The sequence below is a fragment of the Vidua chalybeata genome, chromosome 6 (assembly GCF_026979565.1).
Source record: "Vidua chalybeata isolate OUT-0048 chromosome 6, bVidCha1 merged haplotype, whole genome shotgun sequence".
NCBI classification, from domain to species: domain Eukaryota; kingdom Metazoa; phylum Chordata; class Aves; order Passeriformes; family Viduidae; genus Vidua; species Vidua chalybeata.
The window spans coordinates 58,947,275-59,091,453 of record NC_071535.1 but is presented as its reverse complement, the minus strand read 5'-3'; the positions used below and the strand labels follow the sequence as shown (position 1 = coordinate 59,091,453).

The following is a 144,179-nucleotide window of genomic DNA, read 5'->3' as shown; positions in this document are numbered from 1 at the left end:
TTACATAGTATGCTATTTAAAAGCTATTCACCAATGCCTTCTTCCTGTTAGCCAGAACTCTATGGTAGAGATTCAGTTGAAGAAAGTCAATTAATCAAAATTGTGGATCTACAACGGAGGGATTGGACGTGTAAGATGAAGCAGCGGAAGGAAAGGTCCACACTTGCACACCTGACTCAGTACTGAGCCCAGGTGTGCCACCTTGAGTTACCTCTCTGCCAGTTTGCTGCTCTAAGGGGGCTACATCCTGCTTATGTCATGTTGCTGTGGCTTAACCCCAGCTGACAAAGCCAAAACACAGCCCCACACCGATACGATAAAGAAAATTAACTCCATCCCAGCTGAGAGCAGCACATCTGCCTTACTCTCTTCTGAGAAAATGCTGCAACTCAGCACATTTCTTTTAATTTCAAGAGTCCCCTTGCTCCTTTCCAAACCAAAGGGTTCACAAAATAAATAATTGTTGCATGACTACTCTAATTTCAAACTGGCATGCTAATGTAAGACCTAATGGAAGGCAAGGCAAGAAGATTTTCTCCCTGGTTTCAAGGGCTGCGTCCAGGATGAAATAACTCGTCACGCCCAGAATTCCAGTGTCGACTTCCAAGTTCCCAGGCTCGAGTGACCCAGCAGGACACAGCCACAAACCTCCACACTCACACATCTGAACCTGCTGCAGATTCAGGGAGGGAAAGGGACGGTGCAGGCAGTGTCTCAGGCTTTGGCAAAGGTGTGCATGTGCAAGAGCTGGTGTTTTTAAAGTTGGCACCATCCTCGTGCACTTCCAAGGCATTATCCAAATTTCCTACTGGGGTGATTGATAGGCAGCAGTGCATAGTGAGGCAAAACACCCATCCCCTAAAGCCAAAACCCAGAGAGTACCAAGAGATAACCATGGAGCAAACTGGAGGTCACTGTCAAGACCTCCTGCAGTATTTTAATGGAAGCCTGATATCTTACTGAATTTGCATCTCCCAAACACCTTGTCTGATTTTCCACAAGCAATGAAAAATGTTTCCTGCCACGACCAGTTCCTCACATCTCAGGCAATGCATTTCATCTCACCAAAATGCAGTTACAGCTGGGTATACTACGTCAATCCAGTCTCACATCTATTTTAGTTCGAGATTTGTAATCTCTACGGCGAATGACAGTAAGATTACCTAGCAAACAAAGCCCATCAACAATGCTTTGCTTTGAAGGATCACCTACACATGGAATGGATGATATCTGCAAGGCAATTCAGGGCTCTGTGATGGCTGAGATTTTGTTGTGAGGGGTTTTTTTTTTTTTTTTTCCCTAAGAAGTTCATTAAAATTTTTCAGTTGATACAATAGATTCTTACATCTCTTCAATACAGCAGAGGAAATGAAGTGAAACAAGCTTCATTGTAATGGAAAAGTGATCTCATAATTTAATTCACTTTGCTCCCTAATCACAAATGCTCAGAGAGCACAAGCTAGGGAAGGAAGGTGTAAAGTGATGCTGCAACTTAGCTCCCACAATTAAAAATCTCCTTTCCTGAAGGAGTCTGGGTTGCAAACCAGAATGAAGCACACATGGTATTGAGACTACTGAAAAGTTGTGGGCAAGGCTATGGTTTAGAGGCAACAACCCTGCTCTCTTTGAAACTAAATCAAAAATTCCCATTGATTTTGCTGCTGCCTTGGCTTAGATATTCCTGAGGCCTGATCACAGAGCATATTAACACACAGAGAGGTGCCTGCAATGACTCGCTGTACAGCCTGATGTAAAAAAGAAGTCACAAAATGAATGCAAAGATGACAGACAAGCCTCCCCTCTCCCAGCCAGGAAAGCTTTTATTGCTACCTCTTCAACGCTTTCACTTGTGCCAGAAGTCCCCTCTGCCCACCTGGCCCCTCCAGCTGTCCAAAGTGTCTCCTCCAGACAGCACTGCTGAGCAGGCAGAGCATGGATTAGACAGGATTGTGTGTTCTTTCTGTCGTTTTGTTTCCAGTAATTTAGAAAATCATTTTTCTCCTTGTGGATATTTTTCAATAAGGTAAGGGAGATGTTACAGAAAAAGAAAAGAAAAAAAAAAAATTCCAAGATCAGAATATATCAGAAACTTGAGAATACGTAACCTGTCGTTGTGACCACAAATATGTACAGAAACACACATACACACAATTTAAATATTTTGGAGGAAGTTTAAAAAAATTAAATATGTTCAACAGGAAGAGTCTGTTTAATGTAGGATTTAAGCAAGGCTCTTCCATTTGCATAGATCACTTACAGCAACAGCAATTCATTAAATTCTCCCATAAAATCATGCTATATTTTGTCTAAAGTGACAGATTCCTTGCAGATCACAGTGCCTTTCTCATGCTGCTAATAAGATAATCTGTTACATGAGGCTTACAAATCCATTTAAATTGATTTTAATTAATGAATCAATCACTAGCCACTGATGACTTGGTCTACAGACAGCAAGCAATTCAAAGCCCCAGGCTTCTAATCCAAAACCAAAATCCACATTAGAGCAACAGGACATCTCTCTGATCGATAGCAGCACAAAGATGTTCAGTTCATACACATTTAAAGCGTATGAACTTGATCAAAATGTATCTCCAGATCTTATGCATTAAAATTCCCAAATTCAGAATTGTTCAACTAGAAAAGCAATATTAAATCATTTACATTTCTTTGCAAGGGGAAAAAATGAAATCAAGCACAACTATAACCTGATTCTAAACTTTAGATGCTTATTCCACTTGAAGGTTTTTCCCTTTGTTCTTCTTCCCTGTGTTAAACAATCTGTTGTTTAACATTAATTAATAGAAAATTGCACTTCTTATGATCACAAACATGAACAATTCTTTTTACATTTGCTTTAATGCCGTGAAAAGCCACTGCTGTTCTCCACTGCTCATGTGCTTACAGTTTCCCTCAAACAGAAAACAGGAAAGAAGTGAGATTTCTGTCCCAAAAATCAGCAAGCAGAAGCAGTGGGAAGAACATCCTTGTTATTGTAGTAAGTTAATTATTATAATTATTGTTATTACAAGGAGTTAATTACAATGCAGCAAGTTAAATCCACAGTGGGTGGTGTGATGCCCAGCACTGCAATCCCTGGAGCACCAGCATCTGCCTCCGGGTGGCACAGGGGACACACCTGAGGGAGGCCTCTCCTCCTGTGTGCACAAACAGCTGGGGCTCCAGCACAGCCTCTGTGACTCAGGCACCCCTTGAAAAAGCCCAGAGAAAGGAAGGAATGGTGCATGCCTCTCCTGGATCCTCCTGCAGCGATGCAAGCACCTTCCAGAGGAAGAGATGCTCCTTGTTGGAAGGTGGCAGAGAAGGATGAGACAGGCCAGCCTGCCCCCCAAAAGAGTCTCGTGTTGATGCAGCCCCACTGTGCTAAGCCCAGGCCACCCTGCTGTGCACTGCACAGCCTCGTGGCACACATCTCTTCGTGCCTGGGGTGTGACTGCACTCACTCCTCAGCCTCACATCAAACCTGGCCCTCAGAAGCAGATCACTCTGAGAGAAGCTGCTGCTGAGAACTGCAATCATGGAGCAGTTACACTGGTTTTGATTTCTTTAAACGCTCTCTGCACCACTAGCATCCCTTTAAGTATTCTGAGAGAAATCCTGATCGCTCAAATTCAACAAAGCAGCTTGCTTGGATGCTCAGGGTCATGCCAAAAATCCCAGTTCTGCCTGTTTAAAAGAAGAGCTCTGCATTTGTTTTTAACCAATACTGCATATACAGTTTAACTAATCCTGTCAAAAGTATACATTCTTTTTTTTTAATGCAGTACCTGCTACTCTGTTGCTCTCAATACTCTTATTCTTCCTGGTTTGTTAAAAACAGATGATGTCTTGGAGGGAAGAATAAAAAGAATAATTAAACCAGGTGGGTTTGGCCTTTATGTGCTGCTAATTAATTAGAGTTAAATTAACCAAGTAATAAGTTTTTATCTTTCATAATATTTAAGAAAAGCATAAAGGGTTGAACACTTTCCAGGTGTAAACACATTAAGATCAATGTTGTATGAAGCCTGAATCTGGCCCCATTAGCTCCAAAAGGTAAATAGTTCATCCCCTTGCACAGATGTCGGAGCATACAGGCACTCCAAGTTTAAAGGACAGATTCTGCAGCCAACAATGCTCCACTGACACAGAGACAATCAATGTGTCCTTGATTATGAGGAGGCAAACAGTTTTCACTGAAAAAAAAAAAAAAAAAAAGGAGACTGAAAACAAATCATGTGGTTTTTATTTTATAAGTTCCAAGTTGGGGTTGGGTTTTTTTCAAGCCCTTTTGGAGCACTGAAACAGAATAAAAATAGCTTGTTGCACAAGCATAAAACAAAGTAACTGCTAAATAAACATTTTAAATTTACTCCTATGCACTCAGTTCTCACTCCCATTAGTCTTCAGGAGTTGGATGATTTCACAAAAATATCTTCCTGTTTTCTGGAAAACTGATTAGATGGGTTTTGTCCAAGAATCGTCCCATAATGTGTTCCCTTTATTTCACATGCTGAATATGACTGCTGGAAAATGTACTGCAGCACAGAATGCAGTATATGCCAATGCATCCTGACATTCAAATCAAGACCACAAATTATAAACAGTTTCAGCAAATTGACTCGAGTGCCTTTGTTCCTCAGACATACATCTTCCTATTGCTTACAAAAGCAGCATATACTAACCACGAACGCTGCTATAGCCAGTACTGGGAAAGGAAGTTATTGAAGCCTGGATTTCCTGCTTTCAGCCCAAGCCAAGAGCTGTGAGGCTTGTAGTGGTTTCAGGAACTGACTCATCTAATGATTCATGGATAAGATACTGGTTTTAATATATTTCTGATCATAAGACTCAAACTTCAAAAACAGTGATGCTTAGTTTTTTTTTATTTTAAAGTAAAAAAAAAAAAAAGTACATAAATCAAGCAAACAAATATTGTCACGGGACAAACGAGCTAATAATTATTAATGTCTTTTACAGTGAGCTCTGTTTTAAAAAAAATGGTGTGTTAAACATCCTGGAAATTCATTTCAAGAGAATGCTGACAGCTGAATTAAAAATCCACTGTCAAACACTTGAGTACTTTCATTGCAGTCCTGACAGAGCTGAAATCCAAATGGAGAGCAGCTGGGATATCAATGCATTTTTAGAGATACCCTTAGGTACAGGTACTGCTACACCCTAATCAATGAATCCTAGATTCATTGTTAATGCACCTGGTTTCTTTAGCTGTGGACAGAAAGTAGCAGCAGAGATTGGCTGGTAACAAACAGTCAAGGAAGTTTGGTTTCAGGAGTGACTGAAACTGCCGAGGTCAATCGTAAAGCAATGACTAACGCTGGATTTTAAGTGCTCTCACACACACACCCCTGCGTTTTGTGCTAATTCAGAATTCAAGCCCAGCCGTTTTTATGCACCGAGTTCTTCCAGAGGAAAGCACGCCTTCCAGAGCATCAAAACCCTTTTTGCCCACAACACAAATCTCATCAGTATGCTGTAACTTGAACTGCCAGGCTCTTGCACCTAAAAAATAGCTGGTGATGGAAGCTGAATTCTGCCAGGCTCATGTATGGAAAAGTACTGGTTTACTTTTTAATTTTTCAACTGCAAGCTGCAGCCACTCGCAGCCTCGGTGCAGCGTGGTGGGGATGGAGGGGGACATAAGCATTTCTATATTTCACCCCTTCGCACAACTAGCAAAGGGAGGAGGGAAAAAAAAAAAAAAAAAAACACCAAAATGCATCTTGCTCAGAGGAAAATAAAAAAGAAAAGCAAAGAAAAAACCAGCAGTTAAAACACTTGACAAGAAAAGGCCAAAGTGCGCTCCGTGGCTGGCAGTCATTTTATGGCTATAGTCCTACAGCAGATTTACTTAGATGACGTCAGTGGCTCCAATCCAGCTTTTCTTTGGTAGCATTTACCACTTGCCTCTTGAAGCCTCCACTATGCTGCAGCACAGTAGACCATAATCAAAATTCCCTTTGTGAAATAGAGTTTACCTCAGGGCACAGAGGCATTGCAAGCTGAATTGCAAGCTCTTCACCCTGTACTGCACGCCCAGAAATAAATAACCTACAATACTGTACTCTCCTTAATACAGAAGAACCATTAAAAGCAGCCTGCTACCTAAAAAAGGATTCTTTAATTTGTTTCCAAAATCCCAGAAGCCAGAATATTAGTTAATTTTCCAAGCAACCAAGAACTATAATAATTCTACTACCCTTTGGACTTCTTCATATTGTTTTTAGAGATTTTGGATGATAAAGTTATTCATGGGTCACTGTTTCACCAGCAAAAAAATTACTACTAATGCTAGAGGCTAAAGTGAATCTGCATAGGAAGCTACATATTTAAAACTGTCTTCCAAATGTGCCCCTTCAAGTACTTATCTACAGCTGCTCAGTAAGCATATAGTAAATATGCCAAGTAGCAGAGCAAGAAATTACTGTGCATAAGTAATAGCCAATTTAATGAGCAAAATGCACATTATTTGGAGCTGTGCATTTCCTATCACAAAGCAGTGGCTGAAACCAATGGAACACCAGTAAAGCCAAGTTGAGGAGATACGAAATAAGCTAAAACTTCACAGGCTCTGAAGTTTAATCAAAATAACCCCCACAAAGATGTGTCCTGTGGTACTAAATAAACATAGATTTGTTATGTTTTAACGGAGCCATCAATCCGAAGACAGCCATGCTCATTATGGGTGGTAACTAGATACATTAGTGAACTGAAAATTGCCTCTCACAGTTAAGCACTTAGAAATAACTCACGGGGAAGATGTACACATGCCACAGAGAGCTGAAAGGCTCAACAGCCCTCCTTTCCCAGGGTCTTTGCTTACCCTTGTCCTAATCACACCAGGATGAGAGATGACAGCTCTAACCTGCAATGAGCCAGAAGCCAAAAAACACTACTGTCACCAAACTGCATGATTCACACCATGGACCTGAATTCTAAACCTGAATTTAAAACAGATTTAAAATCTGGGGGTAACCCACAAGCCAGCTCGAAGTGGACAGACACACACATTTCATGTCCCTGCAGAGAAACCAGAAGTCTCAGATGCCAAGCCAAGGGCAGGGAGAGCCTTTCTCATCTTCTGCAGGTGCCAACAACAGCTGAGGCAGAGCAGCAAGGTGGGAGCATCACCACTCATTTCACTGCCCACCCAGTTGGGCCCTGGGTGCTTTGTCAGCTCCTGCTTTTTTCCAGGCAGCTCATCTGGGTGGACTTCAGTGAAATGGTAAAGAATGGCCACTGCTCAAATTGGTCACATTTCTCTGCTTCAAATGGAGAAAAATTTACTTCTCTTTGACCTCTTCTCATTGCTAAAAAAGCGGTGTCAGCAAACAGATTCAGAAGATGATTGTAAATTTCTTTGAGAGAGAATCTAAGTCCTTTTCTTGGTCATTAAGGATCTGGACATGAAAGGCATGGCAAGCACAAGTGGCCCTTTCTTTTCAATATCCAGGGCAGGGAAGGGCTGGGAGCAGCAGGAAAAGGACCCCACGGTGACACCACGACCATGAGCAGCAGCAGAGGACACAGGGGAAGGAGGACCTGGCAAGCTGGACTGCAAAAAGAGAGAAAAAAAAAAAAAAAAAGATCCAAGGGCAGGACAGCTTAACCAAGAGCAAGAATGTGTATTCTCAAGGAAAGAGGAGGCTCCAGGCAGCCAGGGACAGCTGTGGTGCCCTGCAAGGAACAGCCAGACCAAGCCTGTGGGGCAGGAGACAGAGGAATGTGCTGCAAGGTCAGAGAGCAGCACAGGCACATCCAGCCCTAAGGATACCACAGAGGCACTGAATGGAAGACTGTATTTATGGCTGGAAACTTCTCCTGCAACAAAATAATTGCTCCCAAAGAAAGGCAGGGCTAGGGGGAAGATGAAGTGACTCTTCCAGTCTTCTCCAAACATTTCAGTTGATCGTGGAAAAAGCAGGGGGGGGGAAAAAATCTTCAAAGATCAGCTGACAGCAGATATAGGGACATGACTGTTTTTAAAGGTTAATTTTTTTTGAAAGAATGAAGGTAGAACCAGGGATGTGGAAAATAAAACTGTGTACAGAGTTTTGCCTTTTTGTTTTAAGCTGTAAACCAGCTTTAGGACAAAAAATGTATGCACTGATATTCGTAATAGATTAGGTGTGAATAAAATTTCTTTTTTCCCATTAAATATTGTCCCTGATCACCATATTTTTTTAACTTGATATACACATAACAGAAGCTTTAATCCCCTAAACCTCTATGAATTTACCTTTTCTTCCAAAGTCTGTTCTGACATTTTCTCCCCTCAAAACCAAAATGTCATTCCTGAATTATAATCCCCCAACAGAAAGACAACCACGTAAAAAGAAAGAAAAAACACAAATAAACCATGCCAACTAATTCCAAAAATAAGCACCGCTGTTCACAGCACCATGAGGTGAATGAATGGTGAGAGATTCCACCAAGGGAATAATTGTGATGTCTATAACGTTAAGGAATAATTTGGCACCAAAAGTACCCAAGGCCATACTGGTTGGCGATTCAAACACGAAGCATATCAAAACACTACTGATAAGCTAAATTAACAGATAGCTTATCTGAAGCATATACTGGCCATATGGTGCCACAACTTCTGTTGCCTGTTGCTGGCATAACAATAGGCTACTGCAGTCTTAGACTGGAAGCACTATTTGACAAACTGTCAACAGCATTTTTATTTTTTTTTTTTCAGAGCTCTAGGGCAATGGCACACTCGGCTATTTGCATTTTTTTTTTTCAAACAGGTGAACAAAGAGTAAACCAGATGTCGACTTTAGAAATCGAGCTGTCTGGATCAGGAGATTTAAACAGAGGCAGGCATACTGCTACAGCTCAAATCTAGACAATGAGCTTTTCTAAAAACACTCTGGCCTAGGGGAGTGGCTATTTAAAACACTTGGCTTCTTTTATTTCAGCACTATGGAAGTGAATTCTACTCTTAAGTGCCAGCTCAAATGAAGTCATTTTGTTTCACTGGGGCTTTCTTTGCATTTCAGAAATGTAGCATGTACTGTAGTAACGGAAAAGAGCAAGAAATGGTGGGGAGTGTGTGATGTGGAAACCTGCAATTTGATCACATACAAAAAAAAAATCTTTGAAAGGACAATTAAAGTGCAAGTTACATGAAATTTACTTTTCCTCCTTAAAAGAAAAAAAAAAAAAAAACACCAAACAAACCAACACAATCAAAACAAAACTAACAACAAAAAATAAAACCCAAACCACTTCTGAGTGCTTTAGAAAAACCTGGTATTTACCAGCCCCTCAAGCTCCACAAAGACAAGCAAAACTGACCAGTAACAACCGTTTGCAAAGGGACTTGAATATGTTACAGAAATACATTAATACCAAAAGTATAATGAAACTTGTCTTTCTGCTTTATTCAAAAAATTAAATCTTACCATTTGAGAAGAAATAATCTTTTCACAACAACACGGTGACCTACTCAGTCATTTCAAAAACTGACAAAATAAAAACTACTGTCAATCAATATATAGTAGGTGTGTCTATGATATTCAATTATGAAAATGTGCTTTTAGCTGTGTTCTGTAGGAGTGTGAAAGACATAATGAGAAAAATAGATAATTTTCAGTTCTAATAATCTGTTGTGCTTTGATAGGCAGTTATGGGAACAAATTTATTTTCTGACTTATACCCAGCTAAGTATGTAGCATTTTTAGATTATCTTTTCAAATTGTTCTTGAACATTCTCAGTTAAAAAAAAAAACAACTCCTTTCATGTTAAGTTGAGATTGCACTTGAACTCTTTCCAAAAGCCAGAGCTGTACTGAATTATGATAATTAGAAAGCTGTGCGCATAAAAGGCAGCACAGTTGATGCATTTAAAAAAGTTCATGCCAGAGAATATAAGTTCAATATGTTCTCACATAATTAACATTTCCCATCATTAGCAGCAGTTTTCAGTTCATGTATCTGTAAAAACAACAGCACTCGTCATTGTTTGAGATTCCCAGTCAATAGCATTTTAATAGTTTTACACATAATCCCAAACTTTCCTCCCTTCCCCCTCCCCACACATGGAGATTTCACCTTCTACCTCCTGACCTGCTAGAAAATAAACTTGGATTCTGTGCTCGTGTGCTCCTGCTGCCACCCAGACCAGCTCTGACCCAAAAAGTTTAGGGAAAACCTAACAAGTGCTAGAAACCCAAGAAGGCCCTTGCAAAGGTCCGGCAAGATGCCGGGGGTATAATCACGTTGTCCCGCTAAACAGCGAGCAGAAGACAAAGAACACAAAGTTGTAGGTGATACCTTGGACTGGGCAGGAGCCAAACTAAAACAGGCTGCCTCTGACAAGCCAGGCACAGGCTGGAGGGACCAGGAAATGGGGTCACAGCCCTGCGCCAACCGGGCAAGCAACCGCAAACCCTTCACGCACTCGCGGATTTCCATCGCGTCCTAGACCTACGTACCAAAACCCACCCCACAAACGAGGCGTGTAGCCCGTGATGGGTTACTCTTTGAGACTTCCTGGCTAGAATAACTCCACTTAGTTGTTAGGAGCCAGGCTTTGACTTTCAATCCCTCTAGTTTGAAATTAATATCATTCTGGTGGAATATTAATAACCTGATCCAGTACAAAAGTTGCTGAATCTGCACCAACACAGACAGAAATTTTGGGTTTTCCAATGACAAGATGAAAGTTACAGTGACTGCAGTGGGATCACAAAAACGAGAGGTTTGTTGTATTAAATCAGAAACCAGCTGAATTTTATGTGACAGATCTGAGGAGCAGATTTGAAGTTGCTGCCTCAAAGGACTTAAGTCTGCAACTTTTCACTCTCTTCTGTTTTGGAAATGAGCAATCATCAAAAGCAAAGACAAAATTATTCCAGGAAATATTATTCCATCCTTGTTCCACTTGCAAAAGTCAAAAGGAGTTCTGTCCAAGAACAGAGAGCAAGATACGGTCATAAAGTGGGAATATATGGCAGAGATTTTTTCCTAAAACTGTGTCTTCAGCACAGCTCAGAGTCAGTTGGCTTTACAATTAATAATGCCATTAATATGTTCATAAATCACAGGATACAATTTAATTTATACAGCACTTGCACAAACTGCCACAAAGCCTATAACAGCCCTTGCTTGCAGGGAGATTATTTACCTCCTGAAAGTTCTGAAATTTTGTTGAGATTCAAATAATTCTTTAACAGTAAAGGACTGCAGTTTAGGAATATAAAACATCCCTGCTCACACAAGTGCTAATGGCAAAGCACAACACGGCGACACAACAGAAATTAAACCTCAGGTCCCAGAAAAAAGGATTATTTCTCTCATTAAAAGGTAGGTCCCTCCGATGAGCTGGGGACTTCAAAATCATTTTTAAAGGGCCAATTTGCACCCTCATTACAGCTAATGTAATCCAGCAGCAGGCCGTATGAAGTTGATGGAATTAACCTGAATTTAGACTAGATTTCTAAGAAGTCAGCCCTCTCCTCATATTTGCACATGCTATGAATAACAGCCTGAATGGAATGAATGATCAGCTGTTAACAGAAATTTGCCTTCAAGTCTTAGGCAGATTACAAGCTAAGCAGAACATAAGCCCCAAGCAGAAATTTGAAAAAGTATGTGTGTCAAATCAATATTCTTTTAAATCAAAGATGTCCTTCTTTAGACATCAAATATCACACTAACCATGGACATAAAGCATATGCTGTAAATATCTTAGTATTTGATCCAGCAAATGTTTATTCCTATGAGTCATCCTGGTCACTTTAACCTGAGCAAGGATTGGATCCAGCCAACATTTTCTTCTTAAATAAATGGAATCACTAGAGAAAGACAGCTTCTAAACCATCTCCAGAGGGGTACAGGGTTAATATTAATGATATGAAGAAATACCAGCCAGAATGAGTGATGCATATATATATATTTATATATATATGGTGTGTATCCAGTAAGAAACCAAGTGCTCATAACAGGTTTGAAAGTAACCTTCTCCTAAACACACACATCCCAGAACTGTGCAGTAAATCTCCAGACTGTTTTGGGAACAGTCTTAGGCGCCTTATAATAAAATCAGATTACTTCTGGTGCAATTCTTCCAGCAGTGTAACCATCCTACTTCACAGACTGAAAACTGACAGCTGTATCATAATACATGACTGCATGTTTTTAAATTTTGCCTTTTTTTTTGAGATGGAAGATGCCAGTATTTCTCTATAGCTCCGGAAGTTTTTGTTCCTGTATTGCCTGTACTGTACCTTGAAAGTCTGCTTACAATATTATCACAAAGGCAGCTTAAAAAGAAAGAAGGAAAAAAATGGTTTTTTTCCTCAGCATGTGACTCAACTGAACTTAACTTTTTCAGGCATGGACAAACAAAGCCCAGAAACCACTTTAACAATATCCAAAACCACTACAGCGTCCAGCAGCAGCAGCAACAACAAAAACCCGCTGGTTCCAAGTGACACCAAACACGCTACACACATGCTCACACATCCCCACACATCACAACACGCTATCATTGCTCAGCTGGACACTCACAGCCAGGGCTACTTCATAATTAAGTTTCTGCTATTCTTTTCTAGCTGTTTAATTAAAACTCCTTTAAGCGCACTCTGTCTTTACTAAGACTCCTGTCAAATCAACATTTTTCCTTGGCTTCAGTGCTCCTCTACACCCCACTCTGCACCGACTAAGAAACTGTGGAGAATATAAAACCACAATTTGAACCTCAAGAGCTGTTGTTCCACTCTCCTGGCTGAAAAGGCCAATAATATTTGCTTCACCAAAGCGGTGTAAGCACGATTGATGCTCAAAATACATTGAAGGTGTTTAGCGATAAAGTTCTTGCCAAAGGTATTTCTAGATTGCTAAGGAAAAAAAAAAAATTGAAAGAAATCCTTTGCATCCAAAATTTCTGCTTGGTCAGCTGATAAAAACCTGGAGCAAACAAAATGCAGAATTATCCCTACTGGTAGAGGAAACTCTTTATGACCTAATTAAACACCAGTGCAGTGTAAAAAGAAGTGTTTTCCCACAAAGGTGAAAAAATAAATGCACTTCTAAAATGTTTACCCTTCGTGAAAAAAATTTCAAAAAGTTGATTTTAAAAACTTGCAACTTCAGAACGTGATCCAAATATAAAATCTTCAGTTTTGTGTTTCAAGAATATCCACTGTATTAATTCCTGTATTTCTATTCCCAAATAAAGAAAGTGTGTGTGTGTATGTGTGCATATAAAAATACATATGTTCACATACAAACAAACATGCAAGCTTCCCTCCCACCCCCAGAAGTAATTTAATACCCAGGTCTGTGTCATTTTTAACAGCACCATCTTACCATCAGTACAATCTAATATTCTGTAATGGTATTCCCCAACTATTTATAGAGATAGAATACATCATACATTACAGACACATATTCCCAATCTGGGGTTGTAAGAAGAACCCTACATAATTTTAAATTAAGTCCTAATGTAATTATCATCATTTTTGTTTTCATATTCAGTTGCAGGTAGCACGTAGTTATTTACATGGATTTTCCTGTTAGAGGCATTCCCACAGAGATTTCCATATGAGATGTGCTGCAGAATAACTGAGCTAGGCAGAGCAGCATGTTATCCATACAGCTCCCAGTTTTGCCCTTGCCCAGCTCTGTAAAACCGCTAACCTGCAAGACTGCGTTTCCAAACTTTATCAGCACGAAGAGAAAGCAAACAAGCTCCTGCTAATACAGGAATACAGCTGCATATGTACTTTTTCTCCCTGAGGCTCTGCCATTTCGGCTTATATTTCTTACATACGCTATTTTAAGTCAGAAAACACCAGTACAATCTGATGTTTCTTGCCCTTTCTTGCCTAGAAAGGAGCAGTTAACAAAATACTGGGAGCCATTTACATTCAGAAAGCGCAGGGCAGAACTGCTCCCTAACTTTCCAGCACTTCTGGAGGTCACTTTTCATTTCTTCATATCAAAGGCAGGCACTTGTTTCTAATAAGTTAACAACTCTCCTGAGAAACGTGGGTGGCTGGTATTTCATTGTTTCATAAATATTTTTATACTCGTAGCAGCGCTCAACTTAAAACAGATTTCAAGAGGAGAAAAATCACGACTAGGACCGTGCTCAACAGAAGCAGGAGCGCAAACTTTTTTCCTCGGTGAAAACAGAGATATTTCCCTCCTCCTCTCGGCTTTATTTCGCCTCGCTGTTTTTGTTTGGTTGTGTGGAGGGGGCCGCTTTGTTTTAATTTGGGTACAAAAGGCGCACTGTATAAGTTTTCCCTCCCCCTTGGAAGTGTACTTCCTTTGAAAGAGCTCCTCTGCGAACAAAGGCTGCCACCGGCCCTCCGCACCAGCGCCGGGGACAGCTGTGCGATGGAGCTCTTCAAAACCTCGCCGAGAAATGAAAAAAAAAAAAAAAACCCCAAAAAAAAAACCAAAAAAAAAAAACCAAAAAACCTTGCGGTTCCTACCGAAAGGAAGTTTTCCAGGGACAATCTCCTCGGTGTTGCTGTAACTGCGACTTTGTCTTTTTTGGATACAATGTTTCTGCTGACTCCCGAAAATTTTCCACTTGAATGTGCAATTAACCAGCAGCGGCGGCAGCAGCAGCTCTGGAGAAGGAGAAGCAGCAGCGAAAAAGGACATTCCTTCTTTCATCTTTTAGAGGAAAACAAGTGAGGGGAGGGAGGCAAAACTGGGGGCAGCGCGGCGAGCGGAGCTCCGCGCCAGGCCGGGCCGCCCGGGGATGGCTGCTGAGCGCTGCGAGCCTCCGCGCCCAGCCTGGGGCTGCTCCCGGCTCGCTTGCTTCCCCGCGGGAAGAAGAAAAAAAAAAAAAAAAAAAAAAAACCAACAAAAAAATGTGAAAAATGCCAAGGATCGGTGCGCGCGTATAGCAGGGGGAGAGCCTCTGTGTGTGTGTGTGTGTGTGTGTGTGAGTGAGTGAGTGAGTGCGAGCGGCGTGTGAGCGCGCCCGGTGCCGGGCGGTGACTCAGGCCAGTGAGTGCGAGCGGCGGCGCGGGGGAGCGGAGCGGAGCGGAGCGGGGCGGGCGGCAGCGCCTGTTGCAGCTCCGGCCGCGGCCCCGCAGCGCCGCAACTCCGCGGCGAGCAACTTCTCCCCCCCCGCCTGCGGCCCCCGGCCCGCCTGCCCCGGCACCTGCGGGGGCGCCGGCCCCCCACCCCCCCCCGGGCCGCCCCCGGCCGGGACGGGCCCCCCGCCCCGCCGCACAAAGCGCCGGCGGCGTGCGCGCCCGCGGCCCCTCTTACCTCCGCAACGCGGCCCCCTCCGCGCACCGCCAGCGCGCCGCGCTCCGACGGCAAAACTTCGCCCGCCGCCCCCGGGCCGCCCCGGCTATTTATGGCCCCGCGCCTATTTTTAATCCGCCGCTTGGCTATTTATACCGCGGCCGTAGGTTGCCGCGGGCCGGCGGACGGAGCCCTCGGAGGATGAGTTGCTGCCCGGCCGGCGGCGGGGCGGGCCGGGCTCCCGGCCGGGCTGCGCGGCGCCAGCGATGCGAGGAATGCGCGGAATGAGGGGAGGAATGAAATGAACGCGGGAGCGGGGCGGCCGCGGGGCGGAGCGCGGCCCGCCGCCCCCTGCGGCCGCGGGCGGGCGGGCGGGGCCGCGGGCGGGGCCTCCGCGCCGCGCTGACCTCATAGGGGAGCCCGCGGGAGGGGGCCCGGCGGGGGCAGCGAGGCACCGGGCTCGGTGCCGTCCCGCACGCCCCGCCATGGAGCGCCGGCCGGGTCCGCGACGCAGCGCGCGGTGCTGTGAAGCGGAGCTGCAAAGGATGCGCGGGATGGGGGTCTGCCGTGGGGTCCGGGCGGGGAGGCTCCCCGGGGAAGCTGAGTGTGCACACACTCACACCCAACCCCTGGGTGCCCTGCAGAGCCCTGTGCGGACCCGCACCGATCCCTAAGAAGCGCAGGTCTGTGTCCAAAAGGCCCAACAGAGCCCCGCAGCATGGGATGAGAAGACACCACACCCCAAATTGACATGGACGTAGCATGGCCCAGGGGTGTCCAGTCTTCACCCTCAGTCCAGATCCTGGCCTTTCTCACAATACTGTCCCCAGACCCAGATTTCACAATGCTGCTTTTGCACCACTCCAGATGAGTGAGCCTGAGTGCCACTGGACTATCTGTACCCTTCTTGTCTTGTGCAAGCCATCCCCCAGAAACGCTGCCCAAGCAGCATCACAGGCACGTCTGCTTCCATTAACAATCCGCTACCTTATGGAAATAATTTCAGGGAAGGCACAGCTGTTGTGCTTGTGACAATTCATGTTTGCATAAGCAAAATGGATAACTGGACACTTTGGTGTTTGTGAAATAAATTGCCTACTTTGATGTGCAACCACACATTTTTTACCCACCTTTGAAAGTTTGCCCAGCAGGGCTACCGTGTTCGGAGCAGTCACAAAAATCACGTTACAACCTCAGAGGAACAATGTGTCGGCATCAGCAGGCAGCACTTGCGTGTTCACACCACACCTAAGTTCATGACATGCTGGTGGAATCCTCAATAAATGCCCAGAATATCAATTTTTTGCAACTGTGAGAAGGGATGCCCAGCGTGTCGTTCTGGGAATACCAGGAACGCGCTTGTCCCACTGCTTTCCCAGTACCAATCCTGTGAGACAGCCGTGCTGTTAACAGACATCCTTGCAGCCTGTGGCTGACCCCAGAGCCTCTTAAAAAAGAGCCACTTGAAGCTCACATTGCAGTTTACAGGGAGGCTGCAGCTGTTTTTTACCTTTGTAGAGCAGGCACAGGGTGTGTATGACAGGCAGAAGGTGCAGGGTTCCCACTGGTCACACACATGACACTGACTGAAACCTGCTACAGCAGCCCTGCAGAAAAGTGTCCAACAAGTTACAATATCAAACGAAGCCAAAGTCTGAGCAGGTCTTGGTCAAAGGACTGTGAGAATGCAAAAGCAAATGTATTTGCACCATTGCACGCTGGCTGAAAAATCTCCTCCTCAAAACAGGCTACACAAAACCCCTTCACATATGCAGAATTTCTTTTCTCTCCAACTCCTTCTTTCCAAATAGCTCTGGTAATATTGTCTAATAAGTGTCTGAGTGCCTGCACAATTGGTAAAATTCAATCACTTTGCAGATGTCTGCACAAAAGCCATAGTCTCCTGAGTGCACTTAAAGATTACCAACTCTTTTCCAAAGTTGGAACAGAAAAATGGGACAAAACATTGCCCCCCAACACCTAGATTTTTTTTTAGTCACTAGGCTTTAAACTCCCTCTGCTATGCTCACTGCAAGAACAGAAATGTGAAATGTCTTTAAATAAATGTGATTTTTTTTTTCCCATAAGGCTTGCAAAGGAAGTACCAAGAATACTGACTCTTAAATTCTATGCATGTGCAGGGCCCAAAAGGTATCACAGCTCTGTACATGTGGAGGGAGAGCAGCAAATCTTCGAACAATAGATAAGCAGAGTTTGGAAACTTCTTACTTATAGCAGTTCTCACAAATTAAAGTGATGCAAATTTTGCAGGGTCATGCTCTCCTTGTGGAAAAGAAAAAAAAAAAAAAAAAAAAAAGAGGATTGCTTCTGAAGCCATCATTGTGGATGGACACAAATCAGACTCAAACAAGGTTCTAGTTGTTTGCTGTATCTGCAGACAGACAGTTCACTTTTGCAATTCAGAATTCAGAAGAATTGTGGAAGAATAATTAAATTTGCCTGATGCCTCCATATTTTCCTGTTAACTGCAAGCAGCAGGGGAAGGCTCACACAATTCTGTCTATTTCCCAGGTTCTGAAGTTTTCTGTCCGTGTCCTTCAGAGGAAGAAATTCTCCCATGGAAGAAAGGCAAAACCAAATGATTGGGGAAGACTGAAAGCCTTCCACTGGCAAAATGTAAAAGTTCATCCACAATCCACAGTTTTCAACTCAAGGCTGGGTCCTGACAATATCTTGCTCCCAGGCAACTGCACATGAAACCACCAAAACTGAGGCCAGGATGAGCAGCAACCCAGTGGGGTGACTAAACCACGGCCCTTGCAAAGCACAGCCAGCAAAGCTCCAGACAAAACCCATGCCCTCTGAACACTGAGGGAGGGAAATTCTGTCAAGCATGGATCTCTCTTGCCTCCTGGCTCGTATACCCTGGAGATTATCCTGTCATGCCACGCCACATTGGCAGTCACCTCAAAAAACACATGCCTGGAATGCCCATGTCTTTCTGACAGGAAAAAAAAAGGTGTACTGGGGAGGGAGAGAGCTGTGCATTTTTTACAGATGGTAAAGACAAGGTAAAGCAACATCAGGATCAGCCTGTTAGTCCAGCCACTGTCTGGGTGCCAGGGGAGGCTTTGGAGGCCTGCTGGATAAAGAAGGAAAGTACACTGGCAGCACATTCATAGACAGAACTTTGATGAATTGCCTGCCCTCTGTTTATTGATGAATGGCTTCTTCAGGCACACAGGTGCGCTGAGAATTACAAAAGCTGGAGAAAACAAAGGGACATTGGGACAAGCCCAGGCAGGGGCATTTCCTGGGGACAAATGCTTATCTAAGCTAGAAATGAGACATACAAGTGGGGAATATGTGAAAATGTGGTAAGAAAGGGAAAGAATGAGATTCAAGAGACAGGCACCAATAAAAGGACTTCAGGGAGAGAGACTGGGGAAAGAGAAAAGACAGAGAAAGTGAGAACAATTTTTGAAACTACAGACAGAAGGCAGGAAAAATGAAAGAAAGTTTTAAAAGGGTGATAAAAATGGAGAAAGGAAAACCTGAAAAAGAAAAGGAATTGATGGGGCAGAAAGAGCAGCTGAAAGGAAACCAGCTGGGAGAGCAAGGGAAACTGTAGTTTAGGAGAAGAAAAAAGTAGGAATAACAGAAACAAGAGACAACAGTAAGGAAAGGGAATTAGCTTCACCATGAGAGGAGTAAGGTGAGGGAAGACAGAAAAAGCAAGCAAAAGAATTAGAGAATAAAGGTCTGCAGCACTATCAAGTCTTGCATTTGTTAGTGAAAGACTGTTTTGAGTGCAAGTCCTATTGAGTCTGGGGCAGAGGCAAGTGTGAACATGCGTAGAGATAAGTTGGAGGCTGGACTGTGCTTCACATGTAGGAACCACTTCTGTCTTTATTAATGAGACCGCTGATAGCAGGGGGCACTGGGTACAGGGAACACGACTTACACTTTTCAGCCCAGCCACCCAAAACCAGAGGGTGCTTTTAAGTCTCCAAGAGATGAAACAGCCCCCAAAGACACAGGGGGTAACAGAATTCCTTGCTTACTCTAGGGATAAGTAAACTCTTATCTGCCTAGAGAGCACTGGCTGATGAAAACAAGATGGACTTGGCAAATTCTAGATCCAGAGCCCATTTTGGATTTGGAATGAACCTGAAAGCTCAGCAACATCTGGACACAGTGTTTTTGGTTACAAATACAGCAAGAATTTTAAAACTTTGTATTTGGATTGCACTTCAGATTAGGAAAACTGCTAATCCCAGGAAATGCTTAAAGCACTGCATCAGATTAGGGTTAATCTATAGTGTGCAAAGAATTAAATATCCAAATCAATGTGCTGCTGAACATGCCAACAAAAAAATGCTGTGGGGAGGCTGCAATGTAATGGAACAGAGCTCTCCATATTACAAATCTAGCTGCTGAGCTTTGTAAAGCAGCAGACAGCATAAAGAATGAAAACAAATAACAATTTAATAATGAATTACAATAATTGAGTCGAGAGGAAGCCAGGACATGAACCACGGCCTCAGAGTCCAACTGAGTTAAAATAGTACAGAGAGCGGAAATATATAATTTCAGACAATCCTGGGTGCTTATTTCTAAAAGTGAGCTGAGAGCTTTTTAAAATGACATGACCAGAGTGCAGGGCTGTGTATTTCTTCCATTGATGAAATCACTAACACCAAAATGGGGTGGCTCTCGTCCTGCTTTAAAGCAAACAATGTAGGCACAGCAGCCCGTTCCTTCTCCTGATAGCAATAATTCCTAGAGCCAGTGATTGAAACAAATTGCTGTCGAAGCCACTTGTGTGGTTGGGCTTTTAAAAATATATTTTGCACTACAAATTTTGTGGTGTTACTGTCCATTTGTGCTGGGGGAGAAAAAAAAAAAAAAAGGAAAAAAAATTCCCTTTCAAATTCCCAAAATATCTCTTTGATCATAAAAATTTCAGGTTTATGAGCATTTTTCAGCCTGCTTAATATGCAAATGGTGTATTTTGTTCTCTCCCTTCACTTCAGCCTAGTTTTCTAATGGTGTTCAGCTGTTTGATGTTAAGTGCAGGTATTTTTAATCCTCTTCAATATCTAAGTACCTAATTTATTTTGGTTTCAACGGGGTTTAGGTGGGAATTCTATTCTGGGAATCCTTCACGCTTATCTAGACACATGAACAACAACAATAATAATAATAATAATAGTACAAATAGCAATAAAAATAACATAACAATAAAAACAAAAGATACCTTAATGCTTATCTTAACCACTGAGGCACCCTTAGAGGCTTCCTTTGGCTCATGGCCGAAATCTACATCCAAGGAATATTTCAGAGCACTTAAAAGCACCATCTGCTGCTCGGTGTCTTGCACAAGGTCGTTCCCAAGCATCCACTCAGCTGGCCAAAATGACTCCACAGGTGACTTCTGCAGGCAGGGGCATTCTGCCATCTCAACACAAGAAATGGAAGGTATTTCACTAGAGAAAGTGCCAGGCAGCTTCACCAGGGACATGATGTGATCCTGTGACACCAAAAGCAGCAGACACAGACTCCCCTGGCTGCTGCTTCACCTAATCCCTGGAAAGCCACATGCTAAGGGAGCAGTTGCCATATGGTAGGAAAGGCTTCCAAAACCAGTGGAGCACAAGTGACAGTGGAAACAAACTGTCTAAAGTGGAAACAAACTGACCCAGCCATGAAAGAATTGTTTAACAGTCCTCATCCATACAAAACCCAAAGTATCACTGGAAGTTCTGATAAATACAAACCCAAGCTTCATGCGAGTGGCAGGGGTACCCAATATATGATCAAGGCAGGTAGGACAGATTGCACACTGAAGGCACAGCTAGAATACTGTCATCCTTATTTTACACTGATTTTTTTCCATTTCTCCACTCATGCTGCAAGTAGAATCACACATGGTAAATAAAATTTAGAGGAAGCAGAAGTGAGAAGGTCTGAGGTTTGCAGAGGTGTTAAGGGTGATGATGCTGAGAAGGAAGAAGCCAGAAGATATCTGTCCTCTTGTCACACAGTCTTCTATGCCATCTGCATAATGAGACTTGCAAAAAAGTACCTGAGTTTCTCACGCTTCATTTTTTTTCTCAGTGTGTTTTCTTCTGCTCTAATAAAATACAAACCTGTTCCAGACACCTGCAAAGCTCAGGGTTTGTTCTGAACAGATCAGGGGAGCTGAGACAGCACAGCACCAGTTCTCAGGCTGTACCAAACTAGTGGGATTCAGTCTTTCCATTTTCAAAGGGGGAAAGAGGGAGAAGAGAGGCAAAGGAAAGGGACTCTTACAAGAATAGATTCCCATTTCCTGTTAAACTTGACTTTTTAGATGTTCAAATGAGTATAAAAGGAAATCTAAAGAGCGATAATCCATTCCCTGCTGCAACTAATCCTTGAAGGCCAGGTTTACATGGTTTTCTTGGTAGGAAAATTATGAAGGGTAATTTGCAGTTGATTGGTAATGAAGGAAGAAAAAATTACCTAAAGCTGCTGGGAAATCCTAGTGGTGTGTGGGTATGCAGTTAGATGGGCTCACCTCAGAGGGATGAGAAGCACTGAACCAAGTTTCTGGAATGGCTATCACAGAATCTGTAGTAGTAAATATCACCATGTAAATCCCGACCTTTCCTCATCCCTCCCACGGGGGAACCACAAATGCTTTTCATCTAGCCGGTATTTAGGAAGACAGTTTAGAATCAGGGGTGGAAAAAGAGTCAGCTGAAGATGTAGGAGCCACTGGGGTTAGCTGAAAAGGATCATCAGAATAGGATCCCCACTTTTCATTTCAGCATCAGACTGTCTCTTCTCTCACTGCTTTTTCTGTCGTGTTCCAGAAATGACAAACAGTAACTGGACTGACAGTGTTACTTGAAATCAAAACCACTGTTTAATGTATTTAAAATTCAGAGTTTTGCAGCTTTGTGAGCTGCGGTGGATTGAGTGGCTGCTGTGCAGCTTAATCCTGATTGCAAATGTTCTCTTTGCTCTGGCTTTTCTGCTCCTATGCTCATGATGTGTTACATCTCGTCGAGAGGCAGGCATGCCATCCTGGCCTGCATTAGGAATTGTGTGACCAGCAGGAGTAGGGAGGTCACTCTTCCCTTGTACTTGAGTGCTGTGTCCAGTTCTGGCCCCTCAGTTTAGGAAGGACATTGAGATGCTTGAGCGCGTCCAGAGGAGGGCAACGAGGCTGGTGAGGGGTTTGGAACACAAGCCCTGAGAGGAACGTTTGAAGGAGCTGGGGTTGTTTAGCCTGGAGAAGAGGAGGCTCAGAGGTGACCTCATTGCTCTCCACAACTCCCTGAAGGGAGGCTGTGGACGGGTGGGGTCGGTCTCTTCCACCGGGCAGCACTGACAGAACAAGAGGTCACAGTCTCAAGCTACGTCAGGGAAGGTACAGGTTGGATATTAGGAAGAAATTTTTCACCAAAAGAATAATAAAGCACTGGAATTGTCTTCCCAGGGAAGTGGTAGAATCACCATCTCTGGATGTGTTTAAAAAAAGACTGGACATGGCACTTGGTGCTATAGTCTAGTTGAGGTGTTAGGGCATAGGTTGGACTCGATGATCTTAGGGGTCTCTTCCAACCTCATTATTCTGTGATTCTCTGTGATTCTGTGAGAGCCAGTCAGGACACTCTGCCAGAGCTTGGAGTGGTCCATGGAAGAGAAGGAGCGCCCCAAACCAGAGTCCTGCAGGAAGAGCAGTGCCTCCCAGCCCTGGGGGAACAGCTGTGCAGTCAGGATGGCCAGGCTTTGTCAGCAGCAGGACCCAACCCAGTGGTGGCACAGGTAAGTGGGACACACTCACACTGGGAGTCACAGGCCCTCTAGATGGTCATTAAAGAGCTGGGTAGTGTCAAATGATGAGATGATGCAATGGACAAATGTTTATCATAAACACAGAGAATCCTGACCTCATTTCACCTGTGATTTCATCTTAGGAGACCTCACAAGCCCAGTTACTCCACCGCCTGCACAACCTTGTCTGTTTTATGCTTCTTTTACCCTCTAGATCCTGAGGAAATTAATTAATTTGTTATTTTTCATAATCAGTCCCAGATGGATGATAACTGTCAGCATTTTCCAATTGCATTAACATTTATCATTTTCAAAGCACTTTATACACACAAAGCAGTTCATCCTCACACCACCCCTGTGCCCTAAACATTAGTATTTCCTTTTTACCAACTGGAAATTGTAATGGGAAGTCAGAGCAATCCTCACAGTAGCTAAGGTAACAGCAAAATTCAGTACCATCCAAATACACCTGTAGCACATCAGACTTTCTTAATACAAGCACACACACCACACTGCCCTCAAGAATTTACATACAAAAATCCTCTCCTCAGCTCTGGTAGCTCTTCCAACTTTCTGGTCTCTGGAGAGTTGAAGAGCCAAGCTCCCAACCATTCCACAAGTCAGCTTCCAAAACACTCTAAATGAGTACAACTTTTTTGTGCCTTAAGATATTCTATCCCAAATGTATTCCAGGTACAATCAATAGTTTGAAAAAGTCATCTTTCTAATTTATCCGCTTACCACGAGGTCACAGGGTCGTCTAAATTCCTTGTGGGTACAGAACTGAGGTTCACTGAAAATCAGGCCCCAGCTGAGCTTTGGTGAATTTTTAAGGTAAGCAATTAAATGGCTTGTAAAAGAGAGGTATTTCCAAGCTGACATCAGTAACTCTTGGAAAGAACTGAAGCTCAGAGGAGCTGTGTTCTCAGTTGCAGTAGAGCATTCAGCAATGTGAAACTCCTTCCAAGCACATGCAATGGGGGAGTAATTTGATTTATTAATAATAATGGCCTTACATACACAGCTGTAGGCAGGTGAAGGCTTTTGAGTCACTTTTAGCAGCCAAAGGCAAGTAAAGAAGAAACCCTGGGTAGCAGATGACAAAATTTGAAGCCTGTAACCCCTTCCCTGGGCAGTGCTCCCTCCTCTGGTCTTGTCCATACTAGCAAAGGGCAGTGGTACCTGCCTGAGCTCTGCCAGAACACCAGCCCCTGCCACCCCTCAGCACAAAAAGGTTCTGCTCATGTGAGTCCTTCACACAAAAAATTACCTGAATCAAACCTGGACAAAAGCACCTTTTTTTTTTTCTTTTTGTGAGAATATATTTTCCTTCATTCTTTTCAAAAATGTTTTCCCTGCATGGTCTGCGTGACCCCGGAGCTGATGCTCTTGAGGATAAACCTCCCCAGCCCTGGGTGCCGCAGCCCTGCCCGACGATTTAGTGTTTGACAATGCTCAGGAAGAGGCAGGTGCCCCACAGTGAGACTCAGCACAGGTAAATGAGAGGTGCACAGTACAGCTAAAAGGGAAATCCTGAGGAAAGCAGCTGGAGGCCTGCCTTCTGTGAGCATAAAGACACTTGTGTGGCACAGAGAAAGGCGCTCTCCTGCTGTGGCTGGGGCCCCAGTGGCCTCTGCTGAGGGTGAGTGTCTCTGATCTGCCTTTCAAACTGACAGATGGCCTCTGTGCTTCACAGAGAGGAGGAAGGGGACATTGCCATCCACTCCCTTGCAGCAAAGTAGTTCAGCTTCAGTCCGCTCAGCACTGAAGGAAACTCAAGTTTCATGTCCTCCTCTGCCTAAGTCCACTCCTCCAAGCTCCACGGAGGGAGCACTGCCTAGCAGGAGGCTGCTCTAGGGCAGAATAGCAGGTTCTCCTTCAGAGATATTAATTGCATTTTACTGTGCTCCTGGCAGAAGAAAGCAGTGGGTTTCTCCCAGAATTTCTGTGCAAGATTAGTATTATATCCAACAGTGGATACTGCCCATTCAAGTGGGAACTGAAATGGGATATAACCTCCTCTTTCCATGAGACCAGGAGCATGGCCACCAGTGGACCTTTCACAGAGGTAAGGGGGCTCCATCAGTTGTGTGGCCTCAACTTAGCCTGGGAAAAATGTTCTTGTTGGTTTCATCTGGACTGGAATTAGGCATTAATGTACCTCTGCATTGTAACTCCTGCTCACTCTGCTCCCTTTTGCAATAAAAGAATTAAAGGTTGAAAAAGGGCCAGAGGCAATGGGAAATCTAAAGCCAGTTGGAAGGAGCAACTGCTCAGAAGGAGCACTCATTGACTTTACATTTTCAGTCCCTGTGCTGGGCTCCTTCTAACCAGGCATTATGGCAAAACAATGGGGAAAATAAATTTGCATGGGATCGAGTTGTTTTAGTAACACACCAACATAAACATCCTACATGTGAAACGCTGCCCATACCTCCTTAGTCTGTTTTCTTTTCTCTAGGTGACTGCTGTCTAACCTGCCTCATTAATTCAGGCCAGTAGAAAACAGTAAGTAAAAACAGTTTGTTTGAGACACGGGCTTGTTCTGCTGCCCAGGTTTGAAGGGTTTGTGGCTATTTACCAACATCTCATGAGCAGTGGCTCAGAAATGTGAGCCGGTAGCAGTGGCTTAGCAAGGCAATGCACATCAGCTGAGCTATGGCTGCTCAGTTATGTCAGAGCTTTTCCATGGCATCCATGTGAATCCTGCAAACAGGGAATGAATCTGGCATCCAGGCTGCGGCACTGGGGAGGGACTTCTATTTCTGCCTAATTTTTAATCTCCAAAAGCATGAAAAGATCCATTTAAGTGTGGCAAATGGACAACACGTGCTGTGCTCTTCTATGGCACCACCTCTAACAACTGACAGCTTATGTTATTGGTGAGGAGGAGAGTTGAGCTATTAAAAACCTAATTTACGTCTCTTTCTTCAGCGTGTGACTCAAACCAGTTTTGCAATCAGTTACAGGTTAACTAGCCAGGGTTAGGCAGGGTGGGGCCTGCAGCAGATTGCAAAACTGGTTTATTCAATTCACAGAGCGAGAAAACATCCTTAAAAACAGGCATTCTAGAAGAAGACCAGATACCTTGCTGTCAATTACGGCACATCGTGCAGCAAAGCAGATTTTCAGGCGCCTCGCTGGTTGAGGCGCTGCCCGCACCGCTGGGCGAGCCTGCACTGCTGCAGCTGCAGAGCTGCCCTGCCTGCAGCCCGGGGCTGTGCTCGGGGCACACCCTCACCTGCAGCTCCCGTGCCAGGGCAGCTGGTTAATACATCACACATCACACGGCAGCCCGGCCAGCTGCCCCGCACACGGGGCACGGGAGCGGGTCTGGAGCTGCCCGGAGAGCCACAGGGAGGGAGAGACACGGGAAAGAGCTGTCCTGTTTTCAGCAAAACCAGAGAGGGACTGCAGCCTGTTGTCACCTGCAGGGTTCTGCTCTTTCGGAGAGGGCGGGCAGAAAGGCAGAAGGTGAGAGCTGCAGGCTTTTTGTACCTGCACAGCTTCACGTGGATGTGGGATGTGCCACAGAGCATTTCCTTCGGTGTTAAACTGAGGAAGATGCAATGCAGAAAGCACGGGGGGGGGGAAAATAAAATTGCATCAAAAAGTCTCTTGCATATGTGTTAAAATACATGACAGATAGTTTCAGAATCTTGCACCCTCTCTTGTTATCAAGGCAGTTCTTTTTATTATTTCCAGACAACACAAATGTAGGCATTGTACAACACTCTCAGAAAAAAGATGAGGTATATGATCTACTTTTCTTTATGCAGCCAAAAACATCATTGTACTCGGGAATTTTTCCAGTCCATAGCCTTGGAAAAGTCCTCAGAAACCGAGAACCCTGCTTTCACTTACATTAGTGAGCCTTTACATTGCTCCAGCAATGTAAAAAGGTCCTAAATTTTAAGTTTAAAAGGCACTTTAGCCAATTTCACAGGTATCACAGAGTATTCTGAGTTGGAGAGGACTCACAAGGATCACTGAGTCCCAGTTTTAAGTGTAACATTGTCACAGCAGTGAACATTTGTTGTTGTGAGACACCAGAACAGACTGGTGGCTCAGAGGAGCTTCCTTCGCAGGAAGTTTTTGGGAAGTTAGGGTGTGCGTGTGCCAGGGTGGTCTGGGAGCATTTGGTCCCATTTCAGTGCAGGGCTAGACTGAGTGATTTTCTGAAATCCCTCACAGTTCTGCAGTTCTAAACATTTCTGGTTTCCTAAGAGAAAATGTCTTTGTGTGTCACTCAATGTGGTCTGGTTCTATCGCCAGAACATTGCTCTATATTTTTGTAAAGGCTATCAGCTTACCCACTCTTGTAGTGAAAATTAAAAACTGCATTCCTGAAATCGGCCCATTTCCTAACAACATACCAAAGAAAATACACAGAAAAGGTATCACACATCATTTAATTAAGATTGTTTCTTATGTGTTTGCTACAGTGTAAACATATTGTCACTTCTTGCTCCCCAAAACTGTCCAGCCCAGCTGAGTTGTGAGCTGTGATCCTAAGGACATCCCACTATTGTGCTTTTAAAAAAACGCAAGTAAAGATTCCTCCTTTCATCTATGGATTCCCTAAAACTGTTTGAAGTCCTGCTCTGTCTGCATGGCAGACTGATTTTTTACCCCGAAGATGTCAGTTTTAAAATGAGGCTGCCACCTTTGGTTCTGAGCACAGAAGCCCCTGTTTGTTTCACAGTAACATCTGTGGGAAGGCACCTCCACAATGCTTCCTAGTGAAACTCCAGGTGTAACTGCTTTAACATCTAGAACAAAATCAGTGTTCAGGTTGAGTGTTAATCCACTGCTCTCGAGTCCCTTGCCCGTGGAAGTGGGCAGTTTTAAACCAAAGCTCTTCAAGTGTCCTCATGCTGCCCCACAGACGGGGCATGAGAACGCCTTCCCTGGAACCCACAGAGCAGTAGAGAGCCAGGGGAGCAATCTGGCTTGGGAACTCCTTCACTGTCATCCCACAGAGCTCTTTTGCAGGGTAACCAGCCCATGTTGTGGTCTGGGTTGCAATATCTCTTCAGTGCCAGTGTAGCCCAGCTCCCAAATTTCCACGATGAAAAAGAAACTTCAGCTTGTGCAGACATTACTGTCAGCATTTTGTAGCGTCTTATTCATGCTAGAGGCACCAGTCCCAAGGGAATTGGACTAGAGCTGGCATTTCCCTGCCCTGGAAGGGAAGTGGAGCAGCCCTTGGTCAGAGCTGCACTCTGGGTGACTGGAGTAATGAGGCTCTGCAGTCCATAACTTTGCACTGTGCATTTCCTCCCTAAGGAGTCACAGGCTGGTTTATTGAAATCACACACAAATAGGTCTCAGTGCATTTCTTGGCGGCAGATATTGGGAAAAAAACCCCTCAGATAATTGTGAAATGCTCTGGTGGAACCTGCAGAAATGTGGGCTTTATTCCTGGCTGTGGGACCAGCTGGAGGGTTGACTTCAAAGGAATCTTTTAACCTGTTTGTGTTCCAGTTCCCCTCAGCTGTAGAAGAGGCACGCTCACCTGCTCTGTGCTACTGTCATGCCAGCATGGGCTGAGCTCCTTCTGGGAGCAAGGCTGGCTAGTGTGACCTCCCACCCTGTCCCCTGGATAGCTGGGCAGCTTCAGCTCCAGTGGCAGCCAGGACAGGACCTTTACCAGCACCCTCATCCACAAAACAAGCAGGTATTTTTATTGTTGTTATGACTGCAGCTGGTTGACAGAAACCCCATAAAGCCTGAGGTTGTAAAAAAAAAAAAAAATAAAAACATTTAAGGTTACAAAAAAGTTACTTTGATGCCAAGTGCCAAGTTGGCAGGGCCAAAAGCGACCCATCACAAACACCAACACTGCTCCTGCTCCCTGCACCCGTGGAGAGGCTTGGGTCACTCTGCACAGACCCCTTGGTCCTGACACCACCTCAGCTCACCCCTTCCCAGAGAAATCCTCAGCCAAACCTTCCTCCACTCAAATCAGGCTACCTCAGTAGCTGTACAAGTGGCTCTGGGTTGTGCTGCCCAATTCCAGTTCAGAAATTGCACTTGATGAGGCAAAAGATACTTTGCCAGCATCCTCTGTACCCTCTGCACCCTCTGCCCATGTAATGGATGTATTTGATCATTTCATGGAAGCCAAGCTCCTAATTTTTTAACTGCTGCTCTGCAAGTCACCATTAACTTTGATCTGCAGTTATGTCTCATCCTGGAATGTTCTATCATAGCATGTGAAGTATTATGAAAGTTAGCATTTTTCTAGGGCAAAAAAAATCTGCCTTTCAGAACATCTATGATGAATATTGATGAAAAAAATTAGGCAAAGTTTAGTTTATTTTAATTTTTATGACTCCTCTGGATGGCAGGACAGCTGTATTGGCTGCATAACATATTTTTTAGAGTTAGAAATATATAGCCATCTGTTCAGCTCATAACATTGTGTTAATAGGTATCTCAAATTTCAACTCAAGAAATAAACATTTTAATAAATAACGTAACAGCAAGAAAATTGGGTTAACTGATGGAGACCTAGCTGTAGTAGTAGTGCATCTGTTTGAGTTACTCATTACAGAAATATTCAGGTACAAAGTACTTGGCTAAATGGGACCTTTAGCTAAAAAAGCATTTAAAAACTGCATTTCCTGCAAGCTTGTGACTGAGATTTAAAAAAAGACCTGGCAAAAGGATTTCCAGGTTTGTGTTGACACTTGGATACATTTTAGAGAGATGAGAGACCTTTAGTAACCATTTACTCACCCAAGCTTCATGAACTTCTCCTATGGTCTTGGTGGGGCAGAGATGACCCTTTAGAGAACTTCAGACCCAGCTGGATTTGGAGTTCAGGCCCCTAAATCTAGGGAAAGAAAAAAAGCCCTTGCAAAATACATGAGTTAAGAGCAGTGTTAAATTAATCCCAGCATTGTGCAGCCCCTGTAGGACAATATCCTGCTGAAGCTGTTGCAGTGCAGACAACAGTCAGCTCCGAGTTTGTTCTCAAGGGTGAGTTGGCACTGGGTGATTGCACTGGGAAACCTTGCACAGGTAAGCATGAAACAACAAAGTAAAAGCAAAAGCAACAAAGCATGAAACAACAAAAGTAAAAAGTGTTTGGTTTTTTTTCGGTTTCAAAAGGGTCTTTTTGCTGCATGGTAAAAAGAAGTGCAAAGAGCTGTAACTCCAGGTCTTTGGTTGCCAAGATGAAGAAAATGTCACTCTCAAGCAGATGGTGCTGCTGATGCAGAAGGTCAAAGACTTGGAAATTCATTTAAACAACCCAAAACAAAAGCAAGGGAATGGTAGAGACAGTCTATTATTATCTTTGAATATTAAAAAGAGGGTTGAGGAAGCACAGCAGAAAAGGAAAGCCAGTTTATCCTTAGATTAGCTGCAGAAAATATATTTGACTTCCTTAATAAGAACTCGAGGGAATCATAAGCCACCAAAATAAATCCTGGTCAGATCCTTGGACTGACAGGTGCAGATCTCACCTGAGTGTGGGGAACCACAGAGGACACAGCATCACCATAATGAATGGCCTTCACACCACGTTGCATTGCAGGGATGCATTCCACTTCCCCACCAACCACCTGGGTGCTGGAGGGGGCTGACTGCCCTGGCTGATGCTGCTCCTGGCCCAACCTTTAATTTTAGGACTGGAAAGAGCACAGAGCAGTTGACTTCTTCTTCTGCCATCCCCAGACAGCTTCCAGCTCCAGCTCAGCAGACTGGTGAATTCCAGTCCTTTGTGGCTAGCCCAGGTCAGATGTGATACTGGAGAAGTCACAAGAATATGGCTTTATGATTTCATAAAGTACCTTCACAGGAACTAATTAGGGGGCAAGTTTTTAAGGGAGAAACCACCAGGTTATGAATGAACTGTCAGTTGCTGTGCCAAGTAGCTTGCATCAGCAATTACAGTCCTAAATGTTCTGGGTAAAAGCACACTTAATAGGACCCTTTCACGGGCTGTGCAGTCTCTGTCACAGGAACAATTTAGTGGTTCCTTTGTCTGTGCCAGCCACAGAAGGGCCTGGAAGATCTGTGATCTCTATTCAACTTCTGTGACATAAATTTGCACCCATCTTTGCTATTCATTAACCACTTCCCTCCCCTCCCCCAACTTTTTAGCTCTTATGCCTGGGGAGAAAATGTGATTCAAACATATTTTGGAACAGCAAGATCTCCCTGAGTTTGCAGAGAGCCTAATAAGATCCTTGTGACTATAAACTGCCCCATTCACATTGATCAGTACCTTCACGTGTCTCACAACCACGGAACTGCTAATTTTTCAGCAATATACCAAAATTGATTGAATTTTTCACGTGGGCTTTCCCAGAGACACAGGGCTTTACACTTTGTTTCTCCACTCCGCTGCAATCTCCCAGCAGCAGTTCCTATCTCAGTGGCTCTCCTGGAAGCAGGGACCTGTGGGATTGTGGTCCATCACTCCCTCTCCCCCCATTCAGTCAGGCAGCTGCAGAACTCACCTCTGGCTCAGCCCCTGGTGGTGTGGCCACACAGAGGTGACACCAGGAGCCCACACCAAAGTTACAGCTCCTGGCACCCACACCCTGCCTCTGGATCTCCAAGTTTGCTCAGAAATGGGTATTCCCACGTGACAACCTGCCAGCCCATCTATCTGCAGTAGATAAAACCAACCAGTAAGCTGCATTTTTTTCATGCTCTCCTTAGCCCTAGAACAGCTTGTCAAAATCCAAGCAGCTTTTAACAGTTGCACAGTAAAACACAAGCATCGACAAGCTTTTGCAAAAACAGCTCCAAACAGAAATAATTCCCACACAAATAGGCTGCCATAGCTCAGCAGCACACACAGAGTTTGAAAACTCTTGCAAACAGAAAGAGACGTGGCATCTGACTGGAAAAAGCAACTTTCTACCTTGGTTTTAAAATGGAGTTGAAAAAAAAAAATCTTCCATTTTTATCTGTTCCTTATTAAGAATCACATAAAAAAAAAAAAGAGAAATATTAATCTTAAAGTTTCCTAAGTAAGAAACTGGCTGTTGGTACAGTACTTCCTATGTGTTAGTATTCAAGTACTTCCAGATTATGATTAAAATATTATGAGCTGCTTTTATGAGAGCTGAAGTCATGTAAGGAGATTTATATAGGCTATTGCAACCTTCCTATCAACTGCAACTTTGCTTCAGGCTACTGTTTATGCTTTCAGAAAATACTGGAGATATCCAAGGTCTAAGGCACCAGAAAAAAGGAAAAGGAGACAAGCATCTGTCATGCTACATGGAAAATGAATCCTTCTGGCAGCTCCTGCCCAGCCCTAGATTAATATGGATTTACAATTAACATCATCAGTGAATCAAGCAGCGTTGTAATTGTTTTTGCAGCTATTCCAAAACTTTCTTCTGCACAGACATAACCTAATTCTAACTTAGTGAGACAGAACAGCTTGACACATTTGTTATCTAAAGACCACTTCAGCCAAAGAACATAATGAAAAAGCATGGGAACTTGACTCAGAAGCAAAGGCTCTTCTTTAATATTGGTACTAAAAATAAAAAAGCCTCTCCCCCTTACAACTCTCATTATTTTTGATTCTTGAAGGTCTAATTTTGCCCCAAGGACTGCTTCAAAAATACATTCTCTTTGATAGGATTGCTTAATACTGCTCAGTCAAGTGGGATTAGAGCCTTCTGAGGAAAAGAACATATTTCTTACTCATTTTCTTGACTAATTAGTAAAGATTACTTTGGGAAACCTTAGCTGTAGATGTATCACTCACCTCTTCTTCACAGTGGGGATTAACAAGCAGTGGGCTCTTGCCCAAGAGCAGTGACAGGCAGATCTGTGACACCAGAGCCTCGTGGAGCCAGTGCTGGGGCTGCAGTCCTCCTGCAGCAGCACAAAGGGGGACTAACCAAGCTTAGCCCCCTCTGGAGTCGTGCCTCCAACCAGTCCTCAGGGAGAGCCGAGTGAATTCTCATCTTATGCACCAGCTGAGGGAAGGAAATATCCCTGTGACCACTGTTCTGGAAGTAAATTGACACGAAGATGAGCTGTTGATCTGTCTGCTCTTTAGCAGACACGATGGCAGAATCAGTTTAATGTCCTTTCTTCTCTGTGCCGTGGCTGGACACACCTCGTTTGTGAGAATTAATCATATTCCCCCAAATTTCTTTCCTCAACTAAGTTTCTTTCCCTAAACTCAGTGAATTTGTACAGTCACACAAAGTAAATAAAAAGAATGTGCCGGAGTTTGTTCAGCTATGAAGTCCAAGAAACAAACAAGGACTCTCACTTTGTGTGGTGCTGGGTTTTCACTCTGTATTACACCATCAATACATTCAGGTACTGACACTTGAAATAACTTCTGATAAGGCTGAGACAAGACAAAATCAGACCCAGGGATCTGAGGCTACAGTTCTCATTAAATCAAAAGCTGGATTGTTGTCGACATTTATGCTAAATAATGACCCAGACATTAAAAATCCTTGATGTTGACTTATATTTGTGATATTTTATTTCATATACCCGACTGTGTTTAGAGTTCTATACATGGGTCCAAGAATAAGACCTGGCCATTGCATTTCCTAAAGTCGATTTGCTGGAGTGTTTTTGTAATCCAATAGGTAAAACTGTCAGGGGGCGAGGCAGAAAAACAGGCTTTAGGAAAAAAAGCATGAGACAAAGCTGAAATGAACTCCCCAGCATGAGGAGAAAGGGGTTTTTCCTGTTCCTCAGCACCACTGCCCACCAGCTGGGCTGGGGCAGCCACCCTGCAAACAGCCACCTCAGAGGTTTGCTTGAGCCACAGGGCTACAGAAGGTCTCCTGACTTCTTTGGAAGGCTGTAGCTCTAAAATTTATTCTCTGGCTTTCTGGTCTAACTGTGGAAACTGTGGATGTCAGACAGATGCTCAGAATTAAGACTACAACACAGATCCTGCAAGAGGCATTAATTTCTTTTTTTTTTCTTTCTTTTTTTTTTTTTTTTTTCCTGAGAGAGGAAAGTATTCTAGAACAAAATTCCCACGCTTTGTGGCATACTTTTACCCTGAATTTCTGAAGAAAAAAGGACTTCTTCCTTTGCCTAAATGTCTGGTCATTAGAAACACACTGACAAGAAGTGGTCTTTTTTTGTGTAGAGCCATATGCACCAATCTAGGTAATGACAGGATAACATGTTGGGAATTGCCACTTCCTCATGCCCAAAGAGCATTTTTCACTTGCTGGCAGAAGTCAATAGATGCCAAAAAAAAAAAAAAAAAAAAAGAAGAACCAAAAGAATGCAGGAACATCATTCTTAAAGCACTGCCAGAGCTTCCACTTTGACAAGAGGGGTTGGGTCTATTACAGCAGGTGATGAAATCCATTTCTCTTCACTTGGCAAAATGGGGCCTGATCATAGGATTTAACTGCTTGTTTCTCCTTCTTGAACTTATGTCCTAAAAAATGGTCTCTGAGCTTGACAGCATTAGCGATATTAAATCTGCCTGACAGTATTTTGGGACTTTTGCAAAGACCCCTCAACTAGAGCTGAGCTGTACAAAAATCCTCTTTTTCCCTAAATGTAGCAGAATGTCATGTGTTGCCGTGTCCACCAACTGCAGACATGATTTTTCAACAGCTCCAGGGATTGATGTAACACAGCTGTAAGCATGAAGCTTCTGGGAAGCACAAAAGGACTTCTGGGAAGCACAAAAGGACCTCTGGGACTCTGCAAACCTCCCTGACACTTCCAGAGAGGGGTTCTATGTCCAGATTTCTCTCTCAGGACGAAAACCACCACATCATGCAGCAAGGAATCTGTGAAGTGCTTCCAAGCCTGAAAGATTGCAGTGTAGCCTTTTACCTTCCCCCAGAACATCAGAGGGAGTCTGAAGGGGCTGCTGTGCAAACCCTTCACTAACACATCAGCACAAAGCAAAAGAGCATCCACCAGGGCCCTGTGGAGGAAATGCCCCAGCTCAGGGTGTGTGATGGCCCTGCAGGAGCCAGCAGCAGTGGGAACTGGCACGTTTGGCCCTGCTTGGTTGCACACCCGCCGTGGATCATGTGAATGGCTCCAGGTTTGCTGCTGGGAAGCACAGCTGGCATCTCTGGAGCTTCTGCTGAGCTCTGCACCGAGGAAGGGGCAGCCCCTTGTCCTGACAAACACCCCCTTGTCACAGGCTGCTGGGGTGTTTGCATCCCTGTGTGTGGATGGACCAGGCTCTCAGCAGTGAGGCTGGAGCAGGAGGAGAGGGCAAGGTTTTTGCTGAACATCCTGAGAAACTCACAAGGAGTCAAATGTTAGAAGATGTGGATGTTCATAGGAGGCCTTGGCCTCCAAAGACGCTGAAGTAACAATCTAGAGGGCTGTGAACAAACAAAAGCCTGGTTCTGCAGTGGTATTTGGGCAGCCAATTCCTACCTGTATTGGCAGGCACTAGGCCTTCAAGGATGTAGGACAGCAGCTCAGATTGAATTAGACCAGTGACCACCACAGTCCTACTGCTTCAAGATCCTGCTTGGCTCTGCCTTGAAGGCAGACATTAGGGAATGCTTGACACTGGCAGTGAAGTGGGCATGTCTGAAAAGTCCAAGTAAATTAGCCGTGGTCTGGATGGAAACACGGTGGCAGAATAATGAGAGGAAATAATTTTATTGCTAGAGATATGGTTCAATGCCTAAACTTCAGTATGTACTCCATTTCAGAAGCCATAAGCAGTCATAACAGAGTAACTAAACCAATCAAAAGCTTTCCAAAATGTTTCACTGATAATAATGTAACTGTCTGGTTCTTTGCTACAACCAGAAACAGATGTACATAAGAATAGTAGTATGACGAATTGTTAATACAAAATGAAGTTAAAACAGTAATTAAACCCAATCTCTATATAGCAATGTACATTTGGTTATTAATCTTGCTGGAACAACATTCTGGCTAGGAGGCAGTTAAACTTTTGTATTTTGAATTTGATCTTGTCTTGTCATGAAACAAATTTGAAAATTCTGTAGGTGGTATCTATTTAAAAACTTCCAGTCTGAAGCACATGGTTAGCACAGGACAAATGTTCTACACTGATATGCGTGAAAGATTTTGCCTCAAAGATTTTCCTTAAATCAGAACACTTTAATAAGCACAGGTTCTCTATCCCCACGTTGGGAAGCAGGTCCTGTGGTCAGGTAGAGCACTCTGGGCAGTTTCACAGGAAAATGGTTAATGTGCATCACAACAAACTGTCACGCTCTGCCGTGGTGTGTTCTGAATTACAGGCAGGCCTCAAATGGTCTCCAGATGCCAAGTCACCAGTTCAGACATCCCATCTGTCCCAATGGCCATTGCATTTCTTCAGAAATTTGGGCACATTAAAAAAAGGGGGTTTTTTTGGTGCCTCTCTTTTCCCTCTCACCCTCCTCCACCAACATCACCTCCTTTAAGATGTTATGCTTCCAAATGGCTTTGGGGGCAGCTTTTGCAGAGGAGTCCCACTTTGGATGCTGTTCTGACTCACCACAGTATTTAGTCTTTTCTTCTCCTCACACAGTAGCGTGCACTTCTAATTTTGCAATACAAAATCCCTTATCCACATACATCCCTAACACAACTCTTCTGAAGTGAATGCAGTGACTTCAAGAACTGTTTTGGCTGTTGATTTTAATACCAAAAAAAGGTGCCTCATCTAGCGAGGAAGTAGGAACTTAACACAAACCTTGGCGTGTTAGACAGCCTCGTCACCACAGCTCTCTGTTTGCTTTTGAATAGGTTTATTATCCACATCCGTTACTTCTAAATCTGGATATTGCATTTGTTACGCAAAAAAGAGAATTAGTTTAACTGCTCGAGACAGGGAGTGCTGAGACAGCTGAGTTCCCGCATATGTTAACAGTCCAACTGCCCTCATTTAAAGAGATATTCAGACCTCTAATAAAATGTTCGTTTTTAAAAGGTTTCTTCTCCTAAAGTACACGTAACTACCATGTACCATTGCCATCTAGTGGAAAGGTAAGTAAGGACACAGGTTTTCTTCACTTTAAAGCTGCCCGTGATGATCGCTGAAGATTATTTTAGCTAATTTGGAAAACCTCTAGGAAGTGTATTGTTGGAGTCCACACACGTCTCAGTGCCTGCCCAGCTCCCAGGGAAATCAATACCTTTCCATTTTTCTTATCTTTTGGTACGATAAAGAGAAGTGTTTGATTGCTGTTAGCAATCTACTGAAGAGAGGGGGTTTTTTCCTGAAACATGGGGAACTTAGCTTGTTTTCTTGTCTTCGATTAAAAGTAAATTAAATACCTTAACAGAAATACAGCATGTTAGTGGATACCCAGGGTCGATGAGGATGTATCTCAGAGACAACTGCTATGACAGGGGAGGTGGTGGAACAGCAGAAATAGAAATAACACTGCATAATGCAGCTTCTCCTTGGCTTGTCTAAAAGATTGAAATTAACGCTGCTTTTTGCCATTCAAAGCGTATGGAAGTTTTGGGAAGGCTGGCAGATTAAGCAGCAAATTGAGGAGCTTCTATACAAAAACTCTAGTCAGGCTGGAAGACTTATTTCTTGTAGCCATTTGTTTAATGACTTTACATCTGCTGCAACATTCAAAGAACTCAGCAGAGCTCAAGTGTTTGACAGCTGCTCTTAAAAAACCCAAGGAGGGTGCACTTTGCTCATCTTCCTCACAGCCTTCAGATAAGGATGAGAAATGTTACACAGACACACTGGAAAGCCTTAAAGGCAAAACACACACTATCTAGTTTTACTAGATTCTTATCATTTACAGTTCACCCTAAAACTCCCACACATTTGTTTCTTAATGTCCCTCATGCTCCGTTAAACCTCACTACAGCAATGTTCCCATAGGAATGTGGCCACTTGCCAGACTCTCTCATGAACATTTCATTAATCTTCTTGGCTCTCATACAAACTACAAAACATTATTTGTTAGTAATTTAACTGTTTTGCTCCCAAATGTGCCAGAAATGTGATCTTTGCTATGCTTTCATTCAAGAATACACAAGGATAATTATAGAGTAAATGAAAAGAGGTTTTTTTACATTTAGCAAGATGCAGTGCCAAGAAAGGTGAACTGATTACATCTTGTTTCTGGAATTAATTCTCATGCTATCCTAGATGCCAAATCACTCTCCAACGTTAAGATCTAACTGAAACTTAGCAAAGTACATGTTTAGATACAATTTTATTTCATTACATTACACAAATATCTTTGAATATTATACAAATATCTTTGACTTCTTTGAATAATTCAGATCATACCATATAATCTACTTATTTCAGAGGATAATTTAACAGAAGATATAATTTCTTTTTTCCAGAAGTCTGGCCTGGCCCATGCCCAGTGGTGTTGAGAAAAGACAATTGCTGGCTTTGCAGTAAGGAGGAAGGGTCTTGGAAAGCCTGCAAAGCTTTCAAAGCACACACGACTTGCAAAAGAGGAGGAAAGCCATTTAAAGGAGCTTCATCTTCTGCAGAGCAGGGGAATTTATTCTAGACATGCAAATACACAACTTTTATTTCATAAAATGGGAAACTTCAGAGTGGGATCTGTGGATAAAGCTGTCCTCAGGTGCATATGACATTGTTAGGAAAGAAGTTAAGTTTTATCACTCAGTTTTTGTGGGCTTAAAACCCAACCAACAGTATCACATAGACACAAATGCAACTCAACTTCAAGTGAGAAGTGTAACATCTTAATTTCCTAACTTCCATTACCTTCATATATGTAGACTCCATAGGGTTTGATGTTTTTGGGTTTTTTTTAACTAACTTATAAGAAATACAGTTACTTCCTCAAATCTCACGTTCACTTTTTAGCAAGGGGACTGTTTTCAACAATGTGAATCCGTGAGCAGTGAGCACAAAGAAATGTGCATCAGCAATGGAGAGGTGAAGAGTAAAGAGTGAATTAAAACTACATTTAAATGGACAGGAACAGAGAATTAAAGGGATAGGGATGAACAACAGCACTTCTATGGATCTGTTTTCTCTTCTGCCTTCTGTAAGTGCACACAAGACACCAAAACACTTGGGAGATATCCAAGCTCAGGCTCTTTTGAGGTTCTCCCAGCACATTTTGGATTTAATATTGCTCTGCAGTGTAATGGGCAGAGACATGGAGCCACACTCTTCATGGTGTGCAGGCACTAAACTTCAGTCTGTGAGAACAGACACATATTTGACCTGCCATGAATGAAGCAATGCCCACATCCTCTTTGCTGGCTCAGAATTTGGATATTTTTCTTAAAACATTCCTTAGGAGAAAAGAAGAAGGTATTGCAAATTATGTTGCAGGATGTGCTGGGCTGTGGCAAGAAGGGATTGATACAGTTCTTTCAATCCTACCTGTGAAATTATAGCAGGAGGATGAGTGAGAGATTGTCCTGAGTGTGTCCATAGAACATGAGAGGCTGATGATAGAAATAAGAAGTTCTATCAGCTGTTACATGCAGCCAGATGAAGAAACCATTCAGGGACTTTCATGTGGCGTGGAGAAAAGAAAGAGGAATGGCACAGTGTTTAAGAACAGTTTGGAAAGAATGGGGGTTTGGTGAAACAAGGGCATGATCAGCTGCATGGTTTTGATTGTTTGGTTGTTGACTTCAGTAGCTGCCTTAACCAGGGAGAAGGGACAGCTAGAAAATGAGGTAGGTGGTAAGGAACCAAGAGATGAAGGAGGGTTGGGGAGCTGGGAATTTTTGAAGGGTTACAGCAGTTAGGAAAACTTGGTACAAAGGCTCATATAGGATCTGAGGAGAGTCAGTCAGTCAGGAAATGACCAGTGGCACCCAGGAAAGTACCTGTGGCTCTTAGATGGTGATGGGACAGCTGCTGCAGCTCTTCTAGCGTGGGACTGAGAGCACTCACCTGCAGCGCTGCGAGGGTTAAAAGAGACAAGTCCATGTGGTTTCTGTCCATGTGTGCCAGCCCAGGGACAAGCACATTTGTAACTTGCCACTTGGAATGAGCACTCCCAGTTTAGCTTTCAACCAGTGGCAAAGCCCAGCCAGAGCAGTGAGGTGCCCAACACAAATTTAGGCAAAGTCGTGCTGCTGTACAGTCTGAAAGCTGCAGGACTAGGAGTCAATAGAGTATAACTGACCTCATTTCTTATTTTGATTTCATAACTAAAAACAACTCCAGGGAACCCTGAGCACAGAGTCTTGCTCAACCCACACCATAATTGGACTGGCTGATTGAACTAGCTAGTTGGCTAAAATTGTGTTCTGATTAAATTGTAGGACCTTTTCTCCAAATGGCAAAGCTCTCCTCCCTGTAATTCCTGAGAGATCTATCCGAGAATTACAATCTAAAGAAGAAGAGAGTGCAGTGTCAGGCAGCCTCTGTTGTTCCCCTTAGCAAGTTATAAATAAATATAGAATACTTACAGAGCTCTGTACTAGAGAAAGCCAAGATCAAGGCTAAGTGTCACAGTCCTCCCTGAAAATAATTGCAGCATGCAATATAATCCCACATGCTCTAGCAATATGTAGTCTAAGTAGAAATGAACAGCATAGAACTGGATTGTGGGTGGTGGAATTGTACCAAACCTTGGGAATTTTATGTTAATTAAGAAATGCTGATTAATACAGAATGGTGAGTTTTAATAAGTCAGTAATAAAAGAGAAAATGTGTTTAAATAACAGGTGTGTCTTGATTCCTTGAAACAAATCTTCTGATTTTTAATTGGGGGAATTCACCTAGTAGAAAATTTTGTCTGGCTTGAGAGAACAGTTTTCTGTTGGTGTTTCATTCCCCATCCCAGAGGTCTGCCTGGGTAACTGAGCCTTTGGGAAAGAAGTCTAAGAAGCAGTAGAAATTAATAGTCTTGACACCAAAATTCCTGGTGAGGTTGTGTCACACTAGAGGAGAGAACAGAAGATCACAAGACTTCTGGGGTTAAAGTATTGAAAACCCAGCAGCACAAGATAGTTCAGCTTAAATTCCTCTAAGTGCTCAGAAGGCAAATTACAGGTTTGCTGAGAAATATTTTAATGAAGGTGCTGGGACTGTTGTGCCCAGCGAGATCCATCCTCTTTCTCACATCAGGGTGCAAATGCTTTTTCCCCCTTCTAGTGGCACAACTAAACATTCCTTAAGTACAAAGTGAAGGAGAGCCCTGGATCTTTTCCATTTCTGAGCACGCATGGTAACAGGAACATCCTGAGGTTTGATGCAGATTTCCTTGTACAAATATCCCCAAAGGAGGGAGAGGTGCCTCTGAGAAATTTGCCCATTACTGTCAAACCATCACATCATTCTCTGCACCCTGATGTAGATCTACAAAGCTTTATAGATTATATAAAGGAGCTCTGTCCAATAGAGGGACATTGCTACAAGCATAAAAAAGGAATCTAGAAAGGTTTGGTATATCCAACCTCAACCAATGATGGCATAAGAAATCCACTGTAGCAAAGGAAAAATGAAAAGCAAGATCCAGTTATCAGCAATGGAATTTCAGAAGTTAATGCTCAAAACTTCCAGCTGAGGAACACACAGGTCCCTGCAATGCAGCATAACTGTTTACAATATCTGGATAAATCTGTGCCCTAACTCTGCCTCCTAGCACCTGGGGAACTTTCTACAGTGATTGGGAAGTGCAGAATGTAACAATTCACTGCCACACTACCTTGTCTGGCATGGGAGGACAGTTGTTTCCTCCAAGGCAGAAAAATCTCTGGGTCTGGACATGGAGCTCTGGCTAAATGAAGCCGAGTCTGCTACGTGCCTTTAATTTCCTTGCCTTGATGAAAGGCTTAATGTCACCACTTAGGCAACGAGAAGGTGAGTTAGGGCTTTATCAGGACTAATTGGGCAGCAGGCAGAGCTGAGGGCAGATCTCCATTAAGCACTCTAAGACACTGGAATTGAACTGTGGGACTGCAGAGTCTGGGAAGTAGTGGTCCACATGCAAGTTTTCATTTCAGAGCTCCTCAAACTAAGCCTCCTTTAAAACCTGACCTTTTCCCTCCAGCTCTCCTCTTCATCCTCCAGGTAACCTGGGCCCTGCCAGAGCAGAAACCTAACATTAGTCACCAGACAGCTGGTGGCACACAGAGCCCACTCCTGATTAATTTATCAGTCTGGGATAGTTTATGCCCAGCTGGCCCATCCTTCTCATGTTATATGAGCATGCTGCAAACTATAAAGTGATCACAGAAAGATACACTCCTCTCTCTTTTCCCTTCAGCCTCTTTGCTTTTATTCTGTGCTTGTTTCTTTAGATACTCAGTAGAGCCATCCCACCCCACCACAATCTCTGAGTGCCTGCTTCCCATTTGCATTCAGAATCCCTAAAGTGCCACGAGGAAAGTTTAGTGGTAAGTGAGATTCACGTTTTGATTTCTGTCAGGATTAGAGAGGGGTGTTTTTGTTTCCTTGTTTTTATTTTGATCCTTCTGAACTTGTGTAAGTATAATTAGCATCACTTCTGTTTCGAGATTACTCTAAGTGGTGGCTCAGATTACCCTCCCTGTAATTTAAAATTCAGGAGTTTATTTGATTTTTAATATTGATTTATAAAGAGAAGGCACAATGATCCAATCAGGAATACTGATAAGGATACTGACCAAATCTTTACATTCTATCTTAAAAAAGAAAGAAAGAAAGGAAAAAATCTCAGGCAGCAAAATTTTGAAAATCACAATGGGAATTGCCACCTTAAGACTGTACTTCTATTGAAATTCTAACTACCACAAAATCATTTTCTATTTATCTGAATCAAGATTGGAAATTTTTCCCAGTCAGTGTACTAGAATTCTGAATTTCTTTTTTTTTTTTTTTTGTTCTTACAGTTTGCAAGGCAAACTATCCAACCGGATTAATTACAAGACTTTAACAGTCTGTCAAATACAGCAGTCTTGTCACTTACCTTTCAGGCTAATGCATTCATAGGAATCTTTTTTTTTTTTTTTTTTTGTAGCATTATCTCATAAAAATACACATGTAAGTTTAGCACAAACCATAAAAATGTGTCATACACTTCAGCTAATCTAGTATCTTTCCTTTCTAAGGAGGATTTGGGTGGAGGCCAAGTTAATTAAAACCAGAATAGAAATGGGTTCTATTCACATGAGTCACATACCTCTGACTCACAATAGAGTCTGTGCAGCTAATGGGTTAATTTGTCCTGATAACAGAAAAAAAATAAGCTGGAGGTTATGACTGTTTAGAGTGAGTGCTGGTTTCAGACAGTAGATGTACAAGGTTTTTATGCCATTGAGAACACAGACCTGCTCTAATGATGTCCTTTCTGTCTATTCAAGTGCTGTAACAAACAGTTCAGAAAGATCTGGAGGTACAGAAGGCTCAGAAATGCAGGACTGACGCCTTCAAAGCTCTATTATTGTAACAATATGCACATGAAAGTGTCTAAGTTACTGTCACAAAGAGGAAAGTCTCATGCAAGCAGCTTGTAATGCTGGCAACAGGGTGATGGCCCTGCAGAACTTCAAGGGGAAGGATTCCTCCTCCAGACACCTGGGAAATCCACACATTTACTCACCTCAGTGGTCCAGCACTGAGCACCCACATCTCCACCACAGAAATGTGGAAATCTTCTAAGCTAACATCCTTCCTACCTCCTCTGGCCCCTTGCCCCTGGGGACTGGCACCCACACCAGCCTCACTGCTCACTCTTTAGCTCCTTGTTTTACACCACAGCTTAAAGGCAGAAAGGTCCAGAAAGGGGCACTGGGTCCCTAATCCACACCTGTTGTTCCTATCATGAGCTAGAGAAGTGCACAGCTCTTCTCCTCCTGCACTCCTGCAGGACTGTGAGCATTTCAAGACACGCACTTTATCACAGCATCACCATTCATGCATTCAGGGTATCATTACATATGTGTTATGCAGAGTCCTGGCAGAGAGGAGAGAAAGTAGAAGCTCAGCAGGAACTTTGCAGTGAAACAGAGGCAAGACAGAGGCCAGTCTGTTTTCTCTTCAAAATATGTTTGGGAATTTTAACACCTTATGATTGACTGAAATACAGGAGCAGGCCTTAGAGGAGGCCCAGAAGACAGGTTCTTCCCCCAAATCCTTTTCCACCTTTCCAACAGCTTAATCCCCAGCTATGCTCCCTCTTCTGCTCTCCTTCTGTCTCAGTTAGTGTGGAGTTACTCTGCACACTCCCTTCAGCTTAGGCATCAACAGTGCCCCTCCAACAATAGTAACAACACCATTTCACCTTCATTTCATACTGCAGGATTCTAAAAAGGAGGAGGAATGACTCTCATGGCTGCAGAAGGGTATTAAGGCCAGATCTTCTGCTTTCTGCATGAACAGCAATGCAAAGATTGAGGTAGCCAGACCGTGACCTTTGTGTTGCACTGCAATGTTTGCAGAAGAGCAAGTCTACTTGTTCTTCAGGACAAAAACCACAAAAATCAGGACAAAAGCTCCAAGTGCCTGTGGTGGGGGTTAAGAACGTGGATCCTAAGCAAGCAGAATTGCTTCCCTCCAGCCCTGGGACTGAAGACTGGCATTAAAACTCACCCTGTCTTTAGGGTTCCCTGTTGATTAGGCAGCTCTGCTTGGTGGTTTCAGCTTTACAAGCAGACCTAAAGATCAAACACCTGCTTCTGGATTCCAGCCAGTAATCCAGTGGCTATAAATGTCGATCTGGAGCACTTTAGATGCCTACATTTTGGACTGGTTCCAAGCTCTGCATTGAAGCTCCTGCATTGAAGGGTCGCAACAAAAACAAGTTTATAAAAAAACAGATCTCAAAATCTTCCTAAATGCAATTATTTTCTGACACAGACAATATAATTTCAATGTTTTGCTAACATTTTGTTAGATTCAAAATTAACAAAATTGCTCTGCAGAGAATTGCATTATATCCAGCTGGGATATCCCCACTGAAGTGCTCAGCACCACAAAGTTAAAAGTAAAGGTGTTCTTTGCTATTTTGAGTCGAAGACAGCATTTTCCTGACCTGCTGCTGTTAATCATTTCAAACATATGTTTACATGACTGCTTTTGCCAACCCCAGCAACGTTCAGCTGTCACCAGCCCCCACAGAACATAATAATAAACACCTTGCACACCCACAAAGGGGTTACTGGAAAAGGGTGCATGGAGAGGTCTGGAAGTTTTGAGAACACAAAGAACACAGCTTCCCTAATTTTTGTCAGAAACTCATCCTTTGACCCAACAACAACATGCAGTGTTGATTTTCAGGTGCAAATTTTATTGTGGATCATAACAAAAGGTTTCAGGAAAAGCACAGGGAAAAAAAAAAAACAGCAAGAGTGTGTCTTTTACTTACAGAGTACATATATTCTCTGAAAACTACTAACTCTGCAGTTGAAGGCAATGCAGCTTAACTTAAACCAATAATTATTTTTGGATACTTGTTTAGCAAATTTTGAAAATATTCTTTTTTCTCAGTTAGTTTGATATTGAAATTGAGGACCAAATGTTTCAATGAGTCTATTATTGTTGAAGAGTGCATGGTATTATGCATGGTATTATTTTTAGACAGAAAAGAAAATCTCATTCTTGCAGAAACAATTTCACACAAAATATTTTCAAAATACATAAAATTAGCCCTTGTAAATGCTGAACGACTCAAAACCTCTTTGGAAAATCTGTGGGTACTGAGGTATGCCGAATTTTAAAATTTTGGTGATACTATCTCAATTTTTCATGTGACAAATCAAAATAAAATATCTTCATGCAAGCTAATTGTAACTTTTTACAAAGGATTTCTTCAGTCTGTAATTGTACTTCGACTGTAAAGAGAAAGCCCACAGTAATTCTTACAATAAAACGACAGAAGTCTACTACAGGTAACAGTGTAAAAATCTTGCAAGAGGTCTTCAAGGCACTGTTTTCTCTTTGGATGCTTGGCCATTAATGAAGGTTGTTTTAAGGGGAAGACAAGAATAACAAAAACTACGCCTAAGGCTGGCATCTAGTATACTAAATGTCACATATATCTTTATCTAATGAAATAAACTTCTAAAAGCCATTCTGCTTTACAACACTGTGGCTTGCAGTGAGGTGTCTGCTAAAATAATCTGAAACATCAATTTAAAACAGTACTTCCAGAATGAAAAGTATGAACAAAAGCCAACCAAGTACCCCATTGAATGCAACCATTCCCCAGCACTGCAACGCTCTGTAAGACAGAGGCTCAGGTGATTTCCTGCCACTTGGTCCACAATTCACTGCAGTAGATTAGGACCTTACCCAGCTCCTGCTGGTCCACTTGAATTCCTGAGCTATGGAGCTGCAAGGGCTGCTACCCTCTGTAACATGGAGCTACTCCTGATTAGGAAATGTAAAGAACTGCATATTCTGCATTTAACTGGAAATTTGGTTCGTCTGGACCCCATCAGAAATACAGAGCAATCCAATTCTGGGCTTTATGAGTGTGCCTTGGGTAAAATTATGCAAAGGTTCCTTTTCACAGGACTTGTTCTTTATGGCAAATAACAGCCAGTCAGCTGAGAAAGAAATTGAAAGGAGCTGACCTCAAGATATTAGGATTTTAGGTAAGCATTTTGACAACACCTTACTGACACACTATGAAAAATCTGTAGCTCCTCTTTAAAAAAAAAAAAAAAAAAAAAACAAACAATAAGTTTTGTGTGGTTGAAAGAGCATGCCAGGATCCATCAAGAGGGAAAGGATGCCCATCTCCAGCCACAGAAGAAACCTAGATACCATACTGCTGGATGCAATGGATGAATCAGAAGTCAAAGGACTGTGGTGGTTTCACAATGCCCCAGCAGCAGCAATGTTTACTGCTTGTTTGCTACTCGAGGCAGGCCAAGAATTGGCCACTTTTTGGTGGGCTCAGCTGCCTGTGGGCCTTTGTGTGCCACAGCACAACAGACAGGCACGCTGGTCTGGGGGGTGGGATCCCAATACCACCAGGAGATCCTCAGGCAGGGCCTTGGATTTACCCGACCTGGCTTTAGGATCCAGAGTGCTGAGACAGCAGCCTTGAGACCACAGGCTCCCTCTGGGACCACCAGAGGAACTGGCCTCTCCAGGTGGCTGCTCATGGAGCTAAATCCATCCATTTGGATTATTGCTTAATTATTTTAAGCAATTATAAATAAACCTGGGGTTGACTAAAATTTAAACAGCTTCTACCTTGATATAAACAGCGAGGAGAATTCTTCTTTCAGCAGTATGTCAGGGTGCACTGCTATGTACCAAGAATAAAAGAAACACAGGTGGGGCAGAATTTGGCCCAGATAAATTTTCCCTTCCCTGAAGGAAAGGACTGGCCTACACCAACTGCTGAAAAGCAAGCTGTCTACAGTAGTATTCTATATTTCTCTTATATTCTGAATCAAAGCAATAAATATTAGATATAATCTCTATATTAGATTATTTATCTGATAGCTATTTAAATCTACACTGTCAAAAATATAAGCAGTGACCCACTCCTACGTGGCAGCATATACTATTTGTGTGTAAGTGTTAAAACTATCACATGGATCTATACTTACATAGGACACTGTTGTTTATATAGCAGATTTTAATTTACATAAATTCTTACCATAGGATAGATAATTGTGGAAAGGTTGGATATTGTTTAAATGCTTCTACGGTTCTGCATTATTGCATTTCAGCATGAGGATTTAATAATTCTGTCTCAGTTTTATGTTTTATAAGGATGGAAATGGAGTCTGACAGATAAATCTCCAATAATGTTATACCAATATAGCACAAGAAATACTTATTTGCAAGTCCTGGCAAAGAAAACAGTTTCACTGTTCACTTTACCCATATAAATCTCCTCTTTAAAGAAAGTGCACTCCTGAAAACAAAGGCTGTCAAAATCTTTCAGCACTGTTGAAATGTAAAAGTGTTACAGCTGAGCATGGTCTGCAGAAAAAACATAATTCATTTTTTAATTAGCTATTACAATTACCACTAGGCGTGCAAATGAAAAACTTGCATGTTAAACATTAAAATAAGCTGAAATTGCTGCTAATATATACATGAGAAGTACTGTCTCAGTTTGCTCAAAAAATATTTGGTTAATTCCTATTGTTTAGCTTCTCAGATACTAAAGATAAAATGAAAATGCTCATTTTCATTGAGGTCAAAATGTCCAGCTATTTCTCCCTGTAAAGGGGAAATAACTGCTGTTTCCTGTACCTCTAATTTCAGAAACTCAGTTAAAACACACAGGTAAGAAAATATTTTAATAAAGATATTTAGAGTGCTTATTACAATCAGATAATTTCTGAGATCAGAGAACATCCAGGTATTGTCCTTTGAACTGAATACTGACTTTCCCTTGAAAAAGTTCATATTATTTCTCAGGAAAATACTTTCGTAGCCCCCCCAGCAGAAGTCAGTATCACCTTATTACTAAACATCAGCTGGTGTTTAGCAAAGACAGGAAATAATTGCTGGAGTTCCCTCTGTGCTAATGTTATACTGAAAAGCTCTACATAAACAAAAAAAAAAAAAAAAAAGCCCTGGAAAATGGAAAACTATGTAATGCTTTACATCATGAGTAACATCCAGCTGTTTCTGAGTGTCCTTGCCAGCTCTGCCTTTCTCCTGATGACGATTCAAGAACTGACAGATGGCTTTTCCTTTGACCTAAGCCAGTTCTGCTGCAACTGGATGGCTGTTAACAAGTCTCCTTCCTGCACTAAGCAGTCCCAAGATTTCTGAAGAGTTATCAAGGAATTTCAGCCTGAGGAATTTCTTTCCTGACTGTGTAAACCAGGATCTCGAGAATTTGTGGTTGCAATGGAACGCTTTGTTTCAGAAGTGATCCAGGCAGCCTCTACCAGCTTCCTCTGGAAGCATAACTGGTGCTTGGTACCAGTCAAAGGGAAGAATCAACTCCCATTTCCCTTTTGTGTCTTTGTTAAAGCTAAAACCCAACAGATAACATCTTGGTGGTAATTAAATTAAAAAAAAAAATCTTTGTAGCCATGTAAAATCACCAAAGAACTTTACACTCTAATGGAATCTTTGCAGATGGAAATAGTTTTGGCCATTTCTAGAAAATGAATCTTATTTTTTTCTGTTGAACATTATGCAGCAACATCCATTCATCATAAAATCAACCAAAGGGACAATTCTAAATTCTATTTAGCGATCAATCTAAACTTGCAATCTGATAATCCTCTGATTAAACTGCTAAAATAAAAACAAGCCATTCTTCTACTTTCTAAAATTATGTAATAATACAAATATTATAGAAAAGCTGTATTACACAGGTGTGTCTTCCTGAAAAGTGTTCTTTGCAAAAAAGATCTCTTCCTTGAACAAAAACAGGTGACAAGCTGCAAAGTGTGGGTCTGTGGAGTGCTCAGTAGCACATATTGAAGCAGAATATCACGTCATAGTAAGCCTGAAGGAATGAGTAGTCACTTCAGTTTGTACCCATAAAATGAAAGCCTAATAATAGCACTGGAACTATATATTCAGCAGGTTAAGTTTCTTCTTCTTAGCTGTCATGTGAACAAGTGTATTTAACTGTTTCTCCCCATGCACATTCCTCACAATCAGAATGGAACTGTCTTATCATGGATAGAAAATACTCTTCCCCTTCCCAGATTACAAAAAGATATATATATATATATATATAAAATAATTAAGCACTCAGTACAGAATATTACTATGATTGGCTCCAAAGGCTGATTTGAATTAAACTTACTAAATTTTTTTCATTGTTGCTTCACCTATTAAAAACAATGTGAAGACAACCAAGACATGAATTTTCCCGGAATATACCCATATACCTTCCCCCAAACCCTTTTTTCTCTATGAGTTATATTAGTTTTAAATCTACTGTGAAAATAGTAGTGTCAGAATAATCAATCAATAACCAAAAATTCTTCAGGTAAATGGTTTTGTTCCTTTTAGGATAGAGATGCAGAGGAACACTGATGAAAGATATGCTAGTTAGGATGTTTTCTTTGTTAACACTCCTTTGTGACTCAAATCAATTCTTCACTCCACATTCCTGTATTTGGAAAACAGATTGTACAGTACTCTCAGTGTAGACTTCAAGTCACAATTTACAATATCTAGAAAAAAGACAAGGGAAGACAAATTAGTAACTTCAATAGCTCCAAATGTTTTCCAGAAAAAAAGTGCCCATTCACTACTCCTTTCCCTTGCTCACATTAATAACCATGAACATTAGATCACAAGGATAGCAAAAAAGAATAGAAATATCAATAAAACACAATTTTCAAACCGGCAACTCAAAACTTGGTGTTTTAGCCACTTCTAGTTAGAAATACAAATAGCTATTGCTGCTGCTGATGAAATGTAGCCAAGCTCAGATGCTCCTGAGCCTAAGTGTGCCCAGGATTATACACACTTATATGACTTCATCTTCAGACAGCTGTGGCTGAAAAGTAATGATTTTGAAAAAAAGTCATCAGGCAGTAACCAATGGAGCCTTCCCCTTATGTAAGAATTGTAGGACTTGGCACATTCTGGGCTGCAACAGCCTTTACTAGGCCTAATTTCAGCAAGATAGCTAGAGGCAAGTTTAAATTTTCCAGAGGATCTAAAGAAGCTAGGTGTACAAGTGCTCCTTGAACAAACATCTGAAAATTCTTTGAGTTAGCTGACATTCATGGCCGAATCTGTCTTCAGAAACTCAACATCTAAAGTAAAGGATTTATATGAAACAAAAAGCTAATGAATACCTTCTGTTTCAAAGAGCAGTTCTTGAGAAAGTCAATATTATTTCACAAGAAATCTATAAAACAAACTGACAAGTACTACTGCAGCAGGCTACACTAGTGCTTTAGTCAATCTCACACAGGGCTTCAGAATTGCCCTCAGAAAGAGCAGAGTGGAATTAGAATTGTCCTGTCTCTTTCTGCTGAGTGCACAGGAACTCAAATTCCTAACTGTGGCTCTTGGAATTGGCCAAAACCTCCAAGCAAGCCCAGTAAATGGTGTATTGCAGTCATCAGAGTTTAGCCATTACATTGAAGATTCTCACAGATTGTGAAGGGGTCACACTTTGAATAATTAATCCAATGAAACCCATGCATGGTGTCCTAAAGTGTGCCAACTAAAGATATTGAATTTACATCCATGGACAAAGAGTGGAAACACTCAAGGCCTGTGCATGGTCATATAACCAGAGCCAGCATGGGTTTGTGCCTCTTTATAAATCAGATGAAAAATGCTTGGCATAAAATGAAGAGGAAATGCCAAAAGCTGCAGGAAAGGTGCATTGCCCCCACAACATCCCACTGCAATCTGTAATACTGTTTGCATGCAACATCAGAAGTTTCCTCTTTCAGGCCAGCAGCAAGGTGCAGAATTACCTTTTTCCCAAATACAGAACTTCTGTTATTAAAGAAGTAACTTTGTTCGGTCTTTACAAAGACACCACCACAAAAAAAAGATAACACCACCACAACAGAATTCTACAGAAGGGCTCAAAGTAAAAGAAGCACGCTGCCAGAGAAAGATGGGTTATTTCCATGTGCTCATTGATCAAACCACACAGGTTTGATCAACTCATGTAACATTTCACTGGTTGCAAGGTTCTAGAAGAGAAACTTGAGTTTGGCTTTGATGTATGCATTGCAAGGATCTCTGAAAAAGCTCAAACTGTAAATGAATTCGTTATAGATTCAGCAGATTAATGTTCCAGCCATTTTTATAGTCAAAGGTCACAGAAAGCTTTTTAAGACCTTTTCAATTATATTGCAAATAACCCAAATAAACTGTTGACCCCATAAAAATCATTGGTTTTCATACTCATTTACTTAACTGCATTCTTTTTTTTTTCCACTAAATATGTTTTTCATATTCTAAAGCACTTTTCAGCATATTTTTTCCTCAAGAACCTCAAAGAAACAGTGTAGGAATTCAAAGAGTATTTAGTGTACACATTTAGGGTAAGATCCTTTTCAATACTCTTTCGCTCACTGGAAATTTTAAGTACAGGCATTGTGCCCAATGTAACAACACATAAAACAGATGTGTTTTTCCATTCACTTCGGGCAGGAAGTTTCATATTAAGCATTTCAATAATTGCACAAGAAATGTCTTATATATGCTGAAATATCCTTATGGCTTGATTTATACTGGAAAAATTAGCTGTCCCCTAGAGCAATAAATACCTGAAAAATTAAATGCCATAAGAATTTTAAACCATCCATGGGGAGTAAGGGATCACAGACACTCTGTGTTTTACTTGGATCCCTCGATTTCACTGTTTCCCCATTCTCACTTTGAGTATTTCAGACATAAAGGCTTGTGATACACTCACCAGTGGTACACTTAAGCATGACTGTGGATAGGAGTTCAAGCAATCAAAAGAAGTAAAAACACCAAGCTGGGTAGGTCCAGATTTAATGCACAGGCTCAATCCTGAGATGCATTATTTTGTGTGTGTGTGTGCTGTTATAACCTGGAAGATGGGAGGGATGGAAAGAGCCCTGAATAGAGCAGAACCTGATTCAGCAACGAGTGCGTGAATCTCCTGAGAGCTCTGACTGTTAGAAGCAACACTCTGACATGAGCTTATGTCAGCTCCTCAGGGAATGACAATCCAATATTGTGGCAGGAAAAGACTGTGAGCACCATGGAATGTAAATCTGAAATTGGTCTTGAAAAGACACAGCTATGTTGACTATTGTGGCAGGTAACCAGCAGGAGGCCAGATATCATTCCTGGTGGGAAGAGGGGAGGAGAAGCTGCATGCCCAGCTCCTGCATGGTAAGAAGTGGTAACTTCTCACAGGAGGAGCTCCAAAAACACCCATTTACCTGGTCAATCAAGGGCTCTGTCTCCAGCCTGAAAAGCTGTATTTAAACACTGTATGTGTATGAATGGAATGGAAATCCCAATGCTCCTAAAGTCAGCAGAAAAACCTTTATCCTCCCTGAAGCACATTCTACTGTCAGTCCCCAGCTCTACATCTAATTTAAATATGCATGCTTAGGTCCTGCATTCAAAGGCATGTATGTGAACATTTGAAATTCTTCTTCCACAACATCTCCCTCTTTTGTGAAAATCTTATTAGTTACTGGAATACTCAAGGTTTGGTTGTGAAAATGTTAGATGGAGGAAAATGGAGCAAACGGAGCTGTTCACATCTGTCAGTGACACCAATCACAACTGTGTCCTCTTTCTTTCAGGGAATATTGGAGTATTACTGCATGTGTTTGGCCAATGAAGAAAGGAAGCATTGCAACCTTTGAAAAAGTGCATTTAAAATACAGAGTTCCTTGAGCACTACAAAATGTACCTTGCCTTTTGCTGCTGGATTAATTTAACTTTAATTTAGCCACACTGTAACCTTGTAAGATCTGGAGCCAACACAAACTTTTAAGGAGATACAAAAAAGGTAGAACAGGTACCTTCTGGTCTTGGCTTTGGTTTTTCCAATCCACCATCCTGCATTAGCTCAAATGCAAAGGATACATTGACGACCTGGCAATACAACAAAGGCAGTCACTCTTGTGAACTCTGAGCAGTGCAAATGGTCAAGACATTATATATTTAAAATTGCAGACCCAGATATTCAGAAGGAAAAAATAGTCAGGGCTCTGTATCTGGTCTTTGGAATCCAGACAATCTGTTTTGCTGTTTCTGGGTGATGGTGGTTGCAGAAAGATAAAGGTAATTGAAAGTTAACATGAACTAACACAGCCCTGAATAAAATTGCCTACAAGGACTTACAACTTACTACTTGTTACAAGTAAGCACAGCCCACCTCCTACAAGTTCAAAAATTGGAACATGATGGCCCCTGAAGTGCTCTTCTCTTGAACAGACAGATGAATTGCCTGGATAGCTACAGACACTGATGTAATGTTGGTCTTGAATTGACACATTGTACATATATGCCTTTATGTCTCCAAAACCATTAAACCTTTCCAATGTTAAATTCTTGGATTTTGGACACACAGAAAAAAATCAATTCTGTCATCAGTGCTTGTGTGTAATTCTATATATGTTAATGAACAGTAGGTCTTGTTCAATGACAGCACCACACAATGGCTGCCAAAATCTGTTAATACTTGCTAACCACCCCATCATTAATATAATTTTCTGTTTGATTCCAGTTAAGTATTAATACTGACTTTTTTTAATACTTGGAAATGGTTAGCATTTCCAAGTATTTCAGCTATTTCCAAGCTATTTCAGCTTTCTTGATTTCAGCTATTAGCATCAAACTTCTGCAGAAAAGTTTGTGTTATCCTTCTACAACTAGACATATCTATATGTTTGTTTTTAACAGGAAAATGAAATCTAGTTACCTTTTGTTCAAAACTATCAGGAGTCAAGAAAAAGCTGTGCAGGGGAACAAAATAGCCTTCCAGGAGACCCATTAGCAGGACTAAGTACACTCCATCTGCAAACTGTGAAAAAAAAAAACGTTTCTCAGTACATTTTCTGAAAAATAGCTCACTGCTTTTCTCACTGAACAATGGAGTACTGGAACAGGATTGCCCAGAGAAGTGGACACCCCACCCCTGGAATTGACCAAGGCTGGATGGGGCTCTGAGCAACCTGGTCTGGTGGAGGTGTCTCTGCAGGAGGGATGGAACTGGATGATCTTTAAGGTCCTTCCTAACCTAAACTATTCCATGTTTCTGTGGTTTTGTCCCAGGCCTCCCACTCCTACCCCAGTGGCATCAGGTCTATGGGTCTATCAACCCATCACTCTCCTGAGGCAGGTGATTTTCTTTCAGCTGATGGAAATAACAACCTCTCATTTCAGGGAATGCTGTTTCAGATAAATGCTTAAGGAGTTTCCAGGTACATTTGAATGTTTTTCCCCAAGGTAAACAATGCAATGAGCAGAAACAGGGAATGCCCTTTTGAAAGCCCTTATACACAATTTCCACCTAAATCTTCATTTTACCTTTAAAAAATCTCTATCAGCTTGGTAGGCGTGTAAATAAAGCAGAGATTCTTAACAACATGGATCAAGACATAAAATAAAGCCTGACCTGAAGACACCTGGGGTTTTTTGATAGTGCAGATCCCATCCCTTCCTGCCTGACCCCGTAATTTTCTTATGATAACTGCTGCAATTGTTCACATGGGGAGGTATTAATACAGCAGGGCTAAGCTTTTCTTTTAGCTTCTTTTCAGTCAATTTAGCAGCTGAGAACCAGACAGAAGAGCACGCAGCACATTATTTCTGTGGTGCAATCAAGCCTGCAGCCCAGCTGTACAGCTGCCTGTACACTTGAGTAGCTTTGCTCTCGAAAATCCCCGAATTCCCCCTGAACAGAGAGGCATTGTGATCCCACGTGGCTGCGTGCTTGTGCAAAGGTAGGCAGGAAACAACTGCTCAGCCTGGCGCTGGAGCAAACCAAGGGGCACCCAATTCCTGCCTGACCAAAACAAGCAGGTCTTCCTTACAGCACTTGGCAGCAGCCAGAAGGCAGCACTTGGTAATTAATTTTTATGCTAATGGAAGTACAAAGTTGCTTTAGACGCTTAATTGGTGAGGGTCTTCTTTGTACAAACGTATTTAGAAAGGGTTTCCTGCTGAAGTAACATTTTCAATAATAATTCAGTGAAATTTCTGGATAAAGCTGAGGCACAGTGCATAACATAGTGCAACTACTTCTCCCCTTTAAGAAAGGCTATAAAATCCTACCTGCGTGTCCAGTTCAGTCACCTCCAAATTCAATTTATTCAGATGCTTGTTCACAAAGGTGATGAGAGTCTGAAATACAAAAACAGTGCAATGAAGGCCAATTCAGCAGGGCAGCAGTTTAACACCAGCAGTATGAGCTCCACTCAGAAGAGAATCTGCATGAGTGAAGAGACTGCAACACAATCTCCAAGTTTTGAAATTGAAATGGGACATTAAAAATTGTTTTAAAATTATTTTTTACAAGAATGAAGAACTGAAATAAAATGAATGTGATATATATAAAAGAAATACATTGTTAAAACACAGAAAACCCCCAAATTTTTAGCAGACTGTGGGGAAGTCAGTAATTGGACTCCACTCAAATCTGACAGCAGCCAAAATACTCCAGGGTCAGACCTCTGGCAGCTGTAAACTGGATATCTTGTTGGCATCAGTACAGTCAATGTACCAGTTGGGTTCTACTCAACACACACTTTGTGAGAACTTTTCTGATGGAAACTTTGATAACTATATGTTGTTCCATGTTCCAAAGTTAAGTTCATGCTGCTAAACATTAAATAAAAAGTAACATTATAATCATGACTTTGTGTATTTAAGCATAAAGCTTAATTGTATTTAATGTATGCAAAGCATGCCAGTCATACATTATATCCACACACACCACATCCACACCATCTAATACATGCAAGCATGCACATGAACACATTAGGTATTTTAAAAATAAAAACCTTCCAACCTTTTTCACTACATTGAGCTTGTCTGGGGCATGGTCAAATAAAGTGTCGAATGCATCTCTTTCTGAAAAACATTCAGTGCCATTAATATACTGAGCAGCAGTTGTTCCAGTGCAGAATAAACACTTACTGAGAGACACATTCATTTGAGACAACACAGACAGCAAAATGGTTCAATATAGTCTCTGTATTCCAAGTACCAAGTAGTTTGCATACTTCTCTCTTGCTGCAAGCTGCTATTAACTTATTCTCTATTATTCACAAAAAAGCATCATTTTCAGGTAGGATTTGGATCACCTAAAGACCCTGTTTCTCAAAAATGAGCAAAGAATAGCATCTTTATGCATGAGATCTTAAACAGTCACATAGAGACAACCAAGTAACCAAATCATTTTCTGCAGAAGAACATGAGTTTACATTAGTCACTACATCTACAGAGAGAGATTTTCCCCAAGGGCCACTGACTGCATTATTAAACATCCCAAGCAGGTTTATGATTATACATCAGCAATACAGTCCTTTGTATAGATGTTTTGGGCCATTCTCAGATGCAATTTAGGGCACTACCAGCAGGACAGCCAACCTAAGGTAGTGCTGGAGTGCTACTGCAGTTGCCTTCTGAAGAAAACAGAAAAATATATACAAAGGCACTAGAGCCTTTTCTGAGCAATTTGTTGTGTTTCAACAATCACCTGAATAACAGCAAATGACTCAAGGAACATTCATATTCCTCAATTTAAAAAAAAAACAAACAAAAGCTAGAGTAGATCCAAAGGCGTTTGTAGAAGGCAGACTTTACACCAAGCAAGACTCAGGTGAGTGTTTTCCACTGACCAGCCCCAATCCTGGCAGTGAGACACACAAGGCACAGGACCTTGCATGGCATGCAGGCCCGCTGAATAATGACTCAACTTATACTTTATCTTTAAAGTATAAGTAGCTGGTGGATGTAGAATATCAGCATTCACCAGCTGGTTCATGATAAGACACCGTTTCACATTATGCTGGGAACTCAGGACCATTAATGCCACTGCAGTAATGTTCTGGAGGTTAAACCACAAAGCATATGCAAATTAACATGTGTTGAAAAGCAATGAAATGTGTTTTAAAGATGTGATTTCATTGGTTTTTTTTCCCCTTCTGTTAACTGCCACAACAGCCTGTGGTGCATATTTGCCAGAGCAACTTGAAATCCTCTCCTTTCTTGCCACTTGATCAAAGTGACCACCCACTGCAGAACTCATGCACCTTCTGCCTGCCTCAAGAAAAGAGACACTAATCAAATGAACTTACCATGCCTTCCTGATAATGCCCTGTGGGGAAAAAAAAAAGGAAAAGAACAAAACAGTTACATATAATTCACTTACAGATACCATGCTGCAACAAAACCCAGCATACATGGTAAGATCTTCAGCTTGGTGAATTATGGAGTAGATCCATGGAATTAGGAGAATTTTGTGAATAACTTCACCAAGTTACTCCAGGGTTAGTCTGGAGTCTATCAGTATATCATCTCTTGTCTTCACCAAAGTCTCACAGGAGGCCAGATCTCATAGTCCCTACTTTGAACCAAATCAGCACACCTTGCCTGAGTAAAGAAGGCTTTTTGTTGATTTTGTGAAAACTTTTCCCTCTGCTTTCAAGATGCATCTACCACACCAACCACAACAGAAATCCAGCCCAAACAAGGCTTGGGATAGGTTCTTAAGGACTGCAGGATTTTGCTCCAGTTGATCCTTCATATAACTATCACACATAAATCCATACAGATTAATAATAAGTCAGTAGTGAAGCTTCTCCCTGTTCAGTTAGAAACCTGGATATTCTACCCTTTTGGTTTGGAATAGCTTTTCTGTTACAAAGTGTTCAGTGAGATGGCACATACAAGGCTTACTACCATCATTTTACACACCTAAAGTCCTGCTTTTAGTTCCCCACCTCTCTATTTCCTCCCTCTTTTGTATTTTTAGATGCTTGTTTGCAGCTCTTGAAAAGGCTAAAATACAGTCACTGGCTGATGCATCATCTTCCCTGGAACCCCGATACTGAAAGCTAAATATCAGCAAATGTTTGAATTTTTGAGACACATCTGTGTTCAATTACTGAACTGCTGGCAAATGTGGTGTTGACATACTCAGTGTTACCAGTTATTTCCTCCTGGATTTGTCGAGACTGGAGGATTCCTTCTCGTTTCTGGAAAAAGGAAAAAAGCGACATTTTTCTCAGTAGAGTTTAATGCTTAGGGTACAGTAAAAATTTGTGATCCACAAACAAAATTAGATAAGAAACCTGCAGAATAAGAACTTTTCTTATACAAATTTTCAGTAATATATTATTTTACCTTGCAAGTATTTCAGAGAACTCTTTTATACATTAACAAGAAACCTGAAACTCCACCTGTAGAAGGAAGTATTTATTTTCCTTTCTCCATTGTTCTTAATTCACTTTTCTTTTAAAGGCCCCAATTCAGCAAGACATTTGAAACACCCAAACACATATGTAAGTATTTTAGTGGAGATATGTCTAGGTGAGCTGAATTAAGCCCTGGATTTCAATGAACAGCTTGGCAGATGGTGCCCATGCTTCTCTTTTGCAAAAATTTTGTTCCCAGGCTATTTGTTCTTTTTGCCCTGTTCAAACTTTTTTTGTTGTTTGTTGGTTTTTTTTTTTGGTTTTTTTTTTTGTTGTTGTTTTTTGGTTTTTTTTGTTTGTTTGTTTGTTTTGTTTTTGTTTTTTTTTGTTTTGTTTTTGTTTTTGCCTTAGTGTTTCCTTTCTCTGCAGACAAAGAGCTCTATTGGCTTCTGACAGAAACCAAAATGGAGCTTCCATTCACACTCCTGTCCTGGTCCAGCAGTGACTCTGATGTCTTTGTCCAGAGGCTGTGCCCAAGGTGGCAGAAGCCAACTCCAATCACGGCTGTTTGAGTCAGCTGCAAAATGAAGCCACTTGAAGAGTTTGACATTGTTTCAGTTTGCTGATTACACTCATCTGGGGCCGGTGTAAATACCACACATATGTTGTGCCTCTCTTTGCGTTCTCTCTGTCAATTCTGTTCACTGGTATTACCAAAAATTTGCAGTACACAGAGAAAAGTCAGGCAAATGCTGACAACTCCATTTCAAGTCTAGACATTAGGCAATTACTCATGATTCTTCACTCCCTGTCATACAAGGAAATGAGAAAAATAGATTTATGCTGGTCCTAGACTCATCTTCTATGTGGAAAAGAGAAAAGGAGAATAACCTTTTAGAAAAATCCTTCAGGGCATGTGAATTGGGGCTGCTGCTTTTCCCTTCCTTGGAGAAGACAGCACATCCCTGCCTGAGGCAGTCCTCAGTGTGTGATGTGCTGAGGACTGAGCCAGGCTTGCCTATTCCTTCCACACTGCATTACCAAAATACATTTCTTGATATATTTTTCCTTCTGCACTGTATTACTAAAATATATCAAGGAATATATTTATTTCTGCAAGAAAAGCTGAACATGGCCCTCTGGGTCACTCCAGACTGGCACTTGGAGTAATGTGAACTGTCCTTTCAGCTAGATGGCAGTTTCAGGGGGTTTCCATGATATTTTTCGAAGTCCAGTTTCTAAATACCTTGCACAAAGTGAAAAATGCATTCAGGGAGGACCTTGGAGCATTTAAAAGACAGAGGGGAGTCCAGGGTGTTACATACTGGAAGAGAGGGCACAGACCAGCTGCAGGGACATTGCCTATCACTCACCTTCAAAGTCTGAAGAAGAATAACATAATTTAGGGCTACCTCCACCTCCAGCTTGTGCAGACAGCAGTGAGTGCTGTCTCCAGTACTAACTGAAGTAACTCCAAGTTGCAATCTAGTTCATGCCAGCACAACTTGGAATTCCACTCTGTTTGGTATTTTTGTTTATTTTTCCCTTTGCTGCAGGGTGAAAGGAAACTTGTATTTCCTCCTCATGATGACTCTGACATGCATTGTGCAGCAAGAACCCTGCTGCTCTCATCTCCCACAGGGGCTGAGCACCACACCAATGCCATCTGTATTTTCCAGTGATCAGACTGGAAATATGGGAGCAGAAAAAGGTTTCTAATGCTTTACACCTTCTCTCTGCAAGCACACAAAAACTGCCTGAAATATATTCCAGCACTGATATTAAAAATATTTCCTTTTTTGATAAACTGCAGCTAATATCTGAAAATAAAAAAAATCTGCACCTTAATCTTGTTGTTGACAATAACAACAAAAACCATAAAAAAAAAACCCCAAACCAAAATGATCCCAAGCCCTTGTTTTGTGTCTGGCACCTGACCACTATCACTGATGGGATTTCCACACTGCCCAAATACAACGTGCATCCCCTGGACACTTACTTGATCAGCACATGTCAAGACAGACTTTCCTGTACTTCTGATTTGTAAAAAGACTGGTGAATTCCCAGCAGAATGGACCTCAAAACACTGGTCTAAGCACCTTCTCTGAAGGCTGCTTCTCATAATCTCCTGCTCTTTAAAAACCTCAAAATTGACCCTAACACTGATGTCACCTATTGTGAGGTTTGTCTTATACTAGACAATGAATGACACAGTATTCCTGAAAAATACAGAGAGGTGCTGCTGAGGACTGAAATATCCAGCATGTTCCTTAAAGGCAACAGTGCCTAAAATTGAAACCAACAAACCATAAAAATCAACTATTTGAAAGTCTCTGAGAAAAGAGGCATGAATTAAGATTCTCCATTAAAAAGAAAAGCTGGACATGCATTCCAGTGATGAGAGAAGACCTTAATGAACAGGCTTGGCATTTTCTTCCCTCATAGCTGAAAGACTTCATAGAAGGCCCTGAAGATATTCCTAATCACTTACCATTTAAAACTGCCAACTCTCTAGAACAGGAAAAAAAAAATCTGAAACTGGAGTAGTACATCTGTAAATAGAAAAGATCTCTTCTTATCTCCTTTTGTGTCAGCATTTTTATGTAACTGAGGGCCAACTGCTTCATTTCCCCCGCAAAGTCCCAGTCTGAAAACCTTGCCATTATTTGGGCAGTGCTGCTCCAAACCATTTCAGACCTTCCCAGGTCGCAGTACCAATGACCTCTGATTAAGGTTGTGATCTACACACTCATCTAATTTCAGTAATTTCCTAGCTTTGCCTAAGAGTAGTTTATGCACCCCAGAACATGCTGAAGCCATTCTGGCTGCTCTGCCAATGCATTCTTACACTCTCTGATTTCCATCTCTTGGACACAAACAATCTGTCATCTAACCATTTGTGGATGGTAAAAATACATAATTTTTAAGAAGAGGCAAAATGATGACAAGACCCAGCTCTCCAAAAAAGCTCTCAGTCATTTCAGTAGATATGATCAAACAAAGCCTGGGCTTTGTTCAAAGTTATTTATTCTACTGTTATGGCAGGAAAAGAAAATAATAGAGTAGCTACAAAAGGTCCAACTATCACATTTTTTCCTAAATCAGCTTAAACCCAGATTTTGTATCACTCTCATTGCTAACAGCTTTTGTACAAAACAGCCAAAGGAAACAAGCTTTCATAAGAACTAGGCTGATTACCTGTTGGACACGAGCACATTTTTTGTTTCACAAATATGTTTTTTTCTATTTCAATAAATTACATCCAGCCAACACAGCAACCCTCGCATTTTATGTGTTTCTATGCCTAACAAAATCATGAAATGAATTAAGGGAGTCTTTCCTAAAAGGCTTAATAAAAGTACTTTGTTCTTTTATTTCTGTCTCTCCTGCTCTCTTTATCAAACCATACGTAGCAGAGTTTTAAAACAGCTACTGCATAGTCTGTTAAGCTTCCCTAGGCTTGATCTTTCTTTACAGAATGCATGAGTGTTTAGAACATGAGGTGTGTAAGTCTGACCACTAAATTAGGCATTAGGATCTGCTGATGGTTGATTAAAACTTTTGTGAGTTCAAAGGGTACACGATGCATGCTAGAGAATCAGTCCCACAGGATGTCAAAGACAGATTTAAAAAATAAAAACAAAACCCTCAGCCACCATAAAATAAAAATGAGAAATGTCTCAAACAATTACAGTAAATATACTGGCCCTCACCCTCTGTTAATAGGAATCAGCAGAGCTCTGGAGTTTCACTGACTGGCTTCCACCAAGGTCAGGGTCTGCAGGACAAAATCTCCTTCAACATTACTTGGATATTATCCTGGTGCAACTGCTTCCAGTGCAAACCACTGGCGCCTGAGCTGCAGCTGTGTAACTAAGAGTGAGCCAGATTCTCCCACTACTTATTGTTTTAAATTGGTTTATCTGTACTGACTTCAGTGGACTTGCTGTTGAACTACATTAGCCTGTTTAACAAGAGGACACTTATGCCCACTGATTTCAACTGGAATTTTGTCTGGATGTATGGAATGACAGCAGAGGTTATGGTTCTTTCTTTAAGGACTGTATTATTTTTCTCATTTAGCTTTTCATCATGAAGAGGCCCTGCTCACTGTACTCCAGATTTCTTAAGCTGGTTTTGGTGGAACTTTGAGATAAACCAGTGTAAATAATACATTTATAATAGCCAAAGGAACTAGGTTTCTTTGAAGCCTTAGACACGTAAGTGCAGATTCCCAGGGATTCTCCTTCATCATCTGTAGAGAAACCCATGAAGCAGAATCTGAGTCAATGAGTCACTACATCAGTGACATATTTACCAGAGACTCTCCTTCAGATTTCTCCCTAAGTTACAAAACTTGTCCTATTTGAATTCTAGAAGAGAGAATGTTTACTTTCTCAGATCTGTCTGGCAGATTTTCAGCCACACAAAACTTGAGCAATAGTTCTTTCAACCAGTTACTTCAGGGTAACATCAGTTAAAAGACATAAATAAAGACGGTTGCAGTGTGAAAAATAAAGGCAAAGTTAATTGGAGAGAAAGAAAAGCAGATTAAATGGGAAGAAGACAAATAAGATAGAGAAAGCACAAGTTCAGCTGAAAGAAAAATGATGAACAGAAAAACATGAAGAGTTTGAATGGATGAGGCTCTAATAAGGAGACTGACAAAAGATTTAGTTGATGGGGATCTTTTTGCATGCTTTTGAGAAAACCAACACTGTAATCAGACTAAATTAGCATGCACAGAGCTGAAAAAGAAGTTAGTCACCTAACATAAATGTGAATGTAATAAACAGTGACAATTCATCATTCAGTGCCAAGAATGATTTGAATCTCTACACAAGTGAGAAGAGCATCAGAAAATGGGGAAAATAATAATTCTGGGAGATGAACACATTCCAACAATAATAATGTTTCATATATTTTTACTGTCACAGTCTGGCCACTTCACAGGCAAAGTAAGAGATTGTGAGGCACAGCTCAATCTGCCTTTTTCTGGTTGAAGCACGGACAGCAGGGAGGATGCATGTGTGCTCCTTGTCAGCCAAAGAGACACACGCGTGCCCGCCCAGCCAGAAACTCCAGATGCATTTTTCAAGAAACCCCTCAGTCAACTTCACAACACTCCCAAGAGCTGTTTAAGGCCCCTCTTACCTGCACAACAACCACCTGAATGGACACATGGTCAGGGAGTCGGATTGGTGCTCGAAAATACTGAGATAGTGCAACCAGAAGATGAAGTATTGCTACGAGACTTTTAGCATGAACAGCTGAAATAGATATTAAAAGCACAAGTTACAAACTGCAAAGTAACTAGGGCACAGATTTTTACTTCTGCTTAGGATGTAGGGATTATGGGACTCTTTTCCTCTTACCACCTGGAGCCAGGGGGCACCTTTAAGGCACTGGCTGTAGTGGTCTCCTGCAAGATGCATCAGCACCAACGCACTACTCTTTACAACATCTGAGCCACAGGCTCATGGAGATGGAAATCTAAAGTTAATCCAAAAGCCAGATTTTATGTACAACAGTTTAAGTGCTGTCTCTGCATTCTCCTTGCCTCTCTTTTATTCCCTTTATTTCAATAAGGATTTATGGACTAACAGAGAGATATTTTTGTACTCATAACATGCACTTATTCATTTTTAAGTGTCACAATGTCTGCAGGATGATAAATGAGCCTGTTTTGGCACAAGCCTTAAGCAATAACTTATTAAACTCAATGACTCAAACATTCCTCATGAAGTTGTTCTAGTTCTGTTATTGAAGCTTTTTTTGCAGCAGGTTTCATATATGGATAGTTAACACTAACACAACTTACATGATATCAAAAGCCAAACTGTAGGAAATCCTTGATCAAGTATCAAACCATTGGCATGCATGTGGATAATTTCCAATCCTTATTATTGCCTTTCTTCTTCTTCTTCTATTTCGTTTTTGCATTCCCCAAAGCAGTCTTCCTAAAAGATCTTTGACACTGCCATGCACTTACGTTTTTTGTACTTGAACTCATCATTAAGGACTACCTCACTGCACTGCTGAAACACAATCAGATTCACTAAAATATCCTTCTTCATAATCTTACAGTGCAAGTCTCAGCTATGCCATGGAGATACACATTCATATAAAATGTGGCATTGCTGGCAAATGCTGCTGGAGTGCCCGTGGTCAGGGATGAGGTGCTTTAGCAGAACATTACAAAGATGTCAGTCTGCCTACCACTGGTGTGTGCTACAGCTGGACACAGCTGCTGCTCTCTATCTCTACTCCAACTCTAAAACACATGTAAAACATTAAATTAAAACTAGGAGTTAAATTGTCAGGCCACTCCAAACACCCCGCCTCCAGCTGCATCACAGAGAATGGAAAGAAAACTCAGGGCAGGTTGAAAAAAGAAAGGGGACAAAAAATTCAGCAGGACCACAGAAAGGGGAAAGTCAAATTGCCAAATGTTCACTCTTCCTCCCTTGAGATATTTCTCTCCTTCTAACTGATTTGTTGTGAATGGAACAGGATACAAAACTGCTCAGCACAAGGCAGGTACAGGAGACAGGGAAAATGTGGTGTACTGGTCAAGGTATTCACCAGCATGAAATTATTCTGAAAACCAAACTTAAAACAGATTAAGAGGCCTAATTCTCTAAAACTGATAACCTGCTTTCCGCAATATATATCCACTAAAGTGTCTTGTGTTGGGCCACTGAAGACATTAGATACTCCTATGTTCATTCTTCATACAATAGACAAGGAAGGGCACAGAATTAGAGTTTTGTAACCAAAACTAGTCATTCAGACTTTGCCTGAAATGATCAGAAATATTATTCATATCTAGGTTGCAAATTTCACACAGAGTTCTAGGACCTAAATCTCCTTATGTCCATCTACTGCATTTCTGCAGGTACTTGCCTGTTTCAACCAATCAATTTAGCAACACAAAACTTAAGCTGGCACACACATGAACTTCTGAGCAAAGCCACCACACTTGGACAGTCTCTGAGAAGACACCTGACTGAAAGAGAAGGCTGAGCACCAGTAAAGAGGACAGAGTGGCACATCTGGAAGTGCCCTTCAGAGCAGTTCCTACCATAAATCCCAGGTTTCAGCCATCCATTACCATTGGATATTTCAGAACCCCAGATGACACCTACGACCCCCCAGCTGTCAACAAATGAGAACAGTATAGCAAACAGAAAACTTACAGTCAACATTCCACTTAATGCTTCTTGGAGGGAGTTTAAGGGTTTCATTGATCTTTTCAAGCACTGTCTGTAGCTTCTGTTTCTGAGCAATTTCGGACTGAGTAACTTCTGCAACATTCAGCTTCTCACTTTCAAGCTTCTCTGAAGTGATAGAACAAAAAATGGAAGGAAAAAAAAAATGTCAGCTCCATGAAGAACACAAAGACATTCCATACATCCAGAGGTACATTCAAGAGACATCAGACTTCCTAATTTTATATCTAAGTTTTTTTCCAGAGCCACTTTCCCTCCACACTTCTGAGCCCCTAAAGATAAGTTCACATTTTGCCTTTAGTTACACACTGACAAGGAGAAGGCCAAGTATTGCTCTATGCCACGCCACTGGCTAACAAATGTTTGCTGCAGCTCCCTTTAGGAAGCACCAGACTTGGAAATAAGGCCCATTATTTCTATTGCTTCTGGATGAAGGTTATTCTAGATGCAAGTGGCTTATACAGCAGACCATCAAACCTAGGAAACACACACCAAATTTATTTCATCAGTCTCAGCCTCCCAGCTTCTACCTCAGATGCAGGAGATAAAAATTTTACTTGGCCTAGTAGTGATAAAACTGAAGTGATTCCGTATTCATAGAGGCAGAGGACGCATCAAAGAAAGGCAAACAAGTTTTCATGAAAACACCTAAAACCTCAGGCAATTTCTCTCCATGAAACCACAGCCATTTTCTGCACTCAAAATTTGCAGTAGATTTTAAAATACCTTATGAATTGGTTCGTTACAATTAGTACAGTTGTTATGTATATACATACATGGTTTATTGTTTACCCTTAAAGAGTAAGCAAAGAAAATATAGCTCCCTGGTGACAACACCAGAAACAGAATGCTTGGTCACTTATCAATTTAGTTCTACAGAAGAGTATCTATTTAAGATTTATCTTATTTTATAAGAGCTGATCATGTTCCCATCAAAGCCAATTGAGCATCTTCCCAAAGTGAGTGAGCCTAAACTACCAGCCTAAAGTAGCACTATTTACTAATCCTGCCTATGAGACTGCTAACTCCTAATCCTGCCTAAGAGACTGCATCTCCTAATCCAGCAACCTCCTAATCCTGCCTAAAAGCTGCTATCTCCATAGGTTTCTTGCATCTCCTCAGAAATCACTTTGTGCATAGTCACACCACAAGACTGAAGATTTAATAAACAGAGACCTGATCCATAAGATATTAAGGGCAGTAGAAAAGATTCCTCTGCAATCAATAAGTGCTAGATCATTGTATGCATATTTAGAGTCAGGCTGTGCCTGATACACATTTTTTGAATTTTGGGTGAAGTCACTGGAGGTCTGCCCATGACAATCCAATTGCTCAGTCTGGGCATATCCAGTCCATCACAACATATTCCACAGCTTAACCATTCATAGAAGGGAATAGTCTGTGAAGTCTTTATTAGAAATGCTCACATGATGTCTCAAGATTCATTTAGGATACTGGAAAGAAATTTACTGGAGACTTTATGAGCTGTAATAACTAAGAAAATGGCTTTCAAGCCAACAGTGTAAAAAGCACATGCCAACTCTGCATTAGCAGCTTCTTTTCTCTATCTGTTTCTCAGCTGAAGTTCAGATTGCAGTCCACTGGGCACCATTACCTCAGTCATGTTAAAAGCCAGACATCAAACCAGAAAGAAATTCCAACTTTCCAGAGGAACCTTGCGATGAAGAAACTATAGCATGGAACGGGCAGAGATTAAAAACATCCACCATGGTACTGAGAATGCCCTTGCCTTCAAACTTACTTTCCACTTGTAACACAGCAAAGTTTGTGCAGCCCAAATGCAGATAATAAATTTAATTGGACTGAATACTGTTGCCAAGACAAGAGCCCTCCCTCTGCAGCACCCCAGGTAGGCTTTGTGCTGTTCTCATCAGCTGCAGAGCACCACACATTGCACTGCAGCCACGAGGGCTGTGCACACAGCCCATTGCTCAGGGGTCTCATAACACAATGCTATTTTTATATCACTTAGTGGCATAAATGTAAGATGATACCGAGGCCCCTGAGCAGGAACAAGAGATCCACTTCTTGACAAAGTGCCTCAACACTGTGCACGTGTATTTTTTCTTACCAAATAATTTCTGCAATACTTGTCCATCATACAGGTCTTCAGCCAAGTCTTTCACAATAATCCTCTCTCCTACCAACACATCATTAATCCAGTCAATTAATACCTATGTGGGAAACACAAATTTGGCAGTATTATACACTATTCATTTCCAATTTAAACCACATGTCATTTTTCTTAGCAGAAAGAATACCAAAGCTGCAGTGGCTCAAAATACAGTCTGACATACCTTCAGGAGCAAACAGGAAAGACTCAAGAAGGACTCACCTGAGGTGGCTGTGCCAATGCACCACAAGGTCTAGACAAACACTAATTAATGCAGTATCTTCTGGACTGAAATCTTTCCTTTGCTTTCAGTAGCATTTTAACATCTTATTGTGAAGCAAAAGGTGCAGAAGTTGATTTTAATGAAGCATCCTGCTAAATTTTTAACCCCAAGAATCACAAAGACAAGGGAAAATCAGTGTGATCTTTGACTGGGGGTGGGATGGGACAGAAACTCTGGACTCAGGATTTTAATAGAAACTTTTAAGTCTCTCTGTGCCACATCTAGAGAAAGATACTGCCACAAATGACCTCCCCATTTCACTGGGATGTACATACCATGTGATTCCAACTAATTAATATCTAACTAGTGCTTTTGAGTGTTCAAGTAAAAGAGGCAGGGATGGCATTAAAAATAGTTGCATTTTCCTGACAGGGTTTACAGGCTTTAATTACCTTCATTAATTCTTGTAATTTTGGATCATTTCTTGAATTTGGATCCACCATTGTTCGGACTTCATTTTCCTCTGGAAGGTTTAAGAGAGAAACATTAGAAACTATCCCAGGCACAACACTTCATTTTACATCAAGTTTTCATGTTGAGATGTAAAATTTTTGTGAATTACCTAGCATAGTGTCCTCGGGGTCTAGTTCAAATGGAATGGGACTGAGAGGTAAGTTAATGGCATTTATTCCTTCTTCCTGTAATTCAGACACTAGGAAATAGAAAAAGAAAAGCTTGGTCAAATTTCAACTTAATTTTACATACTATTTCACTCTCACTAAAAGTAGCATTAATTGTCTTAATTTCTTTATAAGAACATGACTCTATTAGATAAGCCACTGCGTGTAATTACAGCAATAAAGTAAAGCTAACAAAAATGGGAGGCCCAGCCAACAAACCTTTACTTCTATGAGTACATTTTTCATGGATAATGGTGCTGGAACCAACACAATTACCTCAAATCTTTTCCAGGACATGGCCCATTGTCCTCAAATTTTTAAAAGGCTCACTTGCATGTTAATGGTCCTGACACTTTAACACTAATGAATCATTTCAGCTGAGGGAGATGGTTACTGCTCTCAGTATGTCACCATGGCTCTGGAGATGCTTCAAGTTCAGCTCCTTGGGAAGAGCTGGTGTGGCAGTGTACCCACCCACCCAGGAGTCACCAGGCTGAGGAACGATTCTGGACTGAAGGTGCAGCACACAGCACATTCTGCTGCCCAGGATGCTGATGGGTCTGCAGTGTCTAGAGTGCAGACCTGCACTGGAGCAGGCTGCAGGATGCTTCTGGCCTGTGCTCTTGGCCTTTCTTCAGCAGAAATCACAGCAGCAAGACACAGTGTAGGATGATGAACCCTCAGAAGGGTTGCCTTAGTGTGGAGTCAAGGTTGAAAAAGAACTTCCCCAGGAATGGGGAAGTAATATGAGACCCCACAGTTTGGAGATGCCAGCAGTTGTCAGGAAATATGGACAAGGTCTTAGACAGCCAAAGTCCCCAGATTCTGCAAAAATCAATGTTCTTGAGAAGAAAAGACTAAAGGAAGGTGTAAAGGGAAGCCTGTCACTTGTTCTGTACCCAGTACAGGCCAGAGCAACTTTGTTCATTCCCCTGGGTGACCCAAACTTTAATAGGCTGCAAAGACAAAACCCTTCCAAAACTGCCCAAACATGCCTCCCTAACAGAGGGCAAGAAATACCAACAAGCCAACACAGAACCCTGTGCTGTGGAAGAACTCCCAGCACTGAGCAGGGAGGGAACCAGAGCGGGGATCACGCAAGTTTGTACCTTGCTTTGTGAACAAGAAATCAGTGCAAAGCTGATTTACCAAACCAGGAAAGGGGCTCGCTGTCTTAGCCATGACCAGGAAATAATGTTGTATCGACCACTCAAATTCCAGTGCACACACCTTTAACAGAACTGGTTCTTATCTCATCTGTTCCAGCCAGAGTTTTAACTTAAATAACTTAATCCAACAATCCTGAATATGGCCTAAAGATTTAGGCAGTTGTCCACAGCTTCTGACATGTACTGAAACATCTGACTTATGTGCAGATGCAACATTTGCCATCCAACAATTCAGATGTACCAGCTGATGCTTTCCTCAGTTTATTCTGAAAATTATAGAGACAATTTGGTTTTTAAGAAAACAGAGAACTATTCTAAAGGTCTTCTTTTGTCTCTGCCCTCATGGCTGCCTCATAAGTCAGCTTTATTTCCTTGGTGCAGTAAGTATAGCTAAATTCACATGAACACCATGATCATCAGTCAGTTGGTGCAATAACAGGACTTAGAAATTTCCAAATATTGTCTATGCTTCATGAAATGTTTTGTGGTCTGCCAGATGAAATGTTTCTGTGCATGCTTCAAGGATCTGTGTAGCTGTATTCAAGCATCTATGTAAGACTCACAGCAATAATGGCTGCTAGAATGTTTATTATTTTTAATGGTACAAAAATAACTCTGAAAAATCCACCACCTTCAACACTGAACCCATAGCTTCACTCCATACACTCACCCTGCTTATGTATCTGTAATATACAAATACTGAGCAGCTCTAAAGAGTCATAAACCGATGCTGACAACAACAGTTCCCTCGATTGTTGTATATTCTCTAAAACTGATTGCTGAAAGCAATGGACCAAATTAATCCCTCATGTAACTCCGCTGAGTTCTGAGGAGTTATGGCAAGGATGAAGTTGGTCTAGCATGTACAATCTCGGGAACTGCTTGCACATTAAGTAATGGCAATTGTTGAAACTGCTAGCACTCCTTAGAGAAAATCACTGTTGGTTTCTTGGTTTCATTAACCTCTTTGATTGTTTTTAATTTTTTTTTTTTTTTTTTTGTTCAAAATGGTTATGGGCAGATGTCAGTGGGTAAAAAGCTTCCCTGTGGAGGTCCTTCTGCTCTGAAATGTTTAGCTCATGGAGGACTTCACACAAAGCTTCCTAGGCAGAAAACGTGGGATTTTTTCCCATCAGTCCCAAGAGGGAGCACAGTAAATAAAATCTATTCAAGCCAACTGCCTCCACTGAACTCTCCTGGCCCAAAGGGCTGGATGCTCTGCTTGGGTGAGACACACTGGAGAAAGCAGTCAGCTCATTTTCCAAGTGAAGGACAGTAGTGAAAGCTTTTGGTTCCTCTCTCCAAAGAGGAGCTTGCTGGCAGAGCTTGTTGACAATTCTCCAAGGAGACTGAGTGGACCTTTCCAGGTTGAAGGTTATGTAAGGAATTATTTACAAGGCCACTGAACCCTGCCATACCTGTCCTCTAACGTGCACATCATTCTACCTTTAATAACATGACCTCCATCATATTCTCAGAGAAAATAAGAGAAAGCAAACAAACCCCTGCCACATCTTTGCATGAAGAGTGAACATAAAATACAAGTAAGACAATAATAAATATACATGGGGAACTAGAACACTGACGTGTTCTAGAATGCAAGTGTTATATTTAGTGCACAGCAGGGGCTAAGCTCTGCTTTCTGTACACAGCTGTAAGCACAGACATTTTGCACACCTGCCAGAGCCATTTGCAGAATCTACCCACCACACCTCCAGGTGATCCAAGGATCCCAGATGGATCCAGTTTTTAGAGAGGACAGCTCCTCCTCAGCTCTGCTTTCTGCAATGGACAACCCATGCCCCAGGCTGGTATTAGTCCAATAATAAAGGCTCCTCCTGCCCTCCTGTCCCCCACAAGCAAAAAGCATGGGGCATGAATGAAACCCTGAGACTGACAGCATCTTTTTCATTTTTTTTCCCAATACTGAAGAGTAAAGATTTAACTGCAGATTAGTAATACTACTAAATGGAGCAGATAAGCACATGCATTATATCAAGCTGTATGTAAACTGAGAGAAAATGTCTTATGCAGTATAGCCTCACTTTCTAAGACTTTCCATCAAAAAAATACCATGACAAATCACTGCTATACACTTAGATGTTTATAGAGCAACCACAAATATGTGATTGAGGTTAAGAGTTTGCATACCACAGTTTCAGTAGAGGAGTCCATTTTTCAGCTGCTTTTCATTAATTTAATTAATTTCATGGAAATCACTTCAGCAACTTAGTATTTTAATAAAAAGAAAGAACACAGTATTGGGGCAATTTTTGCCCTAATAGAGAAATTAACATAACATAATCTAATTTCTCGAAATACGTTGAGGAGTGGCTTTGGAGCATCATTTAAGAGCTGCACTCCAAGCCTTACAGTGTAAGGCACCAGGAAGGGAGGAGGGGATGGGATGTACCTGCAGCAGCTCATCTCTACCACACAGGCTGCCAGGAGCCAGAGCAGTGCACTGGGAGCTGTGGCAGTTCCTGTGAAGGACAGCATCCAGGGCTGGGTGCTGGGCACAGGGCATGCTTGGCCACTGGACAAGGCCAGCAATCAGAGCTAAGACCCCTTTGTGTTCTCACCCTCTGCTGTGACCCAGATCCAGCCCAGTTCATCAGCTACCACGGGGCTTACGCTCATCGTGCTGGCCTTGGGAAGGTTAGGGGCTTCATCTCTTTGGCCATGACAGCAAAATCCAGTCCTTCAGGGATTTTTTTCAGTCACCATGCTGAGTGGAACTGGGGGAAGGCACTTTTAAAGCAAGACCCTGAAAAGCAACAGCTACATCTGGGCCAGACAAATCTCTGTGGATTGGCAATGTGGAAGTCCCAGTTTTAACTCTGGATGAGGGAATGGACATTTCTGCTCAGACTTCTGATTCAGCTCCACGTGCCAAATTTCTTATGATGTAATCAAGTGCAACTCCACTGCTATCAGCTGTCAACAGACTTCCTCCCATCATGCCAGCACCAAATTTGGCCCCAGAGCCGGGGAGCCCTCGAGCCTGTATCAACAGCAACTACAGCAGCTATTTTAAGCTGGATGGAATTCTTACTGTTTTAGATGCTCTAGGATTACGAGGTCATAAACCTATGCTATCAAATCCAGGCGTGTGCTCCGAGCCAGAGCCTGCCCTGTGATGTGTGCATCCAACTGCCATTGGAGCTGCACATCTGAGAGTGCAGCACTGCCCATACGGTTCAAATTGCCTTAATTCCTCCAGTACATGCAGCCTGTTGCTCCACATTGTATTTATTAGACAGCTTCATTTGGGTTTTTTACTCATTTATTTTGTGTGCCTGAAGGCTTTTTGCTGCCCTATTTAGTATTCAGGGCTTAGAGTTATTCTGATTTGAATGAAACACATCTCATTATTTAACTGAGCTCAGCAATGCCACATCACCACACTCTCTGTGGTTTAGATGTATTTTATACCCATCAGAAGAATCATGAAACAAATACAACAAGATGCAGAGTAAAACAGCCTCTCCTCTGAGTGCTGTAGCCATGTCTTCCCCATGTAACTGTTCTGTACTTACCAAATTAAAATTAGTGAAATGCTATGACAGGAACGGATGAATCCTGAAAGTGTGCAATTAACTAGAACCAAACCATTTTGGAGGAGCACAATGCCACACTGCTCCTAACCCCAATCTTTCAAATCCAGGAGGTTTAGATAGATGCATATACACCTACAGACATATATACATATATAACATTTCTGCAGGTCTTCAATTTTCTTTCTTTCTCTAGCATAAGGGTTTTCCATTCAAGATCCTCAGCATTTTTAAGGTTTTATGCACATTGGGTTAGGTTTGTTTGTTTGTTTGTTTTGGTTGTTGTTTTTGTTTTTTTTTTCTTTTTTTTGTGGAAGCTGAGATTTGCTGACATTCACATGACTCCAAGAGTTTAAGCTTTCTCTAAGAAAGTCAAAATCTCCCTGATATTTTAAACTGCTACAGTAGGTAGCAGCTTTACATGTCATGTCTCTGTCTTAAGCTATTTTTTCCTGGAACAAGCACCATTTGGAAGGCTAGCTGCAGACACCATATTGTCAGAATCAGAATAACCCTAGATATTTGTATGTGTGCCCACATTCAAACATGCATGCCTATGCTACATACATTTAGACATGCAGCCAGAAATTACAGCCAGTTTAGAAAAATGCTGATTTTCAGCACAATATGTCTTTACTGCTCTTGTATAAGATAAACACTCAATTATAGCTGAGCCAAATTTAGATGAATCAGGTTTTGGTTTCACATTCCCTCTATTGGGTGCAAATTTCTGGTAAATGCCCATGACCTTGATGGTTTGCTTTTGTAACCACTCGTGCACAACAGCAGCTTTAGTTCTTCTACTGCCTGGATAGCCTGTAATACAGACTTGAGTGTAAATTACTGTATCCACACAGATCTCAGAGGATTTGTGATGATTTATACCAGCTCACTGGCTCAGCATGACTCCTGTTCCCTCTCACATACTCTAGTTCTATAAACTGATATAATTCCAGTGCGGTAATTCTGGATTTGTAATGGTAAATGAGTAAACTGACCAAAATTACTTAAGACAGCTATAGAATGAGAGAAAAAAAAAGAAAACATGTTCAGAAAGTCATAGTTCAGGCTTCTATAGAATTATACTATTTAGTCAAGCAAATGTACATAATTACTTTCTGGGCCATCTATCCAAAATGTTAATTTCTAATACCCGTGCATGTGCATCCAATACATCCACAAAGGGAAAAGAAAATATTAATCTAAAATAGTACTGCCTAATTTTCTGGAATACATAATTCATTAAACATGGATTCTGGCAGCTCAGCTTTAACTCCGAAACAAAAGAAATCCACACAAAAGACAATAAATCTGCATTACACATGGTACTAAAATGATCCAATGGATTTATAGATGTTTACAAGTTTGCAGAGTGTGACACAGCGTCCACCAGAAATTTGATATTCACAGCACAAAACATCATAAACATATGTCTGCAACTACAAAAGGGCCTTTTTATGTGGGGATCATTGTTAAAATTGTCTTCAGAACATAAACCTTAAGTTGTAAATGCTACTCCCCATTTATTCTCCAAGACATAACAAATGGGGGAAGAAAAGCAGAGATATGTTTGTAATTGAAAATGTTTCTCAGGAAATGATCTGTACAGGAACATCATTCTCATTCCATTAACTGCTGACTCCAAGCCAACCATTTGCAGAAGTAAATAAATATGCAAACTGGCTGACAACAATGTGCCTGCCTTTAGTGTTTCTGCATTAGTACTCAGCCTCCAAAAAAGAATCTATTTTCTTTTCTTATTTCTCCATTAAACCAAACATGGCATGCACACAAAAAGAACAGGAGTAATGCTGTTCACAATAAAAGATGGGAGAAATGCTATGATTTGATTTTCATGTATGCAAAACAAATTAAATGCCTTTTGCCTTGAACTTTCTCTGAAGTCCAAAACCACGCTCAAGTACTTCAGTGACTAGTTTGCTGTTCCTTTCTATTTTTGCAATTGGCAGGGAAAGAACCCCTCCACAGACAGACAGATGTCTGGTTTGGGTAGGTAAAAAACAATCAGGAAGCAAACTCAGTCCTTTTTCAAAAGAGTACATGTGATTCTCTTTTGCCAGCTTCATTAAGCCTTCCGAGCTTTCTCATTTCATTTGGGATGAAGGTTCTTTCAGAACTCCAGAATTTCCTTCTAGTTTCTAAGAGGTAATAAGCAGTGAAGTGCCAAGCTAACACAGATGCCAATCATTCCATTCATTCCTTCTGCACATCCTCTCAATAAGTCTTTTAAAATACCTAAGCAGTATCTGCAGACATTTTGAAAATCCTGTCACTCTATAGGAGTTATTTAAAACCCTACTGAAAAATCCCAAAATGCAATTTGGGGATCAAATACAGACAAGAGTTCAATTGATGCTGGTTCTTATTCCCACTGAAGAACAAACCACGCATATGAGAAATGCTGAGACCATTCCAAGTTCTTATCAAAATGTGCTGTGTGGAATCTGATCCCAAAACAAACTCCAAGGAGCCCCAGATACTTTGGTAGGGTGTTTGTGCAACAGAAATGTACAGGTTGTTAGCTGGTCTGCACGTAGTATCCCTACATGCAAAATACTTTATTGAAATAAATCCTTTGACAGCAAAGTACTTTATGGAAACAAATCCTCTGACAGCTAAGATTTCCAGCTTACTGAGGTATGGACTGAGAGATCTCTGAACTGATTTACTGAGGGATCTCAGCATAACACAGAGTACTTGGGGGCATACAGAGCAGAAGGGAAAGCATTTGTATCCTCCTCACTGACATTTTGATATTTCTCAAGTTACAACAAATCTGCAGGTAGTAACACCCAGAAGAGAGGCAGACAGACCTCTTGGTGCAAGTTGGAGGCAATTGTCCTTTTTACATGTTCACCAGCTTGCTGCAACAATTTTTTCCAAACATTGTGAAGAGGAGAAGCAGATTTTACAGGGCTGACTTGCCTCATTTTGTGAATCACCAACCAGCTAAGAGCAGCTATTCCAACATCAACAAGAAGAGCTCATGCAGAGAAGACAAAACCAAGGATCTGTTCCAAGAAGTCTTTCCCAGCTCAACAAGTTCTAGCTATTCCTAAGAGAAAACCCAAAAATAGCTCTCAGGAATGTGAGGGCACATTAGTAGCAAGCTGAGGATTTCCTGAATTTCTTGCTCTTTTCTTCTTGTGTATGTAAGCCTTGTTTCTGAAGGAGAAAAAGTTAAGAGAGACCCACTGCATCTCAGCAATCTAGATGAGTGCTTTTTCTTGAAAGAAATAGAAAAATTACTACTTTTACTGGAAAGTTAAAGCTCCTTCTCAGAGACTACAAACTGGTTTATGTGTCACACATTGCCCCCATTTTTAAACTGCAGTGACTAGAACTACTTGTGTTTTGAGATAAGCATCTCATCACCTTCAAGGAAAGACTCTGTGACTGAGGATTAGAAGATTTTTAATAAGTGGCCAAGGGTTTCTACGTCCCAGAAGGAAAAAAAACCCAAAAAACCAAAACCACGTTAGTATCTTATGAAAGCTTCTTATGCTTCAAGATCTTTTTTTACTATCAAAATTGACCAGGATGAAGTTTGGGGTCGACACCAAGGCAGGAGAAACAGCAAACACAAGAAAGATGGGATAAGAAATTGAAATAATAATTAATACAAATATGTAGATATATTACTTATTTGCATAACTGGCAGTTTGGAGTCCATTTTTTTGCTGCCTTCTGTGTCAGTCCTGAGTATCTAACCATGGTTCTCAGATTCAGGAGCAGAATTGACTTGCAACATCTACTTCTGCTTTTCCCCTTGACTTGAAAGATTTTAAATTTCTTGCCATGTTTAATATTTGTGCCTAACACACAGATGGTTTCTTAAAATATCTGCAGTATGTCCTAGGGAATTGGAGTTTGTAGTCAAGGACAGAACCAGGATCTAATTTGGGAATTGGGATCTAAAGACAGGCCTTCAACATGGCAAAAATAGGCTGTGGCTTTGGCTGGATCAACAGAAACCCAGCTACATGCTGAAAGAAAAAGGGGTGGATTTGGTAACAGGATGCAAGTGAAACCTTAAAATGGAAGAAATATATCTTCTAGCATCCTGAAGACTAAACTGCCCTTCAGGGTTCTCTTGGCCAATGTTGAGGTTAACGTGCATTTGACAGCAGAAAAGCTTCAGGCTTTGACTGCTACAGCAAGGACCTGAGAAAGGGAACACGAGTGTGCATTACCAAGCTGCACACTCACATGTGTGGAGCCCCTCTGCTTTTCCCAGCCATGCAGCATTAAGGGCTAGCTCAGAGATGAGATATATCAGGGCTGTCTGTAGAAATCCCTGCCTAGAGGGAGGACTTTGGTCAGCTGGCATAAATCACAGTGTGGTGTGATCAATAGTGTAGCTGTGCTATCCTCCTAAAACACATTTACACAAAAGTGTAAGATGATGATGCAAGACAGGACTTTGGTAGCACAAGCTAGAAATTGTGTTTGGCTTAGGAAAGCAGAATTTGTTCTCAATTTGCACAGGAAATAAATCAACACTTCCCAGCCTAGGTTTTCAAATCCCTTAATCAGAATTAATTAATTTAACAGAAGAAAACAGCAGTATCCTCATTCTGCAGCATAGAAAAAAAACACAATTCCAGTTTAAAGAATACATCTACATGTTTCCTTTCTGGAGAAAAATTGCACTTGTAAAATGGACGCCTGGCACTTAAAATACAGCCTTAAAAGCTCATCTGTAATGTACATTAGCCTGACAGAGCAGCCAGAATACCTGTACCTTTTGCTTTCCAAACCCCTGTCATGGCAAAGAAAACACCCTTTTTTCCATATAAACCAGTAATGATTTTCATCCAGCCCTGTGGCTTGCCCTTCATGGGCCCAGCCTGGTACCCTCTGTGCATTCCTAATTTTGCTTATTTCCTTATAAAATCAAACAGCTGCTCCAACTTCCAAATGCCCTGTCTAAAACAAACCACCTGACTGAACTGTTCATCTGATTGAGGTGTTTCTTTGAAGACCAGCATCGTAAGGGTAAAGCTCCAGCTCTGAACTGCACATGCAGTGCCACTGTCTCTTCCAAGAGATCTCAAACACGCTGGAATTTTGGAGCAGCACTTGCTAGCACCTGTCAAGAGCTGTCAGACAAGGGAAACATCCCTGGGTGAACTCCTACCTGTTAAATGCATTTCCTGGGTTGCCGTCATTGCCAATGCATCAATTTCATCATGAGGAACAATCACATCAACAGTACCTGTGGCTCTATGTCCTGTCTCACTTTGCAGGTGGGCATACCTAAACCTGCAACTCAATCATCGACATAAATAACCTCAAATGGGTTTTACTCTATGGCACTAACACATTTAGAGTTTCCCCAAAATAATCTGCAGCCTTTAGCTTTGATGTTGTGAGTTTGTGTCATTATTCCTCTTAGAAAGTGCATAGTACCATGCAGTTTTCATTTTAATAAGCACAAATATTAAAACTTACTGACTGCATAAGACATAGTCCATTTGAAAATTGCTATCCCAAGCATGCTTTTGACTACAAATGACAACTTGCCCTGAGTGGAAATTCAGCTGATAAAAATCACTATTTTCACACTGGAGCCAGTGTTACCCAAAGACTGCAGTTGTACCAAAATGAAGCTAGTAGAAACATAAAATCTTATGAAACATCACAGGACAAAACAGCTAATTCTATTTCATATTGCAGAAATACTTTCATGGAATAACATTAACAGACTGCTGTATATTCTTCTTCTTTTACCCAGGAAAAACAAAGTCTGACAGAAGCAAGAAGAAAATAAATTCTCATTCTTATTTCAAAATATTACAAGCCAAAAATTTCTACCATTGTAAAAATACAGGGTCAGAAAGCAATAACCAGAAAAGCGAAACAACCAGATGAGTCAGTCTGGGCTCCTACCTTTAGGGCAAAATGCTCCACAGCCCATCGTAGGGTCGCTGGGCCACCCTCATAGTGCATCCCAGGGGGAACTGCAGTCCCTGAGGTGTTTGAAGCCCCTGGCAGGGCCCTGCTCTGCTGCTCTTCAGAGGAGCTGGTTTAGCTTTCGAGCCTGTTTTCCACCAGAATGGTCCAAGCACATCACAACTCCTGGCTCAGAGCATCGCTTCAGAGCAAGCGACTGACTGCCTATATAATTTAATATGATGCCACATGAGACTCATAGACCATCTGCAAAAGAAACGAAATCTGCTTTTTGCAGCTTGGCCAGTTGTGTTCTGAAGGCTGGGATGCAGTTTTGGTTGTGTGCTTTTGTTATCAGTCATACAACTAAACCAAGTGCTCAAAGGGCAAGTGCAAACACACGTTTTTAGCAATCCCAGTCTGTTTCTGTTCTGGGTGACTTGTACCTTTTCCCCTTGTAACTGAGTAAAGTCAAAGCATAGGAAAAGTCTATGCATAGACACTGCAACACTGGATGGGAAATTTCGTTCTCTCTCTCTCTCTTTTTTTTTTTTTTTTTGGGGGGGGGGGTTTGTTTCTGTTGTTGTGAAACAAAATCTGATCAACAGGAGTTACTTGAATCCTGTTGTCTGAATTGAGATGCACACATGATATTACCAAATATTACCAAATTCAGATCCTGATCACAGTATTTTTTTCTCTACAAATACTTCCCTACTGAAATAATTAGCCACACTCACATGGAACAGGGACTAAGCCCTGAAACAGGCAAAAGCATATAAAAAGCTAAAAAGCAGAGGAAAGGAGAGGTATTAGCCATCAAAAAAATAAGAAACTACTGGTAAGAAATAAACTAGTTTTATGGTCTATGGGTTCTTCCAAAGGGGGACAGTAATGAAAATGTAATCTAAAGCAATTACTTACTTTGGATTCCTGTGAAGTTTTCTACAGACTAAAACTTTTCAGAAGCTATAAAATGTCTAAGTGCTTGTTTCAACTTGGAGCAGGAGGAGGGAAGTGACACATCCCTGGCTCATTTCTAAATCATGCAAAGTAGTTACCTTTCTAATTTCCAATGGAACTCCATTTAAAATACCTGTGCCAAAAGACAAGTATGGAGAAGTGAGTGATATTTACTGTTTAGGGTTATTCAGCTGTGCTACACAACATTCCTGCCCCAGCTTTCCTATCAGATGTGATTCCTTGCAGAAGAAGCCTCAGAGCTCTCATCAGTGTTCTGACATCACATTCTTTGCCAGTTCTAAGGAGTTGCTGATACACACTGGTCTTCAGCTTTTGGGTCACTCCTAAAAGCAGCTTTCCCTGCCAACATTTCTGTTTCATGCTGCATTCACAAGTAGTAATGGGGTTCCCCATTCTGACCCCTGGAGTCCCATTGCCTTCTGGCACTGAAAATCTGCATTGCTGGACTGCTGAATAACAGCATTCAGTTACAGACAACACTGAGCTGGCAGTTCTTTACCAAGCTTTCATTTTCTTAATTTCTGAATAGAATCATAAGTGTCCCACATACTTTATTATGGCAATCCTGTTTGGGACACAAGTAAAGCTAAAGGAAAACAATGCTTCACTTGAAATGTCAAGAAGGATGCTGAAAATTATTATATATTAAGAAAATTCATTAAGTCTGAAGTCACAGCTACCTGCATCATCAATTCAACCTATTTTATAAGTGATTATTTACATCTGTTCATAAAGTGGTATTTTTTGCATGTGCAAAAGTAGTTATTTTACAAAAAATAGTAAATGAAATTTTTTTCTTTTACACTGAGTTTTTATACCTACAGAAGCAGACAAAATAGGTGATAATCACCAGATAATAGGTGAGGTTACAGCAGAGTAAGAAAGCTGCAAATTAGCTAAAGCAGAGCTTTTTTTCTCAGAGGGTATAACAGGGCACGAAGTTGAAAACTTCAGCAGGTCTGAAGTTCACAGCTTGGGGACCCAGTAGAGGAATTTCTACTCCTTCTCTCAGCAATTCATTTTCACTGGCCACAAACGTAAACTCAAGCAGGGCTTGATTTCTAATTCCTGTTATATGACAACAACAACATCACCTTTCAAAAAGCCTGTGCACTTCTCCCTTCCCTTAGCAGAGATCACTGCAGGGAGAAAATCCAGCACATTGGTAAGATGCTTTGGGCCTAGAGTTTCCCAAACTGTTCCTAAGGGCTCATTTTCAACCCTGCAATTTTCAGCTTTGAAAAACAGAAATATAGCCAGGGAGGACTAAAGTCTTATTCAAGCCGTTTTGGCCATCAATACAGGAAACAATTCAAAGGCAACATGACACTGATAGCTTAATTTGTGAAAATGGATAAATACTGGATCTGCCACATAGCACATTAACCCATGTAACAAATAAATACAGAAATAGCACTGCAATACTTGGTTAAAAGGTTTTGGTTCACAGAGGAGGAAATTCAATTAAAGCATGTAATGTCAATTACTGTCATTTGTAATTTTATTTTGCTTCCCTAGAAACAATACAGATGCAGGATTCTAAAGTTACCTGAATGTTTGATGCAAATGGGATAAAATTATCTAGGTTCTGAGAAAATCCAGATAGTAGTAAGGAAAAAACCCACAGTTTCACCTAACCTCACTTGTAGATCTTCAGAGTGCTGGTCACATGAGAACTGACAAGCCTTCAATTTAAACACGTAAGCCAAAAACCCAGACCTGAAACAGGACTTTTATGTTTCAAAAATGATGCTAAGTCATCAGAAAGGCTGGGAGGAGAGCAACTGCTTAATTCTCAGCTACTGCAAATGGGCACAGCCTTACTAAAGCCAACAGAAGAGCACTGACTGATATCAGAAGAGAATTCGCCTTACTGTTTATACTGATTGATTCCAACTGGAAAACTACAGGGTCAGGTCCTTAATGTTTCTGTCTCCTTTGCTCTGCTCTGTGTAAAAGTGACAGAGACTAAAACCCACATGGAATACTCCAAGCATCCCAGCAGCACAGAAACAAACGTTGCCAAATCTCATCAGTCCCTTTTCCCCCTTGCCACGGGAAATGAGCTGCAGCATCAGCACCCAGGTCTGCTTTCACACCAACAGCTTTGCAGCAGCAGAGCTCAGTGCTGCACAGAAGCATCCTACCCACAGCATATTCTGCTGAGGTCAGGAAATAATACAAAAAATTCATTAATTAAAGTTAACTGTTGGTGAAATAAATGCCAGACATCTTTCTACCTTGCAAACTACGATATGAGCTACACCAGAACCAGCAGAGAATCTGCTGTAAAGACCTCCAAGCCATTTTCCTTTAGGCATCACCACTTCTAAATATGGAAGCATCCTGCCTTTGAAAACCCATACTTTCCTCAATAGTGTAATGCTACAGTAAAATGATGATTAGAATTATAGGAAAGAGCTAACAAAAGAAAGACTAAATCAATCAGATGCTTTTTTATGCCTCTAAATGATACACATAAATCGTGTCTATCAGGTTCCCCCAGGCTATTTCAGGAGCAAGCAGAACACAAAATGATGCAGATTCATTACAAAATGTCTAAATCTAATCTACCTGAATTTAAAATGCCAGGAATAATGTAAATGGAAGAAAAGATGACAGACCTTGCATGTTATACATAAGCAGAAATGAGAGTCTCATAAACTGGGAGTCACACAAAGTGCTCATTTACCAAGAAATTACAGGTGAAATCCCTGGCAGTGCCAGCATCTATTGGTGTAACTGCAGTGAGGAAAAAGGTGTCTCCAAACTGCCTTTCTGCCTTCCCCTGCCCTCCAGAGGATGACATGAGCCTGGCACGTGGGGCTTCAGGGGTGGCACTGAGGGTATGGGTGACATTTAACCTCCCCTCTCCACTCACCAGGGCTAAAATCCAAAAGTGAAGAATTCCAGCACTGTGGTTGTGTGATGCAAAGGGAGAAGGTAGATACCAGAGTTATGTTTTTAAACATAAATTAAAATGGTGTCCTTCCCAAATAACACATGAATGCTGACAAAAGTCATTTAGAAGGGTCAATCCCAACTAGATCTAAGCTGCAAATGCAAGAAAATTAGACTCTTGAAAAATAACATACTACTGATGTGACACAGTTCACCTATAATATAACTGACATATGGAAAAAATACATTGACAAGAAACTGAGGAACTCCAGCTCTCCCAGAATGTTACTATTATTTGCAATGCACCTTGCAAGGTCCAAGTGTTACTCAACACAGGCAGGCCCATTGCCTTTTTTCCTAAACATACAGGAGAAAGAAAATGAAGTTGTACCTATAAATACACACACTTTTTTATGCCTTGTATCATAAACAACATCTTTTCTACAACCATACATGCACACAAAATGGGATCATTTGGAACACTCAATAATACAGCCTCTCTCTCTTAACAGGCCAGGCTCATTCCCTGCCATTAGATTAAGACACATTCAGGTCTAAAACCTTCACCTGGAGCCAGACTTCTTGACTTCCTATGTGCTGACATTTTAAACTGGATGCAGGAATAACTCTCTCATTTTCTAAGCTATGCTGGATCAAAATCAGCAACGCTACTGAAAATATAAAAACAACCTCAAAGTCAACAGAATCTCAGCAGCATAAATCCAATATGCAGATCAGACCTAAATCATAACTCCTGCTGATTTCTCTTGTGGCACAAAAGAAATAGGCAACACAATTGATTACCAAACAGTTTACTCAGTTTTATGACATTATTTCTCAAGTGGAAAAAGCACTGATTTTCAGGGATGCACTAAACTGGCTCAAAGTTTGTGCTAGAGCAAGAGGAAAAAACCCTTGATTTATAGACCTGCACATTAACAAGTGCCTCTTTCTTGTTACTCTCTCTCTGCCTTCCATTTAGAGTTCATGTTACTGGAGTTGGATTTCCTCTAGGCCTGGGCCCTGTTCAGTGCCTGCATTACTACCCCAGTTCCACTGGAGATTCCGTTTCCAGAATCCTGCCAAGCTGGCAATACGGCTCCTGAGAGACTCCTTTGCCTGACATGCAGTAAGCCATTTATTGACACACCACTGTTCCCATTCAGTTCTGCACCTAAGCACTGAACTGGATAGCACTTCCATATGTTGGATTTGTTACACTTCTCTGGAAAATTATATTACTTTGGGTAAATAAAAAGCCAAGAGCAGCAGGAAAAATATCATAAAAATGCAGCCGAATTTGTTTCATCCTGCCTCCATCAGCAAATTTGGTCTATGACCTCTGCATATGAGTCATGCAAGTGCTTTAAAACTTGCAGTGATTTATATTTTCAGGATAGGAAGTTCAAGGCTTATATTTCTACTCCCCTACCATACATTATTATTTTTTATACACAACTTCTTGATAATTATCTATCTAAAATATATAGGCATCTTTTTTTCCTACTTTGTGGTGCACATTAACCAAAACCATTCATCTCAATAACCAGTCTCTGGGTTCTTGGCAGAGTAGAGCTGAATGTGTAGGTTATTCCTGGAACCATACTAGGCTGATGCTCTCATCATAGTTTTAGTCATGGAAACAGGCTTCCACCAAGACAGGCATTGTTTGTTAAAAAGGAAATTCCCAGCATATCTGTGAGTAATAGGGTACACCAGTTAAAAATGTAATATTTGCATAGAGCTGTTCATTAGAAGGCTTTAGTCTGCTCTACAAATCAAGTGATGCTTTTTGGAGCTTTGGGTTCGTGTCCTGCTGAGAAACCACTCTCTGTATTCACAGTCCCTCTGCAGCACAGCTTCGCTCCACCAGACTTCCCTTCATTCAGGAGCAACAAGTTCTCTTCAAGCTTTGAAGAGAACCAGCAAAAGAGCCCACTTTTCAGTTTCTCTAAGCATTACTAGTGGGGCTTTTGGATCCACAAACCTGCGTTTTCTATGGCCTATTTGACCTTTACCACAACAGCTGCAAGGTTATGAGGAGGGTCTAACTTGCTAATAATTTGCTTCCCTTGTGATTCAGCCCCATGAGAACCAGAGTACAGCTCTAGCCATGGATATGTGACTTGACCATGCAGGGACCAGCTCTGAATTGCTGTAGTGGTGAGCTGCCACTGATTAAGCACTCTTTGCCTGACTTTCTGTGCAATTCAGCAAAGGGTCCTTTCAACGGTGTAAAAATCTATCTCCACAGATAAATTCTTTGCAGCTCTGTGTCCTCAGCACTGGCCTCTGTAAGATATTTCAAGACAGCAAATGCAAAGTGTCTCACTCATCAGAGTCTGGGGAGTTTGTGTGACACTGGTGTTTTATCCTCTTTGCTCTCTTGGACTGGTCCTGCCCAGACAATGAAAACCTTTTCATTTCATCTCTCTAGAGTACTAACAGAGATCAATAATGCTGCTTTATCAAATGGAAAATCTCTGGGGTCTTGTGAATCAGGTGCTTTATTTAGATGGAAATCTGTGTTCATCCCTGGGAAGCCTTGTTTTATAAAACGATTTTCTGTAACATTTGGACTTCAGTTATCTTTCAAATAATTTTTAGGCTGAATGAGTTAAAACACAGGTGAAGTTTCCCTGCTGGATAATCAGCTCAAGCACAAAACCTGACCTGACAGATCTGGATCAGTTTTAGAAGTCGGCTGCAAAATGTTAGATCAGTGCACAAGTTAATCCTAACGCAGGACCTGAAAGCTTCTGTTTTTCTTCAAATGTTTCCATTTTCATTAGTACTTCAGGGCATGTCAGGCGAATCCTGCCCTTTGTTACTTGTGCAGCCCGATTGCAATTAAGCTAACAAGTCTGCCGTAGTACAGGATGGTGTCCAAACCCTTTTCATAGCCGTGGTAGCTCAGGAAGAAGAAAGCAAACCCTTAATTTGTCACTGAGGTAAGCATTTATCGACTGTGGGCACAAAGGAAGGTCAACACATCTCTGCTGTTTCAGAACTACAATGGCACTTTAAGCCTCCTGATACCACTTTGATGCAGACAATGGCCATTATCACTATTTCATGAATATGAGAACAGACACAAAGAAAAAAGAAAAGAAAGAGAATTTGCATGCAGCCTCAGAGCAGAAAAGGATTAGTGCTCAGAGGCTGCTGGCTCCCAGGCACAGGCTCGGTCCCCTTCAGCAGCAGTCCCCCACATCCATCACTCTCACCCACATCCCTCTCCCCTCACCCACTGTCCTGATTCAAGCTGGTCACCTCCTCAGCGCTGCTCCAGCCTTGTCCATCTCCCCTTCCAAGGCCCGTGTTTGTTATCACCTCTCCCATCTCCCATTCTGGTGCTGCTCCTGCCACTTGCTCCCCACGGCTTCCCCCTTCTGCACCCTACAGCTGCAGCCATAGAGCCAGAGCTGTTATGTCCAAGTGATCTTGCTTTCCAGATCCCACAGGGAGCAGAATCAGATAGGTAAATGATGAAAAACAGTGTCCCATGTTGTCGGTCTAATTTATCAAATTTTGAATGCAGGTATTAAAAATATGAAAATTATTATCTCTCGTCCCACTTAGTGGAACCTTAGACTGATCATTTGAACTTTGCCTTAGAAATCTGTTCCCAGAGTTAACTGCTGATTTTACATTACTGGATTGAGTATTTCTCACCATAATCTCCAGCCCTTTCTGCTCCCTGTAAAACATTGCTTCCTGTCAATTTCTGAAAAGTCTTTAAACAGTATTAGCAAGAGAATCTGATAGTCTATGCTTCTAGAAACCAGTGCAGGCAGAACCAAATTCAAAAGCACTGCACAGGCAAAAAAAAAAAAAAAAAAAATATATATATATATATATATTTCCTGGATCAATCAAAGCTTAGCTCAAGAAAGGGAAGACGTCGCCTTTAGTAGTCAGAGGAATCTACCACCTTGTGAAAGAGGCAGCCAAGCTGAGCTGAAGAGCAAAGAGGAGATTCTCAGTGCCTGGCCCCTTGCACAGCAAACCTGTGAGTTTATACAATCACAGCTCTCTCTGCCCTACCAGGGCAGGGGAGAGGCCAGGCCAGAGCTGTGCCCCACCACAGCAGCACCTGCATGCAAATGCAGCAGCATCAGCTCAGGGGCTCCGAAGGGAACCACTTGCCATAAGTAAATGCACTTTGACAGCAGCTCCTAATAAGAGGAAGGAAATGAGGGAGAGAAAGAAAAGTGATAGGAGACAAAAGGACTTTATAAACCAGGGCTTTATTGCTTTCATTTGCAGCATTTTTCCCTTTGTTCTGTTGAGCCTTCCAATTCCAGATATTGCACAAAAGAGATACCTGTCTAAAAAAGTTTATTTCAATCTGAAACTGACTTGTAAGATGCTTCACTAATTCAACAGCCCATTATCAGGAGTAACAATGAGCTACCTCTAATTAATTTGGTGCAGCCTTTGCTTCTGATACCAATCAAATCAATATTAATGGGGAGTTTGTGCTCTCTCATTACAGCACAAAAAGGGTACCAATCTTCTCATGAAGATTTTTGGACCATAAACTGTGTTTGAGGTCAGCGTAGTTGGCTTCTTCCCACACCCTTTTTTTCAACCAGGATGGAAAAAAATCTATAATGATGTGCTATTTAGTACCTGGATAAAAATCTACACTCAGGCTGCCTACACCGAAAGACTGAAACCAGTTCAATATGGAGAAATCTCAGTCTAAGAAAATAAAGATTTTAGTAGCTCGCACAGCTCAAATTAAACACTTAAATAGGTAACACTAGATATTTCTCATGCTGCCTCACATTTCTCTATTTATTTTTATCTGCAGGATCAGGCGTGTTAGAGAGGGAGGCCTGGTAAGAATTGCCTCAGCCATCATTCTTGGTTACTTACATCTGTGGTCAATTTTCCACACTTTCTTCCATAAAAGGTAAACGAGGCACTGTACTTGCAACAGGATAATCTAAACAATATGAACAATGTTACTGTTGAAGACCATCTGGCTCATCAAGCACAGCTCCAGACTTTTAACTCCTTGAATAAAGTGTGGAACCCCGCAGTGTTTTTTTTTTTTTTTCCTATCCAAAATTCATTTTTAAAATGGTAAAAGTAGAGGTCCTGGAGGCATAAGGGATTCAGAGAGGGAGAAAATTCAGTTTCTGGTTTATATCCTTTTTGTATCTTATGTATGTTGCAATCCAGGCTACATACAAACACTCAGACATCAATTTTTTCTATTAAAAAAAGCCCTCCATGGGCTTCTGGAACTGGTATGTGTGGGGTTGGTGTTTCAGAGGGGAGACAAGAGGGTTAAACATTTCATAATTCACTTTAACTTAATGACCTGATTCTGCCACTTCTTAAAAGGTAATAAAAGTCAAAGAAGGGTCACCAGGAATTAGAGGAAAACAGAGGGGAGGGACAAGGGTGAATGCGACCAAAGAAGGCTTTTGCTAATTGCACACACAATTTCTTATCTGTAGATAAATTAACAAGTGGCTGGTCTCCGGGAGAAGAATGTGAAAGCAGCATAGGAACAAAATAACCTGGAAGAGGGCGAGGCAGCAGGGAGAGCACAGCGATCCCTAAAGTCCAAAGAGCAGAGGAAGCACTGGAGCTGGCTGTGCCCCGTCCTCCAGGGGCCAGCCCATGGCTCTGTGCCTCAGTTTCCCCAGCCAGCAGGGGACTCGCAGCCCAGGGGAGCAGTGCCGGGGCTCACCTCAGCTCCGTGAGGCTCTGGAATACAGAATGGCAGCCAGCTCGTGGCTTACAGCACAACAGACACGCAGGAGTTAAACATTCTTACACTTCCAAAAGGCCACAGACTTCAAGACATGCTTGTTTTTAAACTGAGCAACAATTAGATTTTGTCGTGGGTCTCTGTTCGGTACTCACTCAGCTCCCTGATTTCTCAATTCTGTGATTTCTTTTGCACAGAGCGGGTTAAAAAGCCCCTAAGCGTTGGCTGTAACAGGGCAGGGCTTTGGTCCTCAAGAGGGTTGTTATCCTCCAAAGAAGTTTTAATGGCATTATAAAAACCAAAACAAAATAAAACAATAAAAACATCCAAAACAAAACCAAAACCCCACAACCAACTGGTTGTTGAAATACTTCAATGCTTTTTATTTAATTTCTAGACATATTTTTGGAAAGGAAAGCAAAGAAAAATAATTAGACCATAGTTGGATTTTTTCTTTTTGTGTAAACACAAAAATTAATTTTCATATTCAGCGGTTCTTTGCTTTAAATTCTGCATCTTGCTTTAACTAGAAACATCAGCCTATCTGGTTTCTAGGTAGAGCACACACAGGGCTGAACCTTCCCCTACAGTAAGTTCTTCCAGCCACTCCCAAAAACATGTGCCCACAACCCTTTTTCAAAGTCTACTCTGATTTAGATCTAATTTTCATTGAAGCTAATATATCATAAGCCCACTGCAATATGTTCTGACATACATATGCTGAATTCTTGGCTTACAAAATCATTTTAAGATGCAAGAAGGACTTTTAAAAATTATTTTAAAAGAAATTGTATTTAATATATGCTCATGACTCATCAATTGAAAAGAAAAAGCAATGTTACAGTAAGCAAGATCAGACAGTTTTATGATTAATGGGGTCAAAAAGTTAGAATTCATGTTCAAAACTTTGGTTACTCACGCTGAAACAATTAACTCTATCTATCAAGCATCAGGCCCCAAAAAACAATGCAAAATTTCATAAAGAAGCAATACTATGTTACCAAACACTTATTTTGGTGCATGCTGCTTCCCTTCAAAAACAGAGCAACAGATTTCACCCATTTATCAAGAGATTTTCTGGGTGTAACTCTTCCAAAACAAATCTGGCTTTGAAGCATGTTAGAGTTAGATGTTAGACTTGCCCTAAGGGCTATTTTTTTACTGCAAAAGCATCCTGTTTTCTGCTGTCCCATCTGAAAGTCCCCTGCCTCCTACTTGAGCTAATATTAGGATTTGAAAAATGAAAACAGAAGTCATTTGATTAACAAGGAATCTGCTGCTGAAACCTCCCGTGCATTCATGACAACACCGGTTACAAAAGCTCCTGCCACTTGTATCGCAGCTCAGAGAAAAATCATTCCTTTAAATTTATTTTGCTGCTAACTCGACTGAGTGCTCATGATAGCGAGCATCAAATGCACTGTAAGCAGCTCCTGGATTTTAATTAAGAGCATTCCACAGGAATAATGCTAACACGTGCTGAGTGATAAACATATAAGCACTAATATTGTTCTGTAAAGCCTTAAATTACACGCTCCACTGCGCTGGATTTAAATCCTAGAAGACACTGGCACCAATTGCTGGGATTACAACTTTCAATTAAACCTAGAACTAAATTACTGGATTTCAAACCATTTCTTTAATCCACACCTGTCTGCTAAGCCTTTCACCACATTCACACTTAATAACCCTTAACATTTTTCATCAAGAAAGCTCAAAGGTTCTTCCAAATTGAATCCCCGTCACTGCTCCACTTCACACATCTAGAAACTGAGGCACATAATAATTAAATATCCCAAACTAATGCAGGAACCTTTGCCATGGCCACTGCTTTTGAAAGAGGCACCTTGCTCCAAACTTGTTGATCAATCTCACTCCCACATGATCATCATCTCTTGTGCAAGTACTCATGTGGCCTTTATGGTAAATTATGCCAGAAAAGAGCTTCAGATTAAAACTGAGGGGTAAAAGGAATTACATGCATGTAAATGAACACAGATAAGTCTGTAGCCATTATTTATGAGGTGCCTCTAGGTGGGCACCTTTCTAGACTTGGCAACAGAGTGCTATATTGACTCAGCACAATGAAAGTCTACAGTTGCCTTTGAAAACCTCAGTCATGTTCCCATCTAATTGAGAAGAGATAAAAGAAGAAAACAAAACCAAAATATTTTTTTCCTCCTGATTCAGGACTGTTCTCTATTTGAAAAAGTAGTTAATTGCTTTTCTAAATAATGCTAAGGTTACTCAGACTAAATCTCATCAAGAAGCATTTAGCCAACATATGAATTTCATGTAGCAAAATACTTAAGATACTTGAGATTTTCTTAAAACCTCATGCCCATACTCTTGTCCACACCACAGCTGAAGAGCTGCATGGATGCTGTGCATGGTGGAAAACTGTGACACTGGGGAGAGCTTTGCACCTGCATTTCCACACCTAGAGTGTTGTACCCAGTTCTGGGCCACAAAGGTGCTTGGTGACCTGGAGCATCTCTCATGAGGATAAGTCCCAAAGTCCCAAAGCTGTGGTGCACTCCAAGTCAGAAATGTTGAGAATATTGAGAGAACTGGAGAACAGAAGCACAGAACAGGACAAAGAATCTGCTCAGCCATGCATACCCTCAACTACTCTCTACGTGCACAGACATCAGATAACTAATTCAAATTAAAGAAATCTAAGCCACATGCATATACACAAACATCCCATTCCTTTCCCATACTCCTACTAGATTCATTTAGTAGCCTGGTAAAAAGTAGTCTATTGAACAAATATGCTCTGGGCATAAGATCTGTCACAAATCAAAATTATTGAGAATGATTCTGTCTTTCACTTAATGTTTGATATATTTCTTTAGGTATACTGAAATCCTTGTACACACCAGGAAGGAAATGGCCTGAATATTTTGACAAGTGTGAAGCTAACATGTATCTATACTTCTGAGGAAAAAAATTATCCTCTCCTTTTTTGGTTGTCATTACAAAGTAGGTAGTTGTTTCCTGCAGATGAAATCCCTGAAACTGCACATTCTAGTCAGTACGCTGTAGTAGCTGCTTTGAAACAAAAATAAAAATTCTTGGGTTACAGCTTCTTGTGCAAAGGTTTCCATGTCAGTAACAACAATGTAGGCAACACTTTTAAAGCCTGATGAACTAGAAGACGAGGAGGACTCTGCTAAACATAAAATCCCTTACAGTGCCTGGATAAAACAAGTAAAGAAAACTGCTGCAGCTGCTTGTACTGTCTCTAGGTTTTGGCATTCATTATTTAAGTTCAGTGGAAACTGTTCAGCCTTGAAGTAGACTGACTCATGCACTTTAACTTCCAATTTCCTGCAAACAATCCATTAGTTTTTGGCAAGTTTCATACCGCACAGTACTTCCCTGAAAAGGGCAGCTCCCAAACTCTTCTGCTTTCAGCAGCATTTTTTTTTCAGTTTAATGAAAGTAGAATTTGTACTCGTGTCCTTACAATACTGAGTGTGATCCGCACCTGAAGGTGTCTGACACAATTATCAAAGGCAGATGAATGACTTTGCTCAGAAAGGTTCTCTTCAAATGTACCTGTTGGGACAAATCCTACTGGGCTGTACTATATGGGCATTTCTCAGAGTTTAGATATGTACTGTTAAGTTTTACCTGACAAGGAAAGCAAAAGAAATATTTTCATACTACCTACACCTCTCCCAGAAGTGCACTACCTACTCTTACACTTCTCTGCCTTTATAACAGCTGCAATGAGCTACTTGATAAGTAAATGCTAATTCTGTCATTTGTAGCAACAATGGTTTTAAAACTTAGCATTCCATTCAAATATTTTGTCCCCAAGTAGTATCTGAAATGTGTCAGTAACTCAGAATGGAAAATAACTGTGGTATCTCCATCGCCACCACTTGGTAATTGTATATAAATGTGGTCTAGTAAGCAGGGACTAGTAAAATAATTCTTCCATCCCTAGGATGCAATTATTTCAAAATGAGAAAAGAGATGAAAGCATCAACATAAATACGTGTGCATACAGCTTTCAAAGTACTCAGTGGGATTCCGAATCTCCAGTTTAGCTGACACAGTAGAAGAGCTTTCCACAGTAAAATTAATTTTTTTTTTTGCTCTGTGCACCTTGCAGAGTGTGGTGCTGGAATCTTACATTTACCCACATCCTAAAAAAGCTACATTAAACAGCAGCACAGATTTTCTCACCTCAGCATATCAAATCTCCATCTGCACAAGGCAATCATAAATAGGTTGCACAGTTCCATAGTTTTAATGTTCATTCAGATACTTAGTCCTCTCTCCTGGGACTGTCAGCAAGCACAATTTAATAACTGAGATGTGCAAAATTCTCCACTCTTTGTAAGAACTGACCCCACCTCATCCAAGGGACTTCATTTCAGTGATACAACCACCAAATGGGCAGTGGCCATCGTGGGAAAGTCCATACGCAACAATCTAGGCAAGGTGGTCTAGTAGCAAAAAAGTTTACCAAATGCAGAAGCAAGCTCTAGAATGTTTTGAAAGGCTTGTTTTTAAGTATTTAAAAATACACTGTGACTACCAGTGGATTTTAGATATTGTGGGAACTTAATTGGCTATGGCTGTGGAACTTAAGCACCTAGATCTGCTATGTTATTTGGGTGTTCAAATAAAATAAATACACCTAATATAAATAAAATAAAGACACCTACCAGCTCTACAGGTGCTGCCATTCCAGCTGGGAAAGTCCAACAGGTATTTCATTCTCTACTGCTGTACATGAACACAGGCATAAACCTGACTCAAACAGCAGGTTTGAGTCTCAGGTTATTTCATCATTTCATTTCTATCCACCAGGTTATTTCCCAGCTTCCAGGTCATTTACCAGGTCATTTCATTTATATCCAGCAGGTTATTTCCCAGCTTCCTCTCCCAAGCTAGACTGTGCACAGGTATTTCCACTGTAAATAAGATACACAAAGATGGCAGACTAAAGTCGTAGTAATTATTACTTACTGCTGAGGGTACCCTATTTTCTGCAGAATTATGGGATGTTTCATAGGAACTCTTATGTTTTTATTATTTCTTGGTATGTTCCCTTCCCTTCCTGTTTTTTTAATAGACTTTCATTTCCCCACTTTTAAAAATGTGCCACTTCTTGCAGCTTTCCTTAAGGCTGTCTGATAGATCCATTCCCTCTTTGCACTACATTTCCCAGCCTTAGCAGAGAATGTGCCTGATTTAGTCCTTAAGCTCTGCCTACTCTGACATGATCCATGTATGTACCTCTTTGAGCCATGAATGGTTTCCTGACTTGCATCCTTGACTTGTCTCCTTGGACGCTCATTGTTGGGCGGGGAATTAAGTGGTTTGTCAGACTGATCCCAAGTGCTTAGCATCTGAACAGTGAAGTTTTACTCCATTGAGTAAGAAAACATTTCCCAGAACTTAATCTCTCTAGCCATGATAACTGCCTACATACAACTCTACTTCCCTGACAAAAGAATAAAATTTACAGACATTCTTATCTCCCTGGGATTTATTACTGGAACTGGAAACTGATGGTTTCAACTGGGGAAGCAAATGAAGCAGAGCTGGTAGGCCAGTCATCCAGGGGTTAAGCTAATTTGTTAGTGCCCTTGCTGTTTCTTGCTGTCAGCCACAGTGCATCCAGTCTTTAAATTCTGAAAAGAACACCGACCTTTAATCTGTGGTATTAGTTCCTTTGACAAAATGGAAGATTATGTCTTTCTCCCACAAGCCTTCATGCGAAGCTTAGCCAGCTTCCATCTGGTCTGGCTAATTAAATGTAAGTTAACATTAAGTTAAGAGCCAGCTCCAGCCCACAGACCTTCTATTCTGCAACGGCAGATTTATTAATTGCCCGAACTATTTGAGTATTTAATACCAGTTTTTGATTACTTCTATTTTCTTTGCTCTCTCATGAAAACAGGGAAATGTTTTCGAAGACATATTTGCATAATTTCAGTTCAGAAACACAAAACACCAAGATGTGCTAATAAGATTCTGAGCAGCCATAAAACACTGTCCGTTTTTTTTTCTTCCGTAGTTGACATGTTAATAAAGTACCATCATAACAGTGTGAAAGATCTGCCTATTATGCACAAGATGTGGAATCTCTGGAGCTGTACACTTTAAGCTGGCCCTGACCCACAATCTGGCCCTACATGTACTAAAACTACAGCCAGTTGTTGTATTCCTTATTCAGTCAAAACTTTCTTTGACCCTAATGGGCGTTCTGTCTGAATGAAGAACAAAGGGATTACATCTAATATGGGGAGCTAGTAATTAGAATCATGCCCACAGCTAACTTTCAATAAAATTAATTTGTAAAAATGAAAATACAAAGAATTTATAAAGTCAAAAGGGTGCTTTGCACTGTTTTAACATTAACTCTATGTAGGTCTGGTACCTAATCTATTTCACTGTATTTAACATTAGATGTTAGAGAAGAAAACTATACACTTCAAGACTTTTAAAATAAATAATACAGCGAAGTTAGATTTATAAATTTTTTTAACACCTGACATTACTTTGAGAAAGACTGTTATTAAGTCAAACATCTTAAACCTCTTAAAACCAAGCGTTCCTTCTTTGGGATAGTGTCAAAAGAACACATTAAGAAATGTTATTTCTTCATATATCTATTAAATAGAATTCCTGCTGCTACTGTATGTAAAGCATATTTAAAAATTCAAACCCCAGGAAATGTCTACCTAGTTCACATATAAAAACCAACCAACCAACCAACAAAAGAAACCCAACCACTTAAAAGTTCAGTTTCACATAAAAATCTAAACTGTATCAGGACACACATCAGAGAGTTAAAAAACCAACAAAAACTGTGAATGGCACAAAGCTGCCTAATGGAGCAGGACTAAACACAGAAATGAGGAGAGCACTGCTTCCTTCCACTTCTTTGCCTGCAGAAAAGCACATGAGCAAATTCATTCACCTTTTCTGCCTCAGTTGCCCAAGCAGATGGTGCAGGGAGAACAAACATTTTTCCTTTTCTGATCTCACCTTAAAATTCTCAGGTGTTTCAGTCAGACGAAGATGTTCTGTGTAAGGGCAGACTGTTAGCAGCTAATATTATGTCAGAAATAGCAATGGACATGCAATTTGCTTCTAAGAGACTGTGAAAACAAAAATGCTGTTTTACAGAGTGCAAGACCAACAACAGACACAATGCATTTCTGATTGTCTGTTTATAATATGGGGTTTTATTGTCAACTTATTCTGTTCTCTCATCTATCCATTAAATTATAATGACCTGTTTCCAAAACAACCCAGACAACCCAAACCAAAAACCCCAAACCCCTTCTCATTAAGCTTTCGTTCTCTGTCCTATCTTCTGCCTCGCTTACTTTACATTTGTGTTCTCACTGTGTACACCTGTTTATTTTGACAGCTTACTCTGGGAATGCTGTTCTGCACAGAATTGTTACCTTTTACTCGGGCAAAAGGAGAACGTCTGATAAAATCCACTGGGGGAACTCCTTCAAGAACGAAATACAAGACCCCAAATGCAATCTAAATGTACTGGTCTGACTCTAAGGCTGGACACGGCTTTCTGCTAAAGGCCATAAACATTCAGTTAATTTTCAGAATACCAGGCGTGCACACAGATCTGCTGAGCTCCATTCTGACACAGCAGCAGCCGATTCCCCTGGACTCATTCCTGGCACTTGGGCTGCTCACACCAGCTTTCCTCGTCAGCTGGAGCCACCTTGTGCCCTACAGAGCACCTGCACCCTCCGGTCTGCTGAGGAAAAGCATGCTGGCATCTTCTGCATGGGACAACAACTCCTAAAAAACATTTATTCGGATTCTACATAAACCATTTCGTTTGGGAGTAACCATATCAAATGTGTTAAAGATTATTTATTTGCGGGTAATTATTTCAAGGCAGTTAAAAATGAACAAGATAATAAAGCTGCAAATAAACTGGATGCTGATTTTTTTTTTTTTCCAATTCAACCCACCACTGCAGTAAGGATTTATGAGTTATGCAAGACATGAAGTCACTTGGAACACTCGTGGTATAATGAGGAATACCACCACTATTTTCCAGTGTATTACGTGTCCTTATGTGTGATTGAGAATTTTAACAAAGCAGTGACAAGAATGCGAGACCACGAGCTGCTCTGCTGCTAGTTTTACTTTGCAGTCAAACAGCAAAGTCTCTTCCTCTGCAGCAATGAATTTGAGTGCACAGCATAAGAATGTTTAGAAGTGCTGCAATTCAGATTTGGCCTCTAGCCATAAAATTCTAATGCAGCTTTCAAACATGCCTAAAGTCACAGTTGAATTTATTTGGTCTCATTATAAAATAGGGATCACATGGATCAAATAGGTCTGGACAAACTTCCAGAGGCTACTGGGGCAAATCCTGACTTGGGGCCAAATCTGCCATATTCCTGTTCTTTTATTCTGACAGGATCAATATGAAATGTGTTGAGGATATGAGGGTACTGAGCCAATAGCTATCTCCTTTCCTTCTCAAAGCAAGAGTGATGTTCTTTATTCCAAGTGGGTAGGACAGATGTGATCACACCTTCTAATAAAATTAATACTTATCATTTAAACACATGAGACCTGACATTTCTTCTTAAACCTGAAATCATAGGTCACAAAAACCTCCAAACAAACCACAAAATCCAAACCCCTGAACTACACAGTTACAACAAAATGTGTTCTGACCTTTTACCATTCTTCTTCTTCATGCACTCTGACGACAAGTTAGGCATATCATCTTTTGAATTCAGCTCTGCAATACATTATACTGCATTTACTCTGAGCACTCTGACATTATCATTATCTTCTTTTGTGCCCAACAGCAACTGCAGCTCCTATAATGCCATTATTGTAATTAAGAACAATCTGAACCATTGACAGCATCGCCTCGTTTGCTCTAGAATCCCCAGTGCATTAGTGTTCTTCTAAACCAATATTTCACTATTAATAGTTTGCTACTTTAGAACTGCCTATGGTTAAAAAGAAGAAAAAAATTAGGCCTCTGCCTAACTCGGTGGCCAAAGAAAAAACCTGCTAAGAAAAAAAAATAAATGAAAGGCTCTGCACTGGCAAACTGTTACACTTTTCTTTACATGTGTTGAAAATGGATTCACACCCTGCCAACCTATTCAGGCCGTTACCCAGGTGAGGAAGCTTATTTTGGCTTGCTTCAAAAGGACCACCTGTACAGACACAAAAGAAAACATATCTTCCCCTGCTAAATGTACCCAAAGTCTAAACTCTAAATGTACTCTGTCTAAACTCTCCCTTTCATTAATCCAGCTCACAGTTGGATAAGTAGGGCATGGCAATTTAGGCATTCTTGTCTGGGAAATTCTGACCTGAACTTCCAGCCCTGCAGCACACATGCTCTGCAGGCTGCCTGCACCCTGTCCCTGTGTTTGCTGAGGGTGACACCTGCCTGTCCCTGGGCCAGGAAGGTGCTCAGCCATAGCCCTGTAATCAGCTAACACCCAGCCTTCCACTACTGTAATTCCAGGGAAACCATGAAGCGTGGGCTAAAGAACTGCAGGTGCAATGGCAAGACAGCACTGCCACATTAACATGCACCTCTTAGAACCCAGAAAGGCCACAAATGGCCCCATCATCAGAAGCAACTTCAATTTTCCCTCTGCAGTAAATGAGAAGCTGGATTGCTAAATTCTACCAGAAAAGAACCCAGCAATCATTACCTGCATGCTGTCTGAAAAGGGACCATTGCTGGTAACGTGGAGTTTTAGGTATTTTTAGTAGATATGGGAAAGCACTGTATGAAAATGATCAAAGAAACATGGCTAGTGGAAAAGAGCTATTAACTCCCAAGGAGATTTAGATAGATGTGGTGGCAGACTTTTTCTTCTTGTGAACACATATTCCATTAAAAAATTATCAATCTTATGTTAAAGGAATACTCAGGAAACTATAATGTTTAGGTTACATTTGGAATTTTTTATTCTTTCAAAGCTTTTGCAGTGTGAGATTGTATTTTTATGTCTGGGAAATCACTAATGGGCTGGAGCTGTTTCTCTCTCCACCACACCCTTCAGTCTCTGTCCAGAGCTTCTGATGGAGAACAGTGCTCACTGACAATTGTTGCATCCCCTGTCCTCCTAAAGTCCCTTTTCCCAAGTGGGATTTCATAGGTTTCACTATGAATAAAGGCTAATATCACCCATCACTGGGTCAGTGCCACAGACTGCTCTAGCACTCCACTGGAAGGGCAAACAGGAGCAGCTCTATGCTAAGCAAGAATCAGAGAAGCCAGAGGGACTTAACCACAACTGCAACTACCAAGAATGACTCACAGAAATTCATATTCCAGGTGTTTTCTTTCACAAAAATAATTATCCAAGAAAAAGTAACATATTGTCAAAACTGTGTGCTGCTTGACACAAAGATCAGTAAGAAGTCAGGAAGAGAAGTGCAAGGATTAAAAGGAAAGCAGTATCACTAAGTCAGGACCCACGTGCTCTCTAATTTTGTATTAAATTCACATATATGATCAGAACATTTCATAGCACTACATGCAATTACTTTCCATGGACTGCTACAAAACTGAAAGGAAACCAGAGCATTTGGGAGACTGTAAAGCCTTGTTATTTCATCCTGCAATTCTTTGATATTTTGAGAAAGATCACTGCTTGATGAACAGTGGCACAGTCTAGAGCCAGGTGCAGGATTTGGGTGAACAGATGGTGGCTAATCTTCCTAATACAGCACTGCCAGCACAACTCACTCTTGACCAGTCACATCCCTGCGTTTTTTTCTGGCCCTTGGTTTTCTCTGGCCTGAGCACAGCTTTTCAAGGGGTAGTTGCAGAGTAGACTAAGGATTCACAAAAGGCTATTGATCTGATTTTGCTTTTGGTCCAAGACATCTTTTGTTTGTATTTCAGTTTGGTCACTAAAGTGAATTAACTCTCTGGGGCACTCAACACACATACATGCCCAATTCCAACAGGGACAAGGGTATTCAAGCCAAATAACGTTATCTATTAGCAAGTGTTAGCACACCAAGCAGAAAATGCATGATGATACATGTGGAGAGCAAGGCTTTGCTACTCAGTGCTCCAACTACAGCCACACACACAAGAGCAGCACAGGAACTACCAGGAGCTAGAGAAGGCACACAGAACACACAGAGAGCAAGCTACACCTTCAGCCCCAGCCCAGCCCCACATTTGGAAGAGCTGCAAGTGAAAATGTGAAGCACTGCAAAATAGCCTGCCTTGCAGCTCATCCTCTCTGAAGCAAAATGGCATAACACTGCTTCCAGCACAGCGCTGACTGCACCACCTGCAGACTCAAGTGGCCTTTCAGGATGTCTTCTTTTGGGGTTGGCTGCAGTTTAGCTGACAAAACAGCTTATTGTTAGGGAAACAACAACAACTCTATTTGAATAGGAACTGGTGTGGGGAGGAAAAGGAGCAGGACAGAAGCAGTAGGTGGAAAAGCAACACAATTTTAGGTACACCTCAACCACTGATTTTCTAAAGTTTCACTTCACAAAGAACTGTGTCCCTGGAGCTGCTGATTTCACCCACAGCAAGAACATTTTGCTCGAAAAGACTGCAGAACTCTGGATTAAGTTAGTAGGAAGCACTTGATCTTGGATACAGTGACATAACAAACAAACTGAACTGTCCTTATCTTAATCTCCGTGAGAAAGGCGGAGGCCAGTATGAAACTATTTGTTCTGCAGGGAGGGCATTTTTTAGGCTGCTTTTGCAAGTCAAATGCAAAGATGGAGTCCAGTGGCTCTGCTGCCCTCATGCAGGTAGTCAGAGAACAGTAGAATTCATGGCTGTTTTGGGTCAGAATAGAAGATCGAAGCCCAGGGCCCTGGTACCTGGCAGAAATGCCTTCTTTACAATACTAACAGGGAAGGGCAAACCAACAGAATTTGGTGTAAGCTTCGTAACAGCTTCATAATCCTAACAGGCGTCACAAGAGGTATTTTATGATTTCTGAACACAAGATGTCTCTGATGACCTACGTGATTCACATGTGGGCCACTGGAGACACTGGAGACCCAGACTCACTTTTAGCCCCCACACACCCTTCCTTTTAAAAAAAACATTTCTGGCATCCAAAACACCTCACAGGAGTAAGTTTCAGAAAACAATCATGCACAGCCTGGCTCTATGTTCCCCTCACACACATCCCCTCCCTGCATGCATGACTCCTCCTGCCTCCAGTGAGCCACCACCACGGGCTCCTTTGCCTCCTCTCTGGCTCACAAGAGGTTGGCACTGCTTGTTAATCTCAACACTGCCAGCACAATCCCATACCTGTGTGATCTAACCCCTCTGCACCTGCTGGGAGGCACTCACATAAAGCAGGCTTGCACACACTCAGCTCTACCATGATAGCATAACTCTGGATATGCACTCAATAATGTCTGGCAAAAAAGCTGGCACCTGGGACTCACATGTTCCTGCAGATTTGAGTTGTATGTGAAACACACGGACCCAGCATAACCAGACTGGGCCCTGCACAAATATTTGGTTGAAATAAGGAATTTTAAAGAATAATTTTAGGATTATCATTTACTTTTGAGATTCAGAAACGCATTCACAGTATTTTCATGTCTTTCCCTGAACCAACTGGAGCCAGATGCTATTAAAAAAGGGGGGATAAAGAAAGCTCCATGCGGGCAGAGCATTTTTCTGTTTGTCCACGTTCCTTCCACAGAACCGAAGTATTTTATCTACTTAAGAGAACTTGCTCCAAGGCAATAATTCCTTCAGTGGTGACGCTAACAGGTTTTGCCCAGCATCACCAGGAACACGGAAATGTGCGGCACAAAATACAGGGAAAAGATTCTGAGCACATTCCAGTTCCTGCGCAGTGAGGTTGGTGGAGAAACACGTCCATGTCAGACAGCAAAACCAGCTGCTCAGCCACTCTGATGGCACTAGAAGGCCTAGGTGTGATGTACTGATATGTACAGTGTAAGGCAGAATGTGAGAAGCATTGACAAGAGTGACAATAAAGCCTTTCCCACATCTTCCTTTTCACAGGAGACACCACATGCCATCCTCTAAACACCAGTATGAAATTAGCGCCCAGTGGTTCGTTTTCATCATTCATGCCATGCATTAGCAAATATGATGGTAGGACACAGATCAGTTCTTCCAGCTCCTGCTTTTAAATACAGCATCAGGGAAGAGCAGAGAAAAAGAAAAGCCTGCAGTGTCTCAGCCGGCCTGGAATCTCTCACACAAGAAACAGACAAGCACAAACATCTACTGACACAAAAACTAGTCATTTGCAGTTGTTGTGCAGTAAGTTGCAGAAACAGGTCCAAAGCAAATGAGTCTATAAGAATCTAGCAGAAGACTTCTTCTACGCCAAGAAATAAATTTATTTCCATTGGAAAAGGCCAAGAGCAAGACCAAGGCATGATCTTTCTGTCAGTGAGCCACACAGCAAAGCGTTTTACTCATGGATTGCAGAAAGACAAACATTTTACATAAAACACCTGAAAAGCTTTCATCAGCCTACATTTACTCTTACTTTGTAATCTTAGATTTTTCTGATTTCTTATTATTCCATAAAATACATGAAGATTAAGAAAGTTAAGGTTACTATCAAAAACCACCAGAATTTACAATATTTTACACTGTTAATATACTCTTCCCTGAGGCACGCAGAGAGGCACACTGCCTACTGGGACCCCCACATACCAAAATTAAATCAAAACAATACAAACACAAAAAGAAGAAATATCCTAAGTGGTGGACAGCAGAAAATTCATTCTTTCTCCTGCCCATCAACCCCAAATAAACCAGGCAGAAGAGCAGTCAAATTACGGAAATTGATGTCACATCAACTGGAAAACTGACTGAGCCTGTACAATTGCTCTCCACCAAATTCACAGGTTCAAGCTGTCCGTTTCCCATCTGTTCCTCTGCAATTTAAGCAATTCTGAACTTCACTCTCTGTACCCAAACGTGTCACAGATTTATCAGCATGTCAGGGGCCAATTCTTTACATTCTCCACTAAGGTAAGCTATTAGGGGAGGAAATTTTCTGTGTTTATAATTGCCAGGCCAGGAAAATTCGAGGACAACACATGACCTTACTAAATCCACCATGAAAAATTCATTAGATAACACAATCCCCCCTCCCTCCCCATCTTGTTAAAAAAGGCCATTTTGTTATCCTCTTACATGTGTTTAAAGACATGTTTAGTACACAGTACAGAATACTATAACAAGCTTACAAAAATCTAATTTGTGGGGTTTTTTTGCTTATATGATGAGCTCTGTCATGTATCTGAACTCCTGATAGATAAGGACTGGGATCCTTCACTAGCATATATGGGGTAGCCAGTCTTTACATGCCTTTCATCAATGAAGGGGGTAGAACCTTATTAAAAACCACAAATAACTTCTGCATACTGCAGTTCAGTTTGCAGACAGGCTGTCAAGTATTCTAGTCTTTGTTCACAATTCTCTCAATGCCTAAAAAGCTAATTTAATTAATTCCAAACATACTTAATAATTTGTAATTTTGCTACCTCAACAGAATGTATGCTGCATTTAAAGATGCAGCTGCAGATGCTCTCACAGGGAAGACCAAAGTAGAATGTTCTCATCCTTGAATTACACCACTGGTGATGAGATGTTGTAAATGAAAACCAGATTATGGCTCTACGTGACAGACAACAACAAATTCCAGATTTTATCAAATACTCTCTAATATTTAATAGCAATGTATTTTCCATATTAACATATGTCTTATGGTATGACTAATCCCTGCTTACATCATGTGTGATATCTCAAGTATCTCAGGTTACTCTCTTTGTTTTGCTCAATAACTTGTGCTCTGATATTAGAGAATTCATTTCACTTATCTAGACTTCCCTTACCTCTTCCACTGGTGGACCTCTTACCATTGCCAAGAACTTTGAAATGCATAAACAAAGCTTTGCTATATATTTTATATATACATATTTATGCATATATATTAATATCAATACAGAAATTGCATTTTATGTTGTATCATAAACTACTTTTGCTACACCTAAAACTACATAAACTTTACTCTCTTCATAAATAATCTGCATCATAGAGTCACTTCAGATCCAAAAGGATTTTCATTTGGTGAAGCATTTTGGCTCTGGCTCTGTTGTTGCAATATACAAAAACGTAGTTTTGACAATGATCACAACACCTGTTGATGACAAAAATACAAAACTCACAGATGTGTAACCGTGGATCACCTACAACAGTTAACTACATATATAGCAGAGATGGTACTAAAGTGTAACCAGCACAGTCCCTGCAAGAGACAAAACATTTTTGCACTATTAAAAACCACCAGTTCTTAGACCTTGTGGTAAAACACTGGAGGAAATCAGTATGCTTCTGTCCTCTACGTAACAGCAGAATTTACACCAACTGAAAGACATGGAAATTTTCAGTTGTCCCTCATTTATCCTGACTTACTCTGAACATTTTCCTATACATCCTGTGCGTAAGCAGTTGAAAAACCACTTGCACTTCTGTGACCAAGACCCAACTCCATAGGAAACCTGCCATAGGTTGGTTAAAGCAGGAAAAAAACACCAAAGCTCAGATCCTAGACAAACAAGCAATCAGACCTCTGAAATTCCTAGCTAGGCTTCAAAAACACCTGGAGCCCTACAAAAAAAAATAAAAAAAAAATCAGCACAACTTAAAATGGAACCTACGTGGGCCACAGCCAGCAAGAACAATGCTAATTAATAGTTTGCAAACTTGTATTTCTTTTTAGTAGAGAAAAAATTAGGAAGTAAGAAAGAGGACAGGCTTCACAGTAAGGCTGAAGCCACCTGAATGTGTTAAAACCCATAAATCAATAAACAGAAAGATAAGATAGCATACTGTCAATTTCACCTCTATATGTGCTTCCACCAGAGAAATGTCACAAATACACAGCCAAGTAAAAAGGATACTAAGGTGAATTTAACACAATACATTTTTGTCCATCAGCAAATAACAGTCCTTACAAAGTTAATAAAAAAATCCCAGCTCCCTAAACTAGTTATTTTTAGATAAGACCTTAGAAAATTGGGAAACACAAAAGACAAGGACAATCCAGTTTCAAAATTTCAAAAGCGTAGACAATGATAATGAAATGGCAGGTGCAGGTTTTAATCAATACATGTAATACACTAATAAGAAGAAGTATCATTTCACAGGAGATCTTTTTGTAAGATTACAAGATGGTGGATAAAAGCAATTACTGCCTCTAATGGTTTGCTGGAGATCTGTGACTTCAGATATCCATCACTAAGGAAAAAAGCATTTAATAGTAAAAACAGTACTAACAACAATATAATGGACATACTCAAACTGCCACAAATAGGCTTACTTAAAAATCTCTAAAGATACCTACAGCAAGGAAGATTGTTGCTAGTTCAGTGTTGCTAATAGTCATAAATACTCTAACAGAATAATTTTTAAAAATAGGTAATTAATGGAGTTGTCATTCTTTACTATTCCATCAACATCTGGCCCATCCGCAATGACCAGAAAAAGCCAAATAATGTGAGCACAACCGTGCAATGTGGATTTAACTGAAAAGCAAGACCGTACATCACAGAAAGATGACGTGCTAGTTACAGAATGAGCAGCTGTACTCTCCCAAGTTGTGTCACCCTTGCCCACAGCACGGGTGCTGCTCTGAAACACGGCGTGTCAGGCTTCAGCGCCCATGTGCACACGAGGAGCAAGGGGCTGCTGAGCCTCACACCCTTCTTCACACCCGCAAGCAATGAATTTTGCTCGGAAAACTGTTTTGAAGTGACTGCTACGTTGTCTCTATTTGCATCATATTTAAATGAAGCTCAGCAGTGAAAACGATGGGTGAGCAAGGTTAAATTCCAATTCTCTCTCTCATGGGATTTCAAACAGGAAAATCCAGCGGGGGGGGGGGGGGGTGGTTGTTAATTCACAAGTACGGACAAAGAACCAGACTGCCGTACACGCTCGGCGTTCTGTGAAGGTTCGCTGCCGGGAGGCAAGTCCTTTGCTTAGGATAACAAGGATAACTGCGTTCCGAGCCGCCGAGGAGCGATCGCTGCTATCAAACTCCTATCAGCGCCGTGCCTTACGCGGAGCGCTGCGTGCTGGCCGCACCGCACACCAACACGCCGCCTTATGACTCACACAGGGCTACAGCACCGGGTTTTGGGCGCCCAAACCCCAGCTGCGGCGGCAAATCCTGCCGGGGCAAAAGCAATCCCCCGTGCGCTCCCAGGCCTGCGGGGCCCGCCGGCCCGCTGCGGGCAGCGCTTCCTTCCTTCATTCCTTCCTTCCCTGGCCGGGCCCGTACACGGACCGCGGGAGCGGCCCCGCACACAGATCCCGCACACAGACACTGGACACGGATCCCGGGAGCGGCCCCGCACACAGATCCCGCACACAGACTCCGGGAGCGGCCCCGCACACAAACACTGGACACAGATCCCGGGAGCGGCCCCCTCACGGAGCCGGCGGAGCGCCGGGGCCGGGGCGGCTCCTCCCTCGCCGCTTGCCTGCCCACCCCACCCCGCACGTCTTTCCCCGCCAGCCCCTTCCTCCCGCTCCCCTGAGCCTTTTCCTCTACCCCTGTCTCCTCCCTCCCTCCCTCCCCCCCCCCCAATAGTAAGGTAACTCCCAGGAAATATGCAAACCTGTTAATTTTTACCTTCTTTGGCTTTTTTCCTCCTGGCCAGCGTGCCGCCGAGCTTGCCCAGGAAGGAGTCATCCTTCTTTCTGGAGGGGGGAGATTTCGGGGTGGGGGACTTGGGGGAAGAAGGGGACTTCTGCGGGGACGTTGCCATGCTGGGCCAGCCGCCGCCGGCGCTGCGGGACGGAGCAGGCGGCTCCGAGGCCCCGGTGCCGTGGGAGGCTGTTCCCGGCTCTGAACGGAAGCGGAATTATTTCAAGCATTTGAGGCAGCTCCTGCTCCGCTCTCCCGGCTCTCCCGCTCCTTCCCTCCCTCCTCCCGCCCTCCCTCCCGCCGGGGAGGGCCCGCTCGCCTCGCACGGCTCCCGGTGGCCCCGGGCGGTGCGGGAGCCGCGCTCCGCTCCCTGCTGGGGCACCCTCGGCGTCTGGGGGGGCCCCTGCTCCATCCTCCACCCTTGCAGGGGAGCCGGGCACATCTGGGGCTGGGGTGGCTCGGTGACCCAGCGTGGGTGACCACGCGGGAGGGTGGCAGCTAACGTGCCGAAAGGTAAAGGTAGATACGGGCACAGTGCCAGCGCTCACGCCGTTCAGTTCATCCTCAGCTGCCCCAAGGTGGAGGGCCTGAAGGATGGGAGGGTCCCAGCTGCCAGCAGATGTTCCTACATTCTGTGCGCAGCACCGATAGCAAAACAGAATCACGGTCGGGGTTGGAAAGGGTCTTAAAAGATAATCTAATTTCCAACACAGTGCCATGGGCAGGGACACCTTCAATTAGACTTGATTGTTCAAAGCTCCATTTAACCTGGCCTTGAACACTTCCAGGGATGGAATGTCCAGAGCCTCTCTGGAGAGCTTGTTCCAGAGCCTCACCACCCTCCCAACAAAGAGTTTCTTCTTAATATCTTGTCTAAACATACACTTCCTCAGCTTAAGGCTATTTCTCCTTTTTCTGTCACTACCTGCCCTTGCAAGAAGTCCCTCTCCAGCTGTCCTGTAACCCCCATTTAGGTACTGGAAGGCTGCTAGGTCTCCCTGAAGCATTCTCCAGGCTGAACAACCCCAACTTTCTCAGCCTGCATTCATGGGAGAGGTGCTCCAGCCCTCCAAGCACCTCTGTGGCCTCCTCTGGACATGCTCCACCAAGTTCATCTTTCCTTTGTTGGAGGCCCCAGATCTGGACACACAAAAGAATATAGAAAGTAATAAAGAGTCACTAAATAGTTTCCTGCAAGTTAAACCTCAAGCTTACTACATACATTTCAGTCCGGATAACATTTTGGAAAGCTCTTCTGCCTGCAGTTTTCAGTTGTGTCTGTGGTGAGAAGCAGTGGGCATCATCATATCCACTTCTACAAAACAAAACAACTGTTGTAGTCAGACCAGTATAAAAAGCCTGTGGGAGGAAAGGTGACTTAACATGATAGATTGCCTATACCAACCCTGCTTTGATTTGCAGATGAGCAGCTTATGGGAGGTTTATAACAGATAATTTGCTGTGACTGGTTCAGGAGGCATCCAGGAGTGGAACAGCATTAATGTCATCTGGATGCACTACTTTCACTTACCACTTAATCACTTGATTAACAATTCAGGCAAAAAGCCACACACACTTCATGCAAATATCTAGCTATCCATTAGGCATAATAACTGAAATGAAATTACCATGAGGATATTTCTAAATCAGCTAATAATTGTTGTGTTTTTACAAGCTGGTAACATTGGTTAGCTGATGAGGGGTAGACATCAATGTCTATTTGTTGCATGCAGTTAGTATGTGCCCTGGAAAAAAACTCAATTCATCCATCCTGCCATCAGTTATAAGCAGGAATGAGCCCAAGCCTTAGCACAATCCTTCCCTTAATTTGCTCTCTGGTTCTAGCACCAGTTATTGTCTCAGGCCTCTTGTCTACAAATTCCAGCCTGAATTTCACACATTATTCTCCTTGTATAAAAGTGCTGCTTATACAGTGTATGTATCATTTTTAAGAACATAATAAAAGTTTCAAAAGGAGAAATACGCACATTAAGCACTTTTAAAAATATGCCTGTAAGTCTGTGGCATTTACAAACAGAGCAGTGACCCAGCTGAATCTCCATTTGGAGCCAAATGACTATACATGGATGTCAATATAGGATTTTGTGAGCACAGCAGAAGAGAGAACATTTTGGTAAGCACAAGTGCTCTTGCCTTTGTACCTCTGTGTTTGTGGTAAATAGAGAAGGAACAAGCCAGATACCTCACCAAGAGCAGTGGGTACTGGGCTGTGCAGTACAGGGCAGTCAGAATTCAACATGCATTTGCCAAGTCCCTCACTAAACTCTTGAAAAGACGCAGAATCTTTCCTATTCCTCAACACTCAGTATATGTAAATTAATGATAAATACAGTATTACTTATTTAATAGCCTCGTGAGCTATGGGAGTTTGACATCACAAGGGGAAAAAATGAAATGAAACAATGTGTTTAAGATGAACTTTATCACATCTGAAAACTCAAATACTGTGTGTTTTAAATAATGATGCTAAAGCAACAGCCAGACCCTAAGTTTACAGTTTTGATTTTGGGATTTCTTTCAGGATTTATGTGCAGTTCATTGTGTGTAACATTACTGCAGTATTTTTCCAGTTGTGATATTTCACTTTGAGGATAGTTACAACATATTCCCCCTGTATCTTACATTTAGAATTACATAGGCTACCTTTTATTTTTCTTGTTTTGTGGGAATATATATTAACATATAGCCTTAAATTAATACTGCATTTATCACAAAAAGTTTTATAGATATAGACAAGATCTAAATTATGGCCTTAAATTAATATCGCATTCATCACAAAAGGCTTTATAGGTATTCACAAGGTCTGAGTTATGGCAGCTGTGGGGATGGAGTTTGCTCTGCTCTATATTTGATAACAGAATGCTTCCAGGATCACGCTCCACGAGCCCAGCACAGGACACAGCAGTGAGCAGGCTGCTGTTCAGGCTGGCCCTGCTGCACCTGGCATAGAGAAATGTGAAGCAGACCATGAGAGCTCTCACCACGCTCCCTGTCAGCACCTTGTTCAGCCAGATAAGCCAAACATTACATCAAATTAATTGTATCCTGCTCACATATGTACTTTTGCCAGGCAATAAAAGGTGGCTAAGTCCCCTCCCCTCCACCCTTCAAATAATTCTTATTCACCTGCATATCTGTCCATGCACAGCTGTTTTTTATTTCTTTTAATATGAGACTCAGAATGCTCAGGAGCAGAGTTTTACTTTCCCAATGAAACAGAAAAAGCAAGGTGTATAATATCCCAACCACGGGCTAGGCTAGCAAGAAAGAGCAGCCAATATGGTTAAAACTGTGCAATAAATCATCCACTTGCCTTAGAGTACTCCCCTAACATTTTTCTCCTAGGTGTAGCTCTGCTCCAGCCTTTTGACCATTCGGTCATTTAAAGACCAGAAGTGGAATTTTTAAAAGCGATTTATCAACTTGCTCCTACCGCTGTGCTTGCCTACAGGATCACCCTTTGCTGACTTCAGGAAGAGGAGAACTAGACCAAAGTAATTTTATTTTCCTAAGCACTTGCAGTCAGCCTTGTGCTGGCCTGCCAGCTCTGTGTGGTGAATTGCTGAAGGTGCCCACCCTCCCTGAGTAATAGCTAATAGCACAGCAAAGGAGCCTGCTGAGCAGAGAAGGTGTTTCCACACCATCTCAACGTGGCTGCATTAGAACAGCAGAAAGCATCGTATCAAGGATAAAAAGGCTCCAAATTTTCATTGCCAGCATCACCTAAAACTCACACTTGAGGATAAATTTCTTTCCAGCTCACAAAGTGAGATTAAGATTGGACACACTCATATGCTGGAATTTAAAGCACAGCTATGATTTCTACTCTAACTTCTTTGGTAAAAGAATATTCTGTTTAAATAATATAACAAAATAAGATAGTTTTATAAAAGTAAGAGAGTATTTCCAATTAGATTCTTAAAACACACAATGAATTTTTGTTGTACATCAAGAAGCAAAACAGATAGACTAAGATGTGATAAAGAAAAATGTACATGAAAGATAAAAGATAACATGTTGTATACAGCCACAGAAATAGATAATTTGAAAGCTTCAGAGGAAAGAAAGTGGGTTTAAAACTTTCTGATAAAATGGCAATGTCATCCTGGTATTCACTACTTTTGGTAACATGTTGTAACATCAATTAGTTATTTACAAAAACTGGGCCAAGTTTACTTGCATTTACAACTGTCCTTGAGACAGTTTTAGGAAAAAATCAGTATTATGATTTTTTTTTTTTTTCTTAATAAGCTTCAGTTGTACCCTTCGTTTGGGCCTGTAGTTATGTACAGGTGTGTTACGTGAATATTCCAGCAAGCACAATACCGACATGCAGGGCCATCAGGTCTCTTCATAGTTCATTAGAAACAACAGAAGAAACCACAGTTTTTCTCATAAATATCAGGCAAAGGGATCTGGGTGAAGTCCAGCAAATACCTTGCCCATCACAGAGTATTTGGCAGGACTCAGGGTCCTGAGATGGGGCTGCCATGAAGACTGAAAGAACAGTATTTGCATGCGAGCACAGCAAACCCATTGTGCTAAACAATGCCAAAATGTGCAGTCCATGCAAAGCCCAGCAGGGACAGCTCTAGATCTTAACAGCAGCAAAGTCGTAAAAGATACCCAGAGTCTCCAATCTGCTATGCCACATCCTGTTACTTGCTCAAGTAAGGAAGAAAACAGTGTATCTTTCTGGAAATGACTACTGAACTAATGTGAAAATCTTAGCTGAAATCAGACATGCATTGGGCTACAAAGCAGAAGTTTCAAGGCACAAGACCTCTAAATTTGTTTCCTGTGGTCAAACACACTGAAAGTCAGTGAGGTGTCCCTTTACCTTGGAGGCAAATGGATTGGTCTTGATTGAAACAGTGATTTACAAAATTGTTTTCCCAAGCTTTTTATAAAATCATAGAATTGTTCAAGTTTGAACACACCTTTAAGATGAAGTCCAGCTATTAACCCAGTACTGCCAAATCCACACTAAACCACATCCCTAAGCACCAAATGAGTTTCTTAAGACCTGCGATCTTTTGAAGACGGGACAAGGAGGGTGTGTGCATGCACTGTGATTAGAAGAGCCTCAGTAAATTCCTGTGGTGGCATTTCTATTCTGCTCCTGGGACAGAAAAGTCCACGAGATGGAAGGGAAAGGACATGACAGTGAAAGGAAAATCTCAGTTCAAAGATGCCAGAAATTACATTGACCTCTGAAGGGAAGCAGCTGTCCATCTGTCCTGTGAGGAGGAGAGACCTATCAATCAGTCGAGAGTCACTGAGCAGGGGACAATCGTGCTGGCCCCAGTCTTGCTCATCCTCTTCTCTCCTCTGGGCAGCACATTGTCTTGGTCAGTAAGACTCCCCACTGCCAGAAAGCAGCAAAATAAGATGACCTGATAGAGGTAAAGTTAGTGGCATTTGAAAATTGACAATTAATTGGCAATTAAGATTTTGATCACCATTTTATCGACACTTTTCCTTTGAATCTTCAAGGAGAGGTTATAATTTGTGTGTCTAGCCCAAGGAAACCAGCTGGTGAATTCCTGTGTAAGGATGTGTGGAAGTTGTTGGTCTCCTGGGGTTTGTAATATCTTCTGTTAGAGATGCCCCCTAACCTCAGAGTGTCATTATTTCTGAACTACAAAAGGAATCTGTGCACTGCAAGATGCTGTGATTTACTTACCAGTGCATGAGTTCAGAAGATGATTTAATTTCTCAGCTAAAGATCTGTTCTCATCACACATTATTGCGCTGTAGGTGTCAGTGGAAAGAAATTTCTATGGAAATTGTCTGGGTACTTCAAGAGTGAGACAGAATTTTATTCTTTCAAATAGATAATTTCTCACAACCAGCCCATTTAGACACACTCAGTACATGCCAGCACATCACATTATACCCCAAAATAACAGTGCCATGAACTTAAAAATGAATAAATCTACTATAAATTAGTGAGCCAAGTTACAGAAAGGATTGAGCAGGAAGAAAACTGATAACCAAACCAGTGTTTAAATACATTTCTAGTAGAAGCCAACCATACGAAATTGACCTGGGAACAGTGCACATAGCTTCTCTTTTTTTTTTTCACCCCCTTCTCTACTCTACACAAAGACCTGCTTTAGGAGTTTATGATTTTCTAAATCACTTGCACGGCTTATTTTTGGATCTAATCTTGTGAGGTACTTCATGTCAGGCAGGACAGCAGTAGCCTGACAGGTTTTTCCACCCAAGAGCAGACAGTTTTGGGTGGAACATGTGTAACAACCACAGGGCATCCAGAAAAGTCTTTCTTTAGCAAAGAATATTTTTGATGTCCATAAAGTTCTGATGGCCCTCAGCTTCTGTAGACTCTGATACTCTCAAGAATGCAAATCTTTGAAGCTCAAGGGAAGGCACCCTTTGGAGTTTGGTTTTATAGCTGAACAGGTATCTGCTGTAAACTGAAATCTCAGGGCTTATTTGCAGCAACACTAATATGAGTGGACTTCTTAATTGTGAAAGTGAGGTGAAAAAAACAATCTTTGCTATAACTGGAGATTTCTGCAGAATTCTCCTCCCGTGCAAAGCTCTAAGAATTTTGCTTTCAAACTTTTAAAAATACCTTGAAATCATTATGACTTTCACAGAAAACTATGATGTTTCCTAGACTGTCTTTTTCTACAGGACTGCATGAGGCAGGGCTGGGGACAGCGATAAAATCCGGAAATTTTCTCCGCAAAACTGGAAATACCAGCAGATCTCAACAGAGAAAATTAGAATATTTATTGCTGCTCTGCCTCTCCTACTTTGTGTCAGTCTTAAGTGATAGAGTTAGTTTAAAAAATCAGTCACTGCAATCCATCTCAGTAAAAATGTCATCTGAGGATCAGGTATGCTTAGTCTATGAAAGAGGGAGGGAAAAAAAAAGTCTAGTAGTTATTCTGGAACATATTTAAGGATTTCTTCCATGTCTTTTCACTGTGATGGAAGACAAATTATATTTTAAAGCCCTGAATGCTGTGTTTTAAGGGTGCCCCTTCAAGTTATGGTCACTGAGAACATTGTTTAAAATCTTAATTCATATTTTATTGCTAATTATGTACCAAATCTGTAAAGCTGTCTACTCTACAATGCACAGTTTTGCTGTACACAGCTGTTAGAAATAGACATTTTTCAATCAAAATCAGAGACAATATCCAAACTGTAAAATGTAACCAGACACTCTTACTGTCTCTAAACAGTGTAATAAATAGATATAAATAAATATTGCAGAGCAATAGTATAAAGCTTGCACCAACAGAGGTATATTATTTATCTGTGGCCAATAGCAAAAACTTGCTTTTACCTTTAGAAAGGGTATTTCAGATTTCTTGCAATACAGAAGAAAAAAAAAAAAAAACAAAAACAAAAACAAACCAACCGTGAAGATAACTCAAAAATTGTTGTGACAGGATCCAGTGTGTCTGTTACTTTACCAGTACTCACCAAGAGGTTTTTCAGTTTAAAGCTTTTTTAACAGGAATGTTTCTATCTTTGGCTGTAACACAGGCAGATGCTGCAAATTAGCACCGTTCAAAAAATAATGAGAACATCAAATCTTCTCAGAGCATGAGGTAAAATGATATTCAAAAAACAGTCTTTCAGTTTCCCCTTGGTTTTTTCCAGTTTGAAAATCTAGTGCATCACACATACAAGTTGGGAATATTACCAAACTTAAATTGCAGATCATCTCAGATTTAAGAAGTTACTTAATTTAGGAGAATTTCTGCATTCTTTTTTGCCACTATCTACAAATGCATTTACAAAAAAGATAGGAGATGGTCCCTTTAAGCAAAAAAATATGCATATATTCTCAAGCAGCAAGAGAAATTTAAATACATTCACAATATTTTCTATCAAATGTTGATATTAAAAACTCAACATTTTTTGCAGTCCTTTTAAGGGATGATTGTCAGGGAGGTGTTTAACTGCTGTACCATTTATCACACCCAACAATACAATTTGTGATGTATTTTATGAAGCAATTGTAAAGTATGCCCCAGTAAAGTCTGCCCTATTGTCCAGTTGAGTCTGAATTACTATTTTTAAATTATCTTTTATCTTAAAGACCTTAATCCTTATTATACAGAAACTTTTTTGTGCATGTAACAGCTGTAAGGATAGTCACCCCTTTGATAACCCTTACCATTTTACAAAATGCAGAGATTTAATATCGCTTTAACTTCTTGTTCAAAAATACACAGTGCAATAAAACTTAAAAATACCTGAAAAATTAATTTCTGACATTGCATTTACAGTAGTTTTAGTAAGTGCTTATATGTAGTTATTAGTCAAACGACTCTTCCTCCACCAGAAAGAAAGACTAGCCCTATTTTTATGAGATGCTTGTTTTCTGACTTTTCTATAGTTGACCGTGCCTTGGCTGTGCCAAAATATTAACAAAGCCACACAGAGATTCAGACAAACAGATGGAAAGTAAGGCTGTCTCAGAAATACTAAATGATGTCATCATGTTCCTCAGAAACTCTACTCTCAGCATTAAAATAAAATTCCAAGAGAATAATGGAGCTCTGATTTCCCTTTCACAGACCCTGGTGCCTGTCAGACAGGCACATTCAGTCCAAATCTCTATCCCAGTGATCCTTTGAGCTGACAGTGAAATGCCTGTCTCTGGTACAAGCAAAAGACCTGCTTTGAAGCTTTTGATAACAAAATGATGTGCTTCCCAAATAAGTTGATTTTCAATTTGAATTCCTTCATTTTCCAGAAGAGTGTATCTCCGTGATAGGGAATACTGCTGAAAGGATGTTTATTTGCAAGTGGCTGTTTAAATCCTGCTTAGCTGATAACCTGTAGATAATATAAGGCTTTCGAAGTGCTGGTCTTCTGCTCTTTCTTTCACTCTCTGCTCTTCTAAGGCACATACGAGTCTGTCCCTTTCTTCAACCACTTTCATCATCTCGGCAAAAATTTCATCCTCCTCGTTCAGATCCATCTCATCTTTAAGGCTGTCTAAAAGGTCACAAAAAACAGCTTAAGAACCAGATCACTGTTTGCATTTTAACTGTTAGTGCACAGCTTGAATTAACATTATAATCAATGACAAATGTAGTCAATAGCAGTTAGTACTGTTAAAGTTACAGTTCAGGGAAATTTTCTCCTAGATTTGGGCCGTTTGAAGTTGACCATTAGGGTTCCTAGGGTGTACAGTGCCCTTGTACAAAATTTAGACTGGAAGTGATAGGAAAAGCACTACTTAATTATAGAAGCAATTAAGCTGTAGTTTAAATTTAGCTTATAAGGTAAAAATCCCAACCTGGAATGTAGTACCTGTAAGAAAATGGAAAGCATTTTTCAGAAAATGTACTGAAAACTGCCGTCACTTGCAATCCACATGCCTAGAACACAACAGGATATTTTGGGGTACTCAGTGCTATGGAACCACTCTTCTCCCTGCATTGCTCCTCCCCATGCTCCTTTTCAAATCCCAAATGAAAAGACAAGCCCAAGCTGTAATCCCAAGTACCTCAAAGCAGTTCCAAAATACTGTGGCAACCAGCAATGCTGCATAAGAGCAGACAACCTCTTCTGCTTAGGTGACTGAAGAAGTTACTTTCCATTGCTGTCCATCATCAGCTGGACATTGCTGCCTGGAGAGCCAATTAGAGTAATTACACCTGCAGTGCTTCCAATCCAGTTCAGTGTAGAACTGGGCAGGTTGGTTCAGCTGTCTTCACCAGGAGTCAGTTGAGAAGATCTCACATTTTGCTGGCTGACCTGTGCTCAGAGCACAGGAGCCTCAGCCACCCTGGTTCTTTTTGGAGCAAACAGGGTTGGCACAGTCTGTCCCTGTAGGCTGGGGCACACTGTCCCCTTTGACTTACCATCAATGGCCATTTTCTCTCTCAGCTTTTGTTCCAGCCTGCTTTGGTGGTCCTCCAATTCTAGCTCTTGGGCTCTGGGTGCAGCAAAAAGTATATTAAAGAAGCAGTTTTTTCCAATGAAGACATATATGTTAACATTATTTCAATTACAAGATTCTGTGTTTTGTTTATCCACTATTTTCTCCTCATGGGCTGCCAAAGCTGAAAGGTTTGCCTGTGCTAACATCTCCAGAGCAGCTCCAGGAGTACCACTGCCACCTTTTACATTATGTATGGGGTTAAACTCCCCCATACACAGCAATGCTTAAGGCTTTGAACCATCTGTGCTTTGCTGGTGGCACCCACATTATAATTCTGCATAGGGCTGAACCCACACATGAGCAGGTCCTGGGGCAAAGGAATTAACTCATGAACACATCCAGACAACAACATTTTGTGTCCTGCAGTGCTAAAAGCAGCCCACTGCTGCCTTTTAAACTCACAGACAGTGTGAGAAGAAAGCATTGCTACCACAGCCCCCAATGACAAGGAGAGGGGCAAGAGAGGTTTGGCCCCGGCAGCACCAGCACAGCTGGGGAGAAACTGAGGTGCAGCTGGAGCCCAGGGCTGGGCTGAGTGCTATGGAAATTATAAATGGCAATGGACAGCCTGCACAGGTGGGAAACCAGGGGTGAGTGAGGACTGCTGTCACCTTCCCACATTGCCCACGAGTAGAGGAGAAAATAGCTGAGAGTCACCTCTGCCTGTCTCGAGTGTGTTTGCAGGGAGGCAAGGAAAGGCAGCTACAGCAAACATTGCTTCCATCAGCCACAACAGTGGCATCTGAGGTGGGTTTTATTTGCTTCTTGTGTTGGTGTATCTACTTGTTTCATGGCTGTAGTGAATTTCTAGGTCTTTTTTTCCTATGTCCAATAAAAACAGATGAATTTGTCAGACTGCTTTTCTTCCTGAGAGAAGGTGTTCATTAGACCCACATTATGTGAAGGCAGAGCATCTCTATGCCACATTGGTTCTGAGTATAATACAGAATTGAAATGTTTGAACCACTGCAAGAGGGAAGGATGAGGAAGCCTCAGCTGCAAATCTATGTTCAAAACAGGCTGTAGCTACTCTGGATTTTATTCCTCTGCTGTCTCAAACACAGCACACAGGAAGGTATTCAGGTGTATTGTGAGTACATTTTTTCCCTCTCCCCTCCCCATCTTTAATACTTATGCTTGTTCTTACTTACATAATCAGGAGCTCAGACTCATAACGCATTAATTTATTCTTCTCCACGACCAGCTCAAACCATTCATGTAGCATCTGATTTTCGTCCTTTGTGCCCGAATCTGTGTGAAATAGGAGACTTCAGTGTGTTTCACCAGCTTTCTTCCAATGCTTTTGCCAACTAAGTTCTCCTTCAGTAGTCCTCCTGTGTAAGCCTACATGACTCCAAATGGAGATGGTTTTGCTGTATGCAAAACTGTACTTACCCCAGTAATGACTGAGTACAACAGGTATGACATTTTTATCTATTTTTGGTTGACAGTTGTGGCTTATTGCAGCTGGATTTTAAAACACTTTTGTCCTAAAGTTTTTCCTTTCAAACAATCACATAGACTTTATTGGGCACCATTTCTGTCTCTTAGCTCTGCCTTTGGTAAGATAGTGTCTTTGTTGAAACTGGGCATCAGAGCTGAACTGTGTCTAAGTGGATATTCCATTAACACCATCAGCCTTCAGGATGCACACACTGGCAAGTAGCAACTTAATCAGATACACCACCAAATCCTCTGCAAATTTCCCTTGTCAACTGGCCTCTAAATCTGCATCTGCTTTGAATGACAAATCTATGATAACTGTGTGGTTTTATAACATTTTGGGCCAGGGCATCACTGATAGACAGCCTTTCTCCCGAAGAGCTCACAGCTTGACTCTGTCTTGCTGAAGAAAAGGGTGGATCTCTTTCATCGGGTAAGGACCTTTACTCTCCTAAAATACCATCTGCACAAAACTCTTTGGCAATGAAGAACCCCTGGGTGTTTTCAAATGGCAAGTCAAAGCACATATGTATTTCTTTTCTTTGCTGTCCTTTTTAACATGCTCATGACTTCACATTTTCCATTCATTTTTTCATGAAACAAAGCCACTCCACCTCCCTTCGATGCAGAATTACAGCAACACTGATGGCACTGCCAACACACCTCCTACATCTGTTCTGCCCGTTCCTGCCTGGTGCCACAAAATGGTGATCACTTGTAGGAGGCAAATATCTTACACTGCTCCAGGCTGAGGCTACAATCCAAGCGACACATTGCCACCTTCAGAAGCATAAAGCCAACAGCCAGCCTGTGCTCCTGCCCCAGCCCATGGTATTTGCACTCCCCACCACACATGGAAGCAGAGATAGCCAGATTAAGGGTGAAAGAACAGGAGTACTGCCAGCAGGCAGGGGAACAAGCTCTCTCCTCCTCAGTCCTTACATCACAATGCTAGATAACCAAGAGTAAAATCCCCACAAACCAGCCTGGCTGTTTTCTGTGGATGGAAGCTTATACGATTTCTTCTACTTTAAGAGGAACTGCACCTCTATTTTATATGACTGAGAGCACTGAAACTTAACCCAAAAGGTCTCCGGTTGAAGCTCCAGAGACACCAATTACAAGAGTATCATTAAACTAGATTACCAAGGGGAGAGACAGCCAGAGTCCTGGGCAGTTCAGCGGTGTTCCTGGTGCCTTTCTGTTGTCATTTTGCAATGTGCTTCAACAAGTTACCCTCTTGTCTCTACAGCTTCAGCTGCCCCTCACTCAGAGCCAGGGTTTGGACTCCACGCAAAAGCAGCAGTTTAAAGCCCACCTCCTTGGGGCAGCAACAATATCACCCGATGAAGCCCTTTAGCCAAGGGGAACTGCTGGGTGTGTGGGATCACCAGCCCCTTTGCATTCCTTCACCAGACACCATCATGCCAGGGAACCCAGGTCACCTCCTGCCAGCATCGGAGGAGTTACCTCGGCCCCCACACCAAGGACAGGCGTCACGCTGGCATGGGTGCAGGTCTACAGTTGTCATCAGGACTTGACCCCAGCTGGAAATTACCATGGAACAGGAGGATAAACAGTGGGAGAAGGCAGAGCAATCTCTCTTCAATTGCTGCCTGATTCCATTATAACTTGGCAGTAATGGATGTGTTCCCGTGGGATCTTCCAGATCAGCAAGCGTCAAAAAGCGTCTTCCCAGAGTGACTGCAGGAGCGCTCCTTGCTGGAACATGCCAGTTTCTCACCGATCCAATTCAGGGATGCAGCATTAGTATTCAGAGCCTTAGGTCTTTGAACACCACCATAAGAAATGGTGGCATCATCAAAATCTGATATATTTTACTGTCAGTAAAAACACTGCAATTGCTGTTATGCATAAGTGCAGCACAGACGCGAAAGGTTACTGTTCAGTTTTCCTTGTTTAGGCAAAAATATTCCTTCTTTTAACCTTTCCCCTTTACAGTTTAAAAACTCTGTATCTCTAATAAAAGACTGTGTATTGTAAGTTGATTGAGGTAAGCAAAGATAATGCACTTTGCAAAAAAAAATTAATTTTCATAAAATCCACAAAAAGATGAAACAAAACTAGCTGTTGTTTTGCCTCCTCCTCCTCCATCCCACAGAATGCCCCCTAAGTGTTCCCAGTGGCATTTTTTCCCTGAGCTTTTCAAATGTTTGTTAATAGCAATGTTAATATTTAAGTCTGATGGAGTGCTTGATGCCTTCCAAGGACAGAACAAACCAAAGAAGCATTTTGGATGATGCATTTCGACAGATCTTTTTTATAGGTTAGAGGGAAAACAGTTTGTGAGTTTGTTTTGTGAGCCATGTTGGCTTTTCCCTACAGTATTGCTAAAGCAAACCTTTCCTCCTGGTTTACCCGAGTCTCCTCTAACTGAGATCCATTTGAAAGTCAGACATTCTTCTTCTAATTACATCATAGGTATTTCTATTTTCATCACTTCTGAAGGAATTGTATAGGCTGTGGAGGAGTATTTACTGAACACTCTTCTGAAAAGCTGAACCTTCTCTTCTCCAGATTGATGCTTCACCGTCCCTTCTTACAGTCATCACACAGTAAAGGGATCTTGGCCAGTTTGCACCTTTTTAGGTACAGTTAAACCTCATATTCCTTATTTCTACAGACTTGCAACTGATTTCTTTTGACTCTGTTGAAAATTCTGAGACACCTCAGATATGTTTTTTGTGAAATCAAAAACTAGCTACAACATGTGCATCTTCCAAAGCATGGAGACATTTCCTAACATTCTCTCAACGTAGGTTTTCTTCTTTACCATCATTGTTCATGACTTGTTTAGTCAACTGAGCCCTTATGCTAATTTCAGTGGAAAATGTGTTTTGAGATTTTTATTTCTGTATTTTCTTGTAGGCAGAAGCTCTCCATAAGCCTTCACAAATGTCAGTGGAAAACAAAGCAACGGTACATCAGTGATTTATTATTTGGTATTTTGAAGCAGAATAAAGGAAATAACAAGCATGAAAAATTATTCATAGGACTGATATTATTTCTTCTCATTTTTTGGGGGTGTTTTTTTGGAGGTTTGTGGGTTTTTTTTCCTAATGCATGAATTATTGTCACTACAATTACAAGATCATCAGAACCTCATTTTGCTCATCAGTCTTCATGGCAGTTGTTTCGCACCCACGCATGTTCTCTTGTAATTCAGTTGAGGAGCTAATGAATAACTCCCCCTAACAAAGAGGCCATTCATCCCAGGCTTGCAGAATTATTAGAGGAGAGTTGCGTAAATGTCACTGAAAACTGGTGTTTGCAGGCCTGCCTCTAAATTTGGTTATTCACAACCTTTGCAGCTCAATATTATTGCTGAACTGTGATCGTTTTCTAATTACCTTAATAATACCTATTAAATCACTTGAATTGCATAAGCGCAGACCTGCTTAAATACAACTTAACCTAATAAACACTGGTCATTCATTAAAAAATAATGCTCATTATTTTTAGGAAGCTTGAACAGAATATTAAACTCACCAATTCCTGCATCATTACACATATGTTATTATGAGCAACAAAGCACTCACATTTTGTCTGGGAGGCTCATGGCTTTGTGCTTTTGTACCAGGAGAGTTATTGAGAGACAGCAACATCCTACGTTTCAGTATCTGCCCTATTTGTAACTGGCCACCTACACACAAACAATCAACAGGGAGAAAAAAAACAGTACTTTCACCTTAATGAGGGCAATCCAATTACCAGGGATGGTAAGAGAATGAGAAGCATCGATCTCTTGGCAGGCAGCCTTCCTTAGGAAATGCGATTGTCAAAACAGCAACAACAAGAAGTGGCTTTAGGCCATTTATCCTGGTATTCAGTGTCTATCCCAAGAGCTAGAAGCTTCTCGTCCCTCTATATTTTTGAGGTTTACAAAAAATAACCACCTATATACAAATCAGAAGAAAAAAGCTAACTCTCTAAATTCTCACAGCCTTTTTAGCAGACTTTCTCATGGGCAGAAAGGGGTAAGTAAAAACCCCTATTTGATAAAGGGTTATGATTTCATTTAAGAAAAATAATGATAAATTTTAAAATAAAATTTGGAATGGACTAACACGATAAATTCTTGGAAATTAGTTAATAAATATAAAAGGTTGGGTGAATGCTCTCTTGGTGAACTGATTAGTGCAGTGTCAGAATAGGGGTGAGAGCTGCTATGAAATACAGCATTAAAAAGGCCAGCATGGAGGGGTTGGACTGAATTGCCTGGTTATGGCAACAACAAGATCAGGTGCCAAAACATATCTGGGTTTTCCACGTAGTGCAACTGCCTATCAGGAAAACACAAGGCTCAGTTTTCTAAAGTGGAGGTAAATAAATACACATTTGCATTCAGTCTGTCAGTCCCTTCAGCACAGACCCACAGCCCCCTCTGAAGTCCCTTATGGGCATGGTCCACACTCCCAGCCCCATTCTGAGCCTGGCAGGAGCTCCTGGGTGTCCTGTCCCTCTGCTTCACCCCGTGTGTGCTGGGGAGCAGTGCCAAGGCTGGGCCAGGGGCAGGATCCCACAACCCTGGGTGCTTGGGAGTGTTGGCTCAGGTGAGGGGAAACCTTGCCTCTAGCTGGGTCCAGAGGGACACCCCTTTCACTGTCTGCCCACTGGGGGAAAAGCTGTGCTGTTGGGGACTGTGTGTGTGCCTGCAGGCTGCTGTTGCTATAGCATGGCCACTGGCTCTAATCATATTAATGGCATTTCACACTCCAGGAAAGTCATTAAAGACTCCGTTACTAGGCATGGGCTGCTGCTGGCTTGGTAACTGAGATACAGCTCCTGGAAACCTCACTGGTTCCCTCCACAAGATGAAATTAAGCTCAGGATGGGACTTAAATAAAAAAAAAAAAAAAAAGGGGGAGTGGGGCAGTGTAGGGGGAAATGTAAATTCACGTTCAAAAGCATTGTCAATAATTCCAAATCTGTGATAACCAACAGAAAATTTAAAGCGTTCAATGTAAAGGTGCTTGAGCTGACAGAGAGTTTGAGAAAAAGGTTTATCAATCATTTTTGTCCTGCCAGTCATTGTTCCTTTTCAGATTTTGCACCAAACTATTTCCATGACAACCATTAAAACCCTCTGCTTTGGAACAGGTTAAAAATCCCATCATTAAACGAGCAAACTGCTTTGTGTACCTGCTTCTCCTCTTAGCTCTCTCTCCAGTTCGACACCAAGAATCTCCAAAGTTCGTTGTCTTTCCTCCAGTTCTTCTAGCTGGCGCTGGATTGCCTGCAAAAATGTAATGATAGAAAAGCTACAGATAAAAAATTCAGAGACAAAAGATGGTATCAGTGCTCAGAAAAACGGCTTGGAAAGGTCTCGGAGGAGTCGTGGCTCTTGCCAACTCATTGAGTGTACCAGGCACCTAAGCAATTTAAATGTGCCACTAGGTGTCTATCACAATTTTGTGTAAGCATCACAGGCACCAAAAGAACCTCAGTTTTTTTTCTGAGTTTTAGCTCTCCCATTGTAAAAAAGAGATCATAACATCCCTGTGTCTCACAAGGTGTAAAAAGTCAATACTTTCATATTCGGAGACATATATTCTGAGATACTACATTAGTAAAGCTCATATAAATAGGGAAGGTTTACAGCTTGAAAGCTCTGGTAGCTATTTTATTGTCCATGGGATTTTGTTTGGTTTGCTTTCATATTTCACCCAGAAAGGAAAGGGTCTAATAGCTGTGACAATTCAGTGGCACTTCAGGAAGGATTTCTACGTCCATTGTCCATTGCCTTTGAAATAAGACTTTTAGAGGTGTGGTAGGGATAAAAAGCATGAAACACCTTAAAAGGTTGAAATGTCAAAGACAGATGCTCAGCAGTTCACATTTCAGGCTGTGTTAGGGCATTCCAAGCCAAGCACTCAACAACAGACTAACAAGTATGAAAGATGATTCAAAAAGTTTGGACTTCATGGTCTCCACAAAGCATTAAAACAAGAGTAGTCATGTATGTATCTAATGTTACCTGGAGATAATTTACAATTCTCAGATAAAAAACTAAAACATAGCTTCTCTTCCCATGTATTAAATATGATACATCTGAGATCAAATTGTGCAGAAGTGCATTTACAAATCTTAAACTGTAATTGGAAATAATAACACATCAGTAGAGTCCAGAGCTTTCCTAGCATTTTCTGAATATCAGGGCCTGTATAAAATGAAGTGACTTTCCATCATTAAGGGAAAAAAATTATTCACTTTTGTTGTTGTAGCAAGGAGAGAACAAAAGCCATCACTGTATTTTTGTATTCTCCTGTAATGCACAGAGGTAATGGCTGAGTTTCTTACATTCTACGGGCTTGATGTTATTTCCCCTTTCTATGTCTTTCCCTCTTCAGTTCCCTTCTCTTATTGCCAGTCACTATTCCCTCTTGTTCTTCATGCACATTTACAAAATTATGATGGTAATTCTGATGATCTCCAGGGACTGACGTGGGTTTGTCCCCCAGAGAGATGCAGGGCCCTGCCACACACACCTTCCTGCTGCTGGTGGCTGGGGGGATTTCAGCACAGAGGGCAGTGAGCCATACTGAGGAGAGAGGGGAGGTGCAGAGCCCGTTTTGGGTACCCCCATCCTCACGAGTCACTCTTGGGAGACAAAGGGGACATCTGCCAGCTACATTTTCACCTGTGCTTTGTGAAGCCTCTTCAGCTCCTCTTGTTTAATCAACTGCTTTGTCTCCTTCTCCAGCTTCCTTCTCTTTCTGAGAGCCCTTTTTGCCTATAAAAGACACAGAGGGAAAGAAAAAAGGCAATCAAACATAAGTATGCCATTGCAGCTTTCCTCAAAGCTCCCCCAGAAACACGGAGCCTTTGAGGTTGGGACTGACCCCTGGGGACAGCCTGACCCCATCCCCTGCCCAGAGCAGGGTGAGCTCCTGCAGGCTGCTGGGGCAAAAGGAAGGCAGCCAAGAGGAACATTTACATGCATTTGCTATGCTGGCTTTAAAGCACTACAATCTCCTAAGGCAACTCTAAGTGAGTGTCAATAAGACATTTCCCAATCACAAAGCTGACTGCATAAAACATCCCACTATACATGGCCATACACAGGCTGGAGAAAGCAGCAGTTTAAGGAAATTCAACCCATTTCCATTGCTATAGCTATAAAGTGGTAAATTCACATCATGGGACACTACTTGAAGCCCTGTGAAACTTTCCCTATTGCCATTTCTGTGCTGCATTACAGAGATTTTTGCTTTTCCCTGGGGCACTTGTTGCTGCTGTTGGGAGATGGGGACAGCACATGCTGCAGGGCTGGGCAGGGAATCACCTGCATTTCTCCATCTTCCCTTTGACCCAAGCTGTCCTGAAGTGCTTCAAGGCTGTGGCTGTCAATTTTTGAGAAGGCAGGATACATGAGCACCATAGACCGGACAACATTAAAAAATTAACCAACCAGGAAGTCCCTAAAATTTTTCCCACCAAGTTTTGCCAGATACACATCGTGGCACTGGCAAAATAGCAGCCAGAACTGGCATGAAAAGGGATGGTAGAAGGCAGCTGAAAGAAGCACACAGAGTGGGGAATGTGCATCAAAACTGAATCACTGCTAATGCCCATGTGCAACAGCTGATCCTTCTTCCCATTTCTGGCAGCTTTTCTGGAGCTCTGCCTTCTCTCTGCCTGGTCCCTGCCCTCCCTGTGACTGCCTGAACTGCTGGGGGTCACTTCTATCCAGTTTGCTCCCATGCTTCCCTTCTTTTCTCTATTTTACTTAAACCTTTTTTAATTCACCATAACATTATTGTCCTACAGATTTTCTTTCCTGTAACAGGAAAGATGAATGAAGAATCCTGCCATCTCAGCACATCCTGACACAGAGCCATTGGGGACAAGTGCTGCCACACATTGCTGTGCTTTGGCTCCTCTTTTTCCATTCAAAGTCCCACTTGGCTTTCATATTTTTCAGTATTTTTCAGTACTTTGCTTTCCTTCCTCTTCCCCCCCACCCCCAAAGGCAGCAAATCAAAAGGCCACCTCATGCTATTAATTACATTTACTGATATTCTGCACAGGAGAGAGATAAACACATTTCTGATGAGCTATTCAGACAATAAAAGCTGTGTTTCCTCACGTCAGAGCTGGGTGTGGAAGGTCCAGGGTGCTGTAGCCCCCTGGCTCCTGCTGTTGGCCCTTTTTGGGTACAGGGCCTGGGTGTGACTTTATCCTCATCAGCACAAGTGTGTGAGCCACAAACAGAGTGCTTTCCAGGCAACCTGCCTGCAGCATTTCTCAAAGGAATCTGTATTCCCCCAAAGGAAATCTGCATCTGTTTGGTTTATTTTTTTTCAATAGTTTGCTTGTTGGGCTACATATTAAGGCCACTTAAGAATCAGCTTCAAAGCAGTTTCAGTGAAATATTTCTGTTTGTCAGATTAAGACCTCCTCTGTCAGCACTGGTATAACCAGGGGAAATTAAAGGTCCAGAGAGGTAAAAGAAATGTTGATTTTCATCTGTCTTAATGTATTTTCTCTCCATGACATGCAACCTCCAAAGTTCCACTCCCCACCTCAAGGAATTGCTGCGTGTTTTAGATCAAAATCATACGATGCATTTTAAATACAACCCAACTAAGGAAATACCTTTCTATTTCCAATTCAAGATTACCTTGTGCGTTAATGAAGGCTTGGATTCAAATTCCTCATCAGAGGATGAAGTAGAATACTCAGTAGCTTGTTTTCTGACAGGTAGGTATTCATATCCTAAAACACAGTAACAAAATGGTCAGTGAAGCAAAAAATACTGTTCTTTAACTTAAACAGACACTTTGCACCTGCCCTGAGTTCTAATCAGCAGCACCTAGTGCAATTTGGAAATTCAGCTGACAACACTAATTAAATTTTTGATCCCTGTCAAAAGCTGTCTGGCTATATATTTTATTTTATTTTATTTTTTTCTAGGTACTACAAACAAATAAATTAATTCCTTGAGCACCCTGCATGTAGCACGCTGTTCTGAATGCACTCAACATTCATTAAAATGTATATCTGAAGTTAGCCATATTACCCAAATGATTGTATAAGGCTCACTATACAGTGTAATTGAATGCACAAAGTCTGAGCCAGCTCTTAAACAAATTACCCTTATGTGGCTTGTAGCATCTGGCACCCATTTTTACTACATGACATCTGCTCAGTGTAAAATAGTTGGCGTCAGAATGTCTGGTCATATAAAAAAATCACAAATGTAATCAGAAGCAAATGGACTAAGAGAACAGGGCTTTATCACACAGCCTCATGCAACATAAATATTTCATTAATTATGTCTAAACAAATGTCACTTATTTTTCTGCTTTAGGAATATTATCACATCATTGGGCTGTTGATTAAAATGCCATAAGAAGTCAGGAAAATCTGTACATCACAACAATACACTCCATAAGGAAAACTCAAAGTCTGCCTTTGGAAGAAACATGCTTTCAGAATTATAAATTAAATTACGTTTAATTGCAGCAATTTTATCATGCCTGTTTTTCCAGCATCTTGTTTCAACTGGGTGTAAATATTTGAATTTCTTCTTAATTTGTCTAATGCGTAGCTCCATTCTCTTTAATTCAGAAAATAAAACCGCTTTTGGAACATCTGTGTCTTTGCTTCAACCTGCTACAGGGTTAATGATTAACAGCTGGGCGTCTTGGAAATGTGCATTATTTAAAGCTAACAGTGTTAGTTTTTCTTTGTATCTACAAGGCAACAGTTGGCTTTCTAGGTGTATTCAGATTAAAATCTCCTCCCCTTCTCCCAGTGTAGATGTTTCTTCTTTGCCTTGCTCTGGACCCCAGGACTGAAGTAGGACTTTTGCCTCCAGCCCTAATTTAAATTCAGGATCCACGAAATGTGTTCATCCCAGACAGTAAAGCAATAAAAGCAAATCCAAGTAATTTGAGGCAGAAATTCTGATTTATTTTTTCCAGCAATCTCAGTTTTAGAAGCACCCGAGGACTTTAGAAGTCCTTGTGCTCAGTGAAGCTGCAGGCTCAGAGGGCTCAGTGGAGCAGACTTGGGTCCTGCCATCCTTTTTGGGATGCAGGTCCCTGGGCAGAAAGGTGCAGTAGCCCTCCAGGTGGGTCTCACAGGTGACTGATCCAGACCTGCCCAAGCTGCCAGTCCACACTTCCCTGCCTCACAGTGCCTGGAGAAGGACACAGCTCCTGCTTGGGACCTGCCAGGGGCTGGTGGCTCAGAGTGCTGGGGTCACAGCACTGCCACACTGCCCGTGCTCTGCACATCCAGCACTCCACCTGTCCCCAGCAGGGACAGTCAGGCACAGCCCCTCCCAGGTGTGGGGAGCATCAGCCACTGCTTCCTTTAATGAGGAAACTCCCCCCCACCTTGCTTTTCCCTGTGCAGCCAGAAGCTCTGCAGTAACTACCCTGCAGTCAGGCCACCAGAGAAATCAAATTCCACAATATGCAGAGGGCAAACCTTGCAGCCAGCAGGGCTGGAAACATGAGCAATTACACACTCCCTTTCTTCTCTCAGCTGTGCTGGGAGTAAGTGAGCACTCCCTTGGTCCTCCCCTTTGGGTGATATCAATAATTTAGGAAGCGTTACAAGGTCTGGAGGAGAACCAGCCTGCTCCAACACGATAAGACAAACAAACAACGGGAAACCCCAAACCGAAACCCAAAAAAACCCTCAAACCAAACAGGGTGGGATAGGCAGAACTTAGCCAACAGCTGTGAGAATTTTGACAAAACAAACATAACAATGTTCAAACTTAGGGACTTTACTGAGTCATTAAAATCTGAAATTTAGAACTGCAATACTGAAGTTAGATTATAATAATTTGCCTCCAAATATGCCAAGCCTTAAAGCTTGACCTGCTGCAGAACTGATCTCAAAAATGTAGGTTCTTTTCCAAATACTAACTCAAATCTTCTAGACTTGGGCTTTCACTTTCCAGGCATCTCATTCCTTCAGACTTGGAGTTATTTATGACATGTTTCTTATTTCCTGAGTAGTCTAGCATCTCCCTCATATCCAAATTAGCACATGTTATACTAGAGCCTTCCCTCCCCATGGAACAAGACCTCAGATGAAAGTGCAATGCATTTGAGAACGTCTCCCTTAACATGAACATCAAGGTACTCATTTTCCCAGGAAACCTGAGGTCCTCTGAAAAACAAGGGAGGTGTGATGTGAAGAGGCTCATAAGGTGATCCTTTGTGTTAGATGTGGGAGCACTACTGATTGTCCTGGAGATTCTTGGGAAAATCCACCACAGGTGTCAATCTGCCTGTCACAGCTCACTTCTTTTCTTTCCTGGGGTGTTTTTGTGTCATGTAGTTACTGCAGCCTAAATACACAGAATGTCTTGGAGCAGGAACTGTTTTGATAACATAACGCTGTATTAATCTGTTAGTTTCCTCCATAACTGTCCAAGATTGCATATTTTTGTAAAGTCATGGGATTAATCCTGACCACTTTAAGAACTCTAGTGTTTTACAAAAGAGAGAGATAAAGTTACATATATCTCCTGGGGCACTGGTGCCCAAAATGAGATGGAAGCTGGTAGGAAATGGAAAGAATGGCCAGTAGAAATCCAGAAGAATGACCAGCAGAAAGAGAGGACTTGGCTATTTGGTTTCACATCTCTGCTTCTCTACAGGTTTTTCATGTGGTCTTATGCATGTAATTAATTTTCTGGTGCCTCAGCTCCCCTTCTAAAATACAAAATCAGTGCAAAAGCAGTGTCCTCACTGAGCAGAACACTGCAAACACACAGACTTTTCTGGGGCACAACAATCCAGTAATGGGAACCTGAAACATTTGCAAGCAATCCCTTCCCAGTCTGAGGGTGCACAAAATCAGCAAAGTGAGTTCAGAGCACGTTAAATTTTCTCATCAGCTGAATTGGTTATCCTGCTTAAATTATCGGTAATTAACATGGCACTTCGGCATTTTTTTGAATTTCAAAAGGTCAAGTAGGCTTAGGAGAGAACAGTTAGCCATCTGATTGAGCAATTTTATTGATCAGTTTTGTGGGGGGAGTTTTACTGCAGGTTGGATCACAAAGGAAGCATCAGAGGACAAAAGCCTTAAAGATATTTGTGCAGTAAATCAAAAATCTGGAATAGCACTTAGGAAGTCCAGCATGGTTATTTGTGGACAGTTGTATATTCTACAGGCAAACTTTGGATTTATTTTTTTTAAACCAGCCTCTGACTGAAAAGTTTGCATGACCCCCCATTAATTCAGTGAGCTTTGTCTGGGTCTCACACAGGTAGCCTGTGCAGCTGGATTTCTGCACAGCCCCAAATTTCCAAGTGTCTCTGAGGACGAGCTCTTATGAAACAGAGGGGAAGTCTTAGGCAGAAAGCCTTGAAATCAGGCTGGACATCAGAAACTGGAATGAGCCATATGGAAGGTGCCACTGCAGGTGTGGGTTTGAGCCACAGGCAATCTGCTGCTAAGATTCTTCATTTTTGTGAAGATTGCTTCTTCATGCTGAGCTTCAGCTGGGGGCTGAGCACATGGCAGGAAGGGACGGGAGGACAGAACATATTAAATATCAGAAGTGGTTTCTAAGTACTTGGTTACTCCCCAGGGGTTTTCTCAGTGATGAGCTGGCCCAGGCTCATCTCAAGCCCATGGACTTTTATCACCCAGCTCATTCTCTGGATCCACAAGCCACTGAGGGAGAAAACACCAGTGCAATGCAATACCAACCATACCTGCACAGAGCAAGTTTGACCCCAAACAGGATAGGAAAGCCCTACTGTAAAGAGCAAAGAGGAGTATTAGAAGGAATCTCATTAAATTGGCTTCTGAAAGGGGCTGGGAGTATTTTTTTCCTTAAAGAAATTTTCTGAAATTTGTAGTAAATTTCAAGAGAGGAAAATAATAACAAGAAGTGTGGGCTAAAGCTTGTCATCACTGCACGACTAAAGTTTGCCAAGCCTGGGCCTCTGACAAGTGCCTGTATGAGACAGAATTGCCATTTCTGAGAGTCAAACATGATTCAGCTCTTTACTAGTTTTACTATAGATAGATTTACTCAAGTGTGAATGTTTTAAAAACTTCAGAGAGCTACAATGTTGAAACATTGAAGATAACAGATTACTGGGCAAATGACTAGATTAGAGCTTCATTTTCCTTTTTATTTCTAAATAGACTTTGCATTGTCTGTATTCAATAATTGTAATAATTTAATAATTTCTCTTCTGGCTTGCACAGCAGAGGAATGCAACATGTTACACAGCATGATATTTCAAAATATTTTCAGCATAAATAAAATATAGCATTATTCCAACTTGCAAGAACCTTTCCCATTTCGGTATAAGCACAACATACCAATTACTGCAATGCATTTAGTTAAGAGCAAGTCAGGTTTGCTTAGTTGATGAGGTACAGACTCTGGAAAGGCCTCCCATTTAAGAACACAGTGAGATGTGTGAACTAGCAACTCTCTGTGGCTTCAGTTCAGTCCTCAACCTCTTCTGGCTCAATGGGAATGCCTGGTTTTGTGAGTTGTCAGATAAAGGATGCTCCAAGGATCCGACTCAAAAATTTAGGAGTGAGATCAGGAGTTACTTTATCAGTTTTAATGAGCTCCAGATCAAGTGGCTGAAGCAGAAGGGGTGCTAAAGGATCTGGCAGCTCTCTGGGAACATTTCAGTGACTTTACATTCTACATACAGGTTTTATTGCTGAGGCACAGCAGCGATTTTGGGGTTACAGCTTGGGTTGCAGTTTCATAAAGCAAGAGACAAACAGGCGTGTCGAGGAAATTCAATAGGTTATTTAGTTAAATAACTGAGACTTTCTGCACTGGGAAGATGGATCACAGAGAAAGACAGGTGGGTGCAGCTCTCATGCCTCATATTTCACACCTGAATCTGTGCTGCACTTAATTCTTTCTGAGCCTGTGATCACTCAGATTGCTCTTGGTCTGGCATCAATATTTCTTGGACTTGTCTGCAGTTTTAATACTAACCTTGCTCTTGCAAGCAAACAAGAAAATTGATGCCTTTTAATCACTGCCCAGATAGACTTACAAATAGGTCAGAGGAGGTCAATAAGGTGCTCTCTCCTCTCAAATTGAACAACAAGGGGATATTAATGACACTGCAAAGCTCCCAAAAGTATGTCCACAGCGTGGTCACTCTGACAGCAGAGCTGAGGAGACACCTGCTGAGGAAGCACAAACACAGAGCAAAGCTTCTTGCTGCTGCAACCATACTGTTTCAGTCTCTGGTTCCTCATGGGAGGGAAAACAGATGTACTCTGCACTGCAAAAACGGGAGTTTTTGGTGCTTGTCCTTCTGCTTGCCCGCTCTAGTCTCCCTTCCACAACTCAGTGTCACTGCACAAGCTGCTCTGCCCAGCATGCCACTCTGCCTTGCCACCCCTTCCACCTCTTGAGGGCAATTCCTGACCCAAGCATGTCCCAACAACAGTGAGCAGCAAACCAAACTTCGGCCCAGCAAGCTGGTTCTGCTTGCAAATCCACTCCACTCCTTTAAGTCTGCAGCAACTCCTAAACTTTAGCCACAAAATGTATTTATGAAATCTCCTTATGTAGAAAATAACTAGAAATTAAACACAGCACACCATAGATGTGTGCCTGCATGGTCACACACAGGTCTTTTAAAGGTTAAATGCTATTACACAATAATAATAGTAATAGTAATAATAGTGATGATGATGATGATAACAGTAATAACAAAGTAATTCCACTGGGGTCCTCACCTGTGAAAGGATAACACAACCTTTCTGGAGAATGGTCCTTAATGACAGGCAGAGATGACACCAAGGAATTCTGTTCCCTTTCACAAGCTTTGCTTCTCAGTCTATTGAAGAGTGACCCTTTTTGTGCAGAGTCATCCAGACTGTCCTGGAAGGAGTTCCTGGGCTCTGGAGATGAAAGAAGAGTGGACTTCTTCTTACAGATACATATTTCATCCATGGGAGTCCCTAGAGGACTGTCCTCAAAGGTAAACTTTTCTAGGAGTCCTGGGACTTCCTCCATCCTAGTGCCAGCTGGTTTCTGAGGTATATGTGTTGTCTTGGAAGGCCTGTGGGGTGTGAGGGATGCCTCCTCCCTGTAATCCCTTAGGGATATCCCCTCTGAGCCCACAGAAGAAGGAGATCGATTTGAGTAAGGGCTCCCACCTCCTACATATTTTCCTGCCCACTCTCTTATTTTAGGATCCTGTGACTGAGTGTTATTGTTGTTCCTGTTCCTTTGGCTTAGGGAATACCCAGGAGTGCTGGGGAAGCTGAAGAAGGTTTCTTCTGAAGAGGCTTTTACTTTGCTGTCCAAGTCCTGCTTTAATCCTTCTGGAGCTGAGGTTAGAGGCTCCCAAATGGACCTTTTGATAGCATTGGCTATGAGCCTCAGTGGGGATTTTGGCTGGGCGGCTGCATGCTCCCTGGGAACCACATCTGGAATACTCAGAGCACCCTTTGTGCCCACTGATGAAGCTGGTGGAGCACCATCTGCAAATAAGAGAGGCCCAGGACAACCAGAGCGTTTGAACTCTTCTTTTCTCCAGCCAGCATCCTTTTTCTCCAGAGCCCGTGGGGCTCTGTTGTTTCCACACCCTGGACTGCTCCCACCTGGGTCTGTCCTGTTTGAGCCATACAAGGGCTGCTGTCGAGTATGAAGCCTCTGTTTTGCCTCCTTTAATTCTTGCTCAAGCTTTTCTTCTGGGTGCCTGGTATTTTTGCCATCTTTCTCTTTCAAATCCAGAGTTGACAGTGCTTCTGTCTTGCTGTTAAAGTGCTCTGGTTCAGAGGTGTATTTCCGTGTTTTTTCCTTCCAGTCCCAGGCTGAGCATGTCCCAGTGTCACTGTCTGTGTCTTCAGGCTCATAAAAATCAGCAGCCAATGCCTCATTCCCAAGAGGGGTCCGTGGAGAACCTGTGGTGCTGCTCTGAAAAGGACAGTGGGGAACATAGCAATGTGCGTCTTCAGGCATCTCCCTGGCTCCTTCTTTTCTTTGAAATACTGGGCTGCAGGGTTTGAAATGTCCTCTTAGAATTTCTGGTGGCTTCTTGTAAGAAGCCAACTGTGAAGTGCATAAAAAAATTATTTTAGCGATGTAAAAACACTGCTTTGTGTAGCTTCTATTTAATAAAATATTTTATTCCATTTTAATCTCAACATAATAGTAATGAACATAATATTTAATTTATACACAAATACACATGTAGATGATAATGTGAGAAAAGCTTTTCTCCCTAAAGGGCTAATATTTCTCTAGGAGTAGAGATCTAATACTACTGGAAATTTTAATAGTCTAAAAATAATGTTGTTCATGCTAAGAATCTGTCATATCTTTATGAATTACCTTTAATATTTTCTTTAGAAAGAAACAGTCCTATCTCCAGGAAAACAGACAAGAGCAGATCTGCTCTATTCTCCTGTGTGTTCCAGTTGCATCACCTTAGAGTTTTGAGCAAGCAAAAGAGACCATTATTCATCCTCTCTAAATGTTTTTCTAATATTGCACGTTTATGTAGCGCAGGTAGGAATGGAAGAGATGACCCAGAAAAGATTATAAAATGTAAGATGGTAGTTTTAAACAATTAAATTAGTTCCCTCTTGTGATTATTTTTCCTCTGGTAAAGGTTTAAATTCATTACTCCAGCCACCAAAATCTTCTGCTGAAGATAGTAACAGGGATAAGTACCCGCTTTATGTAGCCAGTAGAACGAAACTAGAGTTCTTCCTTCTTAAAAGGGAGGCATTTTATCATCAGTGCTATGTGATAATGGATGGTGTGAAGATTGAATTCCTGCTTCCACTTATGTGCCAGATACCCAAATTCACATGGGTGAAGCCATTAATCTGTCTGACTTTTCATTTCCCAGAAGCATCAGAAGCAAGGCAATAATGATTGCACTTTGTTTCACGCTTCTGTTTGATGAATAAAGTTGTTACTGGCCAGGACCTTGTATTTAAAAAAAAAATTGTAAGAAACACAATAAACAAATAAACACCCTCTTAATCCCTGCTTTTCAGAGTAAGAAAAAGGCCACTAAGCAGTGCTGGTAGAGCAGGAGCTGAATGGCCAGGCAGCGTTGTGCAGCTCTGCTCTCCTGGGACGTTCCCTTCCTGGCCCCATTGTCCTGCACCGGATTTCAGCCATCACCGTGGATTTGGAAGAGTTGATTTTTTTCCCTAGCACAGGCCCTGAGGTCAAGTGATTTTAGTCATGTTTAACCCAAGGGCGAGGACAACTGTCCAGGGCACAGAGGATGTGGGCTGGACCCTGCTCCAACTGGCTCCAGGAGTCCAGGGACGTGCTGCTCTTTGCTCAGGATGGTCAGTCACGACTCCTGCAGTGCTGCACTCATGGCAGGACCACCCTTCCTCATTCTTAAAAAACCTAAAAATAAAAAACCTTCAAAAAATACCATGGAAATCTGAGGTCTGGAAGGACACAGAAGATGCTCCTGAGCAGTGGGAGATGTGAAGTCCTTTTCCAGCCTAAACTATTCTGTGATTTTGTGACTGATGCAACAGGTTAGTGGCTAACTCCTCGTGTGATTGAGGCCTGAGTCTCACAGCCGCTTGATTTGGGAATGATGACATCAAATCCAAGTCTCTTCCCTACGTGCAGCACAAGTCTGACTCCATCCTCAGTGGTTACTGTGAGGACCAAAACTATCAAAAGGAGCAGAGATAGCCTGCTGAGAGCACACATGCCCCAACAGTAGTCACAGTCATTCTGCTCTGCTCACTTCTCCTTCGTACCTGTGTTTGGGAGTGCTCCTCTGCAGCACCACTCTGGCAGCTGGCTGAGCTGTCCTTCCTGTGTAGCCCAGGTTTCTTGCTTGACAGCAGAGGAAAGCCTGCAAAAGACACAGCTTTTACCTTCCCACTGGTATTGACTTTGTCTTAAATGAAGTCTGCAACTGAAGAAGAAGAGTGGAAGATTAAAGAGCCTCCTGGGTAGAGTTAAACCTGAAGAACTGACCTGCAGCGTTGAAGTTTATGGCCTCGCTCATGTATGTGTGTGTGTGCTGTGCCAAACACATGTTGATATTTTCAGCGGTGGACCTGAACTGCTTCCACTTCTTGGCTGGATGTAGTGAAGCAGCTTTTTGAGTTCCAGGAAACTTTCTGGAAAGCCAGTCCTCTTTAGAGGGCCTTCAGGCCTCAGAAGCAGAGGCAGTCAAAACAACCTGTGACTTTTGAACTTTGGGTAATTCCAAGAAATGAAGAAAATGGGTGACTTCTGAGAGGGCTGTCCATCAGAATGGGGACAAAATGGGAACCTGCAGGCAGTAAGGACAGAAAAAAGTCTCCCAAGCCAGGACAACAGGCAGTACAATGGGGGCTCTCCTAGGACCAGGCAAGGTAATTAATTACTAAAGGAGGCAATTTGCACCTGAAGGGAGGCAGGAAAACTTTCCACTACTTGTGCCTATGGGAATTTTCCATTACAAATAATCTTTGGACAAACAAAAGTATCCCTGATCCAAGATATTACCATGTCCAGCTATAACATGACAAGTATATTTAACATGACAAATATATTTACAGCTCCGTTATTAACTCCCAAACCCAACCATTAGTTCTGAAATCCATGCAAACTTTGGTTCTTCTACATGGGCATTAAAAGGTGCATAAGGACAAAAGCAACACTCCAGAGAGAGAGAGGGCAGTTCCTGCACGTGGACTTCAGCAAAGCCAGGGGGGGAAGCTGAGTTTCCTCTCAGTGTCTCACCTATTTGTATCCAATCTTGATGCTACGTGTTGTGTTTGATCAAGACTGGAGGGACACACCGTGCTGGAGCCTGTTAAGGAGCTCCTGCAGGGATGGCAACCAGGGGCTGACCTTTATATTCTGTAATTGGGTATGGGAAAGCATGAGAATGCACAATTAGGATAAAAAAGCCACTACCACCACCACCTGCCTGAGTGAGCCAGGGGGCTTCAGCCTGATCCACCAAAGCCTCCTGGCAGGAGCAAATGTCATGGTTCAGGACACTGAGGGGAAATGCAAGTGCTGCAGCAGGGACAGCTGGAACACTGATGAGGGCATAAAACCCCCAGCCCAGGGGTCTGCTCATATCCATTGCCCACCCCAGCTCTCATAGGTAGGTTTACAAGGGCAGGCCTGCACACGTGAGAACATTGTTCCACACAAAGCCACAGCTCCCCATCTGTCACAGGGAAAACAGTTTCATTCCCACCAAGATGCTGAACCTGTATTTTCAGCTTTGCTTTCAGAACAGGATTAAAAAGAAAAAAAAAAAGTTCCCTAGGGCACTATCATGATCTTCTTGGCCCAAAATCCCAAGATAAATTAAGAGCACGGCGTTCCCTGTGGCCGTGCAATGAGGATTAAAGGTTTTGAAAGGTAATATCCTGCTCTGAGCCTTTCAGCCAATATAGCCATGACACTGATTTCCTCTCCTTGGCTGCCTACCCCGTGCTGTTTATGAAACATATGTGTTTGGGGAAATATGTCTGAAAAGGAGACAGAGTTTTTTTTATGTGACTGATGATCATATGAATTTCTTTAATCAAATTGGATTAAATATAGAAACTATGACTTACAGTCTTCCTCCAGAGAGTAAAAAAAGCCTTTATTCTGCTCCCAGTGTATGCTGACTGTGCTTTACACCTCATTTTAACAGCATGCTTGAGGTTCAGGCAGACTCCTGCAGCACATCGCTTCTCTCTCAAAGGCTTTTAGCTCCCTCTAGAGCCCTTGAGGCACACGGAAGATTTTAACAAAATGATGGAAAAAAATAATTTGCAATCCATTAAGTAACGCTCTTGCTAAGAACAAGCTGAAAATCAGTCAGAATTAAGAGTGACACCCCCTCCAGTCTTCCCTGCTTTCCTCTCTAACAATCTTTCTTACTCCACATACAAACCTGGATCAATAATCACTATTGATTGATCTTTTAAAAACTGAGATCAATTCAGGCAAGACTTTAAATCCAAGCCTTTGGTGGAGCCAAACTCTGATGTCTGTGCCTATTCCCACGTGCTTTACTCAAGAGGCAGAGCCAAGGCTGACAGGGATGCCAGGAGACCTTGAGGACACCCTGTTCCACCTTCTCATCCCAGGCATGGGGGAGCCCTCCCCTGGCTGGGACACCCCACACAGCCTTTCAGAGGATGGCAAAGCCTCATGGCTTGTGGCTCAGGGAATTCCAGGGAATGCAGCCCTGTCCTGCCCATCTGTCTGCCTCTCCAGGGACAGACCTTCACAGAGCTTGGTGGGGGCCCCCTGTCAGGACCATGAAATAGCCCTGCATGTGCTCTGCTGAGATTTACTGAGTTATCCCACATGTGATGCACACGAGGCCTCCAGGGGACTGTGGATGGGAAGTGACAGCGCTCATGTGCATCTGACTTGAAGGCAAAGCTGATGCCAGGAAGAAAAAAATGCATCTTATCATTTGAGATATAAAAATTCATCCCACTGTGGGTACTTGCAAATAATCTCAAAGCTTTCTTGTGCATTCAGTGCCAGCAAGCTGAAATGCCTCTGCTTGAGCAGTGGCACATGGGCACAGGGATCATCATGGGCACAGGGATCCTACTTGTTTCAGAAGCAGAGCCATAACTTCTCTGAAGGCAGATGGGACACTGAGCAGCAGCAGAAATGCCCCTCGTTGCAGAGGGCAGCTTAGGGCAGGGTTAAAGAGCAGCTGTCCCCACCACTCCCAAATCCTGCTGTCTCTGTGCCCAGAGACTGTGGCACTCAGGCCCGTGCACAGATCCCACCCTGCTGCTGCTGTACATCCATGTTTCACACTCCAGTCTGCCAACACCCCTGGCTCCCAGACACAAATGCACTTCTGGCAGAGCTCTGAGGGGCTCTGGGGTGCTGCTAAGCTCCTCCAGCCCCACTCTGGTGAGGCCAGTCCCAGCTGGAACCTGCCAGTCCTTAGGGCACTGGCAGGAAAGTGTGTGCCCTTGCTGGGGGCTCTGCCGAGGCAGGAAGGGAGATCCAGTCCCAAGCAGCAGGGGTGAAACTGAGGGTGAGTGTCTTGTCTGGGGACCCCAGCCCAGGAGGAAGGTTATCTATGCAGCCTCAGCTGAGAGGGGTGACCACACTCTGTTTCAGAAGTGAACAGAGCACAATCTCTATCAAAACCACTGCATTCCTGTGTGATTTCCACAGGAAAAGGCAGGTCAGCCCAAACCAAGGGAAACTGCTAGAGGACAAGAAGCACTAACACTTATTTTCACCATCTCACCTCTTGGGATTGGCTTTCTCCCTTTCAACAACCCAGAAATATCACCTGGGAGTTTTTTTCCCGACAGAAAAGAGGTGACAGAGCACCTGTGGGAGTGTGTCAACAGGCACCTCCAGGAGCACTTCTAACGAGTGACACCAGGTCAGACCCAGTGTCCCACCTGCTCAAAAGCAATCAGGGCAGGCAGGCTAGGGACAAAATGTGCAGCTCTGGGACAGGAGTGTGTGTTCCCATCTGGAGAACTGAAGTGGGCACCACCTGCTGATGGGTACAGTTACGCAGAGAACAGTCACACAGAAAGGGAGTTTGATCTTTTGAGGGTAAGAAAATGGAAAGAAACATTTCGTGTGTTTTAGAGCTCTGTTTTCTCAACCAGTGACTCAAAATACAAAACTAGTAGTGACCAGTGACTCAAAAACTAGTGACTCAAAATTACAAAAGGAAAGGAGGGAAAACAGACAACTAAAAGACAGGAAAACAGCATGAATAGAAGATACAATCACTTCTCAGGCTCTACTCACTCGTTTGGATTTTTCTCCTCCAATTCTGATACTTATTTAACGCCGTGGACTGAAAACTGTTGGCTCTCTGGAGTGCTGAGCAGAAACAGAAGGGACACAGGGTCAGCTAGTGCAGCAAAAGCCAGAGAGCAAAGGTGGAGCTGGGGAAAACAGGAGAGTGGAGGAACAAAACCCCAGTTTCCCGGCGGCAGGGGGTCAGTTCTCCGAGCAGCCTGCGGCCGGGAGAGGGCAGCGCGCACCCGCCGCGGGATGCGGGAGCAGCTCGGGAACCCTCTCACCGATCCCAAACCGACACAGGGGAGGGTGGCAGGAAAACCACCTCAGCAGCCAGGGGTGGGGGCAGCGTCAAACTGGGCAGGAAGAGGGATAAAATCCTTCAGTGGCTACATGGAGCTGCGCACGTTTTGGGGTCTGCTGCTGTCCTTTTGCCTTAAACAAGGGCTCCATTATTCAAGACTTGATTTAAATTGCTGTATAAAATCCCCTCTTTTCTGCTTGGATTAAAAATGCATATATGAATGTGGGGGTGGTGGGAGATGGAAAGAAACGAATGCTGGTGGCCTTTTATTTTCTGCAGAGCAATGTCTTTGGCTGTTTTTAGCACATCTTTTAGTTCTGACCAGCTCCAGAAAAAGAGTTTCTTTCCATTTGAAGGCAGATTGTTCCCAAACATCTCCCCACCTCCCTGCTAGCGATATCCTTTCCTCCCTGCCCTTTCACTGGCTACAAAACCATGCAGCAGCTACCTGTAGAAACCCAAACTGTTGCAAGCAGAGCTCTCTAGTGATTCCCAGCCTCACCCTTGCCTAGGCAGTACTGCAGATATCGCATTGCCTAACACCATCCCAACATTTTACTGGTGGGAAAACATTCATCCCACCCCTGCAAGCCAAGCACGAGGCACAACTCCTCCAGGTTACCCTGCACTATGGAAATGGAGCCTGAGTTACAGCACCAAAAAGGCAGAAAACCCCCCAGAAAGACAACCTGGCCACACTGCAGCGAGCACCCTCCACTTTGAAAAGACTCCCCCAGTCCTACCTGCACCCTCAGAGAAGCTGCTGGAGCACGCCCAGGTCAGAATAATGCTTACCATCAGCGACTTTGGATGTTTTGGAGCTTTCCTCGGGCACCACGGGGCTCCTGATGAGCGATGCCCACCTCTGGATGGGGCTGGAGCAGGCGGGGGGCTCCGGCAGCGAGCTCTGGCCTTCGCTCACCTCCGAGTTCGAGGAGTCCCCATTGAAATCAGACTCCAGCTCAGAGCTACAGGGAAAAGGGCAAGAAGGAAGTGGGACATTGCAGGGGGTGCAACAAGAACCAGCATGAGCCCCGACAGCAGTGTGGGTGTTTCAGAGGAAGAGGTGCCTGGCAGCCACAGCTGATGTCCTCATTTTCCTTCTTTCATCACCATTATGACAGGACTGTGATTTGCTGTAGGTGCTACCCAGCTGAGCTATCCCTTTCCCATCAGACTCTGGATTTGCACCCTCAGCCACAACGTCCAGCACCTGGAATCAAAGTGCTGCTGGGAGGAACTTGGGGTGAAACCCCTCACTGCTCACATAGCAAGGCCAGGCACTTCTGCCTGCAAGGCTGTGCAGCAGGATGAACTAAGGGAAACAGCGATTGCAATGCTGTAGTTGGCCTGGAAACAATGCACAAGGGTCAGAACTCCACACTTTTCACATTTTTCCTGCAGATTTGTGAAAATAAGAGGAGAAAGGAGCCCAGAGGAGAGGTGTGAGGACAGCCACAGACCCAGCAAGCAAGGCTGAGTCAAGAAGCTGGAGAAAATTTTAAGCATAAGTCTAGAGACAGAGGACTGAGTGAAGCTACCTAAGCAGCCTTCAAATGTGCAAAAGGTGTCTGAAGGAAAGAAGGAAACAAACTCTCCTAATTCCTAGGAGCTGCAGGGCCAGCCCATGTGACACTGAGCAGTGCAGGGAGGCACCTGAGCTGATCACAGAGGCATATTATGGCAACCCCTTGTGTAAATGTAATTAAAAATACACCACATAAACACACATGACAAGCACATCCTGACCTTGCCTCAGGGCACAACAACTGCTTGAGGTGATTATTAGCCCTTTTTCTAATAATCAGGCCATTTCTTTAATCACTGAAGTCCAGGCTGTAGGGAACAGAGACCATCAGCCTTTCTGATGTGACCACATTCCCACTGCCACACATGACTGCAGCAGGATCCCACCCAGCCTCTTTTGCATGCAAACAATGCTGCCACCCTAATTCTTAGATTTACTGTGATGATTAATAGCTGTGCCTCAGAAGAAGAGGCGCTCACACCGCGAGCACTCCTGTTGGCATGGCAGGAGAATGCTGCTCTGTGTTTATAGAGAAGAAAGCAGGGTTTTGTTGTCACAGCCCAGGGCACAACTCAGGAGGAAGAAGAGGAAAAGGAGAGGCTGCAGGCCTGTATAAAACCACATATTTGGCTAGCACCCACCAGTCCTGCCCCCCCAGCTTCACCCAGATCAAACCAACAATACTGGGAGGCCAGGGCAGGCAAGACAGCAGGCGAGCGAGTGCTTCTCCAGGTGCACGGCTCTCTCAGCAGGCTGAACAGAATGGCCTTGAATTTCATGCTAAAACACACTTTTAAAGCTGACTTTCAAGCAATGTCAACCATACAGATAGATATAGACATATATATGTAAAAGTATAAATACATGAAGGCTTTGATAGCTGAGACCCTGTGTTGGATGGGGAGATACCACACTGAGATCGGGCAGAATGCCACACCGAAGGAAAAGAAAAAGCCCTGCCATTAACATTGATTGATATCTTTCTGTTTTAAAGAGCAAAACGTGTATTTTCCTTGGCCAGCAAGGAGGTAAATTGCTCTAGTATGAGGTTTCTCCTCTCGCCTCTGCTGGAACGGGGGTCATTATTCACAGTACCTAAAGCCTGAACTGCAAAGCTGTGTCACCAAACTGGTCGTTTTCCCAGTCCCACCGAGTTCCCTGCAGCCAGCTCAGCAGTGCCACTTGTCACTTGCTGTTTCTCTTGTCCCCGCTTTCAGGCAGGGACTGTCCTGCTGGAGCAGTCCAAGGCAGAGGTGGCAGTGGGATGTTTACCTCAGAGCCACTGGCACCCGCTGTGCTGTCACCCCCTGTGCCATGTCCTGCTGGCAGGGAGCCAGGGGTGCTGCTGTCCAGCCACGGGGGAAGGAGCTGATCCCTCAGATCAGGGAGATTAGCTGGCTCTGGATGCCACCAAGGCACCACGAGCTGCAGGGTGTTAGCAGGGGATGCGAGCACATGCTCTGCAGGGCAGCTGTCAAACAGGTAGGAAACCCTTCCCTGTGTTCTCCATTTCCTCATGGACAGGTTCATCCTTCCCTGGAAGAGCACCCAGCGCTCACAGAGCACAAACCCCCTTAAAACCACCTCAGGGAATAGCAGAAAGTTGCCTTTCCCAGAGCCAGGTTGCTGTCCAAAAGCTGCACACAGCAGCACAAGTGGGTGTTTAGAGGGTGTTGGGAATCTGAATGAGCTTCCCTGCAGAGCAGCAGTGTTTGTAACAGTTGGTCTCTTGGGTTTGCCTTTTTTCCTTTTTGTTTTTCACTCCCCCTCTTACTGTTTAGTTCTCAGTAAGGAAAAGTGCTTTACTCAGGGGATACCAATCCAATCTTTAGATGGAATGAACTGCCACAGAACCCTGCCCAAAAGCAAATATATTCTCATAAGTATGTAGAAATTGGGCTTCCTCTGACAGCTCCCCTAGGTTCCTCAGATTTCAGATTTTTAGGGATGGGCAGGCTCTCAAAACCCAGGAGAGGCCCAGGGTGTGGAGCTGCAGGATGAGGTCCAAGGTGGGAGGTGGCCACGTCACAGGATGCACCTTTTGCCATAACACACCCATTGCCCAAATCCCAGTGTAACAAAAACTGTCCATTCCGAGAGCTGAACCCAAGCTGATCACAACAATGTTTCTCCCTCTGATTCAGGCCCCTGTGTGGGATGGGAATGTTTGAACATTTCCTGCAAAGTGATTCATGTGCCCTGTGGGGATTTATGGCTGCGGTTAAGAACAATTGTTATTCTGAGCATTTCTGGGGGTTTCTCGTTTGGTTCCTTTCTCCCAGTCCCCCTAGTTGTACATACATCCAGAAC

At 42.1% G+C, this 144,179-nt stretch overlaps 1 protein-coding gene across 2 annotated transcripts; it reads right to left on the bottom strand.

The window, feature by feature from the left end:
* Nucleotides 1–45,167: 45,167 nt before the first annotated feature.
* PARVA (parvin alpha) lies at nucleotides 45,168–107,140 on the bottom strand. 2 transcript variants are annotated; one of them, XM_053945916.1, is made up of 13 exons: nucleotides 106,889–107,140; nucleotides 68,883–68,972; nucleotides 68,713–68,783; nucleotides 67,996–68,098; nucleotides 65,871–66,011; nucleotides 63,826–63,941; nucleotides 58,454–58,512; nucleotides 57,613–57,632; nucleotides 56,322–56,383; nucleotides 55,586–55,654; nucleotides 54,231–54,332; nucleotides 53,329–53,401; nucleotides 45,168–50,016 (listed from the first exon to the last, which is right to left on the bottom strand). In XM_053945916.1, exons 1-13 carry the CDS (start codon nucleotides 107,022–107,024, stop codon nucleotides 49,940–49,942), a joined length of 1,119 nt encoding a protein of 372 aa, XP_053801891.1. In that variant the 5' UTR covers nucleotides 107,025–107,140; the 3' UTR covers nucleotides 45,168–49,939. The 2 variants fall into 2 exon arrangements, with proteins under 2 accessions (XP_053801891.1, XP_053801892.1); XM_053945917.1 differs by lacking the exon at nucleotides 106,889–107,140 and adding an exon at nucleotides 79,580–79,656.
* Nucleotides 107,141–144,179: the final 37,039 nt, after the last annotated feature.

Excerpts from the sequence above, each read along its gene's own strand:
- PARVA (XM_053945916.1), bottom strand. The coding sequence starts at position 107,024 with ATGGCAACGTCCCCGCAGAAGTCCCCTTCTTCCCCCAAGTCCCCCACC. Across the intron at positions 68,784-68,882 it reads CCCCGAGGACACTATGCTAG|AGGAAAATGAAGTCCGAACA; the intron begins GTAATTCACAAA and ends TAAACCTTCCAG. Across the intron at positions 55,655-56,321 it reads AGCTCAATGTAGTGAAAAAG|ACTCTCATCACCTTTGTGAA; the intron begins GTTGGAAGGTTT and ends TTTGTATTTCAG.